This window comes from Dermacentor albipictus, chromosome 5 (assembly GCF_038994185.2).
Source record: "Dermacentor albipictus isolate Rhodes 1998 colony chromosome 5, USDA_Dalb.pri_finalv2, whole genome shotgun sequence".
NCBI classification, from domain to species: Eukaryota; Metazoa; Arthropoda; class Arachnida; order Ixodida; family Ixodidae; genus Dermacentor; species Dermacentor albipictus.
In genome coordinates this window covers 77,466,326-77,610,504 of record NC_091825.1, presented here as the reverse complement: position 1 = coordinate 77,610,504, position 144,179 = coordinate 77,466,326, and the positions used below count along the sequence as shown (strand labels likewise).

The window sequence follows — 144,179 nt, the reverse complement described above, 5'->3', positions numbered from 1 at the left end:
CGATCTGTGGATTGACAAAGGCAACTTCTAGAGGAATAGCCCCTCATTATTCGCACTGTTCTACGGCTCTGAGGCGGGCCAATGGACCGCTGCCGCCCGGGTCCGACGCCAAACAGGCTGACGATGCGGTCGACGCGGCCCTCCCCAATGGCTCCGACTCAGGGCTAGGTGCAGGCGAAAACTCAAAACAGTTTCAACCAACCATCATCCTAAATTATCCATCCGTAAATAATAACTGTAGCAAGTGCTCAAGCACGCTCACCTCACGGGTGAATCTTGAGACCCAGTACACTAAAGAACACAGCCTCAGGGTGATATGGCAGTGCACAGCCTGTCAGAAGGGTCAATACCCCACCTCGCATTCTGCTTCCTCGCACTACGCGAAGTGCCGCAAGAGAATTCCCAATGACAAGTCACCGGATTGCCAGCCAGATCCTCGTCCGCTGGTCCCAAGGGCAAAAGCAGCCCCTGTGGGCTCATTACCTCCGTCTACGCCAAAATTCACGAAGACCCCAACCCCTCCCTCAGTAACTGAAATTCGGCCGATACCTCGAAATTCTAGTTCAAAAACATCTCACTCATCCCCCACTACCCCCCCGAAATCAGGCATTGTTTCAAACACTCAAACATTCAAACAATCAAACACCGTTGTTTCGAACCCACACAGCGCCACGTGTGGCAGGGAGCCTTGTGTCCGAGGAAGGAGTTTGGGGAGCCTTTGTTTGCCACCCACACATGGCCCGACACTACGACGAGGAAGACCTGACCGCGGCGCTTGAACAACGAAGCGTCGTCGCCCTGGGAGACATTGGCCTCCACAACTCTACCAAGTAAGTGCTGTCGTTTACGACTTCAGTATAGGTGGAGATGAATGCAATGATGCTTTGCATGTGAATGGTCCCACCACATTGCGTTTGAGTAGTCGACGAAATTTTTTTAGATAAGTGTGGAAATTTAGAGTTGAGGAAGCGTTGTTCAATCACTGGCCGAAGCCGAAAGCCACCTTTATTATTGTGCGACTGTGAGCGCATTGTGATTGAGTGCGGAGTGCAAAATCGCACTCGTACTCGTTGTGGGGCCTTTTGTTAGCTAATCATGCATGATAGTGATTAATGAGTAGATGTAGTCTACGCCATCTCCGAGGCCTCGAGCTTTTTGGATTGCTTCGAAGTGCATCCGAGGCAAAAAGAAAAATTACTCCTTCAATCAACAAGTTACAAAGCCCTTCACTGAGTACATGGGTTAATAGTGAGGCGCATTTTATTAACGCATCGCTTACCTCAATTTTTGCACGTTGCAGGAACAAATACGACCGCCTGATAGAGCAACGCGTCTTTCGGCACGGCTGCAGCTAGCAATGAATGGGCGCCTGCCCCTTGTTCATTCAAGGGAGTGGTTCGTAGCAGCCCTACCCTAGGAATCCTCAAGGAGGTAAGGTGGCCTCTCTGCCGAGCTGCTTGCCAAATTACGCCTTATTATAGGAATTATCTACAGACTGGTTCATTTTTCCCACCACCACACACGTACGATGGTTGTATTCACTGCTTTTTACTGGTGTTAGTGGACGTCAATGTCATTAGGGGACGCGGGTTTTTGCGTATATTGTTATCCTGTACCTACGAAAAGTCGTCGAATATTCGCAAGTCATTATTGTTATCCAGAAAGGGAGGAAGAAGAAGATCGAGGGACCCTGGCTGCTGCTTCACATGCGCTCTGTAGTTTGAGATTTTCGACCCGTCTAACCCAATTGGACCGTCCAAATTTTGGTCGGAACCGACGCCGGAAGCGGAACGGACCACGAGGACACCATTTTCGAGCCGGTGGGTCCGCTATTTTTGGATTTACTCAAGCTTCAACATTTCCTACGTGGCCGGCAGAAGCTAGGCCCATTAGGCCTAACACGGTAGCGGGGCTCCGCGGCCCTCCCAGCCTCGGCCAGCGGCAGAGGAGCCTGGAGCGATGTCCCGAGTCATCAACCCCAACCTAGCACACCTACCACCCCAAGTTTCGACAACTTTCATGGCGGAAGCTCACGAAATTATGGATGAAGATTTCAGCGACGCCGCCGGGGAGACCCTCGCCCACGGAGCAGCGGTAACTACTCAAGCCCTGAAAGGCAGCACCCCAGCGACACCGATGTCACAAGCAAATCAAGGCAAGGACACAGACGCGGATTGGGAGATTGCCATATCCAAGCGGCAAAGAAAACGACAACGTAGCGGACAAGCAGAACTTTTGGCGGGAAAGAAGCTAGGGAATGAAAATTCTCTAGACTCGACGAAGAGCACAGATGGCGCACCAGCTGTGGCCAAGCAAGGAGAGGGAGAGAGAGCGCCGAGGAGAAGACTGCCTCCGCTCCCCAGAGATGATCTAAAGATAGTCCTCCGGCCGAAGGGACTGGCAGTGAAAAACCAGTGAAAAACCAGTGAAAAACCAGTGAAAAACCAGTGAAAAACCAGTGAAAAACCAGTGCAAAACCAGTGAAAAACCAGTGCAAAACCAGTGAAAAACCAGTGAAAAACCCGGCAGCTCAGGAAAAGAATAGACGACCTCATTCAGGAAATGCAAGGGATGAGAAAGGCAGGTTTCTCACCAGTTAGGGCGCCATCACCGCCGCAGCAACATATAGAGAGCACGCAAACTAGCGAGGAGAACACCTCAATTGAAGACCTCAAAGCTTTCATGCAGCAAATGCAGTAGCTAAATCAAAAGACAGCCCTGCAAGACCAGAGCTTCCGCAACTACGTAAAAAATCAAACTACACAGAAAACAGTAAACGACGCCAGAGACCGCCTCCACAACGAGTGCAGGTTTGGATCAGAATCCCAGGGAACAAATAACACCAATGCATCAACATGGCAGGACCAAACCAACTAGAGATTTGGCAGTGGAACTGCAGGAGCTACAAGCGCAAGCAAGGGCTCCTGCAACAGTTCATTAACACTAGAGGAAATCCGCCAGATTTAATACTACTACAGGAAACAAATTGCATCCCAACCCTAAAAGGATATACGTGTCAGGAAAATGGACGAACAGCGACTTTAATAAGCAAGAAAATAACAACCATAGCACATAAGGAACTAGACGCACAGCTAGAACATATAGTGACCGAAGTGATTCCAAAACGGAAAAAGAAAGCTAAGAGCACTTTCGTAATCAATCTATATAGCCCACCTAAAAACAGAGGAAACTTCATTAAGCTTTTTGCGGAAGCGAAGAAGCTTGCAGGGCAAAACACCCTAATAATAGCAGGAGGTTTCAATGCGAAGAGTCCGCAGTGGGGCAGTAGAATCGCGAGAACTGACCCGCCGCGCAGAATCTGAGACCGCCTCTTCGAGTTCAGAACTGCTGGCTCAAAACACGCGAGAACGCCTGGTCAGGTACAATGACATCACCAAGCACTACCAGCTAGGCAGGCGGTTGTTGCCCCCACCTCACCCCATGCTGAAACGTCGCCAGGCAGGCATCTGGCGACAATTGCAAACACAAACCTTCCCCAGTCCGGTGCGATTGCAGCACATTTTCCCCGCGCAATACCCGACTGCTCTTTGCAAATTATGTCAGGAGACTAGAGCGACGCTGTCACACATGTTGTGGGAGTGTCGGGTTACATCAGCTACAATGGCAGTAGCTCCGGAGGCTCTTGCGTCGAAGTGGGCCGCCGCTCTGCGCAGCTCCAACCTCAAGACACAAGAGTGGGCTGTCCAGCAAGCCCGAGAGGCGGCGACGAGGCAAGGCCTCGAAGTCCCCTCATGGGAGACCTGAGCCCGGGTCGTCAAATTTGCCGGATTCAGAATAAAGTTGTTTCCATCCATCCATCCAGTAGAATCGAAGACAAGAAAGGGCGCAGTATCTGCACAGCTGCAGAAAACATAGGCTGCGAGCTACTCACAGATGAAAGCCAACCCAACAGACAGGGCAATAGCGTAAGCGTGGACACGTGTCCCGACCTAACCTTTGTCAGGGGCGCTAAGCAACTCGAATGGGAGAACTTGCAAGAAAACCTCGGCAGCGACCACTACATCATCAGGGTCAGCACAGAGGCAGAAATCATCAGGAGAAAGATTGGCAAGGCAAGTCTAACAGACTGGGATGCCTTTCGAGTCCACTGTAAACAGCTGAAAGGGGACATAACCTCGGCAGAGGATTGGAGCCATCAACTCAGACAAATAAGAGATCTCTACACAAAAGAAGTGGAACGAATAGAACAAGCACCAGAAGTGGACAAACGACTCCTCAGGCTATGGGAGACACGACGAGGCCTAACCAAGCGGTGGAAGCGTCAGAAGCTAAATAGAAAGCTTAAGAAAATTGCCGAAATAATTCAGCAAGCAGAGGGGTATGCAACGCAGCTGGCAAGGCAGGGGTGGCAGCAGTTTAGTACCTCACTGAATGGCACCCTAAGCACAGCCAGAGCATGGCATATCCTCAGAACACTCATGGATCCGAGCAAGAGCAAGGCGGAAAGCAACAAATCCATTCAGAGGTTAATCCACCAGTATGAAGGAACAGAAGAACAACTGCTCCAAGCAGTACGGGAAAAATGCTACGGAAAGATCTCGGTAGAAGGCTACCGAGGCGACTACCAGGGCGAAGAAAATTCAACTACAGACCGACCCATCATAAGAGAAGAGGTCGTCGAGGCTGTAAGGGCTACAACAAAGAACACAGCAGCAGGGGCGGAAAAAATCCTAAACTCGCTAATTCGAAACCGCAGCAACGAAGCAATTGATCAGCTGACCCTCTACCTCAACAAACTTGGGAGGAAGGCAATGCACCAGCGGAGTGGAAACACGCCGTAGTGGTGATGATTCCCAAGCCCGGCAAAAAACTCCAAATTGAAAATCTAAGACCAATTTCGCTTACATCATGCCTAGGCAAGCTGTACGAAAGAATAGTGACCCGAAGAATCCAAACGCATCTTGAAGACGGAGGATGGTACCCCAACACCATGTTCGGCTTCAGGGCAAACTTGTCTACCCAAGATATCTTGCTACAGCTAAAGGAAGAGGCACTCGAGACAATGCCGAAAAACGGGGAAAATGTGGTCATGGCCATCGACCATGGCCATCGACAACGTGTCCCACGCCACCATTATGGAGGGAATTAACACCACTAATTGAGGGAAGAAAGTCCATGACTATATCAGAAGCTTCCTCACCGACAGAATAGTGACAGTAGGCCTGGGAGACCTACGGAGTGACTCCTTTCAAACGCCATGCAAGGGCACTCCGCAGGGCTCAGTAATCTTGCCAGTACTCTTCAACATAGCAATGGTCAACCTTGCCAAGAAACTTAGCAAGATCCAAGGAATCAGTCACGCAATATAAGCGGACGACATAACGATCTGGACTACTCAAGGCTCACTAGGGGATAAACAAGAGGCACTACAAGAAGCTGCCGCCTGCATCGAAGAATACACGAAGAGGCCTCAGATGCTCCACGGAGAAATCTTAACTTCTCAGGGTGGGCAGACACCCCACTGATGCCCCGCTCGAAGTAAGGCTAGAAGGACAGCACATCCCGGAACAAAAGATGATTAGAATCCTCGGCATGTGGCTGCTAGGAAGCCGGAAATGCAGCCATACAATCTGCCTGCTAAACAAAGCAGCAGGACAGATGGGCCGAATGATTAGCAGAGTGGCACACAAGAGATATGGCATGAAAGAGGAGGACACACTCAGGTTGGTCAACAGCCTGATAGTCAGCCGGGTCACATACTCACTGCTGTACCATGCAATCACCAAAACCGAAAAAGAGCAAGTGGAGACCATCCTCCGGAAAGCGTATAAAACAGCTCTCCACCTCCCAAGGAACACATCCAACCACAAACTCATGCAACTTGGAATCAGCAACACTTTTGAAGAACTAAGGGAATGCCAGCTCAAGGCACAAGTACGAAGACTCAGCAATACAACAACGGGAAGGGCGCTCCTGACAAAGCTAGGTCGGGAAGTAGAAAAAAGACAAAGTAGCAGGGCCACAATACCAGACCCACTAAGAAAGAAACAACGCATACAACCTATCCCTCGCGAGCAACATGGACCCAAACCTCCATGCGAGTAGGAGACAGGCTAGGACAGAGTTTTACGAAAAGACTATGGGACATCGGGACAATACAGTCTATACCAATGCGTCCCTATACTCACAAGCACACAAACAACGCGGCAGCGGTAGTAGTAAATAATCAAGGAGAATTAATCACAGGACTCACGGCCGAGGTGGCTAACATAACCGGGGCAGAGGAAATTGCTGTCGCACTGGCAGCGGAAGAAGGTTATAGAACAGGAATATCCCTCAATATTCTAACAGATTCACAAGAGGCGTGCCGGAGCTATATAAGAGGCAGAATTAGTAACACGGCGCTCAAGATCCTCAGCAGAGTTCCAATCGCTGAGGGACAACCCACCCATAACATTATCTGGATACCAAGCCACGCAGGGATCAGGGGCAACGAAGGGGCAGACAGCCTAGCTCGAGGGATGACCAGCCGAGCAGGAACGTCAAACGCCCCAGAGGGCCCACAGATCAACTGCGGGAACAGCTATTCAGAGCTATTAAACCTCTATAAGGGGCTAAGATATCAATATCCCCCACCACATAAAGCATTAACAAAGGTGGAGGCGGCAGGATGGCGGAGACTGCAAACGGGCTCTTTCCCAAACTTGCACATACTAAGTAGGATGTTCCCCACGCAGTATAGCGCAACCTGTCCGTGGTGTGGAGCTAAACCAACATTATACCACATTACATGGGAGTGTGCAAGAAACCAGGCATTCCACAAACACAAAACACCAAGTGCGGAGCAATATGAGAGCTGGCTCACCAGCCGCGAGCTAGAGGCTCAAAGAGCTCTAAAAGCGCACGCGCGCGAGGCGGCCCGGCTCAGTGGAGCCCTGGACTAGGGGCCCATCCATGGCTGAAGAGGACCTAAGCTTCAAGAATGAAGACTTCGGCCTCGACCCACTAAGACCTTAAAAGAGTCAAAGTTTTCCATTCCATTCCATACCCAGAAATGTTCAACGTTTGCTCTGTATTTACTGGCAAACCATTAACAACCCGGGTTAAAATACTATGCAATACGAGTCACTCGCAGCTGCTGCCTGTTGTAAACGATGGCTCTGGCTTCTCGCTTTTTCGTTCTATTTTCTGGAAGTATTGTAATTCCGCAATAGGCATAAAATTGTATGAAATGTTACCTACAGGTCCTCATTAACCTCCTTAGCGACTATTTCGGTACAGCTTAAATGGTCATTTTGTTGAAGTAGTGTTTGATGAGACAGTCACAAATGCAGCGCATATATAGCATACTGCTGCTTGAGGAACTCAGTCCTGCATCGCGTTCCACCTACCTGCTGCTCTGTTTTCGGCAGCGGGAATCACCTCACCACCATTGTTCTTAATACCTGCTTGGATATTCATAAGACAGCACCCACTCTACCGGAGCATCGTTCGTGCCGGAGCTAACCGTTTGCTCCTGTGTTCTCATCCAATCAGATGGTGCCAGGTGATTGGCCAAAATATCACCGCACACCCGCCGTGGTTGCTCAGTGGCTATGGTGTTGGGCTGCTGAGCACGAGGTCGCGGGATCGAATCCCGGCCACGGCGGCCGCCTTTCGATGGGGGCGAAATGCGAAAACACCCGTGTACTTAGATTTAGGTGCACGTTAAAGAACCCCAGGTGGTCGAAATTTCCGGAGTCCCCCACTACGGCGTGCCTCATAATCAGAAAATGGTTTTGGCACGTAAAACCCCATAATTAATATATCACCGCTGCTTCACGGGGGACTGGACGGAGGCACAGCGGTGGCTGGATACCTTCCCCAACCTCGTATTGTGGAATTTCCCAACGCGGGTCCTGTTGTCGAGGTATAATTCGCAGGATTCTACTTGACCCACTACTGATGTCCACGAACACGCCATATTTCCTTCAAAAAAGCGCAAGTTTCATTATCACCACCGGCTATTCTTATCGGCCAAGTAAAGGAGCTTAATCCAGGCGTTGCTTATTTTTCAGACTCTGCTCGTGCTAGATCCTTTTTTTTTATTCCTGTTCGTCGTACTCCAGTCGTGGTTACTCCGGTGTTAGGGACGTAGTCACGTACGTGGGTTACTTACTGATATCCGCAATCAGCATATACGTGTAGCTTTGTTTATTCTTAGAGCTATCATATCACTTCTGCAGAAGCATTTAGCACCTCTCGCATTATGTTTACGGCGATGCATTGCAATAAGTAGACGTGAAGTTGAGCATAGAACACGCGTCCTTTATTTATTCGATTATTATCCGCACAACTTTCTGGAAGCGCTAAATACATGTGCGTTAGACTGCAATGCACTAATTTGCGCTTACGCCTTATTCAGGCGTCGCTGCCGTTGTACAAGCTGCGAGCGGCATCGCATGTTCTTGCCCGATACTAAAGTTCGTTCGACTTAGCGAAGGTAGCCTGGACAGTTCATCGTAATCAGTAAGACTCGGTCAGCGGTGACGAGTGATTCCCAGTCCCGCGAGTTCGGGTGAAACCAATTTTCTTTTCACAATCGTTTCTCTCTTCCTCAAATTGATAATTTAGTGAGGGAAGAATCAGGATTATTTCAGAATGCATGCATCTTCAAGTACGAGGATCACTATGTTATTTATAATCGAGTGCATAGCATTTTTCATGTATGGCTCTGAAAAACTGGGCTACGCTTTAGAATCTAATAATAGTGATCCTTCAAAGAAGGAATGGCGCCGTTTTGAGCGGAATGGGTGAACCGAAGGTAGAGAGGAATATGGATGACTCACTATGAAAAAATCTGCATGCGAAATTCGCGTTGCAAGCGTACTTTGCAACGTGAGCCTATGGTTAGACACAGTCGTACCAAGGGGGCACCCCCAACGCTGTGTTAGCAAAGCACATTCCCATTTGAAAACACGACTGTAGTAACTGCCTTGCATAAAATTAACGTTTCTGTGTAGAGGTAATTGCGGTTAGTGTGGCTCCTTTCAGCGACCTCGCAACTTCGAGAAGGCGGCGATGTGTTTCGTCATGGTCGACCCTGCTTTGGACTTATTGTTACCAAAGTGTGCCGCGTTAGCAGTCTAGGGAAACAACAGTCGAGTGAGGGTTAACATCAGTATATGATGCAAGAGGGCATTTTCTGCTCATAGGGATATAGACTTGCATGTTTATCTTAGCGAAGCATATAATACAACTACTGTAAGAAGAACGGTACTTAATCTGATATGTCACCTAGCTAGAAACGCATGGAGTGACATTTGGCGTATTCATTCATCAACTATTCGCAGGGATTCCGCCGTCTCGCGCAGTCGCATCCAGGGATGGCCAACCGCGTGGCCACCAGACCACATACAACGTGCGCAGGATCCCCGTTAAAAACATCCCCGACGCAGTGCGAGAAAACGCGAAAACTTTATAGCGGTTAACCTAACAGCGAATCAGCAGATTCCCCCCCCCCCCCCGCGCATTTCATATTCAATTAATACACGGAACAATGGCAACCAGAAATTTCCGTAGGCCACATCCATGAGTTTCCAATAAAATGAAAAACCCGGCGAAGTTGCCGTGATGTCTTTCTCTTTTTGAGAAGTTTAATGTCGCAATGCAAATTTCCAGCACGGATCGACGCTGCATTTCAATGTTGAGTGAATGTTCAAGTGCAGTCGTGGCAGCGTTGAAGCCCACCAATGAGTAAAAGTGTATTCATTAGGCGGTATTTTGTAAATAGTGCGGCCGGAACTGCAGCCCGGACGCTGTCGCAAATTTAGAATTCCTTGACACGCTTTCCTCAAGGTCTTTATTGTCAATGTCAGGCTATACCCCACAATTCCGCGAGCTAGCATTTTCATTTTGTTAATACCACGGTGTTTTGTGCAGTAGAGATCTCTTCCGCAATGAACTGGGAATTACTACGTGGTTATTCCAAAGAAGACTTCATTTCTAACGAAAGCTCAAACCGTCCGACAAAATATAGAGCTTTGTCGACTGGTTTCGGCCAACGCTGGCACGTCATTTCGCGAACCATTCTCAGCTCCTCGTCTTTATCAGTTTCTTCGGCTACCTCTTTAGCCGTCGGTGGTATCTCTAAAATGTACGAAAAGGTTCACGACTTCTTCAGTACAGGCGCCTGAGGCAAAGGTGACCTTGACAACCCGTCTGCACTGGCAATCAATCGACCCACCCTTTCGGTTCTCAATCGTATGAGAGGTCTGTTAGAAAAGTATCCGACCTTATTCTCTTTTTTTTTTTTGCGAACACCTGATGGATATGAAACAAGCGCGCTTGCATAAGCCGAGCTTGAACCTTCGCGCGCATGCGCGAATTTTTTCCCGCCTGCCGATAGCGTCAATCGCTGGGACGCAGCGTTTGAGTGAGGTAGTGCGCAATGCCCTCGCCGGTTTCTTTATTGCAAGGAAAATGGCGGAGCGACTGGAGCAGCGCTGCTGCATCAAATTTTCCCAGAAACTGGGCGACAGCCAAGTGGAAACCATTCGGAAGATTCAGACGGCTTTCGATGACGATGCTATGAGCAGCACACAGATTAAGGACTGGCGCAACCTGTTTAAAGACGGCCGCACATCAGTGGAGAGCGAGCCACGCTCCGGTCGGACATCAAGATGCCGAAATGACCAGGTCATTCCCGAAGTGAACGCTGTGGTGATGCGGGACCGTCGTGTGACTATTCGAGAAGTTTCGGAAGAGGTGGGCATCAGCACTTTTTCTGTACATTCCATTATGACCGAAGATTTGCCGGTGTCATCATTTTCGAGGACTTTCTAGGATGCCACCTTAGCTTATATGCACGTATATTGATTTTTTCCCCCAATTGATGAGTCTTCGTGTTGGAATAGATGTTATACGCTTTTTTTTTTCGTTATGCTCGTCATTTGCGGGTAGTTCCCTTTGCTATACATCTGCACATACTCGCACACGTGTTTTTTAAACTTATTTTTCATTTTTTGTGTATTTCCGCTCAACTTGTTCAGTTATATTTGCTCTATTTTTTCATTTGTATGGTAATGTCATCATATTGCGTTATTTTGCTGCCATATAGTTATTACTCTCACCCCCTAACCTTGAACGGAGGTCCCAATACAAAAGGAGTTCCCAACTATGGGAACTCCTTTTGTATTTCATGTCGAAACTTGAAGCTATTTTGAAGCAGTGAAGTTACTTAGGTCTTTTCGCCCTCTCCACTGAAGTGGAAGGGCGAAGCGCCCTCTTTCTCCACAATCGAAGCTTCCAATAGGCTATGTACTCCCGGAACTGAATGGTGTGGTTAAGAAACCTCGCATAAGCGCCACCTTTGTCCCCTTCGTCTTTCTTTCCTGTCTATATATATTCGCTGCAAAAGATTCTGAATAGCGCAAGTACGCGAGAAGCCTACAAGGAAAGACAGCGTGGCCAACAGGCACAAATTGCTGCGCTTATTGTACTCGCCGTCTTTTCTTTGAAGCAATATTCACTCCGAACCATTTGGACGCGCATTGTCCATAGTGCACGACACATTACGTGTTTTTGGAGATTCAACACTGTTCAACAGGTTCAAAACTGTTCTCTTGCTTCGAGCTTACGACGGAACAGTGACGCCACTGGCGGCTACTACACAGTGATTCAGAGGTTAGTCTTGCCTTTCTGATCACTGCCCGATGCGAATACAAATAATCTCAAATCTAGAATCCGAATGTTAGATTGCGCACTGGCGCAAAGTTCGCAGAAGAACTTTATTATTTGATGCATAGCTTTAATTTCATATTTTACTTCGTGTCTCTGACTGGCGCGTTTGAATTTCATTACAGAAAGGTTAGCACATCGATACCCAACGCTAAGCGGTAAATATAATGATTTTCGCCAACATTAATTCGTTATCTGAACTCGTAGCTTGTCATAGATTGAAGAGTTTAAGTGTTGTATGCCTTGTTTTTGTTTTCTAATCTTTGTTTCTTTTTTGCACGTTGCATGGCTGTGATTCAAAAATTCATACGGCTGTTGTCGAGTGTGCACGCCTTCCTTATAGCGACAAAGCTGTGCAGTATTTAACAGTACGTTTAAACGCATAGCTTCCCTGTTTTTCATTTTCATCTCAATTGTACTTTCTGCATTCACATTTTTGATGTTGCACGGTCTTCTTTTGTGTTATTAATGTTTTTGTTACGTGGATCCCTTTTCTTAATAACGCTTTCTATACGTCGATGTAACCGTAGTCGACCGCTTACGCAATGCCTCCTTGAAGGCCTGTCAGGTATTCGTAAATGTACAAATAAATACATCAGGGGCAGTGCTCTTTTCGAAGGAGACAGTTTCATTCAAACTTTTGTGCTTCATTAGTCACTAACGCTATTATAAATCTTTGGTTACTTTTGTTATTTGTACGTGAAACAACAGAAAGTGTTGTCCTCTGCGCACAAGGCACCGACTACCGTGCTCAGCGATGTCGTACTGCGAACGGGACGAGTACTCCCAGCCTGTCCCACCCTCGAGGATGTCATGCCGTCGCCGGTGGTCAAACAGTGGCCTTACAGGCCCTCCTCGGAAGTGGGTCTCATGGACACGCACTGCAATCTGGACTTCCTTTTCTCGAAAAGAGGACACCGTGTATTTTACGCCCAGTTCCGGGGGAAGAATCGGCACACGTTCCCCAACTGCTACAAGGGATGCGTGGCCATCTTCTGCGACCCAGCCACGTTCAAGAAGGTACTGTTTTTGATAACCTGTTGCGTTCAGACGATCTTAAAATGCATACTACTTTGAAAGAGTAAGTCCGCGTTTGAATGGTGAGGGCATGCCGTCACCAATCAAGTCAAGAGTCAAGTCAAGAGCACGTTTGTAGCTGTTTCTGCCCTCGCACACAAAAAACTATTACCATATGATTCAGCTCACTCTAAAATAACAAAAAGGGCCATTGCTAAACAAATTATTGAGCAATCTTTGAAGAAGTCATGTACGCATGCCATGCAGGCTAGCTTCGACATGCAAATTTCCAGGCTGAAAGAGGCTGGCTTTCCTGATGTGGTTTTGCTGGCAGTGATTAAAACGCTACAAAAGAGGCTAAAAGCACCCCAAAAAGTAAACTCTGATGTTGTCAACAAAGCTTCAAAGCCAGTTGTTATCTCATATGTTCACAGAACAGCACATAATTTGAAGAAGATAGCAACCAAGCATGTGTCCCACTCGTTTTCTCGGCTCCCTGCAAGCTGAGTCACCTTTGCGCCCGCATTGGGAGACATCATGCCAGAAAGAAGCAAGGTGGCTGCGGCATGAAACACAAGAACACCTATTTAGATTGCCAAGTTGGCGTTGTATATCAGATTCCCCTGACATGCGGCAAAACCTACATAGGCCAGACGGGCCGTTGTTTAAACGTGCGAATCCGAGACCACGAAAGATCAATTATTAACCGGGAGCAACGTCATTTACCGATACATTGCTTAGACCACAAATGCAGGCCTCTGCTCGACCAAGTTAAGATCCTGCGCAAGTGCCATAATGACAAAGCACGAGAACTTCTTGAATCATATTACATAAAAAAGGGACAAGCATGCATCAGTGACACATCGGTCATGCTCTACAATAGGGAGGCACGTTTCTTAGATAGTATGTTTAGGTAAGCCACGCCATTGGTTTTTTCTGATTATGCTGCTGATACCCTGAAGCGCCTGCGCTGGCATTGTGTGATATATAAGTGTTTTTCTCGAATAAACCTCAGTTGTTAGTTTGCGCCTGTCCTGTCTTCTTTCATGTGATTGTCTAGTAAGCGCAACCAATGTTCCCAAGTCCTAACGTGTTCGCACGAATAGCTTTCGAAAATTCACCTGCTTCTCATTGTAATGCTAAAATTCGCATTAACATTGAAGTTCCGTTGTGGGCAGTTACTTTTCTGGCCTGTCGATTCGGTATTCTGAACTCGTGTAATGAACAGAATCAAGAACAGGTGTAAATTTAATTGCGGCCATTAGAGCACGAATCTTACCTAACCTACAATATATATGTTCGAAATATTGCTCACTTTTTCCTATATGAATAGAACAACAAAATGGGTGCAGATTGGCATATCTATTTTATTATATATTCGCACAACTCGGCGGCAACCGCGTTTTGTACACGTGAACTGGGACTTCAGTTCAACACCGTTGTGTCGAATATATACGCAGCGCCACGTGTGGCAGGGAGCCTCGTGTCCGAGGAAGGAGTTTGAGGAGCCTTTGTTTGCCACCCACACATGGCCCGACACTACGACGAGGAAGACCTGACCGCGGAGCTTGATCAACGAAGCCTCGTCGCCCTGGGAGAAATTGTCCTCGACTACTCCACTAAGTGAATGCTGACTTCTATGAATTTAGTATAGGTGGAGATGATTACGATGACGCTCTGCATGTGAATGGTCCCACCACATTGCGTTTGAGTAGTCGACGAAATTAGTTTTTAGGTAAGTATGGCGATTTGAAGTTGAAGGAGCGTTGTTCAATCACCGGCCGAAGCCGAAAGCCACCTTTATTATTGTGCGACTGTGAGCGCATTGTGATTGAGTGCGGAATGCAAAATCGCACTCGTACTCGTTGTGGGGCCTTTTGTTAGCTAATCATGCATGATAGTGATTAATGAGTAGATGTACTCTACGTCATCTCCGAGGCCTCGAGCTCTTTGGATTGCTTCGAAGCGCATGCGAGGCAAAAAGAAAACTTATTTCAATCAACAAGTTACGAGGCCCTTCATTGAGTAGATGGGTTAACTGTGAGGCGAATTTTATTAATGCATCGCTTACCTCAACCTTTGCACGTTACATGTACAAATACGACAGCCTAATAGAGCAACGCGTTTTTCGGCGGCAGCTGCAGCTAGCAAGAAACGGGTGCCTGCCTCTTCTCATTCAAGGGAGTGGTTCGTCGCTGCGATACCCTGCGAATCCTCAAGGAGGTAAGGTGGCCTCTCTGCAGAGCAGCTATGCCAAATTATTCCTTATTATAGGAATTATCCACAGGCTGGTACATTTTTCCAACCGCCACACACGTACGATGGTTGTATTCACTGCTTTTTACTGGTAATAGTGGACTTCAATAGCATCACGGGCCGCGTGTTTTTGTGCATTTTGTTATCTTGTAGCTACGAATTGTAAAATATTCGCAAGTCATTTTTGTTATCCAGAAATGCTCAACGTTTGCTCTGTATTTACTGGGAAACCATTAACAACCCGGGTAAAATAATACTATGCAATACTAGTCACTCGCAGCTGCCTGATGTAAACGATGGCTCCGGCATCTCGCTTTTTCGTTCTACTTTCTAGAACCATTATAATACCGCAATAGGCATAAAATTGTACGAAATGTTATCTACAGGACCTCATTAACCTCCTTAGGAGCTATTTCGGTACTGCTTAAATGGTCCTTTTGTTGAGGTAGTGTGATGATAGAGTCACAAATGCAGCGCCTATAGCATACCGCTGCTTGAGGAGCACAGGCCTTTATCGCGTTCTTCCTACCTGCTGGTCTGTTTGCAGTAGCGGGAAGCACCTCACCACCGTTGTTCGTAATACCTCCTTAGAGATTCATAAGACATCCACTCTATTAGAGCATCGTTCGTGCCGAGGTTAACCGTTTGCCCCGGTGTTCTCATCCAATCAGGTGGTGCCAGGTGATTGGCCCAACTATTGTCACTGCTTCACGGAAGACTGGACGGAGGCACAGTGGTGGCTGGATACCTTGCCCAACCTCGTATTTTGTGATTTCCCAACGCGGGTCCTGTTGTCGAGGTATAACCAGCAGGATTCTACTTGACCGCCTACTGATGCACGCGTACGCGCCCCATCTCCTTCCAGAAAGCGCAAGTTTCATCATCATCATCAGGCTAGTCTTATCAGCCATGTGAAGGCGCTTAATCTAGGCGTTGCTTATTTTGCAGACTGCTCGTGTGAGATTTTTTAAATTCCTGTTTGCCCTGGCAAAGAAAAGCCACATGTTATATTATTGCAAGAAACGATGACTATTCAGGTTTCACTCCAGGGATGCAAAGCTCTCGCTCTCAGTGGGTACGGCAGAGGAATCTGCACATTAGTAAGCAGAAAGTTCACTTTCGTCGCGCATGATCTAGGGGTCCGGCCTAGCAAGATGGAGACCTCCCTAGTAGAAGTCATCCCAAGTCAATCCAATATCCAGTATTTTTTTCTTAACGTACGTATACAGCAGCCCGAGCGATCACAGACAACATATCAAAAGCATCATCGCTAGGGCAACAAAACTCGCCGGAAACTCTCCACTGGTTGTTGCCGGCGATTTCAACGCCCCCTTTCACGCGTGGAACTACACACACGACGTGGTGAAGAGAGGAAGCCTGTGGCAGGAGGCGGGAGATACAGGACTCTTGACGGACCCAGCATTTTCCCACCAGACGCGACACCTCCTCGACCAGGCACTCTGTCCCGGATCTCACCTTTGCTAAATGTGCTGGCTCAGCAGTGTGGTCGAATCTGCTCATGGACCTCGGTAGCGATCATTACATCACGGCCACCCGCTTACAAGTGGAGAAGAAAAGAAAGAAGGCCTTCTCGGTCCCTGACTAGGACAAATTCCGTGAGGTTCGCAAGGCCCGCGCCGACCGTGGAGAAAAGCCGGAGATTCTCGTCCAGTGGTCCGAGCTAATTCTGCAAGATGTCTGCTCCACCACCAAAGCCATAGTGACGGATCTAAGACATACAAAATGGATAGCAGGCTACCACACCTTCTCTAGGCCAAGCCATCACTGCTCGAGAGGTGGAAAAGCCAACGCTTGAATCGCAAGGTCACGATAAAGATAGCCGAGATCAAAAAGCAGATCAACGAGCACTGCCAAGCCCTGTCTAGGCAGCAATGGGACGAAATTTGCAATTCAACTGACGTACAGATGCGCACGAGAGGCAAGTGGAATCTCCTCAAACACTTGCTCGACGACTCCGGCACCAAACCAAACCAGAGAAGTGTCCTTGAAAAAGTGCTCCATGATGCCAAGAAGTCGTCTTCGGAAGAGGAAGTGCTGGAGATGCTAGCTGAGAAATACCTGCCGCTCAGAACTGTGGCCGGTGAAGATCGGCGTACCCAGTATACAAAGGGAAGCCGAGCTCAGCGCTGGACGAGCCTTTCAAAGTCGGTGAAATCCATCGCGCCCTACACGACCTCAATGGCAGCTCCGCACCCGGCCCGGATCACATTAACAAGGCTCTCAGAAATCTAGAGGACGAATCGATCGAGTTTCTCACAGATGAGATCAATCGAATTTGGTAGGAGGGAATTGTACTGGAACAATGGAAGTTGGCTAAGGTCATACTCATCCCAAAGCCCGGTAAACCACCGATCTTGGACAACCTCCGCCCCATCTTACTGACGTCATGTGCAAGGTAGGTGGCCGAGCACGACATCCATAAAAGAATTGCCGAGTATATCGAGACCAACGACTTTTTCCCTCACAACATGATAGGTTTCAAGCCAGGCCTCTCCACCCAGGACGCCATGATGGTTATCAAGATCCAAATCCTGGAACGCTGCACTCGGGACACGAGAGCCATCCTTGATGTGGACCTGGAGAAGGTCTTGGATAACATCCGTCACGAGTTCTTTCTCGATGCCATCTCCAACTCGACCTAGGCTCGTCCTTCCATGCCTTCGTCAGGTCACAGAGGTGTTGATGAGCCTCCTCGTCACCATAGTCATCACACGAGGCGTCTTCGGCCCACCCGATTCGGAATGCAAAGCACTTAGTAAAGGCTACCTCTAGCCATATTCGACAAAGCAGGGTAGTTTCGCGACGGCAGAGGCCAGCTGGAATGCAAAGGCGTAGAGAGGAGTCTAGGTTGTGCAGCCGGTTGTTTTGAAAACTTCCTGCGTTTCACAAGGAGAACGGGATATGTAGGGTGAGCATTCGAAGTTTTCTAGCGGCATCTGTCCTTGATAACCGTATCGACTCCTCTTTGTCACCTTGAAGAGCCAACCGAGCAGCGTTATCGGCGTGTTCGTTCCCTATAACACCGCAGTGACTTGGACGCCTCTGAAATGTCACGTGGTGTTCTTTCTCAGTCAAGGTATGGATTAGTTCTATAATCTCGAATACCGGTTGTTCGTGTGGTCCACGCCGCAGCGCTGATAGCAAAGACTGCAGCGCTGCCTTCAAGTCATTGAATATTGACGATCTTCGAGGTTGTTCTTGGCTGACATGACGAAGTGCAGTGCGAAGAGCTGCAAGTTCCGCAGCCATCGGTGTCGTTGGGTGACACGTCTTGAAACAGATGGTGGTTTCGCTGGGAAAACCACGGCTCCAGAGGAACACTGGGGAGTTGCCGATCCGTCAGTATAAGTATGTACGTGGTCGGCGTACCTCTCGTGCAAAAGGAGCAGAGTTATTTGTTTAAGAGCAGGTGATGACAGCTCAGATTTTTTCCCGATTCCTGGTACTTGGGAGGAACTAGTAGAAGCCCACAAGACGAGCCAGATAGAGCGACTCAAGCTCACCAGCATGGATAGGGACACGCTAATAAGACTGGGCTACCCAGTCGAATATGAGTCCACCAAACGGCGGGTTCCTCTACCCCTGAGGGAGAAGATCACGGTGGCCAGCATCCCGAGAAACATGCACCCTGAATAGCACAGAGAAAGGAGGCGAGCAAGAGTGAAAGCTCTACGTAAGGCCTACGAAGGACCAAAACAAGGAGAAGTCCGATACACCGACGCGGCAAAGTACAAGAACAGAGCGGCCCACGCTATCAGCGTGACCAACGGCCAAGGACAAGATGTAGCAGCGGCCTCGGTAAGCACTCCAGACATCGACTGCGCGAAAGAAACTGCGATAGCCCTGGCAGCCACTACGGGCCAGCGAGAGGAAGATCTAACCACAATCATCACCGACTCACAAACAGCATGTAGAAATTACCAAAAGGGTCGTATTTCCAAACAAGCCCTGAGCATCTTCGAAAAACGAGACAATTTTCCAGAAGTGTACATTGTCTGGGCCCCGGGACACGAGTCCCTGGCGGGTAATGTAGCGGCTAATGCCGCTGCCCGAGATCACATTCTCCGGGCTATCCCACCAGGTTCACGATCACCGGTAGACCAACAAGATAGCGTCCCGAAAAGATACGTCGATATCCTGAGCCACTACAGACTGGGTAGAAGGATCTATCCACCCCCGCATCCCCAGCTGACAAGAGAAGAGGCGGTGAACTTCCGAAGACTACAGACCGGCACATTCCCGCACGGCACCCTGCTACACGCCATGTATCCTACGAGCTATACTCACCAATGCGCCTTCTGCTCTACGCCCAATACCCTCTACCACATGGTATGGGAATGTCAACAAAATCCATCGACACCGCCCATCACCGGACCAACCGTCGAGCAGTGGGAGGCCCAGCTGACAAGCTCGAGCCCTGAAGACCAGCATCGACTTGTGAGCAGGGCGAAGCTATCAGCTCCGGCCCATGGCATCCTGGACTAGTGACGCCGCCCGCCTCGGACGATTTTACCGTCGGCTCATTTCAACTAATAAAGTTTATTCCTCCTCCTGTACGGTGAGGTGCACTGCCGGTCGAGCCAAACACCATGGAGGAATTGATGGCTTAGTTGCGGATTGAAGCCTGATGAAAGGTGGGTGTAATAATCCGAAATCGTAGCACAAAATAATGCCCATGGCCTTTCTGACGGTAGTGTTGCCAGATTATGGGAACAGGCACGGACAATGTGCCTAATGTGCACTCTCAACACTTCCACCGCAATGTGTGTTTCTATGGGTTGGTCCCGGGCGATTGCAATAGTCGCCACTGCCGGTGTGCATTTTGGCAAACCAAGACAAATCCTGAGAGGTCGAGCTTGTATAGCCTGTAGAGGACAAAGATTTGTCTGGCGAGTGTTGGTCAGTACGAGCAAAGTGCAGCTCAAGAAGCCCGAAAAAAAAAGAGCCCTACACAATTCAAACATCGCATGAACTTACATTCCACAAGGATTTCCGCCCAGAAACATGAAAAGCTGGGATATTGCCGCCAGATGCTGTTTCAAGTACGTCACGTGCGGGCTTCACGAGAGATCTCTATCAATGATTGTGCCAAGAAATTTGAGTCTTCTCATAAAAAATTATCGGTACACAGAAAGCACGATCTCAAAAAGGTAATGAGAAATCCATTGAAAAACTCGACCACCTAGGTCAACCTTCTCAAGAGCATCGAGGATAGCCTCGTGAGATACGTTATCGTATGCCCCATTGACATCCAAGAACAAGGCTGCAGATAATCTTTTGCGAGGCTGGATATTTGGGATCAGAAAATGGAGCTGAGCGGTTGAGGCCTCCCCCCCCCCCCCCCCAGGGGTCAGTGATCTCACCGCTCCTCTTCAACATCGCAATGGTGGACCTCTCGAGATACCTAGGCAAGATCCAGGGCATCGGTCACACGATCTACGCGGCCGACATCACTGTCTGGCGCGCGGGAGGCAGTGACGAACAAGTCGAAGCCACTCTGCAGGAAGCTGTCGACATTACAGAGCGCTTTCTAACAGACACGGGACTCCGGTGTTCCCCAAAGAAATCAGCTCCTTCTCTACAGCCCAACTAGAAGGTTGGCCGCAAGCCACAGAACTGGAAACCCCCCATTGAAATCGCCCAGCTTGCCATATATGTAGGAGCGGAAGGTGTCGTGTACGAAATCTCCCTCTCATACGGCCGCTCCTACATAGGGCAAACTGCGCGCTGCGTTAATGACCGAATTAGGGAACATGAAAGAAATGTAGAGCAAGATAAAGAAGGGCCAAACATTCCCAAGCACATTAAGGCCTGCCCGCCACGCTCTTGCGAGACATGTTTTGCAGGGGGCGCGGATTCTAGCAACGAGTAAAAATAAAAAGCTCAGGCAGTAATTGAAGCTTTCATTATCGGAAAGAAAGGAAGCATGTGCGTCAGCAAACCATAAATATCTTTATATATGGCTGAAAAGAAATATTTAAACATTTCGCGTTTATATCAATCTTCATCTGATTGTGTTCCTTGCGTTTAAGACGGGTATGTAAGTGTGTGGTGTGCGTCCGAATAAAGCAGTTGTAAGTGGCGCTCGTTCCCGTCTCCTTCCTTGTGTCTTGTGTTCGCGCCTAGTACCCAAGATGAATTGTGACCAACTCGCCCAACAAGACGTAAAAGCATTATAATAAGTAGACGCGAAGTTGAGCATAGAACGCGCGTCCTTTATTCGATTAATATGCGCACACCTTTCCAGAAGCGCTAAATATATTATGTACGTTAGATTGGAGTGCACTAATTAATGCTGACGCCTAATTCAGGCGTCGCTGCCGTTGTAGAAGCTGCGAGCGGCACCGCAAGTTCGTGCTCAATCCAAAAGTTCGTTTGACTTTGCGAACGTAGCCTGCACAGTTCACCGTAATCACTAAGACTATATAGTCAGCGGTGACGAGGGATCCCGAGTCTCGCGTAGTTCGGGTGAAACGAATTTCCTTTTCACATTCATTTCCCTCTCTCTCTCTCTCACCTTCATAATATAACGAGGGAAAATTAGGATTATTTCATAATGCAGGTATCTTTAAGTACGAGAATAGCTATGTTTTTATAATGGAGTACATGACATTTTTCATGTTGATAAATCGGTTGCGCTTAAGAACCGAATAATATTGATACTTCAAAGAAGGAATGGCACCGTTTTTAGCGGAATGGGTGAACCGGAGGTAGAGAGGATAATGGATGGCTCGCTATGAAAAATCTGCATGCGAAATTGGCGTTGCAAGCATACGTTGCAACGTGAGCCCAAGGTTAGACACAGTCGTACGAACGCCTCCTCCCCCCCCCCCCCAATGCCCTGCTGGAAAAACGCATTCCCATTTGAAAACACGACTGTAGTAACTGCCTTGAATAAAATTAACGTTTTCTGTGTAGCGGTTACTGCAGTTATTGTGGCTACTTTTCGCGACCTGGCAACTTCGAGAAGGCGGCGATGTGTTTCGACATGGTCTCCCCTGCTATGGACTGATTGTTACGAAAGTGTCTGTCTTGTGCCCCGTTAGCAGTCTAGGGAAACAACCGTCGAGTGAGGGCTAGCAGCAGTATATAATGCAGGAAGGGATTTTCTGCTGATAGGGATATAGAGATGTATGTATATGTTATCGAAGTGTATAGTACTACTACCGTGAGAAGAACGGTGCTTCGTCCGTGATATATGTCACCTAGTTGGAAACGCATGGAGTGATATTTGGCGTATTGATTCATTGATTCGCAGAAATCCCGCCGTCTCGCGCAGTCGCATCCAGGGATGAATAACCGCGTGGGCAACCGACTATATACAACGTGCGCAAGATACCCGCTCAAGCCATGCCCGACGCAGTGCGAAAAAACGCGAAAGCTTTATAGCGGTTAACCTAACAGCTAATCGGTAATTCCCTCCCCCCACCTCCGTCTTTCATATTCAAATAGCACATGGTACAACGGCAACCACATATTTCCGTATACGCCACATCCCCGCGTTTTTCATTTATTTGGAAACTCATAGAAGTTGCCGTGGTGTCTTTCTTTTCCGTTTTTGAAAAGTTTAATGTCGCAATGCAAATTTACAGCGCGGATCGACGCTGCAGTTCAATGTTGAGCTATGATTAAATGCAGTCGTGGTAGCGCTGGAGAAAGCCAGCGAATAAAAATGTATATTCTTCAGGCGATATTTTGTAAATGTGCAAGCGCAGTATGTCCAAGTACAGATTTCGCCGCGCTGGAGCAGAGCAGAGAGTAAAATTGTAAACTTTCTACGCAGTATTTTGTAGATGTGCAAGTGGTGTATGTACGCCGGAGAATGTTCAAGTGCAGTCGTGGCAACGCTGACGCCCACCAGTGAGTAAGGGTATAAAAATTAGGCGGTATTTTCTAAATAGTGCGGCCGGAACCGAAGCCCGGACGCTGTCACTAATTTTGCATTTCTTGAGACACACTCCTCAAGGTTTTTGTCAATGCAGGCTACCACACAATTCCGCGAGCCAGCATTTTCATTTTGTTAAAAACAGGGTGCTCTTCGTGCAGTACAGATCTTTTCCGCAATGAACTGGGAATTACCACGCGGTTGTTACAAAAAAGACGGTTCATTTCTAAAGAAAGTTTATACTTTCCGATAAGATATAGAGCTTTGTCGACTGGTTTCGGCCAACGCTGGCAAGTCATTTCGCGGACCATTCTGAGCTCCTCGTCTTTATCAATTTCTTCGGCTACTTCTTTAGCCGTCAATGGCATCTCTAAAATGGACGAAAAAGTTAACGGCTTCCCCAGTATAGGCGCCCGAGTGAAAGGCAACCTTGACAACCCGTCTGCACTGGCAATCAATCGACCCACCTTCTCGGTCCTCTATCGTATACGAGGTCTGTTAGAAAAGTATCCAACTTTTTTTTTTGTGAACACCTGATGGATATGAAACAAGCGCGCTTGCATAAGCCGACCTTGAACTTTCGTGCGCATGCGCGAATTTCTTCCCACCTGCCGATATCGACAGTCGCTGGGACGCAGCGTTTGAGTGAGGTAGTGCGCAGTGCTCTCGTCGGTTTCTTATTTTGCAAGGAAAATGGCGGAGTGACTGGAGCAGCGCTACTGCATCAAATTTTCCCAGAAACTGGGCGACAGCCAAGTGGAAACCATTCGGAAGATTCAGAGGGCTTTCGGTGACGATGCTATGGGCAGAACACAGATTAAGGAGTGGCGCAACCTGTTTAAAGACGGCCGCACATCGGTGGAGAGCGAGCCACGCTCCGGTCAGCCATCAAGATGCCGAAATGACCAGGTCACTGCCGAAGTGAACGCTGTGGTGATGCGGGACCGTCGTGTGACTATCCGAGAAATTGCGGAAGAGTTGGGCATGAGCGCTTTTTTCTGTACATGCCATTATGACCGAAGATTTGCCGGTGTCATCATTTTCGAGGACTTTCTAGGATGCCACCTTAGCTTATATGCACGTATATTGATTTTTTCCCCCAATTGATGAGTCTTCGTGTTGGAATAGATGTTATACGCTTTTTTTTTTCGTTATGCTCGTCATTTGCGGGTAGTTCCCTTTTGTTATACATCTGCACATACTCGCACACGTCTTTCCTTAACTTGTTTCCTTTTTCATTTTTTGTGTATTTCCGCTCAACTTGTTCAGTTATATTTGTTCTACTTTCTCACTTGTAAGGTAATGTCATGATATTGCGCTATTTTGCTGCCGATATAGTAATTACTCTCACTCCCTAATCTTGAGATTCCGTCTCAATACAGCCTTCAACTACGGGGACTCCTTTGGTATTTCACGTTGAGACTACTTTGAAACAATACACTTAGGTATTCTCCCCCTCTCCACTCAACTGCAAGGGCGAAGCGCTCTCTTTCTCCTCTTCACCTTCGAAGCTTCCAATAGGCCATGTCCTCCCGAAACGGAAAGGTGTGTGTGTTGGGGGGGGAGGGGGGGTGGAGGGGTGACCTCGCCTAATCGCCACCCCTGTCCCCTTCGTCTTTCTTTCTTGTCTATATATATTCGCTGGAAAAGATTCTGAATAGCGCCAGTACGCGAGAAGCATACAAAGAAAGACAGCGTGGCCAACAGGCACAAATTGCTGCCTTTATATACTCGCCGTCTTCTCCTTGAAGCAATATTCACTCCGAACTATTTGGACGCGCATTGTCCATAGTGCACGACAGATTATGTGTTTTTGGAGACACCACCGACTCGTGCAGGTTCAACACTGTTCTCTTACTTCGAGCTTACCACGGAACAGTGACGCCACTGGCGACTTCTACCCGGTGATTTACAGGTTATTCTGGCCTTTCTGATGACTTATCGATGCGAATGTAAATATCTCAAATCTAGAATACGATTGTTGGATTGCGCACTGGCACAAAGTTAGCAGAAGATTTACGTTTGTTGATGTATACCTATAATTTCAGATTTTACTTCGTATATCTGACTGGCGCGTTTTCAATTTCATTACAAAGAGGTTAGCGCATCGATACCCAACGCAAAGCGGTAAATATAGTAATGATATTCACCAACATTAATTCATTATCAGAACTCGTAGCTTGTCAGAGATTCAAGATTTTAAGTGTTGTGTACCTTGTTTGTTTTCTAATATTTCTGTATCTTTTTTTTTGCATGGGTGTGATACGACAATCGATATGGCTGTTGTCGAGTCTGCACGCTTCGCCTATTGCGACAAATCTGTGTGCAATATTTAACAGTATGTTTAAACGCATAGCTTCCCTGTTTTCCGCTTTCGTTTCAATTGTACTTTTTGCGTTCACATTTTTGATCTTGCGTGCTCTTGTTTTGTGTGGTTAATGTTTTTGTTACGTGGATCCCTTTTCTTAATAACGCTTCCTTTACGTCGATGTAACCGTAGTCGATCGCTTACGCAACGCCTCCTTGAAGGCCTGTCAGGTATTCGTAAATGTATAAATAAAGACATAAGCGGCAGTGCTCTTTCGGAGCTTGAGACAGTTTCATTCAAACTTTTGTGCTTCGTTACTTACTAACGCTATCACACATCTTTGATGACTTTTGTTATTTCTAAGTGAAACACAAGTTATGTTGTCCTCTGCGTACAGGACACCGACTCCCGTGCTCAGCGATGTACTGCGAACGGGAGGAGTACTCCCAGCCTATCCCACCCTCGAGGATGTCATGCCGTCGCCGGTAGTCAAACAGTGGCCTTACAGGCCCTCCTCGGGAAGTGGGTCTCATTGACCCGCACTGCAATCTGGACTCCTTTTTCCCGAAAAGAGGACACCATGTATCTTACGCCCAGCTCCGGATAAAGAATCGGCACACGTTCCCCAACTGATACAAGGGATGCGTGGCCATCTTCTGCGACCCAGCCACGTTCAAGAAGGTACTGTTTTTGATAACCTGATGCGTTCAGACGAGTTTAAAAGGCATACTACTTTGAAAGAGTAAGGCCGCGTTTAAATGCTGAGGGCATGCCGTCACCAATCAAGTCCTAACGTGTTCGCACGAATAGCGTTCGAAAATTAGCCTGTTTCCCATTGTAATGCTAAAATTGGCATTAACATTGAAGTTCCGTTGTGGGCAGTTGCTTTTCTGGCCTGTCGATTCGCTATTCTGAACTCGGGTAATGAACAGTATCAACAACAGGTGTAAATTTAATTGCGGCCATTAGAGCACGAATCTTACCTAACCTACAATATGTATGTTCGAAATTTTGCTCCATTTTTCCAATATGGATAGAACAACAAAATGAGTGCAGATTGGCATACCGATTTTATTATATATTCGCACAACTCGGCGGCAACCGCGTTTTGTACACGCGAACTGGGACTTCAGCTCAACACTGTTGTGTAGAATATACGCAGCGCCACGTGTAGCAGGGAGCCTCGTGTCCGAGGAAGGAGTTTGGGGAGCCTTTGTTTGCCACCCGCACATGGCCCGACACTACGACGAGGAAGACCTGACCGCGGCGCTCGAACAACGAAGTGTCGTCGCCCTGGGAGAAATTGGCCTTGACTACTCCACGAAGTGAATGCTGTCTTCTATGAATTTAGTATAGGTGGAGATGATTGCGATGACGCTCTGCATGTGAACGGTACCACCACATTGTAGTTGAGTACTCGACGAAATTATTTTAGATATAATTATGGCCATTTGAAGTTGAGGAAGCATTGTTCAATCACTGGCCGAAGCCGAAAGCCAACTTTATTATTGTGCGACTGTGAGCGCATTGCGATTGAGTGCGCAATGCAAAATCGCACTCGTACTCGTTGTGGGGCCTTTTGTTAGCTAATCATGCATGATAGTGATTAATGAGTAAATGTACTCTACGCCGTCTCCAAGGCCTCGTGCTCATTTAATTGCTTCGAAGTGCATGCCAGGCATAAAAAAAATTTATTCTTTAATTAACAAGTTATGAGGCCCTTCACTGAGTAGATAGGTCTACGATGAGGCATTTTATCACCGCATCGCTTACCTCAATTTTCTGACGTTGCAGGAACAAATGCGACCATCTAATACAGCAACGCGTCTTTCGGCGGAAGCGCAAGCTAGCAAGGAATGGGCGCCTGCCCCTTGTTCATTCAAGGGAGTGGTTCGTAGCAGCCCTGCCCTAGGAATCCTCAAGGAGGTAAGGTGGCCTCTCTGCCGAGCTGCTTGCCAAATTACTCATTATTATAGAAATTATCTACAGTCTGATACTGCTTGAATGGTCATTGTGTTGAAGCAGTGTTTGATGAGACAGTCACAAATGCAGCGCATATATCGGATACTGCTGCTTGAGCAACACAGTCCTGTATCGCGTTCCTCCTACCTGCTGGTCTGTTGTCGGCAGCGAGAAGCCCCTCACTACCGTTGTTCGTAATACCTCCTTAGAGATTCATAAGACACCCACTGCATTGAAGCATCGTTCGTGCCGGTGCTAACCGTTTGCTCCTGTGTTCTCATCCAATCAGATGGTGCCAGGTGATCTGACGTGTCACCCTTGCTTCACGGGGGACTGGACGGAGGTACAGCGGTGGCTGGACACCTTGCCCAACCTCGTATTGTGGAATTTCCCAACGCGGGTCCTGTTGTCGAGGTATAACCAGCAGGATTCTACTTGACCGCCTGCTGATGGACACGGATTTCCTTCCAGGAAACGGAAGTTTCAGTATCATCACCGGCTATTCTTATCGGCCAAGTAAAGGAGCTTAGTCTAGGCGCTGTTTATTTTGCAGACTCTGCTCGTGCGAGATTTTTTTTATTCCTGTTCGTCGTACTCCAGTCGTGGTTACTTCGGTGTTAGGAATGTATTCACGTACGTGGGTTATTTACCGATCTCCGCAGTGAGCATATACGTGGAGCCTATTTTATTCGTAGAGCTGTCGTATATCACTTGTGCAATAGCAATTTCAAGCATTACGTCTACGGTGATGCATCATAATAAGTATAGGAGAAGTTCAGCATAGATCACGCGTCCCTTACTTATTCGGTTAATATGCGCATATCTTTCCGGAAGCGCTAAATATATTATCTGTGCGTTACATTGGAGTGCACTAGTTTATGCTTACGCCTAATTCAGGCGTCGCTGCCGTTGTAGAGGCTGCGAGCGGCATCGCATTTTCGTGCCCAATCCAAAAGCTCGTTAGACTTAGCGAACGTAGCCGGCACAGTTCATCGTAATTGGGAAGACTGGGCCAGCGGCGACGAGTGATCCCCAGTCTCGCGTAGTTCGGATGAAACGAATTTTCTTCTCACAATCGTTTCTCGACCACGTTGATAATTTAACGACGGAAGAGTCAGCATTCAAGTACGAGAATCGCCATGTTATTTATAATCGAGTTCATGGCATTTTCATGTATGGCTCTAAAAATCTCCTTTCAGAATCTAAAAATATTGATACCTCAAAGACAGAATGATGCCGTTTGTAGCGGGATGGGCGAACGGGATCGATGGAGGAATATGGATGGCTCACTATGAAAAATCTGCATGCGAAATTTGCGTTGCAAGCGTGCTTTGGAACGTGTGCCCAAGGTCAGACAGTCGTACGAAGGGGCCGGCCCCCCAAACACCGTTTACAAAACGCGTTCCCATTTGAAAGCACGACTGTAGTAACTGCCTTTAATAAAATTAACCTTTCTGTGTAGCGGTTATTGCAGTTATTGTGGCTCCTTTTCGCGACCTCGCAACTTCGAGAAGGCGGTGGTGGGTTTCATCATGGTCATACCCTGCTATGAACTAACTGTTACGAAAGTGTGTCCTGTGCCGCGTTAGCAGTCTATAGGGAAACAATAGTCGAGTGAGGGTTAGCAGTAGTATATAATGCAGGAGGGGATTTTCTGCTGATAGGGATATAGACATGCATGTTGGTTAGCGAAGCATATAATGCCACTACTGTGAGAAGAACGGTACTTCATCTGTGATATATGTCACCTAGCTGGAAACACATGGAGTGACATTTAGTGTATTCATTCAACAATCATTTGCAGGTATCCCGCCGTCTCGCGCAGTCGCATCCAGGGATGGCCAACCGCGTGGGCACCCAACTATATACAACGTGCGCAGGATCCCCGTTAAAAACATCCCCGACACAGTGCGAGAAAAAGCTAAAACTTTATAGCGGTTAACCCGACAGCGATACAGCAAATCTCCCCCGCCCCCCGTCTTTCATAGTCAATTAACATGCTACAACGGCAATTATAAATTTCCGTCGGCCACATCCCGGCGTCTTTCATCTAATTGGAAACTCATAGAAGTTGCCGTGATGTCTTTATTTTTTGTTTTTGCAAATTTAATGTCGCAATGCAAATCTGCAGCGCGGATCGACGCTGCAGTTCAATGTTGAGTTAATGTTTAAGTAGCGCTAAACGCGCTAAACCAAGTAGCGCTAAACCAGGCCAGCGAGTAAATATGTATTCTTCAGGCGGTATTTCTTAAATGTGCAAGTGCCGTATATATTCTTGGGAGTGTTCAAGTACAGACTTCGCCGCGCTGGAGCAGAGCAGCGAGTAAATTGTACAAATTTTGTAGATGTGCAAGTGTTGTGTGTACACCGGTGAATGTTCAAGTGCAGTCGTGGCAGCGCTGAAGCCCACCAATGAGTAAAAGTGTATTAATTAGGCGGTATTTTGTCAATAGTGCGGCCGGAACCGAAACCCGGACGCTGTCACAAATTTTGTATTTTTTGACACACACTCCTCAAGGTCTTTGTGAATGTCAGGCTACCATACAATTCCGCGCGCCAGCATTTTCATATTGTTAAAACCAGGGTGCTCTTCGTGCAGTAGAGATCTATTCCGCAATTAACGGCGAATTACCACGCGGTTGTTAGAAAGAAGGTTGTTCATTTCTAAGGAAAGCTCAAACCTTCTGATAAAACAGAGCTTTGTCGACTGCTTTCAGCCAACGTTGTCACGTCATTTCGCGAACCATAATGAGTTCGTTTTTATCAGTTTCTTTGCCTTTACTTTAGCGGTCAGTAGCATCTCTAAAATGGACTAGAAAGTCCACGGCTTCCTCAGTATAGGCGCCCGAGGCAAAGGTAACCTTGACAATCCGTCTGCATTTGCCAATCGACCCACCTTCACGGTACTCAATCGTATACCGATAACTGGCAAGAAAATTTCACCAGCGGTTTACTCTGGCAGCTGCAACGCAGCTTGCATGTTTCTTTGGGCAGAAAATGTAGGTGGGCGGTCGATGGTCCGTCAAGATAGTAAACTGTCGGCGGTACAAATATTTCTGAAATTTCTGCATGCCAAACGCGATTGCAAGCGCTTCTCTTTCAATGTGCGCATAGTTTCTTCTGCACTTGCTGTTCGAGAAGCGTCTTCACCGTTGACAACATGAGAGATAACGGTCGCCACGCTATGCGCTGACGCATCGCATTACTGAAGTTTTTTAGCGCACGAAAAGGGACGAAAGACAGTGGCAAGACGCGGACACAGCGCTAGTCCGCGCTGTGTCCGCGTCTTGCCACTGTCTTTCGTCCCTTTTCGTGCGCTAAAAAACCTCAGTTATGAAATACCAACACGCCCTAACCTACGATCTTTCAAGTTGCATCACATTAGTCTCGGAGGCTTAATTTGCTGAATCCTACAGTTCTATATCACAGCATCTCTGCAGAGACGCTTTTCTGCAACACTGAAATCTTTTTTTTTTTTGCTTTCTTGGGACCGCGCGGTTCCATTCATTTTCCTTTCTTGGCAATTTTTGAATGTGTTACAGCGTTCTCACAAGACACGCAATAACTTTGCGTAAAAGTTCGAAAGACCCAAGAAAGCCCGTAGTTCTTTCGTGCTGTGGCTCTGGCGCTATCAGTATGGCCTCAAACTTTTTTTTTGTCGGCTTCAGCGCTTTGGCGCTTATATATCTCGTGCTCGAGATATCTGATGCTGCTTTTCACAAAACGAATTGCATTTATTGACATTCGTGTGAATACTATGCTTCTGAGCTGCTCTAGAACACGCGTGTTTTCTGCGCATTCCTTTTGCGTTTTGCCCGCAATCACAACGTCGTCTAGGATAGCAAGGGCTTTCCGAATTCTTTTTAGGATACAGTCCATGAATTACAAACAATACAGATGGCCTTGCCACGCCGTAAGCAACACATCTGAACCGAAACGAGCCGAGGTGCGTGTTCAGGGTCAGAATTTTAGCGAATGCTCGTCATGCAAGCTCGAGTTGCAGATGTGCTTTTGAGAAATCTAGAACATTGAAAACTGTACCACCTGCTACAGTCATGAAAATATCTTCAGGCAATGGGAGCGAATAGTGATATATGTTCAGATGCACATTTACAGTCACATGAAAATAACCGCAAAGTGTCACACTTTTGTCGTCTTTTAAAACTAACTATATGGAAGTTGCCCATTCGATAACGTGGCCCCGTTCCAAAATTGTGAGCTCGGTTTGTATGCTTCCGTTAAGTGCTTAAAGCACCAGCTTCGGTTTGCGAAGAATTGGCAGGGCAGCGTCCTTCCTTCGTGGCTAACCCGAAGTTCAACTCGCCCTATTACTGGAATCCAGCTTCCATTGCAGGCTGTTAACCTTACGTTTGCCTTTCCACAATGCTTGCGCGGAAACATTTTCCGAAGCTCGCGTTCACTCATTATCGAGACTGCCGCTCCCCTGTCGAGTAGCATCTCGACCTGTTTGCCGTCATTCAATACGCATAAAAAGTACGCCCCCTCTTCGGCGTTGCTTCCACTACGAACAACAGTTTCATCACTGGCAGCGTCTACGCTTGTTACGGACCTACTCTCGGTTCTACAGATTTTCGCTAAGTGTCTCGTTTCCAATCACTTAAAGCAATTGCTAAATAAGAACGGACACTTTTTCCCGCCATGTGCACTACCACGTCTAGTACATGGAAATTAGTCCTTGGCGGCGGAGAGGTCTTCTTACCTGGTGCTGCAGGCTTTCGTAGCCATTGACGTTTTCAGTGGCACCGGCGCTGCCTGATGCTGCCTCGTCCCTGCGCAGTTCCTTACTCTGTCCTTGCGCTGCTTCCATCGCCAATGATGAACTGTAAGCCTTTTCGAAGGTGAGGTCCCGTCTTCCGTCGCGAGGAGCTTGCAGCGGATATCGTCGTTGCGTAGTCCCACAATGAGGCGGTCCCGAATCGCCTCTTGAAGAAACGCGCCGACGTGTCGTGGCTGCCATATCTTCTTCAGTTCCACGACGAAGACACTGATGCCTCAACCTTGGCGTCGGTCGCTATACGGTAGAACTTGTACACTGTCGTCCTTTATGAAAGGGAACACGCGAGCGCGTGGCCTGCGTTCTGCGGCGGCTGCCCACAGCGCCATCAGCCGACAGCTAAAGAAAGCACGTCCGCTTTTGGCCTCATCTATTGGCAAACAAAATAACCAGTCATGGCCGGTGGGCAAGCGCTGCTAGATTATGCTCCCTCACCGCTCGCGCAACGGGAGATGCCTGCAGCGCGTCGTCTGCTGGTAACAAATCGAGCGTGGTGCACGAGCACGATCGAAACGTAGCTCTGTCTCTCGCCTTACGCTTGTTGCGCTTCGCCTAAACTAGAGCTATATAGGTGAGGGCGATGCACTCAGCGGAAGGTTTGGTTGTGGTTTGCTTTTTCGAAAGTGTATCACTGAACGTCGCGGAAATTTTCCTTCGAGGCAGATTCCGACTTACCCGGAAAGTAGTTGCCTGTCGGCAGAGAAAGTTTTCTGTCGTTTAGTATATCTGCACTTGATGCTATAACGCCATGCACAATCAAAGCACCCTGACCGTGATGATAGCGAAGGTATATTGCTACGTAATAAACTTGAAGCAAAAAAATATGTTAGAAATGTTTGTAAATATTTTAATGAATCTTGTATCTGTAATATAAAAGACGCGAGCACAAAATGCAAAAACAGATATAAATACATTTATTCACATAAAAAAATATACGTATATTTTTCTTTTGTATTGAGCACCAAAACAAAACAAAAGTCTGAAATATGTTGTCGACGCACTTCTCCGTACCTCGTGCCGTCCCCATTTGCTGCGACGATAGCTGCCATTCTTCAGGGTAGCGAGTTATACAAGGTGGCCGTTAGTGATCTGTTGTTTCTCAGCCGCTTCCACTCCATTGCGACACCCCAAAGCTCGTTGGCCGATAGTCCGTGCAGACCAAGCCGCCAGCACAGTTTTCAAAAGGCCTTGCACGTTCTCAATAATGTTAAGGTGTGGAGACTGGGGCGGCCACCTTAGAGAGTCGATTCCACGGTCCTCGAAAAAGCTTGTCACTCTTCCGGATGTGTGTATGGGCGACTTGTCTTGCTGGAAGATGTAAGCACCTTCCAGGAAGGGCCCATTCAGCAAGCAGGGCACCATCACGTCGTTCAGGATTGAGCAGTAGGCGGCAAACGTGAATCTGTCCTCTATGCGGACTAGGTGACCAAGCCCTTTTTTGGTCACGAGGCCCCACACGCACACTGCTGAACGCCCACTTGCAGCCACTCGCTGGAGGTATTCTGGTCTGTAACTGCAGAAAAGTATCATTAGATCATGCATTGACACCAAAACAACAGTCACTCAACTTATCTCGAATACCCTTCCTTTACGCCAAACATGCGGTATTCCGCTGTGCTACATGGCGCGCGCATTTATCGCCGGCTGCTCATGTATACGTTTCGTACTGTTTTAGGTTTTTATTCACTTTCCTATTTCTTTCAAGGTCTTTTGCTATTTTCTATTCTCTCATATCAAAACAGCAATTGGGCTGGTGGTGTGCCTCTGTTTGTGGCAGTTGCCAGCCTACTGCCTCCTCTTCCGTGTCTATACTTTCAGCATGGGATAAGGTGTCTTTCAATGCGAACTAATACTGATGAGGGTAATAATATGAGTAATATTAGAGAACACTACACTTTAATGCTGGTGAACGTAATCTAACACCGTGCCTTGAATATCAAGTTCTCTCTGGCGTCTACGCCAGAGAATTTGATAGGCTACGACATCACACAATGCATAAAGAAGGGTAACCGCCCGGTAGAGTTTTTTCAGCATTTCTTAAAGTGATATAATTACCGTTAAGGATAAAACGTCACCTACTGGCGGTTTTCTGGGCGCCACACTCTCTCTGGTCCCACCGGGTCGTGAATGAACCTTCGTCGGTGAATACAACACTTTCCCAGTCGGAGGTAATCCAATCTGCGTGGTCCTTCCCAAACTGCAGGCGCTTGGCTTTGTTGGTGCCTCGAAGCAGTGGATTCCTGCAAGCAACCCTCTTTTTGAGACCAGCTTCGTCGAGGCGGCACGTCGCAGTGGTCTCGCACGCCCTAATGCCAAGTTCCTTCAGTACTTCAGTGACTGTTGTCTGCGGCTTCAGTGCTACTGCAGCCACAATCACACGGTCTTCGTATTCAGTTGTTTCCCGAGGTCAGCGCCTGTGCTGAGTGCCCTTCACATGGCGTTCCGTCTTTAAGGCCTGAACGATCCTTTTGCTGCTTTTAGTGGCCTCCTTGTAGTCGATGCAATGACCTGCCTCGCGGCCGACAAAAATAAGGAATTAAACTACACATGCCCCTATCACTTTTTATCAAGCCCGTACGCAAGGCGTTCAGCATCCTACCTTTCCCTCTCGAAGTATTTTGGAGCCCATATTTGCACGTATGAACTAGTACATTATAACTGCTATCTTTACCTCGGCATTCTTAAATGGTCATAGACTCGAACTTCGTCCACCGACCGAACTAATCATAGCGCTGCCACTCAGCTGAAAAGCATGCAGGGGTTTGAAGGAGTGCTGACGATTATCGCACACACAGTGACCATTTAGCCGAGGGGAATCGCTACCGTCGTCTCTTTTAACTGCACGCATGGATTCCCGCGCACGGAAACGCTCGAATTCGGGGGTTAGTGCCATGCAAGGTTGGTTTGAAATTTATCCTCGAGCGAGTCTAAACTGGTATTTGTACTTTCATTCCCGACGCAGGGACAATACAGCTGAAGCTAAGCATATTTCCATGATAATTCACACCTTTATTCACTGGAGAACTATAATGCTGCATACTGTGTTCTTGGAAATGTATTCAGTTGTGGCTTAAGCAAATGCGAGTTCTACGACGAATCCATAGAGCTCACATGATAGTGTATCACTGAATGATACAGAGTATCATTCAGTTATAGATAAAGAACAACCAAACCTTCCGCTGAGTGCATCGCCCTCACCTATATAGCTCTAGTTTAGGCGAAGCGCAACAGGCGTAAGGCGAGAGACAGAGCTTCTACGTTTCGATCGTGCTCGTGCACCACGCTCGATTTGTTACCATCAGACGACGCGCTGCAGGCATCGCCCGTTGCGCGAGCGGTGAGGGAGCATAATCTAGCAGCGCTTGTCCACCGGCCATGACTGCTAATTTTGTTTGCCAATAGATGACGCCAAAAGCGGACGTGCTTTCTTTAGCTGTCGGCTGATGGCGCTGTGGGCAGCCGCCGCAGAACGCAGGCCACGCGCTCGCGTGTTCCCTTTCATAAAGGACGACAGTGTACCTTTCCACTACAACGGAGCGCCTGGGTGCGGAGTGCCTTTGCAGGGTTTTGCAACATCTTCGAAGCTGGCACCACAGGAGTCTTCGGGAAAAGCAGCTTTTGAAGCATGATAACCAAGGCCTAATAAGCGTTAGGAGCAACTGCTGCTTCGTTGGCGTGTCTAAGCAGTTGCGAATGAGTCGAAGCGTTGGACGTAGACTTCGAAGTCACTGTTCTCCCTGCTTGTCCGGTGAAACTTGCGGCAGGTGAACCAAGACCCCGCCACGGTAGTTGATTTTTCACTTGTCATCGTCTCTATTCGCTGCGTTGAACCCATCCCATTCTCGGCCGCCATTGTTGAACGGACGGAAGCAAGGCGATCTTGGTAGCAATGGCTTACTGCTTTATTTGACGCATCGACTGGCGTCTCAGTTCAAGGGCCAACTAAAGACGGCACACACACAGAGATGGGCTGTAGTCAGCGCACAAGCCAGCGCACAAGCGCAACATCATTTGTAGCCAGCGCACAAGCGCAACATCACCGGCACGCCGATAGGCGCGCGGACCGGCCGCCCGGTGCAACCACTGATCTTATCAACAGATAGCATCGCGCTCGCGCACCCGACCGCATTACGCCGGAGTATTCGGATGTAACAATGGGCATCGCATAGAAGCGCTTAACAAGGTGGCCATATTGAAATTTCTTTCTCTATGAGGTGGCGGTGAGACGACGGCAATTCTTTCTGGACACGAAACACACTCAAAGACGTCGCCGATAGCATAGAGTTCAGGTTTATGGGCCAGCGGTATGAGCGGGCGAGCAGAGACGGCAGCGCCGCGCCGCACGAAAGGCAGAATCTAGTTTTAGCCCAGGGACCCCTCGTTCCGTCGAGCGGAGTAGGGTGCCGAATGGTCTCTCCCTCGCCGCCATCCAGGCACCCTAGAGCAGAGTAAAGTGGAGTCCCCCGCAAAAGCTCCGCGATGGAGTTCGTGAGGTAAACATGTACTCCCATGGGGCTCTTGCATTTCCCAGGGGGCACTGCGAAAAAGGTGCTAAAAAGCGCCCTCTGTCTTAAAATGGGTCGTACCAAGCTCGGTCGTCTGCTCCGGAAAGCACGTTTACAATATGGACCCGCCACTTTAGATTGTGTTGTATCACGGGCTGCAGCGAATATCGGGCGCCGAAGATTTTTTTCAGGGGTGGCACGCTGGGTAAAGGCAAGAAATTATGCAGTGCCGAATGCGTGTACGCCGTTCAAGAATTAAGCGGCGAAGTTTTAGCGCGGTGTCAATCGCAAGTGAAGCGAGTCGCGTACGAAGTGGAACTTCAGGTTTGCACGCTGCTAGATTCAGGCGCACAAACGCGAGGAAATGCTTGCTATAAATGAATCCACAGCAGTGATAAGCAGACATCATGTGTACGGAACTGCTCGAGCACACGACGGTACGCGCCGCGATGTACGAACTGCTCGAGCGGACGATCGTACGCGCCGCGACGGCAGCGGTCTTTCGCCATGCCGCGGCAAGGCGGGCCTCCTGCAATCTTTGATGACTGCATGCCGCTAAACAAGTAGTTATGCCAGCGTTGTAGTAGCGGCCATCTGTCCCTTTTAGTAACTAGTAATAACTGATGCAATGCATATGAGCTCGCACGTACGTGCGAATCGCGCTGCAGCGCGAGCTCGTGCGCTGCTCGCTTGATGTAGCTTTTAATGACAGCGATCGATCTGCTGTAATCAATACTACCTTGCTGCGCTGCCTCAACATGCTGGCTTGAGGTCAAGTATGAGCACATTTAACTCTCTAACCTGTGCTGCTCGTAGTGAGGTAGTGAATGGTCACCGCATCTGCCCGGCCATTTGTGGTCATTTGCACACACCTGGTCACTTCACCACTTCGCATCGGTCGAATTGTTAATCATCGCTGCGGCCGGGTCTCGAATCGTGAAATACCAGCCATGCCTGCTGCTATGTCGGCCTGCTGTCGGGACTGTAGGCGCAAAAGACCGAAATTTAGAACGCAGATAATCAAGCAAGCTTCAAGACAGGCGAAGCAGTCAGCATGGCGCGAAGTTTCGCTTACTCAGCGCGACGAACTGCTGCTATGCAGCGCGCCCGACGCTCCACTTCGTGAGGCCTTGAAGGAAAACGGTAGAATCTGATGTTGGGATTCAGGCCTTCTTGTTCATGGCAGCCCACGATGCAGAAGTAATGACGCTGACGCCTTTTCGAGGCTGGGCTAGTTCTCTCCGGATCGGCGTCACCGATTGCTTCTGCTCCCAGCATTACGTCCCACGGCACACGGAGAGTCCGTTTTCGATAAACTATAGACTGCGGCGGGCTCGCAGCGTGGTCGGCATGGTCTGTGAGAAGTGACGAGCCTTTTCGCACTCGCAACATAGCAGAAAAAAGTGCCAATCGACGCAAAACTCGGCCTAGAAACGTGCTTCGCCACAGCCAGGGCTCAATACGACCCAAGCTGGTAGGACCCAGATGTCGTTTCCCGCGCCGCCACCAGGCGCCGTACTATACCTCAAACTCCAGCGCAAGACGCCCATAGTCCCCCGCAAAAGCTCCGCAATGTAAGTAAAGCATATATACTTACATAAGTACATCCACAACCTCCGTTCAGCAGCGGAGTAAATCTTCTACTCCGCTTACCCGGAGTATATTAACCTCCTATCGGGAAATGCGCTAGAGGACAAGTCATTTACTCCCATCTCGGATTAGTTTTGCTAACAGTGCTCCTCCTCCGCTCGGCACGGCCTCGACCGTGGCGCCACCCATGCTGGCTCTGCCGTAGCAGACGATGACTCTCGATACTACTCCTTGTCATGCGCGCGGAAGGCTTGCGTGGCCGGCCACTTCTCGCGAACGGAGGCACAGGCGCACCCACCAGCGTCGCTTTTCTTTCGGAGGCTTCCGCGCTGCCAGGGCTGACACCATGGCAGAGCACTTCAGCACACTGACGACGTCTTCCTCTTTGCTAGAATCGAAATCCATGGCTATGGCCGGAAGGCGAGCAAAGTGCGTGCGAAGTGCGCAGATTCCGAGAGTTCTCGCTGAGAACGATAACCTCCGGGATTGCGACTTGCGGGTCGCGCTCAGCCGAGCTTGCCGGCGTCAACATCAGTCGCCTTCGGTCGCTTTTTGGCCGCGAGTCGCAAATGGTCGCGCGACCTCTTCAACTCGCCGGTGTGAATAAGCCATATAACACGCTACCAGAGGAAATCCGCGGAAGAGTTCGTTCGAGCCCTGCGGAACACTTTTTTCAATCGAGATCTTGCTTCGTCAGTCGGGAAAAATAGCGAAAAGGACCATTATTTAGGACGTAAAGAACGCGCACGTTGAGAGTTTGTGTTGCTGAAACACGACGCGTGCACGCGGTGTGCTCAAAATGCGCGTAATTACCAGAGTTTCAGGTTTTTACAGCATGAAAGTATGTGTATACGTGGTTTCGTATAGTTCACATACAGTGCATATGACGCATGCGATACCAATTTACTTAATCGGACGCATAAAAATGTTAGCGTCAAGCAGTAAAAATGTTAATCCTTATCAGCGGGCCTGCGCTCCTTTGCGGCCTTTCTCGACCATTATAATCTTGCACACAAAACGTGCGAGTAGCCGCTGCTCATGCCTCCAATATTGAGGGCGCGTCCGGCAGCAGCCGGGATGGAGGCGAAATACAATAGGCCCGCGGATGAGAGATTCCTCGTTGGTGTGCTGTAAGTCTCCTCGCGCGGGCCCGGTATGTTGCAGCAGTCGCGGGGCGCTTTGGTAATCGCGACGCTATATTGTTTTTTTTTTTTACAAGTGCTGCTCCAGGGGTGCGCATGTAACGGCTAACAGAGGCTTCTGAAGAGCACGTGACATTACAAGTGTTCCCGTTGCTGCTTTGGTGCCCTGGAGGTGCCGTCAATACGAAATAATGACACGTTGTTACAACTAGCAAATAAACTCTAATAGAGAAATACAATCACGCAGAAGCGCCAACTTCTGGCGCAGCGCTACCGCGCCTGCGCGAGAATTACGAAACGCCAAGAAGGAATTTACCGGCCCACGTACAGCTATAGGATCAAAGTGCTCGTTAAAGATCCCCAGGCGACCTAAATAAAGTTATCCGGAGCCATCCACTACGACCTCTCTCATAGCTTTAGTCGCTTCGGGACGTTAAAAACGTTAATCACCACGAAACAAATCACTACATGCGGGCGTACATTCGAAGCTAAACGACTGTACTCATAAGTCAGTGAGCCTTGCAAAGCGTCGAGAATGCGCTGACTTCTGGCGGAGCTCAAAACATAGCATAAATAACGTCGCTTTTATGTCACAGGCCAGCTGCAGATGCGTACACTTTCGCCGCAATACGAAACTACATGAAACAAAGAGAGCACACTCGAAAAAAAGTAAATTTAAACGCGCTAAAAGCAGCACAGCATGAACACATACACTAGAAGCGGCAGGCGTGAAGTAGGCTCAAAAGAAGAGGTTGTGAGGAACCGTGGCACTTCACAAAGCCGTGCGTTTTTTGCCACTTGTAGATCACAAAGCCCGCCCGATCTATATATGTATCTACACTTTTCTTCTTTGTGCGTTGCGCTTACCGGATGGTAAAGAAAGTAGCCTTTTGTCATCGCTGTGTCGGTTGCGGCAACCGAAGGTCCAGCAGCACGGCATCATAATTAAGTTCTCGTCCCTAACACACTCGATTTGTTCCGCTGACGCACTCGATCAGTCCGTTTTCGCGTACTTTCGTCGCGCAGGACCAACAATGGCGGTCGGAGCACACTGCAAAGAAAAAAATATACAAGAGCGCGGCGCCTGCTTCCACGTGGCACAGATCGGCCAATGGGGGAACGGAGGAGGCTGGGGCAACAGAAGGCATGGAGGAGGAAACGTCGGGGAGAGCGGGTTGGAGGAAAGATCTAAAAATGACGATGCTTTTTAAAGTGGAGCGCTTTGCTGCACCACCTGTCGAACAAGGTCGGAATTACTGTTGGTCGAGTTATATATTACCCTTTTCGCGGAGCAATTTGTTCTAGAGAAACGAGATAGCACTTTCGGCGACGCGCCACACGTAGCCTCGGCGATATAGCGCAGCAATACGAAACCATTAGCGCTTCCACTTTTATTTTTTATTTATGAATACTGCGATCTTGTACACAAGATCATAGCAGGTGCAGTAGTTGGCTGCAAAAATAGTGACTGGCATTTTAATGAGTGGAATATATCTGTGTGGCCAAGTTCGCGGACCGCTGCTGCGGTTGTACGTACGTGTTACCGGCACTTTGATACGTACGGCTTTCCTCGAGAATACAGAAATTTGCTGATCCGCGAGCGTTTTATCGCTAACCTTCAAAGAAAGGGCAGCCCTGGAACGTCGGCAAGAGCGAGTACCTCTCGTCATTGTGTGAGATACAGAATTACAGACACAAAGAAAACAAAATTGCACATAGAGATTCAACAAGAGAATACAGCGACAAGGCCAATTAACAGCAATCAATTCAAATGCTCTTGAAATGAATGTAATGATGTCTGTCTGACAACATCATCCGTGAGGTTATTCCAATCAGTGATGGTCCTTGGAAAAAAGGAATATTTAAAACAATTAACTCGCGGATTTAATGGTGTTATAGAAAGAGAATGGAGATTTCTAGTTTGGTACCCCGAGGAATAGGTAAGGATATTGGAGGTGTCAACTTTGAGATTATTAATAATTAATTGATAGAATTAATGATCGATTAATTGATTAATTGATAGAATAATGATCGCACAGAACTTTGCTTCTGTGCGATCAGCTGTCGGAAAAGCAACTGAGCATCCGCTATGGCACTGTACTCCAGTCATGCTGGATTGAGGATGTGTGCAGTAGTTGGCTGCAAAAATAGTGACTGGCATTTTAATGAGTGGAATATATCTGTGTGGCCAAGTTCGCGGACCACTGCTGCGGTTGTACGTACGTGTTACCGGCACTTTGATACGTACGGCTTTCCTCGAGAATACAGAAATTTGCTGATCCGCGAGCGTTTTATCGCTAACCTTCAAAGAAAGGGCAGCCCTGGAACGTCGGCAAGAGCGAGTACCTCTCGTTGAACAATGACACGGGGAGCAGCAACGCTTTGTATCATAGTATGTTTCGCGCACATGCACATTTACCCCAAATGGCACGCAAACTTATGCCCACTCTATCGTCAAAGTGTCAAGAATAAGTGAATGGGCGCACACTTACATACAACGCAAAATAAATTACGGACTACATCGATAGGGCACGAATGGTCGAAGCTGAATGATTCGTGACGGTCCACGAGAGTAAGCAACCTAGTCCGGATAATACATCTTTGTTACAAGGTATTACAATGCACAAAACACCTAAGTTTCAAGCCTTGTGCCCAGCAAGAACAAATATATCGGAACTGAGCACACCCGCCAGCGATTAGGCGGAAAATAATTAGATATTGACCGCACCGGGGCAACTCACTAAGTCACAAACGTGACAAACAGCTGCTTCAATATATTTGCTAAATAAAGAAAGAACAAAACACACTAATCCTAGTTCGATTCATGAGAGGAAAGTTTGGAACACTTATTTAGCCCCGCTTTTAGAACAAGCACCATATACGCTGCTCGCGTCGTTTAGATAATAGCTTAATCAGCTCCGAAAACGTTTTTGGACGTTTTCTGAAGTTGTGGCCAACGCTCCGTGTCGTCCACCTAGTCGCCGCCTACGGTATCTCTCGAAAAGAGCTATGCTAAGCTGCACCGGCATCATACAAACCCATTGTAAACGCGGAGGCAATTAAAACAGTTGAGGAAAGCAATGGACGTGTGACCACGTGATCAAACATGGCAGCGCCCGCGGGATCGCCGCGAAAGGGTCGTTTTGCTTTGCCGCCTGAGGAACAAAGTCGGAGTTACTGTGAAAAGATTATAAGCGAAGTCTGCTTTTATTGGGCTACAAATGTTAAATAAAGATACATCTCTGAGGCTTGTAATATGAATGCATTACATGCCTTATTACGCGAAAATACGCCGTTGTCGTCGGCATAGTGACCGAACGATGGTACCAAAATTGGCCGACGGCGCGAGGAGTAAGAACATCTCAAGAAATGCTCGGATTGACGTCAAATTTGTCGAGCAGGTTTCTTAAGCTAAGTAAATTACTGCCTTCGAAATGAAAATTAGGCCAAGTTTGGTCTGGGTGAGAATCGGATCAGGGGCTCCGGGGTGCGACAAGAGCACGCGTCCCCGGCGCCACGGTGGCTCCGTGGTTATGGTTGACTAAATTTGTGCCTATAGTGCGTGCGTCATTGCACACGTCACGTCACTGCCTGCTCGTGTCACTTGCTCTTCGGATTTCATCGGTGCTGTGTCTATTGCGATGCACTCTCGACGCCAAGTCATCAGTGCATAAAATGAGGTGTGCATATAGTGCGTACGTCATTGCACACGTCACGTCAGTGCCTCCCGCGCGTCACTTGCTCTTCGAACTTAATTGGTGCGGTGTCTACTGCGATGCACTCGGAAGCGTCTACATCAGCGGCAGCTGTGAAACGTGGTCGGCCCCGGAAGCACGCCTAGACGAAGCGAGGGAACATAAAAGAAGACGACATAGTCACGACAGACCTACCATTAGGCATAAAATAAAATTCATTGTCCTGCAGCGAAATGGTCCAAAAGTTTCCAGCCTGTGGACAACGTGTGCGCAAACACACACACACGCACACGGATTCAGCAGAAAAGTTTAACGCGCGTCTAAAAACATCAATCGAAAACATTTCACCTCAGCGATTATAATGCTTTCGTATTCGCACACGTAAGCAGCCTTAAATGTCGACGTCTGTATTGAACTTTTCCTCTGCAAACGAGCCAGCGCCGCGTTAGTGCAATGCCGAGCCGACCCGCTGTGGAGATGCAGTTCACCATTAAGGGGCCAACATACACAGCTTCGCTGGCCATCCTTCTTCACAGAGTGGAAAGGCACTGAACTTTTTAATGTGCTTAGAATTTTTTCTTTTTGTTTTTTGTTTTTTGCCTACCTCAGGGTCTTTGAGTTTATCTATGGATCCCTTTACACCGACCCAGTGATCCAATTGCCACACGGTATGTGGTCGGGATGCCGTCGTGCTCGTTTGACCGTTGTCATTCCAGCTTCGTCATCCGATATGCTCGTCATGCCATGGTTGTCACTCCATTGTCATCATCCTGTCGTCATCACGCTGTCATTGTCATGCTGTTGTCGTACCACCGCCATCATTTCTGAAATGTCATCATGCTGTCTTCGTCGTTCAATCGACGTTATTACTTGCTATGCCATCGTGATCACGCTCCAGGATCTCCAGTATTACTAAACACTTTTCAAAAGTTCTTATGATACTACATTTCATGGACAGCGCTTTTTTTCGATTTTAGCTAGGCTATCATTAAAGCTTTGTTTTTGCTAAAGTATGACGTACAGTGGTCATTTGTTATCACGCAAGATAGAATAGCAGACAATGCGTTCCAGCAGCTGTTATATGAAAAAAAAGAAAAGAAATGCAGATCGAACGCACATGTTCGAATCTATGTAAACAATGTCAAAGCTAGCTATCATGAAACAGGTAATTAAATGCCATACAACTATTATAAATGTAATGGGTACAGTTGTCTTCAATTATGTAACATGACCACGTGCCTTGCAGTGTTTATGCACTACACCATTCATATAAGTAATGCCAAAAGGGCAACAACAGTTCAGGCAGATTCGCATCATGAGATGTTGACGAAGTGATGTGGTGAGGATAAAGGCGGTGTATTATCCTTTCAGTAGAATGGTGAGGAATGGTGTATGCGCAGAGAATTATGACACATTCGTAGCATTCAAACAAGACAGAAGTTCACAGGAAGACAGAGTTTTAAAGTGGCAGAAAAAGGAACGTTGCTGAATTTCGGCAAGAGTAGTGCAGCATCTGGGCAGGTTATTCTTTCAGTAGCAGCATTTTCATGTATGAAACGTACATAAAAATGCCGCTAAGAAAAGCAGTTGCTGCCCTGACGAAGGCAAGCCGGGCCCCCTTGTCAAAACGTCGGCTCCAGTGACATTTCTTGTTTGATTACTAGTCTACATCTTATGGCACATACCTGCAGGTTCTGGGGTATTGGCCAGGAATGGGAACATACACATGAGAATGGCCCAGGAATCGGGCTACGCCAAATATAACATTGGCAGTGGCTTAGCTCAACTATGCCAGGATATACGTAGCGAAAGCTACGTTAGCCTTGGTAAATTTTGATTGCAAGTCCAGGTTAGTCTGGTTGTCTAGCTATGTCGCGGCATCTAGCCAGTCGTTCGGCGCGTTGTTCGTCTGTCTCCTGGGCGATTCGTTTCCTCTTCATCTCGTTCCGATGTCGATTCCAGGCCTCCTAGCTCCTGCTTATCAGAATTGTCGCCGTCCATACTGCCGCCTCAACTGTGGTTTCGGCGCGCGCGAGCTCTCCTTTTCAATCCTCCGACATGTTATCAGGCATGCGAAGCGAGCGGAGGCGAGCGTAACGATGAGGAACGCGGTGTGACGTCATACCAAATGGCGGAGATGGAAAGGCGCGGCGCTGCACAGCGGCGGAACACCTGTGGTTCGGTACTACTAGTTGCACATGTGCAGTAGTGACTAGAGAGCGAAAGAGAGAGAAATATCCGCTGCGAGGCGCGCACTGTGACGTCATGTGCCTCCTCTGAGCACGGCCACGGCGAAATCGCGTTCGCGGCCAGTAAGTAAAATTTCAAACAAGCTATTGAATATTGCATACCATTTCATAAGAGCTCTGTGTGCATTAGAGATAGCCATGAGGCAACATCATATATACGATGGCAAATAAGAAAGTCCTTGTCCCTATCTTTAAGTTGTTTTTTTTGTCAAATTACGGCTGTAAATATAAAGTCAACATAGCCATTCCCAGTGGTGGACATTTCTTGGACTGGCCTGGCCTCATTGCCAGTAGCTCCACGGCACAGTGCTGCTGTCAGTTGTTGAAGATGGAGGTTTTGCTTTTACGTACACGGCGTACGAGCAAGAAAGTGTGATTAATTTTCTGTGGAGCAAGGGACGAACGCCGGTCAAAATCCACAGGAAAATGCAGCCCACATATGGGGAAAGGTGTCTCTCTTTGAGAAGTGTGAGGTGGTGGTGTTGCAACTTCATGAAAGGCCATGAAGGCTTGCATCACAATGAGCATTAGGTAAGGCCACGTGCGTCACTGTCTATGCAACAATGCCTTCTCAAATTTAGTGCTGCAATGGAACATATGTCTGAAATGGTGTGGGGACTATGTGGAAAAATAGTGTAACGTACGTAAAATAGTATGTATATTTGTAAATACCTGTGTGTACCTTATTTTGGCTAATAAAAAAATAGGGACAAGGACTTTCTGATTCACTTTCGTACATTTTTGTGTTGTGATTTATTGTTTGATTATGCACAACCTCTGTTGTGCATATATCCACAAATATATCTGGTGAGATACTGAAGGACAGTTCGATGGACAAATGCAAAACCACTGTGAGCTGGACAAAGAAAGCTTTGCTTTAAAACAAGTGTCCAACCATTGGGTCATGGGCAGTGGTTCACTGTGCACGCAAGCCTCAGAGTTAGGCCCTAAGGAGCATATGTGGGAACTGGCCCAACCAGGAGCTGGCCACACTTCTGTGCTGCTGGGGAAGCTGCACCAGACAGCCAGACGCAATTCTGTTACTATTAGTCAGATGTTTAATGACATTGGAATCGTAAAGCAAGTAGCTTCAAGAGGCCACATTGCTACCCTCGGTGACAGCCTAAAGAATCAGTACTAGCTTTACCCACGAAACAACCATCTGTGCCTTCGCACTGTAAACGTAGTTTGAAAAAAGCAGCAATATTAAATAAAGTTCACCAACGTCGTGAAATTATAGAACTGAGCTAATGCACTAGGCTGCAGCAACTGCACAAGTTCTCTTTGAATTTTCGGCCAAGGAATGGTTCATGGAGGTCACTCAAACAGAGATGGGCCAATGACCTCGGGATGCTTGACTTAGATGCAGGTTCCAATCAGATTTGAAAACCCCACTCAACCTCATCCCGCAAGGTTGAAGTATTGAGGAGATCATACCTCAAGCTTCAAAGGCTCGCATCGACCTCACCTCACCTTGACTTAATGATGAGGTTGAGTTCGGATCCTCAACCTCATTTCTTGAGTTTGTGATTGGGTATACAGGGTTAAATGTGTTACCCATGAATACACCTACGTATACATGTTCTAATGCTTCTGAGAGAGATGGCTCAAAGCCATAATACAGCAAGTTGAATACATATAATGCTTCATGAAAGTGCTCAGAAGGATGTTTGAACTGCGAGACCATCGGTCTCATGCACAGCAGTTAGTATGTAGTGCTGCAAAAGAGCCTATGGTAAAATCAGCTGGGGAAATCATCTTTGTCATCTGCTATACACTAGCTAGAATAGCTGAATTTTCATTTGGTCGCTTCTGCTCTAGAGAAAGAAGGAAACAAGGAAATGTTTGCTCCCACTCTATATTTTGCATAGTGTAGTGTTCTTCAGCTACTACATATTTTATTAGTGCTAATTTTATAAATGCCAGTGTATTGAGGAAAACAACCACTATATTTTTGTGTGTCTTCCATAAAAGCACAGCTATCGTGATCAGACATGATTTCGTGACTCAGTTGCAAAACATCATGCCAAGTAAGCAAACTATGATCAACGTAGCTTTATAACTGAAGCACAATCTGGTTTCTATCGCAGTATGGCATAGTGGCTACGAGCGTACATTAATGCAAGTTTTAGTTTGCCTTTTCTGGCCTTGCATATCGCACTTAACAGGACAAAAGCGTCTGCTAATCAGCTAGATAGCGGGTTGAACACAGTTGAACATTTCAAGTAAGCTTTATAGTTGCACTGAAAAAGATTCTTTAAAAAGTTGAAAGCGCTGAAAGGCTCATTTCTTTCCACTCCACAAAATATGGTCCTGTCCATAGTGAGGCAAGTGTGTCCGTCCCACATTTCTTGAACCAACGTTTTCACACTGCTGTCTTCCTCCAGGCCTGGGAAAGATCACCCGACTCCTGGGAGCAACATTGCTGCACAGGCAATCTCTAGTAACCAAACGGACGGAATGGTAATTTTTTCTTGCACGCTGCCTAGAATCCAGAAGGGATCAGTAAAACAGAGTCAAATAAAGGAAGAAATGCTTTTTTCCTCTCTTGAAAGAAAATTTGGCCACACGTTGGTAGCATACTGCAAAGTGCAGTGCACACCACAGAACGTTGTCCATAATTCCACTAATTTGTTTGCACCTGTTTAAAGCTACATATATTTGTCTAGAAAGAATGTTTCACATTTTGGCAGACAAACAGTTACTCTTGAACAGTAGTTGCACCATGCTTTATCATGTTTCATAATTGTGAAGCATTCTTTGCAGTATATTGTCATCATATTTGAGTGCAAGAATTCAGTTTTAATTTTGGTTAGCTTAATGTAACTGTTTCTTTTGGATGCACTTCTAGAAACAGGTGAAGAAGAAAGAAACAGCAAGATGACAGGCCGCAAATGTGAAAGTAAAGCAAGGCATACAGTTAACAAGTAGGAAAAGAAAAAAAATGCAGGTTGCACTAACAAAAGGATGTCAAAAATACAAAACCAAAGTTATCAACAAAATATTTTATCCCTTGAAAAGTCTCTCACAAATGGGAAGCCAAGCCAGTTTCTAGCAGAAAAGCAAGTGGGGTGTGGTGAGGCTGGCTGTGTTGAGAAGCAGCACTCGGATAAGGGCAATGATCACGGGTCACACACTACAGGCCAACTAGGCCATAGTCCCTTGGTAGCAATGTATGCTGCAAAACGAAAGTAGTACACTAGTATAAGGTACTCAAGTGTCTCACAGGAACCACAGGAAGCACACGACGTATACACGTCCTAACTGGTACAAACGTTCAGACACCAGAACAGAGCCAACCCTTAACTTGAGCAGTAGGGCCCTAATACAATGAGGCAAGCCTTGACCACAAAAACGAGGAGGAAGGTATGCTTTTGTACCACGCTGGTCTGGATGCTGCTTCAGGAGCTATATTGATGAATCAACAGACGAGCGTCGCGAAGCCTACACAAAATTTTCGGATAGTCACATTTGTTGTGAGCACAAGGGGAAGTGAGTCGATCAGCTTCTTCATTTCCGGCAATAGCTACTTGTGAAGGTATCCACTGGCCAACGAGGGATACTCCATGAGATACAGTTCTGCTGGCAGTCTCAGTGATGCTACGCACAACTGGGCGATCAGCGTCACTTTTCTGTAATCTGCTGAGGGCAGCATGGGAGTCTGTAAGGATGACAACCTTCAATGTGCTTAACTCTTCTTGCACATGCTTCAGAGCAACATCAATGGCTGCCAGTTCCACAGTTCTTATGGGGCTGGATGTGGTATGCAAAAGACCCGTCAGGTGTCAGTTGAAGGGCAGTCATCGGACTGCTGCTAGAATACAGCATTAATGCACCGCTGTGATTAGAACTTAGTTCTTGAAGATGTTTAATGTTTTTAAGGTGCTGGGCGACAACAGAAATAAAACATCTGCGGCTAACAGAGCATGCAACGGACCATTCAGGGGGTGCTAGACACACATACTGGATTTATTACAGTGCAGAGATGGCAGCGCAGTGGCTAATGCTGCAGTTTGTTGTCAAAAAAGGGCAGACAAGCCATTGTCAGTGCACAGCAGCCTAGGAGAAAAGGGTTCACAAGATAAACACCCTGTACATACACATGTGCTCACTGATTGTTAGTACATAACTCAAGGAGCGAGCTACATTTTCGATGGCTTGCGAAGCAACGACCCTGATCGCTCTATATCGCAGCAGATAGTGTACTAGAATACTCCATACACTGCAGTGCGAACTTGAAGACCCGTGAAATTTAAAACTTAGGCAGGGAAGGTCAGTAAACTGTGTCAAGCAGCCTTCACATAGTGAACATGCCCGGTGCAGCAGTAGAGTCCCCCAGGTGAGGTCACACGTCAGAGGACGTACTCAAACTTCTTGAGTCTAATACCTGCATGTATACATACTTCTAAAGATGTAAAAATTTACTTCAAGCGAAAGTCGAATGAATACCACAGGCTCATTTGTCCTGGAGGAGCAGACACGCATGTAAGCAGCTAGGGAAATGATTGACTTCAGAAGTAGACCTTACCAAGCATCCTACCTGACTCAGCCTCACGCATGATGTTGAGCTCAACATTGTTGACCTCACTCACAGAATATTGTCACATAGACGAATGACAAAAGGTCAATCTTAGGTTTTACTGGTGGCTTAGGGCTAATGATGGCTTAAAGTGGGGTATGGAAGATGAAGGAGTAGAGATACTGGTCTATGCACCACCGTCAGGTGGCAATATTTACCAGTTGGTAACCTCATTTCACTCTGAAGTTTTGATTGAATTGAGGTAGAGGTCGACCTCACGACATAAAAACCTTGTGAGGTTGCCCACATTTGCATCCAAATGGCAAGTTTGGTGAAATAGAATGATGAGACAAAAATCTGTCAGCAGCTTACGCACGACTAATAGCAGTTTACGGGGGGATATTTCACTTCATAGTGAAATGGCAGTTGTGTATGACTACTACTTATATTGTAACAATGTTACATGCAAGGGGTAAAGTCACGGACCTTCTTCTAGTTTAGGGCTTCTCATTTAAACGCATGTTGTTTTTCTGTTGCCTTCGTGCCTGCATTCAGGAATTACTTTTTTTAAATGGCATGCTGTTGACATGTACCATAATTGCTTTCGGAGAATGCCTGCAATGTGTTTTTAATTTCTGTGACTTGTTGCAAAAGGGGAGCAAAAGATGCACTGTGCATTGATTCATGGTGATGACATAAAGGGGAAGGAATTAGGGAGAGAAAGGAAAAGCAGTTCATAAGTCAACTGTTGGGGGGGGGGGAGGGGGAGGCACGATGGGCCAAGATTTAGTTGTGACTTTAGACTGCTGGTTTTACTAGCTCTGACATGTCTTTGTGTGTGTGCCACCTATTTGGGTGCTTGAATGACTAAGACATGCTGTTGCTCTTTTCCCCTTTTTCTTGCAGATAACCAGGGTACGCAGTGAAAACAGCTGAATTGTCTGAGGTGTACAAGACAATGAAAACTCTCCTAAACTGATCATGCCGATGGACTAGCATTGCTCAGCGTCTCCCATTTAGTGTTCAAGTTCTTCCACCACACAGTTTACTATGTAATTTCAAACTAAACTTTGTTTGCTCATTTATTTTCATTTGTCATCTACTTCTACTGACACTGAAGTTGAACAAAAACAGCAGCTCAAAGTGTCTGTGTTTAGCAAGCACCTCCTTCACCCATATTTTGGAGAGTGCATATGATGTCGAAAGTTTTATTTTTAGAAGAAATTACTTGCTGTTTATACTGCACTTATTTTCAGTTAGATTTTTGCAGCCTGTTATGGTCATTGCTGTCAGCCATCATTATTTCCCACTGTGCATGCATATATAATTGCGAGGATCTGCAGAAGAAAAGATTTGGTGTTAATGTATTGTTCATACCGTATGTTCTCCACTGTAGCCTCCACAAGTCTAGATGCCTTCAAGAATAAACTCTCCAGTGTGCAACAGCAAAGAAGAGCCTAAAATACTGCTGACAGGTCTTTAATATAAGAGCCGTAAGACAATCATAGGATGTAGGTACTGTGAGGTGTCTTGTAGTCACATTGCTTTTTTAATAGTATGAAGAGAAGAAGGCGTCATGAGCAGGGTTTCGAACCAGAACAGAACCAGAACAGAACCAGAAAACCAGAAAAAAGAAGACGTATGTTAGCCAGAATTGTAAGGGAACAACAATTTTTGTCACTTTGGAACCACACTTAAACATTAATCGTAGTTTTTAGTTTAGGTCGACACCCCTTCTATAAGGCATTATGTTTATGCAGCTCCAGTATGTGTGGCTCTCAACTGAACTGCATTCTTGTAAACGAACGCCTGCCTAACGTCACTTTAGAAGTGGTGGAAACAAGTCTCTTAATTTCAACATGTTTTTAAAAGCGGCAGGCACATGTTACATTCGGAACTTCCAAAAACTTATCACTGCCTAATTTTGTGGCACTAGCTGGAGGTGTTGTGCATGCCCACTCATGAAGGGTGCTGCTTTCTAGTTTGACACCAGTGCCTTCGATTACGCTGGTGTTTATATTGAATCACTGAGCCCTAGAGATAAACTGTGACATCTTGAGACTGAAGTACTGCTTCAGTTGTAAATTGACTCAATCGAATTAAGAAAAGACATGTCCATGTTTTGCTTAGTACTATGCATGTAAGCTTCTTGTTGCGTTTATTTTGTCAGATTATTAAAAATGGTCTTAACATGTAGGAATAATAATTTGCATCGAGCATTGCATAGTGTGCATAGAGTGACAGACAAACATTGCAATGGTTTAAATCGAAAGTGATGTACATGCCTTGGAAGTGCATGGGTATAATTGTGCCGGTGGATCTGAAAAATTCGTAAGAAGAACAGAACTGTATTTTTGGCCTAGTCCTGCCCACCTTCAGCTGCGCTTCATTTCCCTACTTGCACTGTCAACATGGGTGTCTATGCCCAAAATGTGACACCTCTTAGCTTTGATGCCTCCATACATTAATGCTGGAATATTTCTACAGCTGCTCTTCTCACAATAAAAATGTGCAATAGTGCAAAAATGTTGCAATGGCATTTGTGCATTGTGAAAGATGCTGTCACAATAGATTGTGTACCTCCACATGAAACACATCAGATATAACATCAATTGCCAAGGCGAGTCTCCCAACAAGTCTACGTGTGAAGCAGAGAGAGAGAGACAGAAAGAGAGAGAGTAATGTGTCTATTAAGGTAAAAGAAATGCCATGAGGCACTGTGACTGTAAGGAACATCTATAAGGTGCTACTATATTAGAAAAGGAGTAGCTTCCTTCGTAGAGCAAGGTGCGAAGTCAGGCTAATTGTTGATCCATTATGCAAATTCACAGTGTGGAAACTGAACAAGGACACGAAGAACAGAAACAGAACAGAAAGACAGGTATCGACTTCCAACTGAACTTTATTATTTGAAAGCTGCATATATGCACCTACACACAAGTTTCTATTATCAACAAGCCATGTAACTGTGACACGCCTCATATCAGCCAACGTGACCACAACCACAAAGTGTGGCTGGCTTCGCTTAATTCGTACCGACTATGTGAAGATATCGTTGATGTGGCATGAGACCTTATCATTCGTCGCAGACTCCCAAATTTATCAAAATGAATTTTCTCATGCAAATTTGCTTTTTTTCTATTACTCGACAATTTGGAAAATTCTGCAGCCCGTTTCCGTGTAAGAAAAATAGATCGGACTCCATACTTATTTGCATAAAAGGTCGAAGTTCAATACAACGAAATTTCGATGTAATGAAGCAAATTGCTGACTTTCCCTACTTCATTATATTGAGGTTTAACTGTATAAATACCATACATAAAGTTGTATAAATACTCTAAAATGTACATGTGGGAGCAGCCACCACTGTAAATCAACTGGTTGGTGGGCTCGGCTCCCACTGATGGCAAATTGCTTTTTCGTCCACTTTGATTTACCTTACTGTTTCTACATTTCAATTAAAAAATGAGTTTTTTTCCTATGACAAAAGAAGCATAGGGAAAACTGTTGTGTTACTTCATATGGTTGTGACAGGATAAGCAAAATTTTAATGCCATGGTAAGACTAACAGTTCCAAAAGACGGAATTCTTCACAGTACAATTCAAGATGCATCTAACTCTGCTGGCCCGAAACTCGCTTAATGCGACAGCAGTTACTGTTCTGAACTGCACCAAATGTTCCAACAGTGTGCGAGACTTATTCACAAATTCCCTATGCTGTATGCAACAACTTGCCTTTCTGAAACTTCAAATGACAAGTGATGTTGGAATTAAAATCACTTCACGAATTACCACCTAAGATGGCAAAGGGTTCTCAAAAGAAGAATGCCAAGAATGATGTGCTGAACACTGTGGTGTGGCCAAGCAACTGCTATGTTAGTGTGCTGCCTTGTGCAGTCGCGCTCAAGTGCTTGCGTTTGCATCAGTGGCCATGAAAATGAGCGAAAGAGGCAATGAAATTGTGCAGAATTCAATGACTATTGCCGGTGCAAGTGAATAGAGAAACACTTCTATAAAAAGCTATTGATTTTATTGAAGGAATGACATGCCCGAAGGTGCATATTTGTTAGGATATTTCGATAGCCCTTTTTCCAGTGCATAATTTCACAGTGATAACAGCTGTTAACCAGCATATCTTTACCGGTAGAATAGGTAGACGAGCACGTGCTTCTTAAATACTAGTTCGTGTGCGGTGACGAATGTGCCCTGCAACAGAGGGCACAGTGTACACTATATAGATGAGGTCAAAGATCAGGTTTAATTGTGCGACTCAAAAGAAATGATCAAAGTCAGCTATCATACAAAGGGGCATTCAAATACAAGACAAAAAAGGACATCTGCAGACTTCAGCGATTCGTCTGGCACTGGACTCATTTACTGTGACAGCAGTAGACGAACATCATCAAGAATTTATTCACTGCAATGCATGTACTGCCTTCAACAGTATTGTCCGTTGTGGCCTCCAAAACGTGCACACAGATGCCATCACTCCAAGATTCCTCGAGGATTTCTGGTCATTCAGTGGGCGAGACTTATTTCCAGGCTTCAATTCCTGAACTGTAACATATACTTTATTATATCTACAATTATGAAAGTGATTAAGGGGAGATGCTACTTGGAAAAATTTTTCTTTAAAGATTAGTGACAGCTCAATTAAACTTTCACCAGTTAGAGCATGAGCTCCTCTTTTCAAATCTGTGTTTAGTTTTTTGACAGTTCATTTGGTTAATTTTTTGCATACCATGCATTTGTAAATATGAATTTTTGCACAAGCTTAGGCAACAACGGTGAACACAAGGAAACACTAAAAAATAGGTGATATTTCTCCCAACGAATAGCAGAATTCAATAAAACAAAAAAATTATAGGGTGTCTTTTGTCCTTTAGTCTAGAAAAAAATTCTAATGCCAAGTTTCAGATTTATTCTCAATGAAGAAACTTTTGAAATTATCTTACTGAGTATGTTTGTGGAAAGCTCTGAAGGTTGTTTCTCTTAATTCAGGACATGTTGAAGCATAAGCACGTTAAATTGCATTGTGAACACACTGCATAAGGTGCGCAAATTTTTGTGCACTAACTCTAAAAATGGTACAAAATAATTAACTGAGAAAAACAGGTTTGAAAGTTTAAAAACAAAGAAGTCGCAATGCTAGACTTCGGCGGGGAAACAATTTTCGTTTCGTGTTTTCAGCAAGAATGCGGTGCTGCCAAATTGGGCTCTCCGAGGAGATTAGGCCTATATCTGCATGAAAATTCAACAGCAGGCAACGCCGCAGAGCAAAATGCCGTGTGCGTGGAATTTTGGTACATTTACGCTTTTACAAGCCACTTCAAGTGCTTTTTGCATTTTTTATTAACTTCTAGTTGATTCTCGGCTTTGACTTTTAAATACATAAGAGGAAATTGACCTTTTCTGGAAAAGCGACTGTTTTTTGACCCTCATCTCCCTTTCCGTGGAACTTTCTCAATTAAAAGGTGCGATAACAAAAAAGCAATTTCTGCGTTTTTACCTGCCAAAACGCAGACCTGGTTATGAGGCACGCAGCCGTGAAAGTAACTTGAACCACCTGGGGTGCAACACTCACCCAATGCATGGCACATGGGTGTCTTTGTATTTCGCCTTCACTGAAATGCGGTCACGCCGGCCGGGATTTGATCCTGCGACCTTGTGCTTAGCAGCGCAATGCGAAAACCCCTAAGCAACCACAGCAGGTCACGATAGTTGCCAGAACTAGCCCTCACGTTTAGAGAAATCTTACTTCCACATGACAAAAAAGAAAGAATATGCAGTACGAACCTATGTCAGAAAAGCAAATACTAATACAGCTGTCTTTGAGAGAGCTGAAAGCAGTTTCCAAAATACAGTAGCAACTTCTTATAACAAAGTTCGAGGAGGAGTCAATTTGGCCTGGCCATTACTACACGCACTGCAATAGGAATCTATGAGGGATTTCCAGAGGAATTTCACTTTGCTACTATATGCATCCTTTTGTTGCACCTCAATCATCATAATGCCAGTTTGACTGTACATTGAATAAATAGTAAACTTTCAGGAATAAGAGCAGCAGACTTCAGCGAATTCTCTTGTGCTGGACTCCTACTCTCTCGCAGTTGACACTGTCATCTCCTGAAGAACAAATTTTAAATGCACTCAATGTTGTTCTCGTCTACTATGATCATGTCATGACCAGGCTGCATTCTTTGTCAAAATGGCGACATCTAAATTAGTCTTCTAAGGAATGTAACCTTCAAATAAGGAATATTTTTAGCTTCTTTTGAAAGCAGAAAGGAATGTAAGAAAATGAGTCTAAAAAGGAAACTTGCTTTCAATGCAAGCTATGCTACTGGAAAGCCGATACAAACTGGGCAACTCGTAAATTAACAAAATACCAATGAGTCATTAGAGTTCCCGTTTTACACACAAGTCTGGCACTAATAATCATGGTAACTCCATGTTTCTGCTTCAGACACTAATTTCCTTAATGAAAATTCTGCCCACGCCTTTAAGATCATCTTGTAATTATTTAGTAAGACTAATCAAGGTAACCACAAACACCTCAGTATGTTTATTCCCTCTCTGACAGTGAAAATTGCTGCATTTAGAAGTTTTTTTTCCCCAAGTCACTGCAAATGAAACATACTGCCTGATGTGGGTGCCTGTTCTTACGGTGCATTTAGAAGTACATCTGCGAAGGATGAATTTTCTTCAGTACCCAATCCAGCTTCTACTTCAATAATCATGCAAGCAAACTGAACTAAAAGATTACGCAACTTTATTTTTTCTTACATGACTAAAGTTCGTGATACAGGTCATGTTAAAAGCTGCAGCAGTCAAGATGATAAAACAAAAAAATTCCAAAGTGGATCTTTTTTTGTTATAGCGCAAGCTTGACTAGGACAAAAGAAGGCACATCTGACATACACAGCGCACAGCGTAGCCTTCTAGCGCTGTGTATGTCAGATGTGCCTTCTTTTGTCCTTGTCAAGCTTGCGCTATAACAAAAAAAGATATGCCGTACCAAGAAGCCCCTATTGCTATCCAAAGTGGAGTAAAATGTTGCATTTTTTTTTTTTTCATGGGAAGAAATCATAAAAAGGTGGGTTTCCAGAGACTTTGTTCAATGCGTGGCCCTGTGCTGCGTCATCAAATCTTCCCGCACAGGTTCTTTATGGCCTTGTACAGCTCTTGAACTGCCGTGTCACCGTTATTGCTGGCTGTAACCTTCACCACCTGCAGAGAGAGGAAAGTGTTAAATCGGGGGTGTGCAAAGATTCAAAATTAATTCGTTATTTTGTTTTATTATGTACTGGACTAAGTTGGTCTAGTCAGGCAGGGCACCACAATGAATATAGAGTGGAGCCTCGATATATAATATCGGTAAAATTGGCAATTTGCATCATCATGTTGAAATTTCACCTTTAGTGCGAATATGTAGAGTATTTCCTCTACGTATTTCCTTACGTATTTTCCTTACACACAAGGGGCCGCCAAATTTTCTGGATTATCAGGTGAATGAACAAGAAGACTAATCTTGAATTTAAAAAAAAGTTATTTTGTTGAATTTGAGATACAACAAAAGATGTGGTTTCATGCCATGTCAACATTTTCACATCGACGGTACAAAGTAGCCATTTGAGGGACAGCCTTTTTTGTCAAGGGCGCCAAGAAAAATGTTTGTCCTTGGAGGGGGCAACGGGAGATTTTTGCGTGCCCCTGCTGCAATGAGGAGATGACAGTGATAAGGAAGATAGCGATGTAGATTGAGCTCAGCATGTTCGTATTCAATAAATGCTGCTTTCATTTTGTGAATGCTGTCGTCACTTTTCCGTATGGCCTATGTTAAGTTTCTTTTTTCCCTGGCTTCGAACTTTCGGGGGTCGGCTTAGAATCGGAGACGGCCTAGATTTGAGTAATTAAGGTATAAAGTAAATATTTAGGACACCATACAAACATTACAATAAGAACAAATGTAACAGTGCAGTGTTTAACAGCAAAATGATAAACCTGAAGATAGTTGCGCGAAACATTCTGTCGCAACAGCGTCATCTAGACAAAATTTGCCCGATGTTTTGTCTACTGTAGTTGACAGTCTATGAAAGACCGTCACATTAAAAGCAGAATTTGTTACAGGAACAATACAAGCAGGGTGTATATGGTCTGCTATGTAAAACTGTTATATTAATATCTGTTGTAAAGGGAATGAACTGTAATCCAATAAAATGTGGATCTTGGCAAAAATTAAAGGGACACTAAAGGCAAATACTAAGCCAACCTGGACTGTCAAAACAACTTTCAAGAAACCTTGCAATGCTTGTGTCGTGCAAGAAAAGACAGTTTATGGGAGAAAATTACATCTCAAAGGTCCGAGTACCTTTCTAAAACTTCAAATCTATCACCCAATCGGGGGAGTGGTGATGTTGCACATGCCATCACCACCCTTTGCTTCCACCAGTGAGTAAAACGGTGCCCGACAGATGGCAGCACCGGGCCAAGACAGCTGTGGATTTGCCGCAGCAGCTGCTTTTTGGTCAAGTGGCGTAGACCATTCGGGCATACCGCAACATCACAAGGAAGTTTAATTCTCTGCTACTTGCAGTTTATGCGAGTTTTGTGAGCCAGCAAAGCCTGCGCGGCACCACGTGATAACGAAACTACTGAAAAGCAAAAGTGTGGGCAGCATGGAGTGGAGCGAAGGCAAAACCTTTTGGCCACCCGCATCGTCAAGAGAAATTTCAACGAGTTCTTTTTTCTAAAGATGAAATAGAACTGAAGTAACGCTTTATTTTGTCTTATAATACAACACAAGGATGCTTTTTGCTGCCACGAGTCCACTGGTTAAGCGCACTCTGGCTTGCCGAGGACAACCACGTTTGGCTTATGTTTAGCACGTCGTAGGCACCAAAGGCGGAAGTTGTGGCGCCCATGTTAACATCCAAATGAACTGCGTGCCACGGTGACAGGAGGAGCGTTGTCGGCACGCCTCACTGTGCAGTAGCCTTCGCCGTGCAAAGCATTGAAGATGGAAGGGGAGCACAGCGGAGGTCGTGTTTGATTGCCACTAAATGCGCTTCTGCTGAACGCATTGAAGTACTTTTTAGGGCAAAGTATTTCTGAAATAGCCTGAGTTTCACTACAAATGCCTTTCTCCACTTCAATAAGAAGTGGTTCAGGGCCCTTCTAAGGAAAATTTGGCTGGAAATTGCAGGTGTGGCACAATTAGACACGAAAGCAAAACAGTCTTCGCAACAATTGCATGCTTTGCCGCATAACAGATGTATTTGGGTGGAGCCAACTTAGAAAAAAGAAAAAAACTGTGGCAGATTTCACTTTAGGAAGCCGGCTCCCATTGTAGAAAAACTTTCTTTGCTATAAAATTGGGTGCACATTACATTTCTACTTAGGAGCTTTAAGGTCATTTCTACCTTAGTTTTTTACTTTGGACACATAGAAACTGGGCACACATTTGATTCGAGGGCAGTTTAATATCAGGTAAGTACTGCCAAATTAATCAGTGGTGTGTTTTGATATTTTTTTTCTGCATCTTGTTTAATTCAACCCATCGGATTATTTGATCGGTTTCATAGGTCCCATCAGAGTCGAATTAACATAAGCTGACCACATCTGTATGCGGTCTTCCTGATATTGATAAAGGAGGCTGTTAGTCCATGTTCTGCATGCGCACTCATTTCCGTCCCACCGGTCTCACTGCTACGCCTCCGGCTTAAACACAGATCAAACACTATTTTCCACAATAAAGACTGCTCACTTGGCCCTTGTTGAGGTGAATGTGAATAGGGACCGCCGACGTCTTTGCTTCAACAGGACTGCCTGACAGCGACAGCAGTGTCTCGCCCCGCCGCATTGGTCGCGCTGACGCTGGGCGCTTCCTGTGAACGCAGGCAGGTAATGAGTTATTACAGGCCAGGAGGTGAAAAAGAATGCCAAGCTGATATGTCAAAAGACACCATTGGCATCAATAAAACTAACGTGTCGCTGGTAATTAGAACTTCTTTTTGGCAACTTTACTAACAGGTCTGACCAGGCTACCAGAAAAACGCATACAGAAAGTTGCTGTGGCAACTTTCTGGAGCAAAGAAGGGAATTCTACAGAGGTAAAATGCAGGAGTGAACACACTTCTGAAAACAATTCCACATTTGTTTAGGCTGTAGAACACAAAACAACCATACTACAGGACTTGCACTAAACAGACACTAAAGAAAAGCACTAGATCAGCTTACACTGGTAATGTATTCTTTCTAAACTATATTTCCGTTAATCTTGTGGTACTGGTCATTTGATTAATAAAGAGGAAACGACGGTCAAAGTTCCATTATTTGAATTTTCTGCTGCAGCCCCACTTTGGTATGTCAATGAACGTCAAGGATTTGAAAGTATCTAAAATACTTTTTTTAGCGTGTTACCACCCCTTTTCTGTATCGGGTGTTTCTAGCCTCTTATCGTGGGCCGATATGCGACCCTTGGACCACTGGCTGTCATGATGCTCTGAATATATAAATAAATGTTATATATATAATATATACTAATAGTTAAATAAAACAGTGAGACAACAGGATTCGAACAGGAGACTTAGCACAGCAGCTTGATGCTCTAACCATACGACTACAGGTGCTTTTCCTTTTTTCTTTTTCAATAGGTGTTTGATTACAGATCATGCTTATGTGTGTTTTAAAGGATAGAAAATTGACATCGCATCTTCACTGCAGTGAAGATGCGATGTATCCTGAATAGAACATCCTTAAGCATTTCCTACGTGCAAGCCAGCGCCTTGAGGCGTGTGGCACGTTTGTTGCAATACGTATCAATTACTGTCAATGCTTTCCCTTTAAATCTGAATTCGAATGTCATGTGGCAAAGTATTTCTAGGCGTGTTTGTGTTCCAATTGCACAGCCTGTTGCAAAGAAACAGCTGTATTCTAAGACCTCAGGTGAGAAAGCCTTGCTTGCTGGAACAAACTGCGAGATCTACCAAGACCCTGCCAGCTTGTGCCATCATTTCCCACACGTAACGAGCATGACAATACCTGTTGGTGCGGGTGTTTCTGCAGCGAAGCACCACTCCCTTACATTGCACAAACATGCTTTCGTGTGTCAATTGTAGGAACATCCGACAAGAAGCTCCTGTGAAACAATAATCGCACTCAATCAAGGAGGGCCTGCATGCGTGCAAGGACCATTCCGTTAGTCCATATGCAGAAACAGCATGCTGCTGCATGCGTGGCAATTGCTACAGCTTAATGCTGGAGGCAACCAGACGTTGGGGCTGCAGGAACAGGAAGCCAAGGCAAAGTGACAACGTCAACAAAGCCTTGCAGTGGAAAGCACGAAGCAGAAGCGCACGCCTTGCCCACTGTAAGCATGCTGCAGTACGGGAACGCGAGGTCAACACAAGGAAACAATGCTGACAAGACCCTGTAGTTCTAGCCCATGCTGCTCGTGGATATCGAGCTCTTTCTGTCCACGAGTGTCTGCGCAGGTCACACTATGCGTGTTTACTTAGCCAGCCTTATGACGAAGTTGTGAATTCTTAAACGAATATATGAATACAATTATCCAACGGCCGAATTCGGACAGAGGACTTCCAGCACAGAAGCCATATACTGTAACCATCACAACATTGACACGTTCCCCCATAACGGCGTGCCTCATAATCGGATTGTAGTTTTCAGATGTTCAATAGTGGAAAATATTTAATATTAATTAACATGTCATCGTACATCAAAATGTGGGCCAATCCCGGTAGTTCAGTGAAAGAATAACTTGAATGATGCTCCTCCCGCTACCCTCACGTGGGGACAACATGATAGGACGCGGTGCGCAGTGACTCCGCCCCCATCCCATCCATATCTTGCTCAGGAAGACTGTTTCATCAATTTCAACTGGAGGTTGAATCTCCTTGCAAATTTTGTTGGATCTGGGCTGTTGTCGCACCATAATATTTCTTGAAAATTGCTAAGCTCAGTCCTTGGATCGTACGAGAAAACAATGCAGTCCATTTTTGCCAGTAAACAATTAACTGGACCTGGGCAGAAGCCAACAAAAATGGACAAATGCAACTACGAATGCAACTTGAAATTGAGGACTGTAGTCCAAACTTGGCATTGCAAGCTTTCCACTGCACTTAATTCAGCTGGAGCATCTAAATTACGATGAGATTTTTTTTTCGGCAAGCCTGTGCTCTGTACTTTTGCTCACAGGTGGTCACACAGTGATTATGCTGCAATTTACAGTGCTACGAATTGGCGAGACGGGAAACTCAGACTCAGCAGCACCAGAGCAACATCAACAACAGCAACACAAGTTTGAGAACGCCTCTTATGTAGACATTAGCCACGATATTGCCTGGGAATTCTACTGGTACAGTTGCGACAGACGCACCCGCCTTCATATCTGTGCTTAGAGAGATCGTATATCGAATCACTCACAAATGGAATAAACCAGACACATGGCAGTCTTCTAGATATGTACACATGCACTCTTGATTAAGTTTGGGCACGAATATTGCAAAAAGAAAAGAAAAAAGAAAAGGGAAAAAGAAAGAAAAGAACAAACATTAAGTCATGTTCTTACCTAAGACACCAAGCGCTTGGTGTCGTGTTCGCCTCTTTTTGTCGTAATATCTATGCACAAATTTCAGTACATTTAACCAACTAGCCAGCAGTCAAATTTTCCTCAAATTACATGCACCCTGTGTCACCGAACATATTGGACTACATGCACTGCTTTCAGGTGAACAGGGGTCTGTTTCGGCATCAAAACTTGAATTTTGTTTACATTCAAATTTGTCCAACTGCGATGAAATTTCACTCAGACTAAATTGTCTATACTAAATGAGTACTAGTTGGTATATACAGTTTAGACCACTTATAACGTAACCGTTTATAGTGGGGAACTGGCTACAACGAGGCCTTTCCCGAATACTGTTTACCCTAACATAGAACTCCACGTACGCACATACCCCTTACAGTGCACCTGTGCAAGACGAAATACCAGTCATAATGTGGCTTCTGCAGGAAAATGCCGCCAACAAGCGCAGTAGCGAGCACGCTTCTCAATGAGCTACGCCGGCCGATGGTAAGGGAGAGCAACGAGGGCAGTGCAGAGGAGGATAAGCATGAAACGAGGAGGGAACTAATGAATAGGCAAAAACAAACAAACAGAAACGGCAGCAGCACAATGCGGGTACGCAGTGGTTGCCTAGGCAATGGAGAAGCCTTTTGTTAGGCTGCTTATCAGTGGTGTACTACACTGAATGCAGCTTCAGTTTCTTTGCAGCCATTGCAAAGCACGTCATTATCATGTGCAGATATTGAGCATGTGACCTTGGCTGCTACCAGTTTAAGCAGTGTTCCGCAAATTAAGTTTAGAGCTATGAGGCTTTATGAGCACTTGCGAGCATCCGCCATCCCGACCAGTCTGTGCACGTACAAACTTGGTAGGCATTCTAAATACAGTAGACTCTAAACGGAACCTCAAGGGACCTGGGAAATTGGTTCCGTTTATCAGGAGTTCAATTTACTGAGAGACAAAATGAATACAACTGCATGAATACCAAACCAACTAACCACGAGGATGGTGTTCTGTTTAAGCCATTTCTGTTTATCGAGATTCCACTGTGGTTGCCACAGCTGATCGCCCGAGAAACCAAACTCCACTTCGCATGCACTGCCGTCAGTTCAGAACATGCATGCGACCACACGTGTAATCACCATGTATAACTGTCTACAGGTACGAACTTATCAAGGGTAAGCTTCCTACGATGACATGCCGCCCAACACCCCGCCGGCTGGCCTAACCAGTGTGCCTTGTCAGCGACCAAAGTTGTGACTTGGTGCTGAGCCAACAAAACCCATTGCAATGACCGTACGGCACATGGAAAGCAGAGAAACCACCTTGATAACAAAAGAGGGGGCATGGGCAACACTTGAACGGCGGTAACTGTACACTTTCACCACGTTTTTGAAACCATGCATATGCCGATCAGTCCAAGAAATCAGCCGAGATACTGTACTGCATCTGAAATTGCGGTCAGCGTCGGTTTTTAAAAAATTACTTTGTCTACTTCATGCGAAGGCAGCGGGTACTCGAACATTAATATTTCAACTGTTGTAAATTTAAACGGATGGAGAACTTCCACTCGCATGCTTCCAATAATTGCATGCATGCGGCTGCTTGGTCTGCATGTTTTGCACACATGCAGCCTTTGAGCGCTAGTTTTGGTTATGGGGTGGTACCACTTATAGTGCAACTCCAGGGACTTAAGCTATAAGTGGTCTATGTTGTACTATTGAAGCAATACTGGCAGAGCTGCAGTGCTGGTACTTGTTCGGTTTCCCTTTTAACAATATTTAACATTTAACCAGACAACACAGACAGCTGGTGGTTAGCAGATACGACACAAATGTGTGAATATGGCATCCTATACAGTACAGTAGAACCTCTTTCACATGTCTTGAAGAAACAAACAAAACGTACTAACCTGGAAGGTGTACGATCTGAAGTAACTAAAAAATTTGACAGACTCAACTATTGCTGACATGTGCACAATGTGAAGTGTTGCGTGAATTGTTGCAGCACGAGACGCCGACGCGCATTATGCTGGTGGTGCTCTGGCGGCCCGAGACGTGCTTTGTTGTTTTCCTTTGTGGTGTTTTAAGAGGGCGACGGGAAACCGAAACGAAATTGAGCTGGTGGGTGACCCCAGATGCCACCGAAGCGAAACATGCTGCCCACATCAGCGTTGCCTGCAACAGTGAACTGCAGTGTTTGGATTATCGCCTACTAAAAGCGTGCAGTACGCTACCAATGGCACTACACACATGCTGTGAAACAGATAGGTGAAGATGCTTATCGCAGTAGGTTTGGTGGTGATAGCCGTGAATGCGGCATGCAACAACCGGGGCGGAGATTTTCTGGTACCGCTAGAATAAGAAACTGCTTGCTCTGTCGTTATCATGCGAGATGGACGGCTATATGCTGTCTTGATCGGGCACACCTAGCTGCATTTTTTTGTTTACATGGGATCTAGCGGCCAAAAAACGTTTTATGATTGCAGTCTGCAGCAGGAAACGGCAGCACATTTCGGTTATCGTCTACTAAAAGCTTCTGGCAGCTGTGAAATAGATAGGTGAAGATGCTTATCACGATAGGATTGACGGTGATAGCTGTGAATGGCACAAGCAACGACCCCGGAAAAGATTTCCTGGTATCGAAAAGCGTTTTTATGCGAGAAGGGCGGGTGAGTATTGAGGTGAAGCTACTGCAGTGGGCAGCTATAAACTGTTGTCGATCGTGTGCGCTAATGCTTATTTTCTTGTTTACATGTAATCTAGCAGTCGGAATATGTATCATACGATCACAGTTTGGTGACATACGGAATATTGGTGCCGAAGAATCATGTATTCCGGGAACGTATGAACCGGTAAAAAATTAGCGTAACTATTCGGTAATTTTTTTCTTTCTCGATTGCGAACGTTGGCACCGGGTAAACATACGTAATGGGAACACATCAACAAGGTTCTACTGTATTTTTCAGATAGTAGTGGATGTTACCCTATCGTGAAACTTGCAGCCAGGTAACGTGGCAATTCTCAACACTGTAGGTTCTGCATAATCTATGGTGAGATGATGGCAGCGTGTTCAGTTGTGGTATAAAGAAATGTTGATTCGCCAGACTTTTGTCTGGCGAATCCACTTGTACTTTAAACAAAATATTATAGGGGGCTGCTCTACATGAAACTGGAATTTTTACGTGGTTCACAATTTCATTGCAGTTCTCATATTCGCTATGCACTCATGGTTTTTTAAACAATCACAGATATCAGATTTCCAACTTGTCATTAATTTTCCCTTAAATCAAGGATCAAAACCTCTAGACCCTTGAAAGAATGTGGTAAGTGTCAGAGTGTTCAAGTAACTTATGTAATACGTGTTTCCCTGAACCAGTTTTGGTACCCAAGAGGTGCATGCATCCTGACACTGGCTCACTTTATTCACGTGATCAATGTGGCCGCCACACATGAGTGAAGGAAGCAGAGAAAACATGTACAGTACTTGTTCATTGTCACTTCATGAACATCGTACCATCGTACCTAAATCATACCCAGCCTTACTGCTTCACTACGACAGCAAATTTTACTCTCTTGACGGCACGATGACGTCAATGACACCAGGCCTAGCTAGCATTTTGAAACTAACTTCAGCATCAACTTACAACACCTTGCAAGCATTTTGCAACCCTCAAACTTGATTTTTCACCCTTTCACAGATGAGAATATGGGGTAGTTTATACAGCTTCCAAATTACACGTTGATGCCCCTTTAACAATGACTATTGCTTAATACTTTCCTGTCCGTGCCTATACCCATCAATAGCATGCTATCGATGGTTTTAACTTTACATTCTTCAGCTAGCACCATCCAGCACATGAAAGATTAACTATTTTTCCATTTTAGGTGTTGTGTTTTCACCGCAGAGGAATTTTTAAGGCGTCTTTTATTCGGGCAAGACAAGTGCTTGTAGTTTCCAACATGGCATGAATGTCGTGCACAACTGCCCTAAGGAAATGGAGAATTTCCACTGATTCTGAAGGGTCAGCGTCGGAATGTTTTGATGGTGGTACTTGGATGATGATTTTGATTCATCAGACTTCAGCACGGAAGGCGAAAGCGCGTCAAATAGCCCCAGAACGTTAACAGGTATCCGATGGTAGTTTTCGTTTTGTACACTGAACCATTTCGTCCTGCCGCGCTTGGACCTAAAGATTTCCAGTGTGAGGTCACAGTTCTTACCTGCAGGGTGTCAATGTTGTTTGGGCAAGACCACTTGCCGGCAGCAGTGCAAAGAGTAAACCTTTGCGCGAGAGGGCAGCTGGGAAGGGACCTCAGTATTGCCCTAATATTGCACTCTGCAGTGCCGCGCGGCAGTCTGTAAGAGCTGCCGCACGAGCACGATAGCCACAAACGCTAACATTTTCCTTTGTATATAAAGAACTTCAGATAGAAAGCTTCATTTACAGGAATGTTGTATTAGTGTTCTTGTTCAAAATATATACAGCGAAACCTCGTTAAGCCGTAGTTGGCCGGAGCTCAGAAAAAGTATGTACTAAACGCACTTACTCACTGCTTAGGAAATGAAACTGCCCACTTACCTGTCAAAAACTGAACTCAGAGAGAGTGCGATGAAAGGGTAAAAAACATGGAGTATTTACTCACTTCGCTCGACAAAAGTTGTTTTCGTTTGATGCCGCCGCGGCCTAGCAGTGACGACAGTGGCCTCAAACGTACTGAAGCTGCGAGCCGGCTTTTTAGCCTGCCTCTCTTCTCGGCAAACACTCGCATGGCAGATTTCTCGTTAGCATTACACATTCTCCGTGCACGCGTGCAGTAGCACTACAGAAGTTGCGGGGCACCTTTTCATTGCGGGGTGCTGTTCTCATCGTGACGATTGCATTAATGAGGCTGGCGTAACGCGCAGCTTCTGCCACTGCTGGGCCTGAATCGATGGCAAAACGTTGAACCTCGTAGTTGGCATCTCTTCGCGGTCGCAGCAGTGCTGCTGAGCAACTTCTTCGCATTCCACATGCCACACACCATAGTCAATAGACCCATGTCTCGTGCCAGCGCCAACTTCATGTCACGTTCGATAGCACGAACAATGTCCAATTTTTCTTCTATGCTGAGCACCTGGAGTCTTTTTTATCCGAGCGTTGGCAATAACACAAGCCCTTGCTTGCACGACGCCACAACGCTCTCTGGCACGGCGCCGAAATGATGTTGATGTGGCTTTATGCAAAAACACAAAGGGCACTTGGAGGCCATTGTTCCGATCTCTGTGGCTTGTTGTTCAGCCGGGCTACCCAATGGAGACGACATAACGCCGTGTTTAGGCGACGAAAAGTGGAAACACGTGTTAACCGATACATACGCAATAAGCTGGTACTGTTTATGCGGATACAGAACACATTATGTTCAATGGTAGCCTAGTTGGGGATTTGACTTCACTACTTTTAAAATGAAGCTACTGTTTAAGTGGGCACGGTTTAACAAGGTTTTACTGTACTTTGAAATTTGTTATGTTCTCTTGGTGCAAACGAGCATCAATGTTTTTGCAGTTTTCTTGTTCTCGTTTCGAATTTTTATTGATTTTTTTTCTTAAGAATTGTTAATAAATGTTTGCTTGAAAATAATACCATTAGAAAGCACATTTCTCCTATAAATTGATACCATACATTCTAATATCAAGCGTTTGCTGCAGCAGTAAAAAAATTGCTAACTGGACTACCCAAGAACTGCACATTTTCTCGCAGACAGGAAAGTGTTAATGTCCCTTGATTTGTAACTTACCGAATGTCAAATTTTGGCGTGACAACAGGCAGTCCTGTGCCCTTGCGGGTGTGGTAGGCTGGCGTGTGAACGCTCATTTTCCGCGTCTTCTTAGCTGGCTTTGTGGAACCGGGAGCTTCGTCCGTCACCTTTCTTTTCGGGCCTGTAGAACAACGCTGGCTTCCTGCCTGCAATAGTGAACACTGAGGTTGGCGTGGCTGGAGCACAACAGTATACAGTACATAGAAAAAGTTGGGCAGGTTGGTAAGCTATCATCTTGCAACTGCAGCGTGACACAATACAATGGACTGGAAGAGAGAAACACACATCCGGCACTAAAACTGACCAATTCAAGAGGTTCCCAGGTGAAAAAAGTAACACTGGGGCTGTCTCTAGTGGAGGGCTCCAGTAACGTTCGAAATTTTCAAGAAGTATTTTCAGCACAAGAAAATGCACAGACAACAGAGAAGCAAACAGAAAGCGCTGCTGCCTCTTTTCCACTGAAAAGTTCTTTTGGTGAATCGCAACCGACTAGACAGGCTGTTGGTTCTTTGAAATGAGAAAAGTAAGTTGACCTCAATTAGTAAATTACACTTCTACACTAGGAAGCATAATAAGACAGGTGGAATGTGAAATTGAAAGGCCGGTGAGGATGCTGCCTTGAAGTTCCTGCACAAGTTCGTCATGATGCTATGAATTTTGACGGCGCCTACTAGGTTCTAAATAATTTTTAAACCGACCATCCTATACTTTCACCCGGGTTGTACGGTCTGTCTGTCTGTCTGTTGGTTGGGTTCTTGCCAAGTAGAGCTTGGCCCCTCAGTGCAGCAGACCGATGCCCTAACCATTAGGCCATGAACACATGTATAGTACTCTCGTGTCAACAGCCACTAGGTCTTTCAAGTGGTCACCACGTGTCGTTTATGATGATTTCCCTACAATGGCGTACACTGACAACAGAGGATTGGCCAAGAGGTGGGCAGTACATATTGTGCCATCAACTAGCTCTGAAATGATCGCTGAGCATTGGCGATTGTAATTTCCATACCATGCACACCTGCAAACCTGGCAAGATCGAAAATTGGGAGACTTTTTATTCGCGCCAAAGGGGGGGGGGGGGGGGTCGTTCAAACTTTCAGGCAGTGTTCGACGAGTCCTTTTGCAGGGACCTTGCAGTAGCAGACTTTGCTCACTTCAAAAATTTGTCTGAGTAGCTTTTCTCAAAACACGGTATAGACTGATGGCTCTTCACTATCAGCCGGAGTTGGAGGGTTGTGCTGCACACTTACGAGCGGAATTGTCCTAGTTTCTCACGCCGTGCTAAAAATCCTCTCACGCTCTGCCTTGCTATGCAGTATCACGAGTAAATCGAGCATTACTTTAGCAACTCGGTGAAACATGTTTGCCATCACTGTTTTTCATTTTTCCAACCACAGACCACTGCACGTCCCACCTTTCTCCATTCAGAATGTCCTCTTGAAGACTGTACACCTGTAGTGTGGCAAACTCAGCTTCGAGAGCATCTAAAGCGTCTTAACAGATTCATTGGAATCTCGGGGCAGCAGCTGAGGGAAACTGACTAAAGAAACGAAGACTCTAGAGCAATGCCTGTGAAATAAATTTCAGGTTAACCACCTCCACATTCTTCAGAGTTGCGTTTCAGAGTTGTGCCCACATCCATAACGCTTTGCCTTGTCGCGTTTTGGAAACATTTTCCATAGAAGAGGCCAAATGTGGTCGCTGACACTAAGGGGTAGGTTGTGTTTGACGAAGAATCCCGTAAACAGGCACTCCACACGTATGACACTGTCGTCGCAGTTGTTCCGGAGAAAGTTCACTATGTTGTCTTGCTGCTCAGCGGTGTGAACATAGCTTTGATGCTTCGCCGTGGAAACGTGCAGTTTCAAATCGCCTTTGCCACTGTGAGACACGCTGATGTCGCATCCACACATTATACGAAATGCAAAAGGTTCTTTTCTTGGTGTCAAAAAGCAAGGAAATTCAGAAGTATAAAATCGCAAAAACTTCTGCAAATACCTTTTCTTTGGCTTTTATAGCGCTATGGCATCAAGCACACGAGGACTGTAACTTTACACGGTGCACAACACACACATGGCCTAGCCAACACTAATCATACACACAAGCAGCATAGAATAAAGAACCAAGCAGCAGCAACAAGATGCACCATGGAGGAAGACATGCGTGAAATGCAAGAGCTACATTGCCTCTGGCTTTGGTCGGCTTACTAGGCACCGTAGTCGGCTGCTTAGTCGATACCAATGGTGCTAGTGTGGATGTTGTTGGTGATGCTATTACGATGTGGCTGCAGAATCCATGGTGCCGGTTTCGCAAAAACCATTATTGCACGAACAGAGACTGCTTTTTGGGAGATATAAGACAGTGATTGTACAATCGGAAAGTTCAGTAAAAATCTGGAGTCTCCCGGGCGAATCAGGAGGGTTGGCAGGTATGACCATGGCACATACCCAAAATGGGGGATTGGCCAAGCAGCTGGCACATGTAAAATAAATAAATACAAGCGAATATAAGATTTCTCCAATTACATAGCACAGGTGTGCGAGAGCAGTCCATTTCCTTTAAGCCAATGAAATGGGCAAACTTGCAGCATTTCCATGAAAGCTTCACTACACAGATTCTAACGTGCGTTGGATCTGCATAACTTTTCTAGTGGTAAATAGTAACTATGTTATGTTCTAAGGAGCAGAGCCAAAGACTGAACTTGGCAAGTTTCCAGAACTTTTACTAAGGCACAATGGCCCTAATACAGTGCAGACCACTTATAACGTAACAGCTTTAAGCACGGGACCAGTTATAGCGTCGTTTTTTTTTTTCCACCGTTATATCTCCCATAGAACTCAATGTATAGGCGGACCATTTATTGCGTAGGCACATGAAGCAGAATACCGGTTATAGCACAGTTCCTTTAAGCATGCAACCATGAAATCGGCGCAAGGAGCATGGCCTTTTCTCGGAGGCGTTGAGCATGGCCGCACGGTTGCCAGGCGTGCAAATGTGGAGAAGGGGGAGCATGGGCACACGCGTGGAGACCAGCGGCGAAAAGCGAAACGAAAATGAGAAGGGTGGGAAACTTCAGAGGAAGGAGGGCGAGTGTTTTCATCACTACAGCAGCGTCCAATCAGGGTGCGCGCTGTGCAAAGTGGAAGCGATAGTGCACTCTTTTTTTTCAGTCCCTCTGTCGCATTTGGTGTGTGCTTGTCATGATCTCGTCGTCATAGTTGTCCACTGTGCACTTGTGTTGTCGGGCTTTTGTCACCATGGGGTCGGCAGCGTCTTCAAGCAGTGCGAGAAAGGCATGCCTTATCGCTGGAGACGAAGGAATGCATTATAAGGGATATAGAAAGTGGGCTGAAGAAGGCGTCAAAGGCGGTCAAATACGGCATTTCTGACACAACCGTGTCGACCATATACAAGCACAAGAACAAACTGTGGCAGCAATTGCAGCAAGATTCGTCTTCCCTGTCATGGAAGAGAATACGTACGTCGAAGTACGAAGATGTGGACACAGCACTCTTCAGATGGTTCCATGAAGTTAGGGTTCAGAGCATACCAGTGAGTGGCCCCATGCTCCAACAAAAAGCCAAGTCCCTTGGTGCTCTTTTAGGCCACGACAACTTCAACCCACTTAATGGATGGATCCAGCTATTCAAAGATCGCCATGGCATCAGCTACAAAGTGGTGTGCGGTGAAAGCGGTGATGTCAACGATGAGTTCATCGAAGTCTGGCTTCGCTTAAATTTGGAAACCATGCTGCCCATGTATACGGACAGAGATGTATACAATGCCGACGAAGCTGGCGAATTTTATAACCTTCTGCCCAACCGCACTCTTGCACTGAGAGGTGAAGCCTGCTCTGGCCGCAAGGCCTCAAAAAAGCGCCTAACTGTGTTGTTCTGCGCTAATATGGATAGAAGCGACAAGTGCCGCCTGTTTGTCATTGGAAAATCGGCGAGGCCGCATTGCTTTAAAAAGCGAGAGTGCCTGCCAGTGACATACAAATCCAACAAAAAGGCGCGGATGATGTAAGACATGTTCACAAACTGGCTTTGCAAGTTCGATGAAGACAAGGTGGCAGAGAAGAGACAGGTCGTGCTCATTCTCAACAATTGCACAGCCCACAACATCAAGCCAAAATTGACTGCAGTCAAGTTAAAGTTTCTGCCTGCAAACACGACTGCAAAATGTCGGCCGCTCGACCAGGGTGTCATCGCAACCGTAAATGCACTTTACAAAAAACGCATCTGCGAAAGTTTTGCTGAACGTGCAGCAGCAGCAGCCTCTTAGTGAATTTAAGGGGCACGACTGATTTGGCTGCCGCTTCGCGGTGGCAGGTACAAGCCACTACAATAAGCAAATGCTTGCACAAAGCAGGCTTCACCGCAATGCAGAGGCTCTTGACGCTAATGAGACGGGCGACAATGTTGCTGATAGATAGATGGTCGACACCAACGACATGTGGTGCGGCCTCATTGAAAGCAAGTTTGTTTCCACCACGGGCATTTTCCAAGAATATGTCGATGCCGGTGAGTCAGAGCTTCCCGTCTGCGAGGAAGCGAGCACGGTTGATGCGACTGTCGCAGCGGTGCATGGTAGTGCGGAGCTTGCAACCGAAGACGAGTCAGACGACGATGTCGACCTGACACCAGACCCACATGTGCCATGCAAAGACGCTCTGGAATACCTCAGCAAAGTGAAGACGTACTACGCGAAGAACAGCTTGAGTAAGAAAGCGCTTCAGTGCTTGCTTAAGCCTTGTAGAGGACGAAATTGTATGAAGCGCTGTTAAAAAAACAGCGAGAAGAAAATAAGTGTTCTTCCGCTGATGCCGCACTTGTCAGGAGAATTTGGTTTCTGTCCTGTGTTGCGATTGTGTTGTATGTGTGTGTGAGTGAAATAGGTAATAAAATTTTGTTTGAAAGGTGGGTGGTCCGTTTGGCATAGGCAAAAGCCGAAAGAAAGCATGCTTTGGTTATAACGCGTGCCGCGTTATAACCAAAGCATGCTTTGCAGCGCGGATTTTTACAACTCCCGTGACTTACGTTATAAGCGGTCTACACTGTACAATGAAACGCACTGAAATCCAAAATGCTTCGCTGACGATGCGGAGCTGGACTTCTGCCGAAAGTTCAATAAACAGAAGTGTGGCGTTCATTTTATCTGCTCACTGCATTCTAACTGCTCACTGCAAAATTGATGAAAATAGGCTTAGAAAGAATACTTTCAGACTTGACAGGATTAGCTTCTACAGTCAACGAGCGATTTTTCGGACGTCTTTGACACTACCACACCCCGTAGAGCCAATGTATAAGAACATCTGAAATTACGGACACAAAAACTCTTTGCCGTCTGAATCTCCGGACTTTTTGTTGCGACCACAGGTCCGAAACGGCATTAATCGAAGCCACCACCATCGCCATGTTACTTATTTCACAACCTCAAACTGGCGCTTTCACACACCAATCCGCTGGCAGTTGTTGCCACCACAGTGGCAACGCTACAGCTAGGTGCTTTAACGTTTGCTACCAAGCATATTTTTCATTGAAAGAATTCTCCGTTGTCAGCAATGGCGCCGACTCTGCCTTCGTGATCCTAGCCAAAACGCAGAAAGCATGATGTGTTGCATATTGCCGGGCCCCAAGAATCGGCTTCACCGAAACACAGCGGTGTTACGCGGAGAAGCATACGCGATGTATTGCGGTGAAGCACACCAAAAGTGGAAAGGGGCAATTGTCACTAAACACAATGTACATTCCTTAAAGGGGCACTAAAGCGAAACAATAAATCAGTTTAGACTAATGAAGCATTGTTTCAGAACCCTGCAGGTAGTCATTTCAAAAAAATAGTTTGATTATTAGATGAGAAAATGAAGGTCCAAGTATCAGTATTTGAATTTCGTGCCGAAACCCCAGCGCCGGTACGTCAGCGTGACGTCAGGCATTCCAAAGTATGTTTTCGCATTTGGGCCGCGTTAGCTGAGTAAAGGTTCCCGAAAATTGCCATGTTTAATATATGGTTCCTTTAGAACACAATGTAGTCAATCTGTACCACTATATATAATCAGCAGGCCCTAGAAGATGCCATAAAAATCCATGACATCACAGCCACCATGTGCAGGAACTTAAGTAGGCGTCGCCACCGGTATTACATTCTTGCGCTTTTTTTTGGCTTACCAAACGTCTTATCGTTGTAAGAGTGGTGTTTTTGGCATTGCAGAAAGGTAACTTACTGACGCAGAAGAAATTATTTTTCACTTTAGTGTCCCTTTAATTCCACACGCGGGCACCCACCATTGCCTGTCGCAGTACGAGCACTGATAGGCCTAATACGTAAGCTGGAAGGCCTTCAGAGCTATTTGCAAGTGCCTGTGGTGATTTGAACTCTATGGGGCTGTAAAAGGCATGCATTCACTTTTTCGGACTGCCTCATTTTTCGGACGTTTTCACGGCCCCTCGGGAGTCCAAATAATTGGACGTTGACTATATTGTTTGTGTTGCTTTTGATTTGACACACCGCAAGTCGAACAAAGTGAATGCCTTTGGGTTGTTGGGTTGTGCACGTTTAGAAATGCAGAGGTGGTATTTTTACACGATCACTTTCAGGTATAGTTTCACTTTCGTGAGCGTTCACATGACTGACCAGTACTGACTTCTATGGGTGACACCATTCGTGGCACAGTAGAAGCACGCCACCTTGTAATGGTGCCAGCAGTGCTGATTGATGCCCGTAGATGCTGACTTATCTGGTGTTAGGCACGTGAAACATCACTAAAGTGAAATAGCCCCAGCCATGGCAGCTTGGAATGAAACCTGTGATCTTGTGCTCTGTGGCAGCATGCCATGGTTACCGAGACATCGCAGCAGGTGTCCTATGAGGGTAACCCTTTAAGAATGGTAAAATAAGAAAAAACTAAACTTGCAGCAGAATTTTAATGCAAACGATTTTGTTGATCATATTAACCCTTTCACTACCAAGATGAGCCAAGCTTGTCACTGGAATTTGTACCGTTCCTACCGAGAACGAGTGCAGGAGGCTTGGCTCCCTGCAATGACGTTATTGTTTTGAATAAAGTTATTTCTCTCCCTGTGCCCTTCCGAACGAAATCGTTGAAACAGTTATGTTTTCAGGTTATACCGTAGTGCGGATGGGCCCAGCATGACCTCAGGAGGAGCGGTACAAATTGCAACAAGTCTGACTCGTCCTCAGGAGTGAAAGGTCTACACAAGACCAAACCAAAAGTATGCAAAGTTGTTCAGGAAGGTAGAACACATTGAGAAGTTTTAATAGTATAACAAAGGTGGCCTTCATTGCACATAGATAGGTATCACTGCATGTATTGGCTTTTCTTATTTATCAGTTTCAACACTGCCCACTGTATCGCAAAATAGCTCTTACTCGAAGATGCTGAGCTTTCCTAATCCCTGCATTTTGTTTTGTTTTTAACATGACTCACTCATCCACGAAGAATGCCATTTTGAAATAGACAGCTAGCAACACAACAAAGAGTTTATGTTCGCAACTTCACTATTCAACAGGCTTTTCATGCCACCTGGAGTATACAAGTACAGAGCAGTGGACGAGCTGAAGCTGTTTTTAGGGCTGCATGAAAAATAAGATAGTACTGAATGAGTTGGGCTGATCGCTCATTTTTCTATGCAAGTGCACACCTTGGAAATGGTTAAGGCATACTGCACTCACCCTTTTTGCCTTTGCACTGGCCACAAGGGTCTTTTGCCTGCAAAGAAATGAAACGAAATTAAAACATACAGCTGTCAGAAGCTCTATTCATTAGTCTAGCTTACATAAACAGTGTCACAGCAATGCAAATATGCAAGGCACAGGCACTGTAATGACAGCACACATAAAAACCCCATTGACACGTTTCTCAAGGGACCATGGAAAAAAAGAATGCATGATACTGGAAAACATGATAGTTATTTATTTATTTATTTCAAAGTACCTTACAGGCCGCAAGGGGAGCATTGAGTAAGGGGGGCATCATTGAACAAATGACAAGAGAAAACAGATACATGAGAGCTAAAAATATTTACAATGATAACATTATTTGATATGACAACCATTGTGTTAGAAATGCAGATGAGGCAGAAAACTACTCAGACAATTTTATCTGAAGTTTGACAAAAAGCAACAAACTATTTAAAACCTGATAAAGTTTGCTATCACTGCTTGCGAGCTAGATAATACTGAATGTTAAACACTTTTTGGAGTGGTCGTAGCTGTGAATCGCACTTAACGAACCTTGCACTTTCCATCTGGTGCTTAAGCCAAATGTTTGACGATAGTAACAACCTCTGTTCGAGGACACGAAGGTTTCTTTAAAGCCTATGCAGCTGTGCATATTTAAGCAACCATGCAAGACATCAAAAGTCATGACATGCAACGTTTAACGTAAGCACCTTTGATAGACCATGCCGAAGGTGCACTGTTGCAGTTTCTGGATGTGATAACTGGTGAGGAAAACAAAGGGAAAACAATACACACGACCGACACTTGAGAGTTGGAGCCCAGAAGACTTAACACAGAGATGTAAAGGGAAGAAGGTTCTACACCCTCTTACACCCTCTTTACACAAATTACACCCTCTTGCCACACAACAATAATCGTCATCTGTCTTGTCCGCATTTCCTTTCTTTAACACGGTGAGCCCGGTACTTCCCAGTAACGAATGGCATGCACGTTATCAGCATGACATAGCATTCCCAACCGGAAAGTAGCAGCGTTTTCAAGAAAGGAAACTCAAGCAAGGCAGATGATTATTGTTGTGTGGCAGATACACACCTCAAAGGGTGTACCTTTGCCTAAGAGTGTACTAAGACATAAGACATAAAAGGCGTTAGCATTACAACACTGAATATGAACATGCAGGAAATAAATCATTAGAGAAACGCTGATGATGATGATGAAGCAACATTCACTGGGCCCGAAATAAATCGGTGGTGCATGCAGGCACCAGACGGGGTGGTTCCCTAGTTACGGGACCCATATGTTTCCAGCAGCTCCTGGCCCCTGTCCGTCAGTGCGAGCTGAATCGGTAGGGCGGGGCTGGATAACAAGGTCTCCCATCGCTCAAGGGATTGGGGATTGGGGGTGTTGGTGGGAAGGGGAGGAGGGGGGGTCTTGAGTTTTGTGCACTCTGCCAAGACGTGCGGCAGGGTGCCCTTTTCTCTTCTGCAAAAAGGAACGCTGACTGAACTACACTTTGCTGTAATATTACTGACATAACTTTTCACTGGGACTTGTGGCATTATCTAAGCTAGTAACTCATTGGATGCCTAATAAGACAAGGCAGCCCTTCAGAGCTATTTCTGATGTTGCCACGGCAATTTGAACCCTTCGTCTTACCCACCATGCGCGCCTCATAAAGGTGCAACGGGGCCCAGTACGCATTCCTAATTACATGTGCACACATGCGTCATGCCCGAAAAAGTTTAGAAAACCTGTCTGTGTTTTGTAAAAGCTAGCATAAAGGAATGCGGTAAGATGAAAAAGGAAAGTCAGGGGTACATTTCAAGTCAGCAAAAGAGCTGGGGTCCTTCTGCAACTCTGAAGGCCTGCTGGTAAACTTGTTAGGCATAACAGTGCTCATACTGTGACCGGAGACTGCACATGTGCAAGTTAAAGAATATGTGTTATGTCCCATAACAGTGGCCCCCTTCCCCACTTTGCCTTTCGCAGTACAGGAAGGTTATGCGGCAAAGCATACAAATACTGCCAAGTATTTAATTCTACCAACCGAATAATTCAACTGGTCTCATTGGTCTTGTCAGAATTGAATTATTGGAAGCTGACTGTGCATAGTAATCCACGAGTGTAATCGACCAATCTGGCTTTTAATAACATTCTGTTTAGAAGTGTCCCCTGATGCTACCGATCACTGAAGCAGCATGAAAAGCACTTTAACTTACCGCAGTCGCGTGGCAGTCATTGGCCTTGCATCTGACGATGTCTCAGTTGAGGCTGAAGAAACACTTGCAGCAGACAGCGCTGTGGTGAAGTCTGGCACTGCTGCTACAGTTATTTAGAAAAAAGTCCAGTAGTCAAGATAAGTGAAGAAAAGTGCGAAGATGTGCTGGAATAAGATCTCGCAATAACAAGAAAGAATACTTCGCAGATGCATGGAAATATGGCCAACTTGTACATCAAAAAGAGCGAAGCTGTGCAAGGGAGTTCTCACACTCTTTGAAAGCTGTAGGAACCTGGTTTGACACTGCCCGAAATCTAGCCAAAACTTTGCAGACACTTTGATATGAGTGAGCTTTGAAGTACTTACAGTAAAACCTCGGTAATACTGAGGGGGAATGCAGTTCAGGTACGCAAAGGTGAGCGACAGTGTGGACACACTGACACTATTAATTTCGGAAAACGTTTTGCTTTATACAGCATACTGCAATGAAATGAACTGGGCGCTACAACAGAACGCACATCAATCAACACACACAGAAAAAACAAAGTGAAGAAGTAAATTGAATATAGTACACCAAGCAGCTATCACTTAATTGCACAATAAAAGGATAATTCTATTTCTCTTGGAAAGCTATTCAGGGCTGACAGGGCCAACTTAAGCTTGCTTTTTTTTTATGATAAGCTTAACCTCTTTAACCTAGCAAGGTATTGCTTCAGGCTAGTTGTTATTCCATAGCTCTTCCCGACTTATAGTGCGGTATTTTAGGACGGAACTTGAAACACAAAGTGACAGGCACAAGCACTTGTCGGTTGGCCTGAGTGCAAAACAATTGTCATCTGCACAAATTCTGCAGTGTGCCCAAGTGGTGGCAGAGCATTGCCAAATGAGAGATTCAAGTTACGAAATTTTTTTAGTCGCAGGTAATGCGATTACAGTACAGGTTTAAACTAAAACAGGAATAACTATTTTTATCCACTACTCAGCTTTAATACTCTATCTGCAGTTGTCATTGCGCCGCTGCTCGCACTTTTCACATGCAAAGCTTGGCGAGTAGATAAAAGCACTTGCGTGCACAATGTATGAAACTTGCAAAGAAAAGGTTGCCCAACCGAGCTATAGATGCACCTATATGGCCGCACCACTGAGTCAGCTGAAAGCGCTCCCAGCGCAATCAGAGCCTGCTACAATGGGCACCATGTTTCATTGCGATTTTGTGCAGCTCCTCTCTCCTGCCTGTCAGACTTCCCCCTCTAGCCACCATATCTGAAGGCATGTGACCAACGTGTGCACTGAGTCAACTACTACTACTGTTTGCTGCAGCCGCTGCAGACAGAACCGCGATCATTATCAACGCGATCTGGGATGGAGACTACGCAGTTCTGAAGGCACGTATGGCCAAGGTGGCATCATGTGCAGTGGCATACAGATAAACGCACAAATAGACATGAAGAGTTCAGCATTTCTGCCATTCCCCATACGGTTTCTGCTCATGACAATGGAAATACGGACTCCACCGCATTGTTTCTCTTGGCCATTTAGCACCGTTTTTGCTCTATTGAGTCACACGTGTACAATTACGAAGGACGAGTACTGAACTACCCAATTTTACAACTTAACAAGGTGAAATTAACGAGGTTTCACTGTAGTATGGATGAACAAGTTCACTGGCTAGCATTGCAACATGTACCCCCAACCAAACTGCTACAGTAAAATCTCGTTACTATTAACAGCACATTAACGAACTTTTCACATATACGAATTTTTAAATATCTCTGCCAAAATGCCTATATTTTCAATGTAAAACAACTTTCAGTACTACGAACTTCATATTGCTGAATATTTCAGAATAACGTACATAATTTAATCCCGTAATCACCAAACTGCTTCGTTATTACGAAGTTCCGTTGGAAGTTTCGGTACCGAATCCCCGAGGTTTACACCTATCATCATCATCCGTAGCAGCATTGGCATCAACGTGAGCGTCGCATATGGTCATGTTCGGACTTTCCTACCATGTCGTAGGCCTAGCGTCACCACATTGATAGCGATCGGCTGGAGCTGCAAAGTTATCGGTGCTGTGATTGTGTTGTGCGTTTGCTTTGCTCACAATGAGTTCCCCTGACCCCTCGGAGTAAAGAAAAAAAAAAGATGCCAGTGTTCACTTTAAAGAAAAAGCGGACATTTTGACGCTGAATGCTGGAAGAAAGCAAGTCGACCTGGCACGGAGCGTGATATGCCCCCTCAACAATGGCAACGATGTTCAAGGATCGGGAAAATATGAAATTGCATCGAGTCACAGCTGGCTCCCTCAAGAAAACACGTGCAGCTTGGCAACTACCAGAATGTCGACGACGCTGTCCTCGCGTGGTTTAAGAATGCCAGAGAAAACAATTATTCAAGAGAACGCGCTACAGTTCGCGGCCGCCTTGGACATCTCCGGTTTCGATGCAAGTGCCGGATGGCTTTACTGTTTCCAGCAAAGGAATGGCATTGTGTGGCAGGTTGCTTGTGGTGAAGAAAAGGCAGCAGATGCCAAGAGTGCGGTTGCCTGGCGGAACGAGTGCTTTCAAGAGATGAAGTCTTCCTCTCCAGATGACGTTTTCAACGGCGATGAAACGGCATTCTTTTATCAGTTGTTGCCTGATAAAACAACGAACTTCAAAGGTGACAGGTGCAAGGGCGGAAAGAAATCACATCTCTACGTATTGGTTCTGTTCTGCTGCAACTCCACGAGCACCTCAAGCCGCTGTTGGCAAGTCTGCTAAGTCGCGCTGCTTGAAAAACATCTCGTTGCCTTGCGACTACCGAGCCGACAAAGAAGTGTGGATGACGCGAGGATTGTTCACTCAGTGGCTGCTGCAGCTTGACGACACAATGAACAAGACAGACAGAAAAATTATCATCGTTGACAATTGTTCAGTGCACATCGTGAACGAGGGATTGAGCAATGTGCAACTTGAATTTATGCCACCGAATTGTACTTCTTTGCTCCAACCTTTGGACCAGGGCATCACCAGATGTGTGAAGGCCGAATTTCGGAAGAGTCTTGTGCAGCGCCTCCTGATCAATATTCGACTGAAGCTGCCCACACAGGTAAACATCCGTCAAGCTGCAGAAATGCTTACAGGGTTGTGGTGGAACGTGAAGGCAAGCACAATCAGCAACTGCTGGCGAAAGGCAGGCCTTTTTAAGGCTTCATTTACACTACAAGACTGAGGACACAGAGGAGCTCAACCCAGAACTGTGGAATGAGCTTACGAAGAAGCTCCCGGTCAACATCGTGGTGACCTTCGATGATTACATTGACAGCGACAGCGAGGCGGCTACATCCACGGAGCTCACCAACGAAGACATTGTGAATAAAGTGAGTGGGCAATAAGATTGCAGTAGTGACGAAGACGATGCCGACACTGGATCAACACACAAAGAGAAAGAGACTGTTTCCAACTTGGATGTTTTAGTTTTTCTAGAAAAGACACGATCATTTGTCGGGCGCTGTAAAGATGTCCCCAATGACGTTCAGAGGCAGGTCGAGGATGTCAAGGCATTCGTCCTGCAGCGCTTGCTGTCTACTCGGCAAAAGAAGTTTACAGACTTCTTCAAGCAATAAATTGTAGTTAAACTGTGCCCGGTGTTCTCGTTTATTATTTACGTACGAACACGCGCATCTGCTGCATAGTATGTAATTTTTGATGTGTTATATTACTGACATGAAAATATTGGTTTTTCAGTACTACGATAATTCAAGTTAACAAATTAAATTCGGCGGTCCTGCGAAGTTCGTTGCAACAAGATTCCACTGTATTTTATTTGGAAATACGTGCAAAGGATGCTCAACAATATGTGCACTAAACAACGAAAGAGCATGCCTGGTCTCCTACTTACGGACACTGTCCCACACTTCCCTGTAGGGCCGATTGAGGATTTCCTGCAGTGAAAAATGCCAGCACCAACCAGTAACTATCTCCCCGCTGCTTCGATGCGCCATACAAAAACCAATGAAATTGGCATCGACACTTACACTATTCAAAAATGTCATCCAGCACCACACAGAGCATACCCAGCAAATCGACATGTCAAGCATGTGGCAGATGCTTTAACGCACTTGCTGGGAATGTATCACAGAACTCTCTTCACACATTTTATCTTGCTTAAACACCCACCCTTCCTTCCTTAATTGCACCTGGGAGAACAGTTCAGCCATACGGCCCTACCACAAGAGCTATGCCTTACTACGGTCACTACAGGTGGTTTGCATAAGATATGTCAACAGGGACCGAGAAATGGGCTTGGCACCATGACTGGGGACCGAGCTCGACTCTGGCAGCTACAACTCTAACCAAGATACGTTCAGAAAGTTTCACTCTCGACACAGAGAACCACATGAAGAAGAACAACACCCTTTATCACATGCTTTCAGGACATCTAACAGATCAGCATTTTTGCATTTCCCAGTTCTACAGGTTTTCTACAAAGACCGAACAAAATTCCCATGTCGATGTGATGTACGTGACCTAGTCATTTAGCGGACATCTTCAAGCACTGCACTTCATTTTTAACTGAATTGAACAAATTTTGCATTTATAAACATATGGGTAACAGCACAAACAGATAACCACAAGAAGGTAGACACGTACACACAAGCGTTGCGTTTAGAGCTGTGCAAATTTCAAAACACTGAGCACAAATAACAGTAAAAATTGGCTTTCAAATATGAATGCTACTTTAAAGAGAAATTCTAAATCAGTTTACATTGATGGGGCATCCTTTCAAAGCTCTCTGCACTTCTTCAGTGAGAAAAGGTTTATCATCAGTGAATAGAATGAATACCATGCTTCCTTCTTGAATCTAACACCTAAGCTGTATATATTCCTGTAATGCCAATGTAAAGTACTAGCAGATTTCACTCCAAGTTCCATGTATGCAGAACGTTTTTCACACAGAATGTCTCCCAAAAATTATAGGTTGTGTTTCTGCACAACTGCATAATGCAGTTATTTATCAACAAGCAATAAACTAACCTTGAGTGAAGTCTAAAATCCACCCCATTGCATGCGAAAACTGATGCAAAAGTTTCAATATCACGTGACCACCTGTGCATCATACTTCTGCAGCATTTCAAGCTTACCGAGTCTTCTTTCACATGAACACTCCAAAACTCCATACTCCAAAAGTGTACCAATCATCAAAGCTGGAGAACTTGGAAGATAGCGTTCTATAGATTAAGCTAGACTCGCACATGGGGGCAAAATGTGGCATGGCACAGGGGCCACGCAACCACGATGGCTTTAAGCAGGTACCACCGTGCAAAGTTAGATTTACAAGGCTGCAGCATGCTCATGGAGTTTGCATGCTTACTCTAGACTCCAACACTTGCGTGCCTTGCCGGAGCACCAGAGAGGACAGCATTACTCTCTGCACGTCGCTGACCGCATGGGTTCATATAGCACTGCAATCCCATTACAGCAAGTGTTTATTACTAATGTTACAATGAAGTAAAAACTCACCTATGCAATCACAAATGCAATTCCACACCAGATAACTAGCCCAGTGAGCCAGACCTATCCAGCCTGTGTTGATAATGTTTACACTGATTAGGCTAGATAGATGAAAGACAACCATCAGACGGACGGATGGAAATATCGCCGAACATCTTTCATCCAATCTGCGAGCGGAGAAAGCCAGACTCGGCAAAGGCAACAATTTGAGGTGATGCACGAGTCACGTCGCGATTAGTTATCTTCTGCGAAAATTCCTGTTTCTGTATGTCGTGCGAATGCGACTTTAGGAGATGCAAGTGACCTGCGTATGCAAGAAATAGGCGTGGCAGCACTACACGGATGTCAGCCTCGTGTGCTTGGATCTTGGGGGCCATGAGATTTCTAGAAAAATTACTAGCGGAAACTGTGGCACTAATGCCTATGGCAGCCACAAACGTGGTGGTTCAGACAGCACAGGAATGATTGTTAGTGCATAAATTTGCCTAAACTTTGTCTTTCTGGCTTTGAGCAGCTTTATGACTTTGAAAATGCATCCTTTTGAATCAAAACTTTAGAAAACATGACATTCTTTTGTGACTATGTATGTATGCATGTTATCTACATTTAGACAAGATTACAAAATTTGGGGCATGAGATGCAGGTACAGATAGTGACCACACTGAGGAACTTTACTGAATCAGAAACATGACAAGCTGCTGCTTCAAAGTGTTTGCAAATAAAGAATGAAGAGCTAAACACACTGATACTGATTCTGTTTGTAACCAGAAAGGTAGGAAAGCTTGGAATACATTTTTAGCCCCACTTTAATTACGAGCACCGTATACGCTGCTCATGCTGTTTGGACAAAGCATAATGAGCTCCAAAAGCATTTACATGACCTTCGAAGCTGTAACCAAGGCGTCACGTATCATTCACCCAGCCTCTGTCTATGATATCTGCCGAAACAGAGGTTAGCCGAGCCACAGTGGCATTATGTACATCCATTGTAAACACAGTGGTTACGGAGGTAGCTGAGGCAAACAATGAATGCGTCACCACGTGATCAAACGTAGCAGCGCCCGCAGGACTCTCGTGAAAAAGGTAAATGTTTTTCTGCTTGCATATGCAACTGCAGACACATACAAGAACCAGATGGCCCCAACACTTGAGTATCCTAATCTAACACTACTGTCTGGGTCATGCCGAACAGATGAGTCCCTGTGCTTGAATGCTCATGTTCCTTGACTGCTACTTTGGACAAATGGAAAAGGTGACACTCCTCACCTCCGGCACAGTGCGGATGATGCCATCGTACCACATGTCCACAGTGCGACAGATGCGGTCCGCGATGCCTTGCGTGGCTTCAAGACAGCTCTCCACAGTGCATTCCAGCTCGCTGACCATACACTCTAAGTACCTGCACGCACATAAAAAAATATTGACGAAATTTATTGGAGGATGACTGTAAATGTCGAGCGACAGCTTTCTAGTAGTTCTGCTGAGAGACATTAATGGAACACCTATTGCTTTGCTCTGTACATCACCTGCAGCACGGAACAGTGGAGTGATGGGTGCAGCATAGATTGCTCATAGCGTTAAGTCACCAGAGGTGCGAATATCCGCACTATAAGCAATACTGCACTGTAACCAAAACAACATTTTTTAATGGCTGACCATGTGCAATACATGTATACCAAATGGCCACACATATTTGAGAATCAAAGCATGCGACTGGGATGTTTGTATTTGTTTAAATTTAGGGACGTCGAAAGTAGAATTTGAGAATCCGCAGTCTCCACATAAAGCAGACATTCAGGACTCATTCCACCCTGTGAAGCTGGTCCGACAGCGAAGCTGCAGGTGGACCACCCAAAACCTACGATATGGGAACGAGACAAACAGCAAACTTCGGCAAACATTTCATTCTGTTACAATTGTCACCACTGCTTTATGGCCACTAGGATATAAGACTAAATTTTCAGTTTTAATTGAAGAAACATTCATTGCCAATGTAAGATCAACACACGTTCCACGTGTGGTTGTTGGCCGAGTATATCAAGGCAAGCTCGTCGGTGACGACCTGCACAAACCCTGTTTTGTGGCTTGGCAATGTCCATGTTAAAATCACAGACGATGACCGGTGTGGTGTGGTCACTTGCCAGTGCCACCGAGAATCGCATAAAACACTGGATGTCCAATCTGGGTGTATTAGGGGAGATGTACTACATTGTTTCATTACAGGGCTATGAGCCATTGCATCTTTTGCTTGCTTACAGGGGTATGAGCCACTGATGTTCACAGTTTTCGGCATGTTCTCTATGATGCATTTTCTGCTCGCTTAGGGGGCTATGAGCCATTGCCGATTGTTTTTGCATGCACTTTCTGTCCGTGGACATGATTGTGCCGTTGGGGGGTAGCAGTAAACAGCTTCGCTGTAAAAGAAAACTACATAGAGGAAAGTAAATTGAGGTCAAAATTTTTAGACCCGCTCATTTATTTGAAATTCCCCATGGCACGAGCACCAACACCCCAGAACATAGCATGGAGAATAAAATTTCAGATGCCATACAGTGTCTCTTTCGATTTATCGACTGATCTGCGTGCTGCAATCAGTGTTTCCAAAAACATGGCTACTATGAACCAAGTTACCGCTATTCGAGTGTTGCCCATGCAATTTGTGTCCTCACTTTCACTGTCGAAGTGGTTCCTAAGCATTCCAAACGCCGTACAGCCACTGCAATGCATTTTGTCGACTCTGCATCAAACCGTAACTTTGGTCGGCTACTCTCGACTAGGCATGCTGTAGCCAGCGGATTCTTAATAGTAACCTTGTTTTGAGGAGACGTACGCAGCTGATGAAAGTAGCTAAAAATTTCATGGGTGTAAATTCAAATACTACCCTCACTAGTGACAGAACTCGCCATAAAATTGCAGGTTAAACTCAAGATGTTATTAAATGCGCAGAAGATCCAACAAAATGAAGAAAGCATTGCTTTGCAATTACTTTACAAACAACAGTGTACACAAAACAAAGAAAGAAGCACTACTTTGTGCTGCTATTACTCAGTCACAAGGGCAGCCTGTTACAAAAGTGCAAAGGTTGCAGTGTGCCTGCAGTGCAAGTCCCTGTGCATTGGTGTGGCATTTTATGGCATTTGTACATACCTACCGGCTTCACAATTAGTACAATCCTGTGGAGAAGACTACAACAGGGGGTGAAAAAAGGTGGGGAGGCAAGCATGCCTCTTAAAAACCAACTGCAACAAATTCAAAATGTTTCTTCTGAAATACGAGTGAAAGCAACATGAAAGGTTTCTGAAAGCAGATGCTTTGGGTATGGAAAGCAGAAAAAACAAAAAAATCACCATTACTGCTCCCAGGAAGTGACGCACGATTAATGCAAGTCACCTCATTTTTGCAAAGGGGCAATGGTACTGCTGGGCCAAACAGCCATGTCATATTAGAGTCTTTCAATGCTTTTTCTGGTAGTAAAACTCCGGCCAAAGTTTCATATAGGGACAGCGCATGCCGCTAGTGGCGCAGCTGTCGAGGAGGGCGCACGAAACGGCCGTGCTTGCCATTCGCAGTGGCTGTTTTTCGGCAAACAGGCTGACATTCTTTAGTATTTGTGTGTGGTATGGTTACTACTTCACCCATTATTTAAGATATGATAAAAGTAAATATTTAAACCAAGCTTTTGGATAAACACCGATGTTTTGAAACAGGTTTGGTTCCTTCTTTAGGATGTGACTGCGGACAAGGTGCAGCGTGCCTGTTTAAACCCACGTGTGGACAACGGCTGGGTCAATGAACGCACGCCATAGGAGTAAGACGAGGGAAGGTTCTCCGGGAGCGATTAACAGTGCTGCAGCTTCGCCTGCCTGTTGTGCACGACATGGCGCTCACTATTCGGCAAATTGTCAATTTGTTTACAAGTGCTTACTAACAAGATACTATCCACCAGGAATGCTCTGGGAATTTGTGAAGTTTTGAATGACGGAATTTTCAAACCTCGAATTAACGAAATCCCCAATTTAACAAAGTTTTTCACTGAAAGTACGACTTTGTTATATCGAGGTTCAACTGTATTCATGCGTGAAAGGCTGCTCTATGGCTAAGAAAGTGGTTGCTGAAAAAAAAAGATCAGATGTGGAGAAAAAATGCTGCTGAAGGACTTGTGGCCGAAGACACATGTAAAAGGGCCCGTTGGATGGATAACATAGCTGATTGTAGCATAAAAGAAAACTGCTACATGACTAGACTGCCAAAAACACTAAATGACAGACAAGCAAAAGTTGTAGGTTGTCACGTAAGCTTTCGCCGTGAAACCGTAAACCAAGCTAGTACAGCCCATTTGGTCTCTGCATTGTTAAAAAAGATGTCTCCCTTCTAATAGTTCGCGATAGTTTGGCAGATGGAGAACAGTACCCACATTTTAAAAACAGGTTCTGAAATACTTCATTAGTTTTGATTATTTGAAAGTACCGAACAGTGCCTTTTTGAATACATATATGAACAACTAGAGGTTGTAATACTGGATTCGTTTTCAAAACTTGAACAAAAATTTGAATATTTTCCCACCCTATAATTAACTAATAATACAGCTCAACTCATTTTTTTCTTTAGTGCCCTTTCTTCTATGTGTTAGTGAAAGCAGGGTTGTTTGTTTTGAAACCAGTGCGCTGCACACTATTAGAGTGGCTAGCCTTCTGGCAGAGCCAATATAGCTCTTTCTTACCAGTGCCACGCATTAGTGATATTTCAGTCTGCGTCTCACGAGAACATTGCTCTGCAGGCAACTGGCATTCAATCCTGCAAGTTCATACTTGGCAGGTCAACAAACCACAGGTCAACAAAATAAACATAACTCAGCCTCGCTCACAATATTTTATATATATATATATATATATATATATATATATATGCTTATGAGAATCTGAGTTAGCCAGACTCATTCCGACTCAAACTTGCGAGAGTTGGACCTGGCAAGACTCGCACACACTCAAACTAGCTGAAAGCAGAATCAGCCAAACTTACTCTGACTCGCTCACTGGTTGGTACGAGCCTGAGCGAGCCAACTCACAAGTGAATTTGCCAGCCTATTGTCCCAGCCCACCTGATTTGTTCAGCGCCAAAGGCACATCCAGGGAGCAGAGATGACTGGCGGGGCTTTGGTTTCTTGGTTCGGGGCATCTTCAGAGTTGTGAAGCTGCAACCAGAGAGACCAGTTCTGCTTATTAAGACCATAATGCTCAACGTATCGCATATCCCTATCAGGTGCCATAAATTCTGTCCATTAAAAACTTAGTTTCATCTCACCTCTTGCACCTTCAGAATCATGAAAAGCGTGGCACAGCTGTGGCACAAAAGCGTACAGCTGAGGAATGAACGGAGGATTCTAAATTCAACAAGTTTTGTCAACTTTACAGAATGTGCGCTCCATGCAAGAGCTTTCTACAGGAACGTCAGATATAAGAACATCCATTTCATGTCTAAAAGCCACCACACAGGTGGCCGCACTGACTGCCAGGAGCGCACATCATTACCTCTTTCACTTGTGTCTCGAGCAGAGGTACCAGGCCGAAATAAGGCAACTAATGACCGCTTAAGTACATAATGGCGACGTAAGCGGCATAGCAACCCAGAAAGGTTCTTGTTAGCGAGTAATCGGGAGTGTTGCAGGAGAAAGGTAGTGATGTGCCTATTGGCAGACAGGTGCTGCAGCCAGCACTGTTCATGCAGTTTGCCTTCCCACAAACAGATTGAGACAAAAAAATTATAGGGTTTTACGTGCCAAAACCACTTTCTGATTATGAGGCACGCTGTAGTGGAGGACTCCGGAAATTTTGACCACCTGGGGTTCTTTAACGTGCCCCTAAATGTAAGTACACGGGTGTTTTCGCATTTCCAAACAGATTGAAACACTTTACCACACACCCAAAATGCACAAAACAGGGGACGTATTCTGGGACGAGCATTTTCGGCGATACTATCACCTCGACCATCAGGCGCATGCTGATTGGCTGGTTGAGCGAAATCAGATGAGCCGATTGGCTGATTGAGCACTAAGTCATGCGAAGGAGATAGTATTGCCGAAAGTCATTGTCCGACATCGTCCCCAGGTACATTCATTCAGATTACCAGTGCTTGTGGGAATAAGAGCAGAGCAACATAGAAAAATCACTTTTCAAGAGCAAGGAAGCATTGTAAGCAGTCCTGGCAAAGCCTTTGCAGTTTTTGCTCAATAATACAGCAAATTGTAGCACACCCTAAAATGTGTACAGAAATAATGCACACAAAGTACGTTTTAGCTGAAATGACCTGTATTATTAAACACACTGTTCAGAAAAAATATTCTACTTTTCTTGGGCTATATTTAGGCAAGGCATCGTGCTCATTTGACTTTGCTTTAACAGGGTTGTTAGGTTGTTGGCCCAGACATCTGGTCATTGTGGTCCATGCACTCAACGAGTTCTGAAGACTAAGACAAAATAGCAACTTTCTTTTAGTGAACAATGAGTTGTGGGGCAAACATCTCATTCTGCAGACATCCGAGATGCAATGAGGCAACCTCTTGATCAAAAGTATGCAAATCAGGCATTCTACAAAAAAAACAAAAAAACAATGAATTTATTCGATGCACTGGCATGTAACCTCAAACTGAAGACTGCGGTTCAGACTTGGCATTCCAAACACTGAATTGCCGCCTTTGCAAGTTCCAGGTTGTGAGCGAGTTGCCATGAATTTTTTTTCCTTGCAAGAACTATGGTTCACATACTTTTGATCGCAAATGCACACATGCACTGGCTACAGATACACAAAAGTTACGTGTAGCCCACAAGATGTTTTTTTTTCAATTTGGGCCCCCAATTGCTGACCTACGATATGGAGCTGGTGAATCGCGACAAACAGAAATTGAGGGCCTGATAGAGGCTGTGCTGCTGGCTCTATTTCTGATTGACATTTGGTACCCAGCACACCACCAGCCTTCACCGCCACATGAAAACAATAGCTGAAAATCCCTTCAAAAGTTTCGCTGTAAAACGACATTTTTCGGGGAACTTAACAAAGCCACATAAACAAGATTATGTGTGGGCACCATCTATTGTTTCAGGAAAGATTTAGATCGATAACATCAGAAGACAATAAAGATTTGTCAAAGTTATTGGCAATAAATATTTTGCACTATGCTACAATGACAAATGCTGATGACAGTAAAACAGGGATTGGAGAACTACCATGCAACGCCACTATAAGCAATCAGCAATTTCATTTAGGTGTAAACCTCTGTGGCCTGGCACTCTTATCAGATGAATGAGCTGCATCTCGAGAGAAATGGGTGAACAGTTCTAAAACATCTGATAAATATAGCATGATCAGCAATGAACAAATAGACCATCTTCTATTACAGTTGACAATAAAAATCAATGCAACTTCTGCAGAGCTCTAACAGCAGTCATTGCCTCAAATGCTGGCTCGTTCCAACCAGGGAGATAGGCCAAATGGGACGAGATGTAAACCACACAGCAAGGTCGATTAAGGGAACAAAAATTTGATCACAGGCTAAATTCCAGCAAAGGTGGTTCTTCCAAGCAGTTGCATAATTAATATTGGCACGTGGAGTTGTTTATCTTTTGTGAGGCTTTTCACTGTCTAACGAATGTTACTGCTCTGTGCGGGATGCGCCCACATGTATCAGAAGTTTCTCGAATGTTATTGATGGCTCTGTTGTTTCTGAAGCTTCTGCAATTGATTGCATGTGCGACACAAATTGTGTAGATGACATTCTGGAAGACACCCGGGCACCCCCGATTACACTGGAGCCTTCGATGACTTCTGTATAAAAGCAGATGTGGTTGACCAGCAGATCAGATTTTTGGTTACCACTGAATGTGTTTGCCGCTATAGTTCTTTGAGCGTAGCCTGTTTCTGAGGGCACAGGTTCACCCAATAAAATGCTAGTTTCGTCAATTACAGTTTTGCTGCCTTCTTCAGTCACTACTACGTGACAATATGAAGTGCCTGTAGTTGAGCCACACCTTAAACCATCGCCTGCATATGACTCGCAACATGAACAACACGTTGTGCAAGGTTAAACTCGGGGGTCACATTTCGTTTTTACAATAATGCAGAATAATGCCGTAGTTAACCCACAGAATTTAAACTATGCCCACACTAGACATGAAGAGCCCCTTATTTCAAACAAAAATGAAGTGAGTGCCCCTCTTAGTTTTCGAAGAACCGTCAGAAAACACACTTTGCACATTGTATAACATATGAAAATAGACAGAATAGGACTATGCCATAATTAGCGAGCTTTAGAAATAGGGGACCCAAAGTTAAGACGTGCTATCAACCAGACAAAGAAAAGAATGCAAAAGGCGTACAGGAGTTTGTGTATTTGGGTGTGCAAAGCCACTTGGGGATGCTACTTCTAAAACTCAGTTATCTGCTAATCCATAATTTAACCCAGAAATTAAACTTTCGCCATGCCTTGCTTATAACATACCCCACATTTCCAACAAATGTGAAGCGTTGTCACATGCAGTTGTTTCAGGACACTAGGAAATATCACTAAATAGCTGAATAACAGTTGTGAGCACTTGTGTAAGAAATTATTTTTCAAACCTTATAACTGACACTTGTGAAGCTTTGGCCAAACGTAACCCACAAGATGCCCCTTCACTCTAAATGTAAACTGATGCACATCCGATCCTTTGGCATTGGGCAAAGCTCTGTTTGCAGTTCATAATACCTGGGTAACACAAGTGAAAAGACGGGGAATGCGGGAGATGGAAATTCAAGACGATGAGCAAAACGTGAACAAGGTGAATGCAGGAGCCAACGTTTCGACAAGTGGACTTTTCTTCAAGGCGACATATGCTTTCCCCGCCACAGTATATGTAGGTGGGGTTCTTCGAAAGGGGAAGGGTGTGAGGCAGGAGGACGCGGAAACGAGGGAAAATTTGTTAGCGTGTCGAATTGAGAGTAAAGAAACGCTGTGTACAAGGTCAAAGCCAGGGCCCCACCCCTGTCTGTCAACACACGCGCGTTAGCCGGCGTGTCAAGGGCGTCTGACATGCCAGCTGACAAAAAAAAAAAAGGAGAAAGAAAGAAAGGAACGGAAAGGGGAGAAAAAAAAAGAAGGGGGGGATACGCCAAGAAATCAAACTAAGTGTTGTTGCCTATAGCTTGAGGTTTAGCATAGCGAATAGATTCTAAAGCTCCCTTTGAAATGTTTATGCCTATTGGTTGCAATGTCTTGAACTTATGGATAAGGTATGATTCTCTGTATTTTCTTTCTCGTTCAGAACGGAAATTTGACTGTAAGATGTAGAGTTTAAGTCCCTCAAAGTTATGACCTGGTTGGTTGAAATGCTCGGCGATGGCTTTGGGAAGCTTTTTAGCTGTGTACGCGCGATGTCCGTTTAATCTGATGTTCATTGATTGTCCTGTTTCACCGATATATTGTTTGCAGTTGTGGTAACCTATTGTGGTTATACCAGGGCACTTGACTTTCGTTGCTACTCACGATAACCGGCGCTCACTCCAGCGCATACTCGCGTTCACCCACACCATTCGTAACTTACGGACGTTCTATTTCGCACCTGTGAAATGAGTATGGGGCGAGTATGAGCCTGTACTTGTGAGTGAGTATGCTGACCTGACAATGGGAAAACACGCACGTAACGGCTTCGCTGTGAAAACAAAACGTTCGTTTACAGAATGGCGGGCACACAACAAAGAAAACTGCACAGCTGACTCTGGCTTACCTAGGCCATTAGTTGACACAATTTTGAATGTGCATAATTCGTAAAGAAAAAGAAAATTGCTGGTCAACTATATTCCACCCGACTCTTAAGCGTTATCAGTAGGGAGAAACTAAACCAAACCAAGCTGACTCCAGCCTACCTATGCACGAGAGTCACGCCCAAGTTGCCGTCGTTCCCGGCTGGAGTACGAGGCAGTCGCGGTGTCAGAAGAGCGCTTGAGAATTCGGTGATTCAGCTGCGACTACTCTGCCAGCGCTTTACCAGTCGTTACGAACTGCGCGGGAGCGCAACGGCGGAAATCATCAGGTAGAGCGGTACCGGAAGCAGGCACGGTTTTCGCAGTTTTTCGGGCCTATGTGAGGGCGCTATATGCGAGACCGACGATTACCGATGATTACTTCACAAAATTCACCGCCGATTACGATACTCCCTAATGCAAAATTTAAGCACAACTCTATGCGTGTTTTAATTTCGTGATATATTGAGACAAATAATTTGAAAGAGATATGTAGAAGAGTCAGCCAATCGTCGAAAAACTTATACAAGTTCCAGTGCAATCGCTGGTGCCGCTTGGATTCCAGAAAATATTACACAATTCGTGCCGTGCATAAATTAGATCACAAAATAACCGGAAACAACTGCGAACGAGACCAAATCAAGCAAGCGCCAGCGAGAGCTGACGCGAGCAGACGATAGTACGAAACGAGCGGTCCGGCTCATACTGGACGGGTCCACCTGAAACTTTTTGTAGAGTATGACTAAAAAAACGTTTACACCCTTTGGAGTGTATATTTTCGACACAACGATAACCGTCATCTGTCTTGCCCGCATTTCCTTTCTTGAAAACGTTGCGCTCGTTACTTTCCTGTCGAGAATGCTCTGTCATGCTGATAACGCGCATGCCGTTCGTGACTTGGAAGTACCGGGCTCGCAGCGTTAAAGAAAGGAAATGCGGGCAAAACAGATGACGATTATCGTTGTGGCAAATATACACCCCAAAGGGTGCAACTGTTTTTAGAGTGTGCACACTCTTAGGCGAAGATACACGGCGAGGATACACAACCTTTGGGGTACACTCTTAAAACGGTTGCACCCTTTGAGGTGTATATTTGTCCCACAACAATAACCGTCATCTGCCTTGCTTGCGTTTCCTTTCCTGAAAACTCGGCGCTCGCTACTTTCCTGTCGAGAATGCTGCGTCACACTGATAAGGCGCATGCCGTTCGTGACTGGAAAGTACCGGGCTCGCAGCGTTAAAGAAAGGAAACGCGGGCAGCACGGATGACGATTATTGTTGTGGGACAAGATACGCCCCAAAGGGTGTAAATTTTTCTAAGAGTGCACTCTAAGAACAGTTTACGCCCTTTGGCGTGCACTCTAAAAACTGTTGCACCATTTGGGGCGTATCTTGTCCCACAACAATAATCGTCATCCGTGCTGCCCGCGTTTCCTTTCTTTAACACTGCGAGCCCGGTACTTTCCAGTCATTAACGGCATGCGCCTTATCAGTGTGACGCAGCATTCTCGACAGGAAAGTAGCGAGCGCCGAGTTTCCAGGAAAGGAAACGCAAGCAAGGCAGATGACGATTATTGTTGTGGGACAAATATACACCCCAAAGGATGCAACCGTCTTAAGAGTGCGTTACTGGACAGTTCCGGGCTTGCAGCGATAAAGAAAGAAAACGCATCAAGGCAGATGACGATTATTGTTGTGTGGCAGAAGGGGCACGCCAAAGGGTGTAAGCTGTTCTTAGAGTGTACGCGTACCTCTGCCACACAATAATCGTCACCTGCCTTGCTTGCATTTCCGTTCTTGAAAACGCCGCGCCCGCTACTTTCGTGTCGGCAATGTTATGTCATGCTGATAACGCGCATGTCGTTCGTTACTGGAAAGTACCGGGCTCGCCGCGTTAAAATAGGAAATGCGGACAAGACAGATGACGATCATGGTTGTGTAGCAAGATACGACTCAAAGGGTGTAAACTTTAAGAGTGTAGATTGAAAGGTAAGGCCAAGCACTCACTCTTCGCAGTCCCTAAAGATGAAGAAAAGCAATGCGTGCGGGAGCTAAATTTTCACCGCACCGATCGGCCCTAGCTTTGAAAGCCACTGACTCCATTTGTGAGCTGCACTTTGATGCAAAGTACATACTGAGGCATTATGTGCATATCATTGAAGTAAGACGGCAAGCTGGGCGAGTTGGTGATTGAACATGTTCCTGTAGGTGGGCAGCGCAACCCGGACGAAGGACGGGTTGCGCTGCCCACCCACAGGAACATATCATTGAAGGCCAGGAAGTATCTACACAGCGTGTAAAGTCTGCGCTTCGGTCTGATACAGTACCCACAAGCTTTTGCCGTAATTTGCGAAGTATCTCTACGAGCAGCATGCACGAAAGAGAACGGCCTCATATGCGGCAGATGAACGCCCGTCATCAAAGAGAACGCTCCCACTCTCAATTGAAACATCATTGACATTGGTGGCATGTGACAATAGAAACCTGCGCAAGCTCAAGGACATAGACAACCGATAGCATGCTTTTTAATTTAAGCAAACACAAACAATGTGTTTTGCTTTATTCCCCAGGAGACCTCTAAAACCAACTACATCTCAGACGTATGACGCATAAAAATAGGGAAGAAAACGGCTATTCCGAAATATTTTGAGAACACACAGTTAACTTACAAAAAAAATGTGCTGCACGTAGCGAATAATGTGGCCTATATTCTCCCTAAATGTCAAATTGCTGCCGTTATTAGGGAATCGGGGAAATTTTGTTAGCATTCAACATATCGCCTTGAGAAAGAAGAAGACAAACACTTACCCATTTTTATTTAGCCCCTAATTATGCCACACAGTTCATTTATTCCTGTACCTCATCCCATTGCTGCACACGATCCCCATTTTTTCGGAACATGAGGTCGGCATTTCGTTATCTCATGGCACAGTGAAACACGCACATAAGGTCTAAAAAGGAAAGCAAACTACTAACGCGATCCATCTGACGGTGTGGCTCTGGCTAACCCAGGCACGGTCATCCCCGAATGCAACTGCAACGCTGCGTTCGAACGCGGCCATGCTTCTCACGCGCCAAGTCCGCTATACCACGTCAGCCGGGGCAGCCAGAGAGCACACAGAACGCCCGCGCTCTGTTCGGCACCCTCTGATGCTGCCAGCCAGCACCTCCGGTGTGCACAGGGCGTAGCGTTCATAAGGCAACGGTGGCGTCATCTGGATTTTCAATAAAAAAATGCCACAGTGCTAAGTCCTCGTTGGACCCACTCTCCCAATCTAGTACACTCTGACGCGCGCACGTCACTGCAAGGGCTGCTCTCATTGGCCTCCGCCGTTCGCATCTTTCGCTTTTGTGTTCGTTCAGTCGGTCACGCCGCCGACTCTTGCTGCAGGAATGGGCCATTAACAGCTGCGCTCCAAAATTTCACTAACTGAAAGACCAAAGTCTAATGACTACCAATCAGATATGGTGCTATGCTGCCAACACAAGAACTTTTGGGGTGTTGCACTTTTATGTCCAGTCGGCCATGAAAGCTTACAGGACACAAAATTAGCGATAACTTGATTTCTCGGTAAGCTAGAGTGGTCATATTTCTGTAAAAAAGAAACTGTGCCAACAGGAAGGCAAATTTGCAGTAACAGGTAGCTGGCAGGTTTGCAGTATAGCCATAGAGAAAGAAATTCAACTATGGTATAGCCCTCAGCAAACATGTCCAGTCGTCACGTCATCTGTTTCCATTTGCACAACGGCAAGTGAATTGACCCAATTGGTAACGGGCCCCTACCATACCTGCGATAGGTGCATGCATTGATGTTTTGCTACAAGCAGAGCTTATATGCGGTATTGAAAAGATGCAGTATGCATTGCCTCTGGCCGGAATCAGTTGCCGAGATATCCAGATATATGGACTGGTGAACAAGGTGTCGTTCAGGGCTACTGGTGTTGCGTGGTCCGTGTGAATTGATGACAGTACCATCTTTCTCAGGGGTTTACTGAAAATACGGAAATGTTCTAAGGCAAAAAAAAACATTGCTATTGAGATTGTTATCTAGATTCCATAATACTATCACTCTAAGCCAAAAAGGACTAAAACGGGTATGCCCGTTGGTGTTCTGGGGGACTAAATGCCCCGCCACAGATCTTGAACCAATTTTGGACTAACTGCGGGAGCAAAGGCAGCGGCCTAACTAGGCGAGCAATTACTGCAGACTAAAAGTGAGGGCAACCTTTAGTCCCACCCAGTTAATCCGTAGAGGACCAACAGTTAGTATGTTAAGGTTAGTCCACAGGGAGTAACTGCAAGAGCAACTTTTAGACCCTCCCAGTTAGTCCCTAGAGGACCAACGGTTAGTCCACAGGGAGTAACTGCAGGAGCAACATTTAGTCCATCCTAGTTAGTCCCTTGAGAATCAACGGTTAGTCCCCTTAGGTTAGTCCACAGACAGTAACTGCAGGAACAACTTTTAGTCCCTCCCAGTTAGACCCAAGAGGTTCAACGATTAGTCTGTTCAGGTTAGTCCACAGGGACTAACTTCACAAGCAACTTTTAAGCCAGGGAGGACCAATGGTTGGGCTGCTTAAGTTAGCCCACCGAGACTATCTGTTTGCCCTTCTCGGGAGAAATGTTCTTCCTTCCAAGTACTTCCACTAGACCAACAGTTGTTCCCCCAAGATTAAATGTTGCTCACCATAAAGGTAATGGTTATCCCACCTTAATGCTCTTTAGAGGCTAACCGTTCAAACAGGAATGATTAACATTCAATCCAAAACAATGTTTGGAATAAATCAAACTTTTTAGTCATGCACCGAAATCACTTTTCCAATGATTCCAGGCTGTCATAGCTTTTCAAGCAAGAACAATGATCAAACTCAAGTAACCCATGTTTATTTTTAATTAAATATTGCCACCATCATCTTGAGTGACAATTAACAAAACAAAAAAAGGAATACTAGCATACAAATGCCAAGTTCCGATATACAGTAATGACGTATAAATACAGAAGATTAAAAAAATTGACTGAAAATATACAGCAGTTCAAACAAAATGAGTGAGGCCTTGAAGTTACCACACCAGCTTGCCATGACGTCAAGGATTTTAATGGCACCTGTTAGGGCCTAGTCAAGTGCTTATCAATAAAAGTAAGCTAAATTGTGTTTTAAGTGCCCACTGATCGATCATGGTAAGCTTTGAGAACTTTCGCTGAGCTGTCATTGCCCACATATGAGAAATACTTTGAAATTTGTGTAGTTGCACTGGCCTTGAGGTTTCGGTGCAATATTCAAGAAATGGAACTTTGGCCTTCATTTTCTCTTCTAGCAAATAAGCTAATATTGCAAGAATAACGAAAATAGTTATCGGACTACTTCGTCAGTATAAACTGATTTGTGTTCATTTTTTTATTCATCGCACCCATAAAGGCTCTCAACTAAGGGTATTACACAAGGGGGGACAATAATGAAAATACTGATGTAGCTTCGAAGAAGGGATTGCAATATTTGTACAACTGAATATGTGTTACGAAAAAATGCAAAATGAAAGCAGAAATAATAAGTGGGAACGGTGACCATGAAACATACAAAAGTGGATTTAAAAAATTTTAGACAGTGATAGAAATAGGTGCAAACACTGATCAACACAAGCAAATATTATACGTAAGAAAAATTTGAATGCAAACAATAAGGCATACTTCAAAGCAGAAATTATACAGTTGAATAAACTTCACAAAGAAAAATAAAGAAATGTAAGCAAAAAAAAACTATAAATGCAAGCAACGTCAATCACTAGAACCTGTCTTAAACAAGAAGACGACAACCTTCCTGATAAAGGGGAAAAAAATTTGTTAAAAATAATTTCACACACTTTTTAGCAGTTTAGTGTCTTTTTAATATCCTGATCAGATGGGTAAACTTAGGACACTTTGAGTAATGTCACTTCAGCAGCAGGTTGCTAGGTGGCAAACTAAAGTGCCATTCAGGAGTACTGAAAATCATGCTACAGTGAAATCTCGATATAATCAACTTCAGGGGACTACGATAAATCGTTCGTTAATATGAAAGGTCATTATAGCAAAAGCCCCAGAATTAACAATTCCGTGCATCAAGCCACAAGTGCGTAAGTTTTGACTGTGTGGGCCGTCCCCAAAAACTTTAAAGTTGGCCCTCTGCCTATGCTGTTGCTATTTTCCATTGACTTGGTTAGCATGTACCACCGAATAATCGCGGCGCACATGAAAGAGATGCCGCCGACAAAATCACAGACAAGCTCCCTTTCACCTCCAAAGCACAATGTTCTTTTTTCTTCATTTTTGGCACTTTCGTTGCTGCATGCGGTCACAAAACCTAATATGTCGTCACCTCCAGAAAGAACAAAAGAAAGAAAAAAAGAACGGAAAATTGCCTCTACACGTTTTTTCTCTTCCCATGCTGTCTCAGGTATTTGTAGCCCACGCAGTGCTACTTCGTGCGCCGTTTCATTTGCTAGCCTAACATTACAGCTCCTGTGAAAGATAAACTGAAATCTAAGAGTCCCTGGATTTCTTCATATGACTTCATAGTACTGAGGCATTGTTAACCTGACACAGAAATTGAATAATAATTGTTGTCCTGAAAAGTTCGGTGTTCTGAAGTTTGTAGCACTGAAATATTTTTAGATTGACACTATAGGCAGTCAGTACGGGATATCTGAAAAGCTTGCTAATCTGGTGCTCATACTAACGAGATTTCACTGTATACCCATGAAGCCATAAGGCTTGATATGATTCTCAGCATTTAGTGCTTTACAAGTAATTACTCTTTTCATGTGAAAAATTCCGAGTTACAAGAAGCTTTACAACAAAAAATAGAAATGCTATAATCTTGTTAACATGTATATTGAGCTAATACAAGCAAGGAACATATTCAAAATCCATACAATCAAAAAGATGGACTCAGTTGAAAATATAATTTTGATAGTTTAAATGAATTTTTCAAGCTTGTTTTGGCTTTACTGATGACACAAGAACACTCATAACATTTTAAATAAAAAAAAAAAACAGTCAGAATTAGTGCTAACTCTGCATTCATTATTTTTTTTATTTACTCTTAAGTGCTAGTATTGAGGCTACACACGTCAGTGCAGAGCAGCGAGTTCATCAAACACACTTGCTATCGAGTGCACTCCACAGCATGTGTAACTAAACTTTTCCACCTGACAGCCTGCATGTGACACTAACAGCAAAGTACACTTACTCTAAGTTACGCTGAATTTTCTCATCTGACCTGAGGCTAACTGCAGCACTATTTCAGTGAGGAAGCTGATAGCATAAAGTTTTCAGCCTCCTCATTGAAATAGTGCTGCAGCCAGTCGAACAAGGGGTGTAGGGCTCACTCCACTGTCCACACTAATGACCTGGCAAATCAAGTCTAGCGACTTCTTTGCCTTTAGGTCAAAGACAATATCAAAAGCCCAGTAGAGGGCAATTAGTGTGGCCACTGCCGCCAGTAAGTTGCTCTCAGGAATGGCCACGTCCTCGAGCCGCACGACAAACTCGGTGGCATCAAAAATGCTGCCACCTGCTGGGTATGTGACTGTTGGAAACATGTACATGGCCCCAGGGTCCTGAAAAGGAATGTGTCCACCATCGTTCCTTATCTTTATAAAACAGCACAACCAATGAAGCATGCAAAAGAAACCGATGAAACAATGAAAACATGTTTCTTCAACAAAGAACGACTTGTACAAATGGCCATATAACAATAAATACATAGCATGCATATATAGGTCCCAACTCAGTACAGGGTGTGGTGCAATGTGTCCTTCCTTTTGTCTCTGGATGTTCCTGTGTGCCTAGGACTGTATGCAGGGTTCATTTGCTTGACATTTTCAGACCTAGAAGCTTTTTCTTCTTACCTTGCAGTATTTTCTTATTACTATCATTATGTGAAAACAGGTAGTCTCCATTATAGGTTACTAACCTCGGTATTCATAAATGCACCTTAACTTTAAGCCTATGCTTGACTTGACCTAGATAACACCCGGTGTGAACATGCCCAAAATGCTCATAACAACGGATGGCCCAGCCACAGCCAGAAAAATGTGCGAGCAGGACCGTTTGGACTGCAACGACAGCGGCAGGTGCATGAAATATCCTAAGAATGCTAATTGCATTAATATATAAGAACTAAGAAGTTTTGTAGGTACTTTAACCACATGGCTGGAGCACTAACAATGCGATTATGCATAATGGTAGCTGGCTCAAAATTCTTGCTTGTGCTCCAGATCAACGGATTAGTGCTGTTCCCAATAAAATTTTGTTTCAAAAGAATACTTACGTCTGGGCAAATAAAGGCCTCCATCCGCTCCTTTACAAGGCTTGGCAGCACGCATACTGCTGCCGTGAGCATGACATCTGAAGTAGTTAACAAATGGATTACCACCATTGTCACATAAGCCACAAGAAATTCACCAAAAGATAGCCACTTACACTTAAGCAAGGCCCACTTTTATTTTTTCATGGTCTAGAAGAATTGCAGGCTCTCTTAGTCTAATTTTATGGCAGTTCTTTCATTTTCAACAGTGAAAACTGTAAAGTTGTTGAAATTTCGCAAATTTTCTTATATTGCCGCAAAAATTAAAACTAATGGTATGAACGACTAAATAAAATTTCATCTGCAATTAGCAGGTAACACACTTCAAAATATTGCGGCAAAAATGCCATTTTAGCATTTGGCATATGGCACAAATAAAGATTGGCATCTTTTGTTTGTGCTTTGAGCTTGTGCAGTTTATTTCACGAGTAAAAATTTTGTGCAAAGTAGGTACAAACTGTATGAAAGCATAGGACATTTTTTTTGTTAGGCCTCCCAGTGTTGTAACATTGTGCAAGCCACATTTCTAAAGTGGATGTACATTCACAAAAACACTTTTTGCGAACTCATCTCCTCGTTACCACCATTTCTATGTATTATATGCTTAGTTTATGATCTTCAGACAAGTTTTTGATCACTTTGCAAACCAACTGCCCACAGGCTACTACTGCATTTGGCAAAGCCAGTCAGGCAGCAGAACAGGGCTCGATCCTTTGAGAGAAACAAAACTTTTTGCAATGAAACTTTCCTTATAGAAATCAATGCTACAAGGAATTGGATGTCAACTTGTCCATTTCTCAATACTTGGCAAGGGTGGAGCAGCCCCAGAAGAGATGACAGCACCCATAAAGTCAAGCATATATTTCATACGATTAACTTTACCCCGTGGCTGTGTTTTCCGAGCATCATTCCCATGTACTAGCCAGATCACCATTGCTACTAGATAGCACATTCTGCTAAAGAAGAACTGGCCAGTCCCCCTTTGTTTAGTCTCATGTACACCTGCAAAACGCTTGTGCTTGTGGCCCTTAATCCTTAATTTGCCTGAATTACAGGTAGTTACCCGTGTCCAAAGAAAACGTATGAATAATTACCATCAGACTATGAGGGCTTGGAGGCGCCGTCCACGTGGTCCGCTATTTTTTTGTTGAGCCTGTCTAAGCGCCGTTTATTTCGGACAGCAGCGATTAATTTAGATGATGAGTTCTGGAAAGCTTTCTCGAGAGCCTCCAGCAACTGCACGTTGCTTCACCAGCTGAAACTCTGAGTGGACCTAAAGAAACAAAATAAAGGCAAAGACTAGAACCAAGCATTCCTGCAGGTGTTGCATAATACAATTCAAGAGGACTGTAGCACTGCAATGTCGTGCACAATGTCTTGCATGCATAAACTTTCCACCCTTATTTTTTCTCCACCTTACAATCCTTCTTCATAATAACTTAATAATATTTGGGGTTTTACGTGCGAAAACCACTTTCTGATTATGAGGCACGCCATAGTGGAGGACTCCGGAAATTTTGACCACCTGGGGTTCTTTAACGTGCACCTAAATCTAAGCACACGGGTGTTTTTGCATTTCGCCCCCATTGAAATGCGGCCGCCGTAGCCGGGATTCGATCCCGCGACCTCGTGCTCAGCAGCCCAACACCATAGCCACTGAGCAACCACGGCGGGTTCATAATAACTTGTCGCTTACGCACAGAATTTTATTTTGAAGATGCCTTTGCCAAGCTATTGAGAACACTTCCCAATATACTACATGCGTGCCTTCTTAATGTTGTGAGGAATTGCAATGAATGCAAATAACCATGGGAAGATCTAGCAAATTTTTGAAAGAACAGACATTTAACAAAATAGCTGTAACAGATTATCATTTCACAAATCAAAACATGCTTTTCGTTCCATTACTGAGTGCATTCAATTGCATCTGAATAATAACAAATTTTCTTCGGTTATTTGAAACTCTTTAAAGGAGTACTAGCATGGGGCATTTTCTAACCTCATTTTTTTTTAGCTACATAAAAGTCAACATCAAAACCTTAGAAGAAATACTAACAGGCCTAGGGGCACCCTGTATACTTTACTATAACAGTAGTTTACATAAACCAATTTCCATTTTACTTCCCCGGAGATGTATGTGTCATGATGCAACAACACAGAAGGTGGTCAGGTAACAACCATGTGATGTTCTGCCCCTTGCTTCAGTTTGCTCAGTCATCTGCTTTGCAGCTACAATGGATCGCAGAGTAGCAGCATAGCAAATGATCAAATGAGCTGGAGGGATCGAATGAAAAAACATCATAACCATCTTTTGCATTATGACATCATGACACATCTCCTAGGAAATTAAACTAAAATGGTTAGTGGAAACAACAATGATTAAATTATTTAGGTAATTGGAGGCTTGCTAGTATTCTTCTTTCGAGAGTTCCAAGCATTTCATGCATCTTGTATATATAATTTCTTTAAAGTAAGAAATGCCCTCTCAGCAGCACACCTTGAGGACCTATACACGAAACCTAAAATACTGCCATGTGTCAACCATGCTCCTTTGCAATAACCTTCAATTTCTTTATGATGTTAACTATGGTGGCACTGTAACCATAATTGGATTTCTCGTTCAGCTACATTTAAAGGTGTGAGTCCTGTAACACAAGAACAAATAGCTGTTTTTCTGGGCAAGAAACCATCATTTGTACTTACAATAGCGCTTGTGGACAGTGCAGGTTTTTTTTCTAGCACATATTTAACACTTGGAATCCGAGTCCTCTCCGCTCAGCAAATGTTCTTCTCATGGAGTCACACAACTATTCATGACTTGGGCTTGGTTTGCGCAGTTCTTTACACATCCCAGCTATGTGGGCGGCAATGGATTCCTCATCTTCCCCATCTGCCATATTTGCAACCTAGAAAACAAGTTAACTAATTACCTTTGCAAAAGAAGTACTGTGGTGCAGATAGACATAACTAGACAACAATGTTTGCAAGTACTGAGAACATGTAATGCATTATTGAGACGTCATTAGGTCACTAAGAATGGTTCGAGTTAAAAGGCCCCTGAAACGGTTCGGACAAATTTTGTAGATGCGTAGGGTACAGCTTAAGTAGAACATTCGCACCACAATTTAAGTGAAGCGTTACATATTAATGGAGCTACACACGATTACAAGTTACCCTTCCCCCTAGCCATGCTTTTCCTCCTCAACTCGTTCGCCGAGCGATCGGGGCTAAGCTCTGCCTTCACTGGCTCTGCGTCGCGATGCGACGCCACATCGTCCACTTCCGGTTGTTTTGGAGCCCGCCCTCGACTGCGAGAAACCTCTCCATTAGCCGCTTGGCCGCTGACCCCAAGCGAAAGCTATCGGAGCAGCGTGCGTTACAAGCATTCTGTCATAGCGCCGAACGTGTCTGGTATTCCGGTAATCACACATTACCTGAATATTTCGACGAAACGGTGGAGGCATAAACTCAAGCTGGTGAAAGAACTTTAGCGTAGACGTACGTGAGCTGCCTGATACGGGTGCCTGCCTCCACGGTCCAGCCACCCGTTGGCGCAAGCTTAACCAGCCAAAGAAACAGCTAATATTGCTCTAACCAAGTGTAAAACATTTTAAACATTTACAAAAACAACGCATTAACGATTACACTCCTGCGAAAAATTTACACCAGCAGCAAAAAAGAATATATTTTGTTACTGCTACTGTGTGTGGTTGAGCTCTATGCCACCAGGTGGCTGCACCGTGCAGACCATTCACATTTGCGCTTCTGTTCATCACCTCAAACGACACGCAAGGGGACACGGCCAGGCCCTGTCCCCTTGCGCTTTGTTTACCCTAATACCTGACTCGCGAAACGCTATTGCGTTAGTAATCTCCCAGTGTAAAATGACGGCCGCAATCGCACAAATCCTGGTGCCGATCGGATAGTGGCAGTCCGATGTGCTGCAGCCAGTCAGCTCGTGTACTGGCTTGCAGAGGGACACTATGTCGCAGCTTGACATATTGCCAGTCGCTACGTCTGCAGTCCACGACGCAACAAAGTCGAATCAAAGCGCTCGCGAAAAGACAAACCGATACTGACGGCAGAGCTCTCGTCAAAGACGGAGCACGTTGTAACACAAGCAGACGAGACTTTCTGTGTGCCGGAAGTGCTTAAGTGTACTGAAAAATTGTTCTTGTGCATTCTCTCTATGTTACTTTCTTTCTATAAAAACAAATTAACTAACATTCTAACTATTACAAACATCATTTGTTTACCATAAAGTTGGAAAAATTATCGATCACGCGCCCTGGTCAGCCACTCATATAGCTTGCCCCACTGACGTCATATGGGTGATTTCGATCATATGGGTAGGGGCGGCTTAAAATTCCGCCGAGCAGTGTGCTGAGATCGGCAGCGATGTGCATTTTTAAAACCTTATAATAAATAACACGCTTTACGCAGAGCACTTAGATGTGTCAATTAATGATCAGAATGACCTACTCTAACGACTCAGCACGTTTGTAGAAAATAGTCAAAATCATTTCAGGGTCCCTTTAAGGTAGTGCTGAGAGTATTGAAAAATACTAGACTTCATGAAGTTTACTTCACTGAGTATAGCAATTACAGCCAAAAATACCATCCTTTGTAGAACAGCAGTAGCCCATACTGTTACTCAGGCCCCCATTTTTGACCATTGTCACAATCATGTGTCACAAATATCCTGAAAGTCGTACTGGGCATTTTTTTATTTCACTTAATCACTTGCGAACACTTTCATGTCGTTTGTGTCATATCATTCTTACAAAAAATTTAGTTCATTGCATTGAGCACATGAGTCTACAGCAACAAATTTGGCTTATAAATTCAAGCAGCATGAGCCTCTCAGCAAAATACAGCCAGAAATTTTGTGTCATCAATACACACTCACACTACCCTACTTATTTTCCTTTATCGGATAACTTCTGACCACCTCACTACATGTCACATCAAATTCCTTGACTGCAAAATTATTTCCTTCTTGCAGTGACAATTACAAAATGCATACCAAAAAGAAGACAACTTCTTGGAACAGGGTTTCTTTACAAGTTATCTCACATACATAATAAAAATTGGAGGTAGTGGTCACAAACTGCTGACACCCACACTGTTCAACCCAGTCTAGTGGTTGATAAGCCATACGATGACAGTGGCCCGCTGAAAGCTAGATGCATGGTGAATACACAATTCTTCCCCTTTTCTCTCTGCACTTCTCCTCATTCCACGAGATATTAAGCTTCATCTTCTGATTTTATTGCCCACAGAAATTGTGGCTCACACTCCCTATGGGGTCATTGGGTTTTGCTTCTGTTCGTACGTGCAGTCCCCTTCATTCTTCTCATCTTCTTTCCCCTATTGTCACATTGTCTAAGGCTCTCAAAAGGGCGATCATAATACAGCTTTGACTACTGCGCTCACCCATACATCAGAGATATGTGACCCAACCACCCCCCAAATTTTGTGACATACATTGATCACTTGCAAACAAACACTTAAAAAAATTATCACAGTGTTTGAATTTGTCCATTAAAAGATATTATTACTATGTGCTGAACATTTTAGGAATTGAGCTGTCATACCTTGATTTCGGAGTTGGCTATCAAGAGCAAAAAAAAAGTCAGACAAACTTTGTCAGTTCTGCTTTAAGGTACATACAGTAAACACATTTGGATCTATCTCCCGCATGTGAGATAGATCCAAGTGCAGCAAGTGGCAACAGTTGCAAATGACAGCTAACAACCTGCACTACTTAAAGGGACACTAAAGTGAAACAATAAATCAGTTTAGACTAATGAAGCATTGTTTGAGAACCCTGCAGGCAGTCATTTAAAAAAAATAGTTTGATTATTAGATGTGAAAATGAAGGTCTAAGTACCAGTATTTGAATTTTGCGCCGAAACCCCAGCGCAGGTACGTCAGCGTGACGTCAGGAATTCCAAAGTATACTTTCGCATTTCGGCCGCGTTGGCTCAATAAAGGTTCCTGAAACATGCCATGTTTAATATTTGGTTCCTTCAGAACACAATGTAGTCAATCTGTACCACTATATATAATTAGTAGACCCTAGAAGATGCCATCAAAATCCAAGACGTCACAGCCCCCAGGTCCGGGAACTTAAGTAGGCGTCGCCACCCGTATTTCGTTCTTGCGCTTTTTTTGGCTTACCGAACACCTTATCGTTTTAAAGGTGGTGTTTTTGGTGTTGTAGAACTGTAATTTACTGATGCAGAAGAAATCATTTTTCACTTTAGTGTCCCTTTAAGTCCAGAATCAAGAATGGCGCTGACAGATGGAGTAGCACACTGTGGTATAAAGGTTATAAAAAGGGTAAGATACCTCCAAAAGGTGGCCTCGTCATCCTCGGCATGTTAGATTTCGCGGGTTAGTAAGAGACGTCACTTGCAGTTGTTGGTGGCGGCTGCTTGTAAAGAGAGAGACTGCAAAGAAAATAAGCGGTGTCATCTGACGTGTGTAAGTGTGGTTCCTAAGGCTAGGAGACAATGGCTGGAGAGTGGGAAGGCGGGGAGAAAAAAAAAAGAAAAGAAAAAAAAACAGAACAAGAAAAAAAAATGAAGGGCATGGGAGAGTGCTGGGGAAGCGAGAGGTTAGGGAGCATTCAGGGGTGTCGTTGGCAGCATGCTTTTGTGGCTTTAGAGGGGCCGGTCAGCTGGTCAGTGTGCGAGTAACAAAAAAGACCCAAAAAGACGTCAGTTGAAAGAATTACTTGAATTGCGTAGCAGCAATGTGTCAGGGAATTTTGAAGTAAAGATGGCTCCTTGTTGCCTTGTCACCATCTTAACTACTTCAAGATTACCTGATGCATTGCTGCTACGCAACTCAAGTAATTCTTTCAACTGATGTCTTTTTGGGTCTTTTTTGTTACTCGCATACTGACCAGATGACCGGCTCCTCTAAAGCCACAAAATCGTGCTACTAACGACACCCTTGAATGCTCCCTAATCTCTCGCTCTCCCATGCCCTTCATTTTCTTGTTCTGTTTTTTCCCCTCATGGTCTCTCTTTCTTTTCTCCCCACCTTCCCGCTTTCCCGCTTTTGTCCCCTAGCCTTAGGAACCACGTTTACAGAGTTCAGCCGACAGCGCTCATTCTCCTGGAGTCTCTCCCTTTACAACCAGCCGCCACCGACAACCGCACGTGACATCACTATACTAACCCTTTAAAACTAACATGCCGAGGATGACGAGGCCACCTCTGACGAAGGTAGGTCCTCCTATCAAAACGTTAGCCAGCATTTTTTAGGCACCTTACCCTTTTATAGCCTTTATATCACAGTGTGCACTACTTAATTGAACTTTGTTGTGAATTGGAGTCTTCAATATATATATATTAAATTAATGATACGCTACTTAATGAGAAGCCTGCTTTGAGAGTCAACTAATTTAACATCCACTGGGCATTTAGAACAGTACTGACTTCCAAAGTCGATGTGCATTGTAATGCGACATGCAGCTGTATGCAGTTTCAGGGCACTCTATTGCAGGACCAATTATTAGTCATGACAGCTATGGTTCCCAATAACCTTTCCTAAACAATTGCACATTTTAAGAAAACTCACAAACAAACAAGATATCTGTACATACTGCAGTGGGCCTTGACATTCTACGAGGCAGTGTAGGTTGCATCTCCTGTCTCGGCTTTTTTTCTGGCACTCCCTCAGATTCATCGGCTTTCCTTAGCTTACTTTGTTCATACTTGGCCTTAAATCTGAGAGCCTCACGCCATGAGTCCTGTAATTCCAGACTTCCATCAGCAAAGAAAGAAAAACATTTCTCCACACCACAGTGCCTAACAATTAGGCACAAAATTTGATCGCGCTGTCTCACACCTATAAAAACACAATGCACTTCACATGAGAAGCAGGTAAAAATCTGTTCTTGAAAAAATATGCAGGCATGGCAGGTACCACAATTAACGACTTCACCTTATGCAGTCCATGCTTATAAGTGTGATGCACTGACCAGCTGATGCTATGGAAACACTGGTCAACAGCACCCTCCATGCCACGTTTATCGGTTTCGGTTAGCACAAAATGCAAGGCACTGCCGGTGAATGCAAAGTGCCATGGTGTATCTGCTCATGTAAGGTCCAGTGTGGTGGGAATCCTGGAGAATATCATGCACTGGAAACTTTGTACCATGCCTTCCATCATGAAGAAAGCACAGTGCTGTGCCGAATGCATACGCAGCACAGAGAATGTTGCAGACACAGCTTCATGATGCTGCCGCTTCCATGTATGTACCACAGATCACATGATGTCAAACTGCAACAGCAGACTGCTGCAATGTTTCACTACTCGATGAATGTACGTCAACTCACACCTGCAGCTCCTGAACACTAATGTAACCAATTATTCAAAGTAATAAAACAATAAATAAGCTGCTAGCACTAGTGCCATGACGGGTATGAAGGGTTGTGGTAGGTATTAATGCTGCCTTTTACTAGACTGCTGGCCACAAACATGCAAAGGTGCACACAAACAGAGGTGCACACAAAAACAGGTGCCTTTCCTGTAGCTGAACACATAAATAAAGTAAGAAATGAAGCGTGAACACTCAAGCAAAGCAAGGAAGACTAGCTGTAGCACAGCCCTATGATAGCATAACTCAGTGTAGAGAACTTCAGTTTGTACCACCTAGCCAATTCATAACTCGCGACCAGTTTGCAGCACGTGTTCAAAACTCCAGTGCGTCAAACCTATGGTGTTTAAGGCTATGAAGCACTGTATAGGGGGCTCCACATTAATTTCGACAACCAGAGCCACACGTGCACCACAGAAGGCAAGTATTTTTGAATTTTGCTATTATCAAAATGCACCTGTAGCAATCAGGAATTGAGCCATTGAGCTTGTGTGCCTGATTGCACATCACACATCCCAGGAGTTTCACGGGGCTAGAGCGAAGAAGGTAGAAAAAAAAAAACACTATGCCATGACTCGGTGATACCAAAGCCTTTTTGTTCGCCATCATGTGATGCTCCTCGGAATCTTTATCATATTCCTCCTAATTAGTTGACCAAGATGAAATATTAAAAAAATCGAATATTGCTATAAGGTGAAATGCATTTTGTTATACTGCAGAGGGGGTTCAGGGCAGGCGCAAGCAACCCAGTTCTTTGTAGCAAAGCACAAACTTATATTCTGTTAAAAGCAATGTTCAAGTGCATGTTCACATATACATCTGTGCCCCGTGAAAATAATTGCTCGCACCCTGAGCAATTATTCATATGGCATTTAATTTTTCTGATAGCGCCACTATGGTAGAAGGTGCGGATTTATCTGCGGCCACATGCTCAAGCATTCCTGTTAACACATCTGAAGTTTGTACCTCCCACATGGGGCTTCTTTTTGGAATAAAGAAAAGCCCGACAAATATGAAAAAAAAAAGTGACTGCGCTCATGTGTATTCATAGCACAGCACTGCCAACTGTGTTTCATGTTTTATATATCTGTGTATAAGTGCGTATGTAAACTTCTAGATGCAAGATGATGTTTTTCCCTGCAATGACCCTCAAGAGAGAGTCAATAGCATTTCTAAATAAAAATGACAAAAGATAACACGGTTTAGGAAATTGTACGGAACCAAACTTAAACTGAATGTTATCATTAAACACAAATGCAGAGCAACAAGAAGAGAGCTTGCTTACATATCCAGTTCCTGTCGTGTCCGACAAATTAGGGTACTTGGAGATGAATGCCCTTGCAGCTTCCTCATAAAGCTTCCCGGGACACCTAGTAAGATGTGCAACAATGATGAAAAACGACTTTTTCCAACATACTATGCCATGTCTGCTGACAGAGAAAAAAGAACTGACACTTGTACAGATTGTTTATACCAGTTGTACCTCAGTTATCACAGAATACGTAACATTCAACAGTGACCCTAGACTTAAGCCGGGAACAGCAGCATAAGTGATGTAAATTATGATTACTAGGAACTGCAATTCTAGCTGTACTCATCAGTGGAAGTCACTGTGCTTCCTGAGTTTGTTTGCTAACGTACAAATGCAAGACATACACTCTCCACTGTGAGGCTATGAAATAGGCTGGACTGGATTACATTCTCAAGTAAGGGCTCTAAATGTGTGCTTTGAGTGACGGGCAGGAGGCAAAGCTCATTTCGCCACTGCATACTTCTTCTATTTCTGTGAAACCAGACCTTAAGTTATTGTATTAGATGCGGGGGCACTCCTACGGTAGAAATTGTGACACACGTGCCTCAAGATTGCCCTACAGCAACACTTACATTCTGTATGAGCAGAGGTCGTTATGCAGCCATTGAACAACTCTGCGGTGGTTTTCAAAATACTGTCCTTGGCTGTGCCTTTCGGTGCTCAGCTTTATGTCGAGTGGTGTATTTGGGAGCACGTATGCCGTACGTGCACTTTGGAGCACTGCAGCTGGTGCAACTTCCTCAATGTTGAGGACATCAATGATCCTGCATAAAAATTAAAGATTGCACGTGTGTATGCATTGTGAGTGCATGTGGAAGTTATACAGAATTAAAACAGGAATAGTGCTACAGTATCATAGCAGTGAGATCCATCACAAAAACAATCCATAAACATGCAGGGGCTAAACAGAAGTATTGCTGAGCAATTTTCTTGCAGTAGTGGCAAAATGAGAAGGAAAACAAATGGGTGGCACAAGTGAAATCATGAATAGAACAGAAAACACAAATACTTCTGACTAAAGTGATATTTGCAATATTACTTCTGTGTACTGTGCAGAAACTCGTCTTTAGGCAGCATGAAGCACCACCTTAAATTTGCTTGTGCCATGACAATTAACAAAGATAGTTTAAGTGCATACAATTGAAAACATAAACACAGCCACAAGATTGTTAGTGAATGAACGATGTGCTTTTAAGGATCCTGTGGTGTTAGTTCCTGCGCAATCGTATTATATTTGTAGTATATTTGCATAGTTTCATCGGTGGATGCTGTTGCCACTTCAAAACAATGCATGGCTACTGTTTTTATCCCTGTGCATTGCGGCTTTGTGGATATATCAGTCGATCTGCGGAGACTTCCCCAGCCCTGATTCTCCCATCTGGAGGTAATTATTCTACTTATTAAACCTTTTAGTGCAGTATAATGTTGTTTTTTCTTAATGCCAAAAGTAGTCGTAATTAACTTGCAGTGTCACAAGCCCGATTGTTGTGCGCAATCTATGAATGCACTAAGACCTGCAAGCTTGCTACATTGGCATGTGTAGCTTTCAGACAAATGCCGTGCAAGATCGGTACCTACAGCTATTCCTTACCTACACACAGTTTTGATGTAATAGCAAGAACATCTAATGTTGGTTTTGCGCACTTTATATTTGTCCTGTTGTTGCTGTGATATTTTCATTATGGTAAGCATTTTGAACTAGCACATCACCTTTTCATAAAATTAGTTTGGCAGTTGTGGTACCATAGTGTTCCAATTTGGAAGCAAATAGCTTACTACTTGCTGATTGCAATTTTAGCGGCAGATATAGCGTCCCAGCTTTTAACTGTTTCTATATGTTTGTATTTTTGTGTTCAGGTTGTTGTTTAGGCACTTCCTCAAAAGGACGTCCTCTGCTCGAAGTGGATCAAAAGCTTTCACAATCAAGGTTGCTGACCTGACGAAGATATGGAAAGGCGATGTGTAAAAATGCACGTTGCGGTAAAAAAAAATTTCTAGCAATTTTTGCACTTCCACTTGTTCTACTGTATTTGGGGCATTAATCAGTTGACAGTACTGTAACGTATTACAGGTGGCTTTGCTCACCAATTCACGTTTATGTAGCCTAAGGGGCTACTGACCTTCACATTTATATGTAGGTCTATTGGTGTGTCAGTATGAGGGGTCAATGCCGCAAGTGTGACACTGAATTTCACACCGATACACTAATAGACTGTATTAGACTAGCACACTCATACGCCTAATAGATGGTACTAAATTAATACACTAATAGGCCTAACTGGTGTATTATACATGTGATTATACACCAGTTAAACAGGCGAAGTCAGCGGCACTTCGAGTGAGTGCACTTCATCGTTGGTGTCACTTGCAGGCTATCAGATGTTTACAACTCCGAATGCAGAGATCTAACTTGGGTCGAACTTGACTTCTGGCAGTCTCAAGACAGCTTTGCCGCTCGCCTTAAATCGTGCTCAACCTTGCAGACAACTTGCGAATGACTTGGCTTGGTTGAAGTCCGCTCAAGTTTCAAGTCTGCTCCCAGGCCAGCTTGAAGCTGATTTCGTTCGTTATTCCAACATGGCAGCCTCCCGAACGGATGTTGTGTGTAGGATAGCTAATATCGAGTTTGCTTGCCATGCCTTGCATACAGCATTTTCAGAGGCGCATCCCTTGCCGAAAAATTTCGCAACCGCCAAATGTGATCGAGAAATCCAATGGAGCTGTACGACGACGAACAATTCCTCCGTCGCTATAGATTCACGAAGAACGCTGTGCGACAGCTTCTCTCTATGTTGCCTATCCGGGAAAGCGGGAACAACAGAGGACAGCCTGTGTGCCTCCCATGCTGCAATTGCTGATGGCTCTGAGGTTTTACGGTGCTGGTACGTTTCAAACAGTCACCGGGCATCTGGTTCGTATTCCTCAGTCAACAGTGTGCCGTACAGTTGGAAAGATGACTCTGCTCATCCCGAAGCACAGAAGGAACATGCAGAACACACCAGCCCGCCCTCATATGTGCTGCTTTAGTAAAAGTGCTGCTCAAGTATTCCTAGCAGTCCCTTTGGTGCAAGAGACCGCGCGAGAACTGTTTTAAAGTGTGACGCAGGTGCCATGTATGTACACACATGCAATCTTCGCGATAAGACAACACACCTTGCGGAAAGCGTGGTTACAAGTGTAGTTTCTCATCTCCAATGACTACACATGCCATCACCAGTTATTACCCCTCACAACCATATTTACGCTCAGCCAGTGCCTCCTCCACTTTTCTGTGCCTGGGAAATGGAGCGGAGAGCAAAGGGAACCGGCCGTCGGCTCTAGTAGGACTTTTCACTGCCACGCGCCGCCGCCGGAGTAGGATCATCGTTGCTCATGGAAACGCGGGGCGCGGCTGTTTTCGCAGCTGTTAAATGGTTGAGTTTTCGACTGTATTCACATTGTTTCAAGTACAATCAAGGCATTTGTAAACTCGAACCATGAAGCACTTGTCGCTCAGGGCAACCAGCCTATTTTAAAGGTATGTGCCGTTCGCGGCTATTGCTGTTCGATACGCTTGTGCGTCGTCTGCTGCGCCATTATGAAAGAGCGCGCGCCAGTTAAAATCCAAAGCGTGTAAAAATGTTCTGTCCCCGTTATGTTCGCTTATATGAAAGTCGATTTTTGAAAGCAGTGCTTGCCACTACATAATGGGAAAACTTGGGCGCTGAAAGAGCCCCGGTGCATCCTAATGTCTACTCGTGTAGCAGACTGCACGCAAGCCGGGAGTTCATGCGCTAAATGGCACGTAATGTCGTTTGGCTGCCTCTACAGCAAAATGTGATGCCGCATTCCCTTCTTAAAGTTTTTGAGAATACATTTGTTGCCACCGCAAGGAAGCCACAGCTGGCATCAGAAAATGAGGAGCTGTGCCGTGTCATTTAGGAACTCAAAGCAGTTGTATTGTGATGGTGCAAAAACAAACAAAAACATCGCGTTGTGCCGTGCGCTTCCTGCAACACATGAAGCTCTGCAGAACCTGCATGCAGCAGACATTACTCCACAACTAGAGAGGTTCATGTATTCAATATCAATGAGTTGCGAGTCATGGCTTACTTTGATTTTACCCTTTCAATAGTGGAAATAAAAGCATTTATTGCGGAGGGAAACTACCAAATGTCATTGAAGCGAATGCCACTCTCACAGTTTTGCGTACTTTCGCAAAAGGGGCTTTCTTACAAAATGTTTAACTTTGTCATGCCTGTCAGTAACGTTGAAGGTGTAGTTGCAGAGAAGCGGCCTCAGGAAACGAACCGATATGAGGTTCATGAGCTTAGGCCTGTGCTCATTGCTGTCATTGCTCTTACACTTTACCAACTTTGAAAACAAAGAGCTGGAACGACGTACTCCACTAAGGTAGTCAGTGACTTCTACAAGGTCTGGTGCTCCTGCAGGGCACGGTCAGCAACATAACTTAAAGAGTCCAGGACAAAGAGAAGTTGGTCCGATGGGTAGAGCAGCCCACCTCGATCTTGGCTCCGAGTGAGCTGAACGAGCAGCTGGTTGCTTACCGGCTTCGTACACAAAGTAACGCAGTTCTCGCAATCAATATGCTCGCCTACAACCCTTGCAATGTAGCCCCCCACATAGTCAGTGACTTCTACAAGGTCTGGTGCTCCTGCAGGGCACGGTCAGCAACATAACTTAAAAAGTCCATGACAAAGAGAAGTTGGTCCGATGGGTAGAGCAGCCCACCTCGATCTTGGCTCCGAGTGAGCTGAAAGAGCAGCTGGTTGCTCACCAGCTTCGTACACAAAGTAACGCAGTTCTCGCAGTCAATATGCTCGCCTACAACCCTTGCAATGTAGCCCCCCACATAGGCAGTAGCCGAAATCTGTAGCAATGACAGCTGCTGTGGCAAAATTGTGGTATTAAGTATCTGCAACGCCAATCTTGCTCTCGAGAGCTGCGGCACAGCTTGCACAGTCGACGTCAGGGGAGGCATTGGAGCTGAAGCAGAAGCTGGCTGTGCAGAGGAAAGTGTATCATACAGTATGTGTCCCGACATGGCATCACATTTCTTGTGGGCAATATTGGAAGCTGCATTGGACGCAGCAATCCCGGTCTTCAGTAGCTTTTCGAGACCTGACAGTGCAGCCTGAACGTCCAACATGTCGTTACACCCAGATGAGATTCGCAAATTTCCAAAAAGCGATTCAATTGAATCGCTGGTGAATTTTCGAGTGAGCACAAAAGAAAACTTCTATTCTGTCAACAGATATCTAATACACGCCACTGTCGAATAGGTGGTTAACAGAATTGCTTCATACGTTTCGGCTGTGAGGAATTCACAGGCATGTCAAGATCTTTTCTTTAATGTCTCTACCCTAGCAAAAATTCTAATAGAGATTTGTATTAGTCTAATACATTTTTCTATTGGTCTTATTAGTGTTCTATTTGTCTTGTAGAAATTTCTATAAGTCTAATAGGTTCTGTATCAGTTTTGGTGCAGCACCTATTAGCATTTATATTAGTCTAATACATCCTTCTATCAGTCTTATTAGTCTTATTAGTGAACGAAATTCGTATTATCCTAATAGGTGTTCTATCAGTCTTATTAGGTTGTATTAGTCTTGTTGACATTTGTATTATCCTACTAGTGTTCTATAAGTTTCATTAGGTTGTATAAGTCTTGTTGAAACTTTTATTAGCCTAATAAGTCTCATATTAGTTTTGATATGTCTCCTATTACAATTACAGAAATATGCTTGAGAACATTTTATACAAAGTTTTTAATGAGGAGTTGAAGTAAATATTAAAATTATAGAATTTTAGTTATGAAAAGGGATGATTTTTTTGGTAACATATATTCGTGGCTGGGTGGATTTCAGGCATACATCACATTACTGACAGGCTAATTAGTAAAAATAAGAGCTATGTATAAACATCTTAATTTCCAGTCTTGGGTGGCATAATGTCATAGCAAAATCAAAGCCAGTCAGGATTCAAGTGTGGTTATATGATAGACACTCTGTGTTTAGTTGCAGATTCAAAGATAGCAAAGAAAAATGAGTTGATGTTCCCATAATGTATAAAAAAGTTGTTTTATGGGGGGAGAAATCAAGTAAGACACCAATGAAGTTTGCCTCAAATTTCTAAGTAAACATCAAAACTTCAGTGACCTATGCAATGTTCATCAAATAGGCATGTTGTACATACCTGCTAGCATCAAGTTCTCAATTACATGGTGCCTAATGTAATTATAAAGGCAATTAGCAGGTTCTTAGTAACCTTGAAACAAACCTATATGTTTGTAATTAACCGTAAGATATATAGTGCAAATGCTACCTAATAATTTTGATAACTTTTCTAATACTGGTTTCTATCATACACGGTTTTGTTGTAACAGCCTGTATTCTGCTGCACTTGATTTTCTTTGAGATACCCAGTAGATGGCCTCAAGAAAGTATCCCAAAGGTATGGAAGAAATAAAAGGCAAATTTTCGTGCTAATGCTATATATAATCTGTTCACCAACTACCACACTAAAGAATACTGCCTACCAAAACAGATAAATCACTGTTTGTACTAGCTTGGGTGATAAAACATTGCTACAGGTAGGCTGCTACAGGAGGAGTGAAACTTGGGAGACATTTATGAGGATAGTTAGCAATCAGCACAATTTTGAGCCATCATGTATTGAGGTTTTTATATGACGCACAAGAATAAGCTTCAGGATGAAGTTGCTGAAAATAAAAAATTGCAAGATATTCAGTGTCAGTTTAGTTGTAGCAGTGTTAAAGAAAATGGTCCATCACTAAGAAAACTACTTCTTCAAATCTTTTATTTTCTTCATTCCACAACTGCCATCCTACATCTCACCGTGGGATGACATTGCTGTCGTCGACACTACACCAATGCCCCGAAACATGGGTGCCCAACATGCGCACCGCCGAGCAGCATTTGCTGCGCGTCATGTGCAGACATTGGCAGACGCACCGCCAAGCCACGAACAAGTGTACACTGACGCAGCTTTCGACCCACGCACCAGCGAGGGAGTAGTCGCCTACCACGTAGTGGGTTCTTGTGAGACACATTCTACCTTTACAACTGCTGATGCTGACGACCCAACGGAACTTGAACTCCGCGCAATAGTCTGGGCATTAGATAGAGTTTCAAGCACCACGCAAGCAAAACACATCTATATATACACCGACTCTCAGTATGCGCTGCATGCCTGCAAGTCGCGCCACACATCATCATCGGAAGTACTCCTCGTCAAGCAGGCCTTCAGGCGTGCGGAGGCCCGCGGGGTCATTGCAACACTTCATTGGATCCCTGGTCACCAGGGCATCGAGAAAAATGAGAGAGCCCACGAGGCGGCGCGCGCCCTTCTTTCCAACCACATCGTCTCCCGGGATCCTTCAGAAGCCCTCACAACCAGCACAAGCAACACGACAAATGGAGCCCCGTATGACATGACCCAGACAGAGCTCTGAGAGCGGCAGCCAACCGACGCAAGAGGGAACTCCGTGCGAGTGTGCCCTCAGACCCAGACCCACTTCCAGAGGGTCTTCCCAGGTCGGGGCAGGTGCTGCTGCATAGGCTCCGTTCCGGCTTCGTCCTCACACCGGATGTGCTGCAGCGGTGGCGACAGTACCGGCCACGCCGGGAAAGACGCCCTCCATCTCCGTCTCCCAACTCCCTTCCATCGCAGGAACCCGGCCATCCCACAGCCTCCGCGGACCAAGAAGCGCTCCAGACGCCACACAGGTGCCCTGACTGCGACATGGCTACACGGCCATCCACAGCCCATCTGTTTTGGGAGTGCCAGCGACACGCTCAACAGCGGGACCACCACCTGAGGGCAGTGCGAGTGTCGTCCTACGAGGAGTGGATTAGACCGGCAACTGGCTCGATGGATTCCGACAGGGCCATTCTGGACTCGCTCTTGGCTTTCGCCAAGGACGCGCAGCTTCTAGGATGGCTCTCAGTACGCCTCCCCCCTCCCCTTCCTATTCCCCATTATAGGCCTTCGCGCCATCCCTTAATAAATACATTTTGTCATCATCATTTTCTTCATTCAAACAGCCACAATGAATTGAAAAAGGGAAAAACAAGTAAATTATGTGATCAACTGCTACTTCTTTTTCTTATTTATCAGAACAATGTATCTCTTCTATCTACCACATGATGTTGCTTTCTCTTCTTTTTGCAAATGACTATCATGCTAAAGCATTCAGTCTTTCGATGTACAATATTAAGCAAGTACTTGGTAGTGATAAACAGCTAATGTCACCCATCATTGAGGATTACTCTAACCATCACAAAATGCGCACACATGGTAATTAGACATAAGACAAAGTAGCTAGTTTTAAGTACAAGATAGACAATGTAGACATTTGGCAAGCTGATGAACTTGCAACACCTTGAAACTGTTGATTCTAAGATGAGCTATAATGTACATAGCCCATATGTTTTCACAGCGGCAATGAAAAAGTTCTGGTTATTGAACACCGCTTGAAGCATTGCACAGTGTGACCAAGCTAAGCTAAGATAAAACAAGACTATCAGGTTTTTGCTCACATACATGAGTGCCGTCTAGGACCAGCACACAGACAGACATAAGTACCATAGAATGCATAGAAAGAAAGCACTTAGGTTTACTGGTAAGGCATACAACACACATCTCAGTAACAGATACCAGACACTGGAAGCTTGCTAGAAATTACATAACTTGCAGATGTTGAGCAGTAACTGCACTGAAATAAGACTTCACTCTTACATTCAACCTAATAAATTGTGACAAACACAATAAATGCAATAGCCTTAACACATTAAAACAATTTTAGTGCCATAGGCAAGAACCGCAGAATGTTTATAGCTCATTCTTCAACTAATAAGCTAATGGCACACCCTTTCACAAGATCTTGTCAACTCTAGCACTCCCAAATCCTTTTTATTTGCAGTCCAGATGCAGTGGTAATTTCACGCACTTGTTTTGTGTACTGAGCCCTCTTTTGCACCTATCTTTTTGACAGGAAATGTAACAGCATCAAGACTATTGCGTTGCTACTATGCACAGCATGTGTATTTGCAATGTTTATCTTATTAATTGTGCTTTTCTTCATAGTATCTTGAAGGGAAAATATGCATTCTGGTCATACTATGTAATCGCTCTGCTGGAGCTTCTAAAGGCAGCCTACACCATTGTCATTTAAGTAAACAAACAAACAAATAAATAATAAAATGTGGGCAGTGTAAAGATTGCACAGTTCAGCTAAAGAAGAGTTGTTCTTGATTGGTGCCACTGAAATGGCTAACAATATATAACAATACAATACTAATATTAATATAACAAAACAATCATGCCTGGAAGATGTTTTGGCGAGTCAGATTCATTGAAGATCGGCTGGATCTGGATATCTAACCACCTTTGTCTCATAAATTAGAGGATTTTGGGGCTTCTAATGTATGCAGGACAAAGAGAAAGCCATCTAAATGAAGCTTGGAAAAAAAATATGCTCCAGGTTAGTGAAGAACTTATGTACAAGGCAGTAATAATGCATAATTAGCGAAAGGCTCAGATTAAACACACATGCGCTCGCTCAAACTGCATATACCTAAAACTAGAACAAGAAGGGTTGTTTTACGCAGTGAAACATGTGGAACATATCTGGAAGTGGTGATCTAAAAAAGAAGTAAAGGTTAAGTAAATGGGCTCTATGTATGAGTAAGATGGTACTAAAGGAGGGTGTGATGGCACAGGTGAAGTTAAGGCAACTCAGCAGTGGTTGACATCAAAGAAAGAAAGCCAAGGTATTCTAGGGGAGCCTTCCACCCTCCCAAATAACAAAAAAAAGGGACAACAAACTACATGGTACACTAAATCTTCTAAGTCAACTGCTGTTGACTTGCCTGTTATTAAATGGACTACCACTTGTTCTAGTCTTTCTCAAGCAAATTGGGTAGGTCTGCAACATAGCAGGAACTGCCCAGAGACATTAAAACAGAAATGCTACCTACTCTGTCAAGAGACATTAACAATTTTTCTCTCCTTGCCATGCAGGAGCTGATGTGTGCAATGTCATGATACCTTTCACAGGCCAACTGTGTGCACATTAACATGCAAGAGCTATCACTAAGTTCATACACATTGTGCAAAGTATAGAATTGACCCATTGTACATTTGAAGGTACAGTTCCTGGTTTTTTTTGCACGGTGGTATGCACTGGTGTGAAGCAAGTGGCCTTGAACTAAAAGGCGCTGGAAGCTGGTAACTTTATCTGGTATATAGCCAAACTCCGCAAGAAATGCATTCTTTTGCTCACTGTCCACAATGCCACACACAACCCCTCTTCCCAAAGTCTTTGTTTCATTACTTTTGCAAGCTACTGGAGGTGTTAACTGATCACAAATTTCTTTCACTTTAGGCTGCAAATTAAGAGTATTCTTGAGCATTGCAAGCTGTAGAAGCATCACAAACCGTTCCATAACTTGCACTGGCACACCATTTGCACTGCTTATTAATTTTAACAGTACTCCATTTCCTGACTCAAAAACAAATGTGGAGTGAGCCCACAAAGGACCAAGTTCCACCACACTCTTTGGCAGGTGCAAAAGTTGACGCACATTGAAAGTCATAGATGTCTCACCATAGAGAATCTGCATTTTGAAGACAAAACTAGAAAGCTTTCCTGTTGCATCACTAATGTCTTCTCTGCTAATGCTGGATTTCAGTAGAATGTGTATGGCTGACACCTGCAAGCAGAAATGGCTGTGGTAGTTTGATGGCAGGATGCCATCGAGACATGGAGCGCCATAAAACAAAACCCACCATTTCCAATTGCTTGCCTTCCACATCGCTCTTTCCTGCACAGTGCGTAGGAGTCGGGTGAACCACTGTGGTGGCTTAATACTGAGCAGTCATTGGTCCACTCTCTTGATTTGAGCTGGCTTTCCAATATATGATGGTGAATCTGCTGACCCAAACCATATGTCGGCCAGCTGCCTTGCAACTCCTTCTAGCACACAATGCATGTAGTCTGGACAAACAGCCCAAACTAAGTCAAAGTTCGGTATGTAAGCAAGTGCTGAAGCTCCCTTTATGCCGTGGGATGGATTTCCAGACTGCAGAGATATCCGCATGTCTTCCCTGACACTTGTGTTGGTCCTCAGATTTGGGTGGCTTGCTCCCTCTGGAACTGGGTATCTCAGAGAGCCTGGGAACATAAATCACATCACACTCTTACTTTTACGCTTCTTGAAATTGTTCTGTGTGGGTTGACAAAACATATATCTGAAAAAGCTGTTTTATTTAGCATGCAGGTGGCATGAATAACTAAAAAAAATGTCCCTCTGGTTTCCTTGTGTGATTTGCATTGTCCCCTAAGTAGTAAAATGCCACAGCCATAAGTGCTATCATAGATGACATTCAAAAGATGTTACATAATAAAGTAGGCACTGAAGTGCCTTTGCAATTTTGACTAATTTAACTCAAGCTTTATTATATCTACATGTATATGGGAATAGATAGGTGCTTAAACGGCCATAAACTAGCTTGTAATTGAAAGTACTTACCACGGATATGGACACCTTTGTGAAGGCAGAAGCTGCACCCAAAGTAGCCGTTGTATTGCTTCATATTGAGCACTGCTGCACGTGCTGGGGCATCAACACAATAACACGTGATGTGCACCTTCGAGGACAGCGCTAGTTCGTCCCACTTCCACTTGACAGTTCAGTTCTTTAAGGCTTTTAACAAAAGTTCCAAGGAATGGACTCATTCTTGGGTGGCCCTTTCCAAAATACAGTCCACGTAATAGTACATTACTCCACCGCAAGGATAATGGCAGTTCATTCACCACACACTGAATTGGCCATATTGAAGCTTTGTTGCATTTGAAAACTTTCGCGCCATCTGTGTTGAATGTGAGGGATATGTCACACCATGAAGAGTTTTTCATCTGTTCTTTGTAAAGCCGTCCATCACAGATGTCTTTCATAGAGCCATCATCCGCTTGAAGTTCCCTTTTCTTCAAGGATTCCATCAAGCCCTTTGACACAGACTTGTCAATAAGCATGACTTCAATTTGCTTCTTGAGGTCCAATGTAACAAAAGAATTTTGTCCCGAGTTGGCGGTGTTGCAGTGCAGGCATAAAAAATCCTGTTGACGAGGATTAGGCATCACAGCTTCGCATGCCTCACAAAAGTAGTGTCGCTTGACGAGGCCGCCCATCCACTGCCTCCACGCTTTTCTAAGCATGTAGCTCGAAGTAGGAAGGACGGGCGTGCCAAGAAAAAGGTTTATGACACTCACAAGCTTCTCCATATCCGTCCAGTTGAGGCCTACTGACGCAGTATACGCCATTAGCATCAGCATGGCATTTCTGACACTTATGTCTGAGTTCGGAAGGCGTTCGCTTGAGAACAGGCTACAAAATTCATCTGCATCACCTTCGCACTCCTCTGCACCACTGCAGTCTTCAGAGCAGCTGGATTCACTGTCACACTGTTTGTTGCCATCTCCCTCGTCACTTTCCGCATGATCAATCATCGTCGTCATCAATCTCACACACGCCGGCATTTGCACTTCCAGCGCCGGAGCTTCTAAGCTGCGTAGGCGTCTGTGAACATGACTGGGTGTCCCGGACCCTCTCCTGGTACCGCAACGATGTCTGTGGCAAGGAGTAGGTCTCCCCTGGCTCTAAATGACGTTTCCTGCGCTTTTTACACTGCGACGTTCCTCTGGCGCTAGTGCTTCGCGTCTGGTCCATGATGCAGAACGCTAAGGTGTTTGTCGGCTCTCCAACGTTAAGACGTATATTCATGGCATCGTACACGGCACGGTAAAACTGAACAAATAAAAAAAAATGGCACGGCAAGACTGAACGAATAAAAACTGAACTGCGAGTATTACGACTAAAGGCCAGACCAACACGTCCTACACCAAGGCGTGGGGAAAGCTTCCTGAATGGATGAAGCGCGGTTCGTCGTTCTATGGCATGGACGAAGGAAAAAACCACGGGCATGCCAAAAACGTGGTGCACAGATGCACATGTGCTGCTCGCATCATAGTTTGCAACCTACAGCCCTACAGGACGACTTTGCGCTAAAGAGTATAAAAATTCGAAAAATGGCGCTGCATGTTATCATCTTATTTGTCACTAAATGCATTTTAATACATAGTTCGTATTTTAATAACAATTATATGTAACTATCACTGTAATTTAAGGTACATGACGGCAAGACGAAATATATTTATAAAAGCTCTAACAATAAAATTGTGTTTCGAATATTTTACATAACCCAACCCATCGCCATTGCCAGCGATCACCATGTGCACCTATGTGCGTGTGGCGGAGTCTCGCCGACGAAGCAGTTCTATTGTCGCCTGCGCACTTGTTGGTCTGTGGTCGTCGAGGCTTATAGTATTAGTGTTAGTGCCAGTAGCACGTGTGTCTCGACATCTCGACACGATGTATGCCTTTGTGCGCTTTAGGGATGATGGAATGAAGGTAGCCGTGTCCGTCGATCGCATTAAGAATTTCTCCCCCAAAAAATCTCAGGGATTTCAACTCCATAAGATGGTATGGGGTGCGCTGGGATGATGAGGAAAACAGCGGTTATTTCCGGGCCCAAATTATGAAGTTGTTTGGTAAGTACGCTTTCCTATGTAATGTTTCATGACGCGATTGTTACGGGTATCGACAAGTGCACATTTCATGCGATTTCCAGCAACCAAAGAGGAGGCCGACGCGTGCACGGAAGGTGTGGACAAGCGCTTTTTGTGCCCGAAAATGCCACTGTACAGTGACTGGGAAGAAGACTCTTGCACGAGTCATGATTCCTACCGAGAGGTGAGGCCCATAAATATCTGTATATACAAACACCATTAAGTTATCTGGTGGTGTATAAATGCTTTTTAGCGGCGCTGATTCGCTGGTGCACCTGCATGGTCGGGCAGCTTGCACCTGGTACTTGTAGGCGTGTGTGGTAACAATGCGGCCATTGGGCAGCCCTAATTGAGTGCACTATCTGTTTCCTCCTGACACTACTACTTGTCCCCGCGAAATGGGCAAAGGGCAGCTTACAGCAACCCTGCTAGCTACATGGTCAGATGTTCTTGCATGCACTTCCTTGTTCATGTTTTTTTTTTCCCTTTTGCTCGTGCACAGGAGAAGAAGAACAAACGAACTTCAAAGTTGCGACAAAAGAATGTTGAGGCGACATTCAGGAAAAAGCAGTTGGAGGCTCTCTTCCCTGAGGAAAAAGACCACCAGACAGAGGAGCTTGAGCAGGAAGTGGCAAAGCTGAGAGCAGAAAATATCGAACTCTCTGCAAGAATAGAGATGCTGGAAAAAGCTCTGTGTAGCAAGATCTTCAATGCAGGTTTCAGATCCAATTTCATTGTATCGAGTGTTTTCCAGAGATCTCCCATTGTGCATGAGCGTTTTTCATCTATGATCATGCAGTCCTTCACAGTGCTTATCTAGTCATCTCCTTATTTGTAATATCTGCTGCTTGCTTTTATCCTAATGTCTAATCTCACTTTCTCTTTTCCATCTTCCTCTGCATTGTCCTAAGCTTCCTCAATTATCTATCAAGTTCCTTCACTAACATGCAAGTTCTTTCCCTATAGGTTTGCAATATTGAACATTGAAAGTTCCTTATTCTCATCTACAATACCTGCTGGGGGAAAGGAAATATTTGCGAATTCAAAAGGATGAAAAAGAATACTGGTCCTAAATTTGATTTAATTTGCTGCTTTTCTATTCCGCGTTTGGGGAGAATGCAAAACCATTGTACGTGGAAGCTGCACCGATTCAGCATCTATTCTAAAAAACTGAAAGCGCTCCGACTACATAGCAGAGTAACGCGTTCAGAAATTCTACCCTTCTAGGTTTCGTTGCCAGACGAAGTTAAAGTTGTCCCCTAATGCAGCTGATGATGATGTGTGGTTTTTTGTGGCGCAAGGGCCAGGTTTGGCCAAAGAGCGCCATGACAAGTGGTAATGTTGACGATGTATTATGGAACATGTAACTTGGCTGTAAAGTGGCCTAAAAATATTCGCTGTAAAGTGCGTAAAATTAACTTGTTATAAAATTATGGCGATGACAGATGACCAATACTACGAACATTAAAATCCATCGCAAAAGAATGATGCAGAATAGAAAATATATGAGATGGTAAAAATGCCTGGAGCACTGTTGCCTCGCCAGAGCCCTTGAAACACAAGGGCCTAGAGGCACGTGCTACACGAAAAAACTATCGCAGCGCCATCCTCTGAAGAGAGGAGACGCTACGAACATGTTGGGCTAACAACATGCAACACAACATCTTTCAGATAACTTAGGACTGCGTTAGTGTCGAAGAGCGGTTCTGGGCCGAGTAACATTACAGGATGAAGGGGAATATGCTGCCGGTATGCTAACGGAAAATGTTTCTGTCAGATTCGGCTTTCGGACACTCCAGGAGGACATGGAGGACGGTCAGCCTCTCTCCGCATCTCCCACAGGCTGGAGGCTCACTTCCGGTGAGTAGGAAATTGTGGGTGCCAAACGTGTGTCCTATTCTGAGACGACAGAATAGGACATCCGTTCGGCGCGATTTTGTAGTAGACGGCCAAAATCCTAACTGTGGTTTTATCAGGTGGAGCTTATTATCCGTTTCCGCATCCCACATGTGTTGCCAGTGATCTCGCAGCCTCCTTCGCAAGAAAGGCCTCAGATCTGTGACAGGCACTGCAGCAGTAGGGTTAACAGCTTGCAATGTGATTGACGTGGCCATCTCGTCCGCCAGAATGTTACCTTTGATTCCCCTATGGCCAGGGACCCAGCATATTATGATGTTCTGGTTAGTTGAGCACGCTTTGCACAAGACCGAATATAGTTCATTAAATACGGGATCTTTATGTTCGCTGTGTGACATTAAGGCCTTCACGACGCTGAGAGAGTCTGTATAGATCGCTGCTTTCGGAAGTTTCGATTTTCTTATGTGCTTTACAGCAGAGAGTAGTGCGTAGGCCTCGGCCGTAAAGATACTTGTTTCCGGATGCAGTACATCGGATTCCGAAAACGATGGGCCGACGGCTGCATAGGATACCCCGGCATTTGACTTCGAAGCATCTGTGTAAAACTCTGCGCAGGAGTGCTTGTGCTGGAGCTCTAGGAAATGCGTTCGGATTTCGGCCTCAGGAGCGTGCTTTGTAACTTTTATAAAGGATATGTCACACTGTATCACCTGCCACTCCTAAGGAGGTAAGAGCTTGGTTAGGTGCATTAATCGATGCTCGAGGAGTGGGACATGCATTTCCTCGCTAAGCTCCTTCACACGCAGCGAGAAAGGCTGTCTTATGGAGGGACGATTGCTGAAAAGTGTAGCACACGTCATATCGGTAACGTTATGAAAACATGGATGTTCAGGATTGGAGCGTATTTTAAGGAAATATGTAAAGCTGATGTATGATCTCTGTAGGTGGAGAGACCATTCATTTGATTCTACATATAGACTTTGTATGGGACTCGTTCTGAAAGCGCCAGTGGCCAGTCGGATTCCTAGATGGTGCACTGGGTCTAGCATCTTTAGTGCGCTCGGGGCGGCAGAGTGATAAATCACGGCACCATAGTCTAGTCGCGATCGAATGAGGCTTTTATATAGATTCATTAAACACTTTCTGTCACTACCCCACGTAGTCTGGGATAGAAGTTTCATTATATTCATTGTTTTCAGACATTTTTCTCTAAGATGTTCAATGTGGGAGACGAAAGTGAGTCTGTAGTCAAGTATGATACCTAGGAATTTGTGCTCTTTGCTGATAGGTATTCGTTGTCCACACAGTTCTAAGGAAGGATCCGGAACCAGGCCTCTCTTTCTTGTAAAAAGAACGCAAGAGCTTTTGTTAGGATTGATCTTAAATCCATTCTTGTCTGCCCACACTGAGACTTTGTTCAGGCCATGCTGTACCTGTCTCTCGCAGACTGCGAGGTTACAAGATTTGAAAGCTATTTGAATGTCGTCCACATAGACAGAGTAAAAGATGGCGGGTGGTAATGAAGCACGAAGCGTGTTCATCTTCACTATAAAGAGCGTGCAGCTGAGCACGCCTCCTTGGGGTACACCCGTTTCTTGCGTAAAAGGGCGTGAGAGTGCATTGCCGACTTTTACCCGGAAGGTACGGTTTGACAGATAGCTTTTTATTATATTATGCATATTACCGTGAATGCCCATTTCTGACAAGTCTCTTAAGATTCCGTAATGCCACGTCGTATCGTACGCCTTCTCCATATCGAGGAATATGGATAAGAAGAATTGTTTGTGTACAAATGCGTCCCGGATATTTGCTTCTACACGTACAAGGCGGTCAGTTGTGGAGCGTCCTTCTCGAAAGCCGCACTGATAAGGATCAAGCATTTTGCTCTGTTCAAGGAAAAAGATGAGTCGCCGATTTATCATTTTTTCGAACACCTTACAAATGCAACTTGTGAGGGCTATCGGGCGGTAACTTGCCACTGAGGAAGGGTCCTTGCCTTGTTTCAAAACAGGGATCACAATGGCTTCCTTCCATGCAGCTGGAAGGTACCCTGCATCCCAAATGGTGTTGAAAAGTGTGAGTAGTGTAACCTGCGTGCCATTGTGTAAGTGTTTGAGCATTTCATACATGATTCTATCAGATCCTGGTGCGGAGCTGTTGCATGCGCTCAAGGCAGCTCTCAATTCGGCAATACAAAAAGGACGGTTGTAAGGCTCATTCTCTCGACCTTTTCTTGTTAATGGCTTACGTTCTTCTGTTTGTTTGTATTTGAGAAAGGACTGTGTATAATTTGTTTCACTTGACACGCTCTCAAAATATTCCCCAAGTGGGTCTGCCTGGTCTTGCAGGGTATCGCCTTGTGTGTTTACCAGGGGGAGTGAATATGTTTCCCGCCCTCTAATCCTATTAACTCTATTCCAGGCTTTGGCCTCATCCCTAAACGAGTTAATACTCGATAAAAACTTGTGCCAGCTTTCTCTTCTGGCCTGTCGGCGGGTTCGCCTGCCTTGGGATTTTACTTTTTTAAAGTTGACAAGATTCTCAGCGGTGGGAGAAGCTCGCAGCAACCCCCACGCCTTGTTCTGATTCTTACGGGCGGTCCGACATTCACTGTTCCACCACGGTACACGTGGTTTGCATGCCAAACCACTTACTTCGGATATGCAATGTGATGCGGCATCTATTATGAATGCTATAAGATAATCCACAGCAGCATCAATTTCTAAAGAAGATAGGTCAGCCCATGAGATGCCAGAGAGAGTTCGAAATTTCTGCCAGTCGGCTGTGTCTATCTTCCACCTAGGAGTTTGTGGAGGATATTCGTTTTCTTTAGATGTTCTTATCAGTATGGGGAAGTGGTCGCTCCCGTAAGGATTCTTCGTGACTTCCCATTCGAGTTCGGGCAGTATGGACGGGGGAACTATGGTAAGATCTATTGAAGAAAAGGTTCTGTTTGCTAGGGAGTAATACATGGGTTCCTTCTTGAGCAAGCACGCACCTGAAGAAAAAAGGAACTGTTCAACAAGACGACCTCGCGCGTCTGTACGAGTGTCGCCCCACAGGGAGCTGTGCGCATTGAAATCGCCAAGAACAACATAGGGTTCTGGCAACTCGTCTATAAATGACTGAAATTCATGTTTGTTTAATTTGTAGTGTGGGGGTACGTAGATCGAGCAAATGGTGACGAGTTTATCCAGAAGAACAGCTCGAACTGCCACTGCTTCAAGGGGCGTTTGTAGCTGTAAACGCTGACAGGAAACACTTTTATGAATCAAAATGGCAACGCCGCCTGATGATACGACAGCATCATCGCGATCTTTGCGAAACTTAATATATGGTCGGAGAAAGTTTGTATGTTGTGGTTTTAGGTGTGTTTCCTGTAGACACAGCACTAGTGGATTGTGTTTTTGGATAAGCTCTTGCACATCATCAAGGTTCCTAAGAAGACCTCTGATGTTCCATTGAATTATTTGTGTATCCATATTGGAGGTCAGTAGGTGCTGTGTACAGAAGTAGTGATTATCGAAATTACAGAGATTAAATTACAGAGCCCTTTCGAGGCCCTGTAACGGGAGTTTTGCCCTTTCTGGAGCGTTCGAGGGATCCTCGCCGCTCCTTAGGCGCTTGGGGCGCCTTGAGGATAGGTGTTGTGTCCATTGCCTCTTGTGAGGCGCCGGACACGTGCTCTTGCGAGCGAGAAGTTATCAGGGAGAGTCCCGCCTTGGAGGGCAAGACCGCTGCGCCCACCGGCCCGGAGGTCGATGGGGTTCCCTGGGGAATTTGGCTGCGCCGGCTGTTGCCAGCGCTGGAAGGGGCCAGGGTGGTTGGAGCAGCCTCAGCTGCGCCCAACTTCGGGGTAGAAGGTCCCTTCTGCTCGGTTGGCGGAGCAGCGCTAGCTGCAACCACCGTGGGGGCAGACGGCGTAACTGCCGACTCACTGTTTGTGGGTCGGACAGGCGCCGGACGCCGTTGTGACGCTGCCCCCTGACGCGCCACTTCGGCAAAGCTTTTCTTTGGCAGGTATGCAACCCGCCTGCGTGCCTCCTTGAATGAGATATTTTCTTTCACTTTGATCGTTACTATTTCTTTTTCTTTCTTCCAGGATGGGCACGACCGTGAGTACGCGGCGTGCTCCCCATCACAGTTTACATACTGGAGAGCGTTCTCACAAGTTTCAGTGGTGTGTTCTGTGGCACTGCATTTAGCACAAGTTTGGCGGCCGCGGCAGCTCTGCGAGCTGTGGCCGAAGCGCTGACATTTGAAACAACGGAGTGGATTGGGCACGTAAGGCCTGACACAGAGCTTTATGTACCCGGCCTCGATTGATTCGGGCAGGACACTTGAATTGAATGTGAGAATTAGGTGTTTGGTCGCAATTTCCTTACCATCGCGCCTCATCTTTATTCTTTTCACATTAACAACATTTTGCTCATTGAAGCCCTCTAGGAGCTCAGCCTCTGTCAACTGAAGCAGGCCATCATCTGAGACAACGCCGCGTGTAGTGTTCATAGTGCGGTGCGGAGTCACTGTCACTTGAAAGTCTCCAAAAGACACTAGATTAGGTAGCTTTTCGTATTGTTTCAGGTCACGGAGCTCCAAAAGGAGATCTCCACTTGCCATCCTTGATGCCTTGTAACCTGGACCAAGAACCTCAGTTAAAGACTTCGAAACTACAGGTTTTCCCGCTCAATTTAATCCAAGCGCCAGTCAATTTAATCCGAGCGCCAGTCAATTTAATCTAAGCGCCAGTCAATTTAATCCAAGTGCCAGTGATTTTAATCCGAGCGCCACTCAATTTAATCCAAACACCACTCAATTTAATCCAAACGCCAGCCGAAATAATCCAAGCGCCAGTGAATTTAATCCAGACACAACGGAATTCAAGAAGCTTTGGATTTCAAGATTCTGAAAATTTGTGGACATATTATGACTTAACAGCTTGAAAATGAAAGAGCGAGGTGGTAGACCAGTAGCTATCCTGCCACGGGACTAACGACCACTTTTGGAGGTTTTGAAGCGAAAAGCTTCAGCCGGCGTATGTCCATAGTATGTCTGAATTGGCTCCGTAAGCATGTTCGGAGTCGAATTGGCTCCATGAGCATGTTCGGAGTAGAATTGGCTCCGTAAGCGTGTTCGGAGGCGGCGCAGGTGGCCACTGCCGCGCGCTTGGCGTCATCGTTTGACGTTCGCCGCAAGCGCGTGTTTATCGCAGAGGCCGACTTAGAACCGCTTGCCGGAGAATAGACGTACGCTTTCAACATGGAAGAAAAAGAAAGTGATACTACCGATACAGAAAACTGTGTTTATGGCTGTACAGAAATCGCAAGACAATGTGCCCAACAATGATGAATAAAGAAGTTTAATAATCCTGCATAACTTATGGTATATATCATTGATAAGCAATTTGCATAACTAAACAAGGCACATGTATAGCATAAACATAAGCTAACCAAAGCATATCCATAAGTGAAACCGTGAGCATAACCATAGGCTAAATCATAAAGCATAACCATAAGCTAAACCGTAAGCATATCCATACCTTAAGCCATAAGCATATTCATAAGTTAAACCGTAAGCATATCCATAGGCTGAATCATAAAGCATAACCATAAGCTAAACCTTTAGCATAAAGGCTAAATCATAAAGCATAACTGTAAGCTAAATCATTCGCATCACCGAACCTTTTCCCTTTGAGATATCCAGGCTTAACCTTAGCTAAGCCCCAGCCAATTTTTTGTGTATTTTCTACTTAGTTATGAGAGCGACACAGCAGATGACAATTGTCGAAATTAATTGAGAGGAAACGTCAGCATGAGTACGTCGAGTTAATGGTACACATGCGATTTGGTCATGGCTATCAAACGAAACAATAAAGGTTTATTCGATGATAATCACTAGGCCCTCGCCAGGAGGCTTCGGTCGCTAGCGAATACGATTCACTATTCAACTGCCATATCCGCAGCCTCCAATCAAAGACCTAGTCATCAGTACCGTTAAAACAGTAATGAATACCATTTAATTGCATAACTGATATGGTCGAGTCACTAGTGATCACAAGTGAAATACAATGTGCAGTTCGTGGTTCTTGGTGTTTTGCGCAACATAACGTCACTAGTCGCTAGTGATCACTAGTGGCACAACATTGTGTGGCATCGCAAAGCACTCTTCACTATCAGGTAGCAATGGTAGCAGACCAAATGCTCACTCACCGTAAATGATCATAATTGGATTATTCTTTAAAAGTTTAATTTGACATGCATGACGCTATGCATCATAAAAGTGCAAGAACACCGAGCAGAGCTTATCGCTAGTGATCATTAATGGCTCTGCAATGTCAGTTAGCAATATTGACTCATTAAAACTATCATTTATTGACACTTTAATTTATACTGTTGACGGCATGCATATATGATGGCTGTGACCATCAAACTACACAAAGTAATTATTTATCACTTGAGTGAATTAATCTTAGTATCTCCTATAGTTAATAAATTATAGTTAGTGAATAGCCGTCTGAATGACATTTCATTTGATATCTATGACGCTATTAGGCATGAAAATTCGAGAACATCGCAATGAGTGCATCACTAGTGATGATAAAAACTCGGCGGTATCAGTTGGCAGTGGTAACGCAAAAATGCTCGTTCTTCTGCAGCTTCATTGATACTACTGACGGCATCCCCAGGGAAAGCTGTCTCAGGCATAGTAAAATAGGCGAATAATATTCACCAGTGACTTAAGAATACGAGTTTATATACGCATAGTGAGTCACTCGTTTCATTGTATTTCATTGCATGTATATGACGTTATGTTGCGCGAAACACCAAGAACCACGAACTGCACATTGTATTTCACTTGTGATCACTAGTGACTCGACCATATCAGTTATGCAATTAAATGGTATTCATTACTGTTTTATCGGTACTGATGACTAGGTCTTTGATTGGAGGCTGCGGATATGGCAGTTGAATAGTGAATCGTATTCGCTAGCGACCGAAGCCTCCTGGCGAGGGCCTAGTGATTATCATCGAATCAACCTTTATTGTTTCGTTTGATAGCCATGACCAAATCGCATGTGTACCATTAACTCGACGTACTCATGCTGACGTTTCCTCTCAATTAATTTCGACAATTGTCATCTGCTGTGTCGCTCTCATAACTAAGTAGAAAATACACAAAAAATTGGCTGGGGCTTAGCTAAGGTTAAGCCTGGATATCTCAAAGGGAAAAGGTTCGGTGATGCGAATGATTTAGCTTACAGTTATGCTTTATGATTTAGCCTTTATGCTGAAGGTTTAGCTTATGGTTATGCTTTATGATTTAGCCTATGGATATGCTTACGGTATAACTTATGAATATGCTTATGGTTTAAGTTATGGATATGCTTACGGATTAGCTTATGGTTATGCTCACGGTTTCACTTACGGATATGCTTTGGTTAGCTTATGTTTATGCTATACATGTGCCTTGTTTAGTTATGCAAATTGCTTATCAATGATATATACCATAAGTTATGCAGGATTATTAAACTTCTTTATTCATCATTGTTGGGCACATTGTCCTGCGATTTCTGTAACAGCCATAAACACAGTTTTCTGTATCGGTAGTATCACTCTCTTTTTCTTCCATGTTGAAAGCGTACGTCTATTCTCCAGCAAGCGGTTATAAGTCGGCCTCTGCGATAAACACGCGCTTGAGGCGAACGTCAAACGATGACGCCAAGCGCGCGGCAGTGGCCACCTGCGCCGCCTCCGAACACGCTTACGGAGCCAATTCTACTCCGAACATGCTCATGGAGCCAATTCGACTCCAACATGCTTACGGAGCCAATTCAGACATACGCCGGCTGAAGCTTTTCGCTTCAAAACCTCCAAAAGTGGTCGTTAGTCCCGTGGCAGGATAGCTACTGGTCTACCACCTCGCTCTTTCATTTTCAAGCTGTTAACTCATAATATGTTCACAAATTTTCAGAAGTCTTGAAATCCAAAGGTTCTTGAATTCCGTTGTGTCTGGATTAAATTCACTGGCGTTTGGATTATTTCGGCTGGCGTTCGGATTAAATTGAGTGGCGTTTGGATTAAATTGAGTGGCGCTCGGATTAAAATCACTGGCACTTGGATTAAATTGACTGGCGCTTAGATTAAATTGACTGGCGCTCAGATTAAATTGACTGGCGCTTGGATTAAATTGAGCGGGAAAACCTGTAGAAATGGGGAGATCGTGCGTACTTATTTATCTGACTTTTCCGAATGAATTACGTGAAATCGTGGAAAGTTGGGTCTTTGTCGTCCAAAAAACTGAAATACGTCTTCAGTGCGCCCTCTTTCCTGAGGGCGATCTGGGAGGGTAGGGAAGGAACTAGCCATAGAATAATTTAATTTTCGGCAATAACGCCAACCACCCACCGTGGAGCCCTACAAGGGGACGTTACAGGGACTGTAAGAACAGGTCCTGCAAACGCCAGTTGTACGTTATCACTATAACCAAATATGAGATAACCTAGGTTGGTTATTCACACAAGGTTAACCCTTGCTGCCTGGAAAATTTGGAAGTAAACGGAAGCTAGGAGGAGACAGGAAAGATGAAAAGCAAGAAAAAGACGAAGAGTGGAGGGAGAGAGAGACAGGAAAAGGCAACTACCGATTTCCCCCGGGTGGGTCAGTCCGGGGGTGCCGTCTACGTGAAGCCGAGGCCAAAGGGATGTGTTGCCTCCGCTGAGGGGCCTTAAAGGTCCTGACACTCAGCATCGGCTCAATCCCCAGGATCCCCTTTTCCCCGGACACGGCTAAGCCGCGCACGGCTACCTAGTGCAGCTATTCAACACTTTAATTTCTGTTTCGGTCTAGTACTGACTTGCAGCTTCTGTCTTCCTGTGACATCTTTGTCCTGTCTGTATGCTTATAGTGCACAGGCTCACCTACTCTTGGGGTAAACATGCAAGCACGTGACTGTGCACTATCTAGTGGCAATGCAGCCAGTTGGTCATATACACGCAAACCTGCACTGGTGCAGCGACACCTGAACGTGTGGCTTTGCATCATCTGATACACACCGTATGGGCCTGCGTTGCCCTTAAGTCTGCCATGCATTTTCATGCCACATGTATCAACGGGTGGTGCATTCACCACCGTGAAGCAAATGAACTGCACTCTCTCCAGTAAATTGTATATTGAGGGCAAAGAATTCGGTACCATTATGGTTACTGCTAAGGTAATGAGAAAGGCCATATTCTTTTTCACTGATGGAAAAAAAGAAAGTTCAGTTCATTAGGTTCAACACTGTGAAACTGCTGCCTGTTACATGCGGGAGACAAGTAGAGCATTGGTGCCAACGCAGCAGCAAAACTGAAAGTGAAATTTGCCTATATACAACACAGGCCTGGCAAGCCACTCAAAATGCAGATGATGCAAAAGCTATGTCTTTAAGTACGACTGCATATATTTGCAGGTTTGGTTCCATGTGCGACTGCACCAACACTCCACATAGCATGACCACACGCTTGCCTTTTTACCATGAAAGTAGACGAGCCTCTGCGTGCCTGATATTCTGTGTCATTGTCTTTAGATGATGCTTGCAGTGGGAAAATGTCATTTATATTTGTGTATTGTACATTTGGTATTTCTTGGTGACTGTATTCCAGAGAAACGCTGTTGTGAAAAGAGTGCACACGGTGACCAAGTTCTCACAAGCACGGAAAGGAGCATGAAAAAGGCACTGCAGCCCTCCGGGAGCGCAGGCGAACCAAAACCAGCACAACAGCCCTTCAGGAGTCCTGAAGGACCAGTGAAGGGCAGCTCGGAAGAAACGCCATCAACCAACTTCAACGAAAATGGCGAACCAAATTCTGGAACGTCAACAGCTTCTGTTTACAAAAGTGCTGAAGGACAAGTAAGTATTTCTATTTGCAACACGCACTTCCTTGATAGGTTAATGTCGCAGCTTTGTGCTTGTTAGCAAACATGGGATAACACGTAGATCCTGTGTCATGCTGTGACAAGTTTGTCACTAATTTCCTAATTACCAGTCTTTCTGAGTATTTTTTGCTGCATAACAATGATAAGTAAAATATTTAACATGCAATTCGTTCCAGGTACATTTGGGGAAGAATGTATACGTTACAGAAGCTCTCTATAACCGCCTCATGGCTGCGAAGACGGACAGCCGATTTGTTCGGCAAGCTGCTGTGGCAATTTTTTCGACGGCAGGCTTGGCTGGCCACAGTGTGACCGGTGCAGTGTCAAACCGGACGAAAACTGGTGCAAAGCCAGCGTTGGACAAAACTAAGTACTCAGTCCTAAGTGGTATGTATAAGTATTTAGCTAAGTCTTCCATATGCTAACTCACCTGAAACAGATGGTTAAATCTATAGCATAATACCCATTATAGCATATTCCCGATTGTCTTGTCTGCCTAGCCTACACAATTTGTTTGCTTCACGGTCTAGTTATCAGGACATAAAAACCAGAGTTGTATATTTGTTTTTTATCCTAATCTAATTCACATTACTTTCCCAGACTAAGATTCCACCATTATATGTGTTTTTCTTTTTGACAGCTCATATTGTGCTGAATAGCTTGAAAAGCAATACACGAGATGGCTGCTTGGCAGCTCTCGGAATGTTACTGTTGGCCTATTTTTTACTGTGGCTTGATCAAGAACACTTTGTTGCAATTATTGTTGCCTTGCTATGCGCATTTCTTGTTTTGTGTGTGTGTCATGAAATTTATTTACTTATGTGTGTTTTGTTCCCAGATTTCTTCAGCAACTTTTTACTACAATGGTATCCGATTGGGGAGATGGAAAAAAGAAAAAAAACTTATGAATAAAATCCTGGCTGTCAAGATTGCTGACATAATGAAAGTGAGTTCAGCAGGACAGCAGGACAGCGACGGAGAAAGTGCCAGCAATCATGGAGAACTTGAAGAAGCAGGCAAAGAACGTGTATGTGGAGCGGAATAAAGACCTTTTGTGTATTACAGGTGTCTTAGTGTTGCTCACAATGTACATGCGTGCCCCTGCGGTGAGCTACGTGGAGGATCTAGCTGCCCAGTGTGCCTTTATGTAGACTAGAATGTCCTCATACACTTATTAGTACCAGTGCTAATAGACCTATTAGTCTAGCCCTATTGGATTTGTCCAGTTAGCCTAATACAGGCTATTGGTATAGTCCTATTAGTGTCAACCTACTAGCCTAATACAGGCTATTAGTTTCAACCTATTAGCCTATACAGGCTATTAGTCTAGTCCTATTAGTGTCAACCTATTGGCCCAATACAGTCTATTAGTGTCAACCTATTGGCCCAATACAGTCTATTAGTGTCAACCTATAAGTGTCAACCTGTTAGCCTAATACAAGCTATTAGTCTAATACCAATACACTGTATTAGTGTCAATAACCTCATAGGCTATTAGTTTTTGTATTAGAATTTTTGCTAGGGTAAGTACATATGGAAAGTGACTTCAGGCCTTTCAAGCCGCGGATCAGCACTATCGTCAAATTGACGGCCATACTAAAAATTGTGGCATATGTGCTGCGTCGTGTTGCTGACATCGTGAAGCACGAACCACCGATAAACGCTCTTCATGAACGTAATTGTTGGGCCTGCGGCTGAAAATGACAGCGCACAAGTGTGTCCAGCCTGATCCTTGAGATGTTCCAAGACAGCGGTTACACTTGGTGACATGAGCTGGACGGCTCTTGCCACGTTCATGTTTTCTATGTTACTCGGATAAACGTGCGTGCAAAAGCCTGAGAAAAAAAAAGAAACGAATACTATGAAATACGAATGCAAGTTTCGCACTGTCAGCGCGGCCGGACAGACTGCATGCGGAATACGTACCTGCAAAAGCCTGAGAAAAAGTTCGCGGCCAGTAAAGTTTTCGCTTTAAAAAACAGGAATGCAATCAAACGTGGATGTACACATGAATTCGCCAGCTTTGTACTGTGCGCGGCCAGTCAGCGCCAGCTTCCTGTATGGATGGATGGATGGATGAATGGGGCTCAACCCTTTGAATCGGGCGGCGGCGGCGCGTGCCACCTAGCCTTATGGTTTCTCGGATAACCATCCATGTTTAACCTAGGTAGGACCTTTTTACGAAACTCGATGGGTAGGACATTAGACAGTATAATAGCAAGAGCTTGGCGGCGCAACCCACCGCCCCGTTCCAAAGGGGACGCTCATAACATCCATCCACTCATCCACCCATCCATCCATCCATTCATGGTACTTTACTCCTTTACTTTTGCGTTGATATTATCCGCCAATAAGATAGCCTACGTTTAGTTATTTCTACCTGTTCAAAGTCTATTTTACCTTCACTGTCCTTAAAACCCAAAGGTTTGAATAGTTCCCCGTTACATTCCACCGAAGGGTAAAGTCGTTTGCAAGCAAGTATCAAGTGTTCAGCCGTTTCCTCTTCACTCACACTCACAGAAGGGGCACTCCAAAGGGTGTAAACTGTTCTATGCTGTTACTGTTACTGGAAAGTTCCGGGCTCGCAGCGATAAAGAAAGGAAACGCATCAAGGCAGATTACGATTATTTTTGTGTGGCAGAAGGGGCAAGCCAAAGGGTGTAAACTGTTCTTAGAGTGCAAGATACTTGTACTTATCTCAAGCGTAGCCTCCTGTAGCCTAATCTGTCTCCTTCTGTACCACATATGTCCATCAATCCCTGCAGATCTTCTGTATTGTCAGCCATTAATACAACATCATCCGCATACATCAGTCCTGGTAATGACTGTTCAATCAATTTTTCTTGTTTGAAAAATAATAGGTTGAAGCCACGGAGGAATGGTTGAAGCTGAGTCCGCTTTGCTGTATTTGGCCTGTGGATGGATGTATGTTATCAGCGTCCCCTTTGGAACAGGGTGGTGAGTTGCGCCACCAAGCTCTCGCTATTATATTGCCTAATGTCCTACCTAGGTTAAACAATAAAAAAAAGAAAAAAAAACCACTATGAACTACCAATGTATAGGTGTTCTGTGCTACCACACCCAAATTTTCTGATCCCTTATTGCGAACTGTGCTTTGTACGCCTCCATCTTTTGTCGTTTCCCTACTTTTCTTCCACCAATCCTCCAATCGCTAATGCGGCCATGTTTACTTTACCACTGCTCCCGCTGAACCCAATGGCTTCAAGGAGGCCAGTGGTGCATAAATCGTCCGCTGGGTAGACATCTTCACATTTTAATAACACATGCTCCATAGTTTCCCTAGCTTTGCTTCTCCTTCCTTCTTATATCTCGCTTTATAGGTGCATGTTCTAAGGCACCCCGATCTCGCTTCGAAAAGTAATGAGCTTCCCTTTGAGTTATCATAAATGGTTTCTTTCCTCATTTCGTTTTTTCCTTTTAAGTGTTGCGCTGACAGCGCCACTACGGCGTCAAATAAAAAAAAAAACACGTTTAGAAATAATTAAATAAAGTGTACCATTTTATGATAGGCATAATAATATTGAGTTGCGTGTATTCGCGTTTAATTACAATTTTAATGTTATTCTGTAAGCAGCGAACAATTAGTTGCGCTCAGTTTTGAGCAAACCAACTTTACCTGCCCTCACCAGCAAAGCTTAGCCGTGTTAGGCCTACGAGCCTAACACGGCTAAGAAGGAGGCTTTAAATAAACAAAACACACACGACAACGGATTATGCTGCACGAGACGCCTAACTACAGTGTACTAGAATACTTTCGTGTCCGGAATTCGGGTAAACGCAGGTGGGGTTTTACGTGGGGCTTTACGTGCCAAAACCACTTTCTGATTATGAGGTACGCCGTAGTGGAGGACTCCGGAAATTTCGACCACCTGGGGTTCTTTAACGTGCACCTAAATATAAGCATATGGGTGTTTTCGCATTTCGCCCCCATCGGAATGCCAACCGCCGTGGCCGGGAATCGATTCCGCGACCTCCGTGCTCAGCAGCCCAACGCCTTAGTCACTGAGCAACCACGGTGGGTGCCGTATTTAGTGTGAGGAAGCTCCGGATGAAATTGACCACCCGATGTCCCTTAATGAGCACTGCAATACAGAGGCATTTGCATTACGCTTCTATTGGAATGCAGCTGCCACTAACAGGAATGAAACTATTCACTTCATGTTCAGTAGCGTGAACTCCCATGTTGCTAACTTGGCTCTCTATTCATGCGTTACCCGCCGTGGTAACGCATGAATAGCAATTTTTATTGTAATAGCAATAGAATTTTTATTGCAAGTTTCACGGCGCATAACAAGAAACCTGCGCAATCCTTAGAAGTCGTTTAAAGTGGATAGGCCTTGCAAATGCCAAACAATACATGATTTTTTTAGCGTAAATTCAAATATCAGGGCCTGCCATTTCAATGCAGTTTTTCGGGGTTCAGTTCAATATTATCATTTGAAAGCCAGGTAGAGAGTTCTCCGCCCCCCCCCCCCCCCCCTACCACCCCCATACCCAGGCTCGCATCCCCGTCCTGGGCCAGGACTCCCCTCCCCCCCCCCCCCTCCAAAAATAAATTTCTGGATATGCCACCAGTTGGTAGTTTGTTTTCTGTATAAAAATAAATTGCACCTTTTAATTCTAAGCAGAAAGAAAGCTACCAATAGTCTGAACCTGTTGTGTTCTATGCCTAAAGGCCTATTTTTGTGTGTCGGTCATGATCTTTTCGCCACTGAAGTTTTACGCATTTTTTTGGTTAACCCTGTAAGGACGAGATATATAAATACCCAGAAAAAATGTTCGTTTTCCACGTAAATGTGCAAAACACATCAAGAATAAGGATAATCAACAGAAAGAAAGAAATATATTGCCGAAAATGTTTCAGCAATAGAGGGGAAACCCCAGGCAGGAAACTAGTAAGTGGTCTTCACCCCAGGCCACCTAAGTCTTCATTTGAAATTTGTGTAGGCAGCTCTCATCATATGTGAACTATAGGCGTACACTCAATTTGCTTTACATCACATGTGTGACACTACTGCAGCTGGGATATCTTACATCGCACTGTCTCCTCTGAACTTACATCAAAAGGACAGTGACTTGTGTGCCAAACTTCTTCCTCTTCCAGTTTTCCTGTTCTAAAGCAACAATTCCCAGTGAACTATTTATGTTCAATAGATGTCCATGGAACATCATGTATGCTTTAGACATTGCACACATCCTATAGATATCCATATTCCACCAAACAACATTACAAATATGTACTATGAATAATATAAGTCCCATCCAGATCATGTTGCTCTAACATTGAAAGGATGTCGCAGCTGGGCATTGAGGTTACTTACATCGTAAGCTGTGTCTTGCTCCTCAGAAAACTAAACTTCTTACATGTAAAACCCTCATTCACCCCATCCTCGAATATGCCTGCGTTGTATGGAATCTTACAAACAGTGGGACGTCAAAAAACTAGAATCAGTGCGAAAAAAGGCAGTGCGTTTTGTTTGTAGGAGATATGACAAGGAATTTTCGCCGTGTAACTACCTTCCTCTACTTGATCTCACCTCTTGCAGAGCGTCGCAAACTTGTATGCCTGAAATTCCTTCATACATTCATCAGTTCTCCTCGCCTCTCCTCTCAAGATAACTATTTGACTTTTTCGAAACCCTCATGTAGAAGGTGTCACCATGCTCTAAATATCTCAACCGTCTTTGCCTGCCATGATTCCTTTAAACAGTTTTTTTTTTCCATCAACAGTTGAAGTCTGGAATTCATTACGGGCCAACATCCGTTCACTACCACTGAAATAATTCACGCAAGCTTGTTTATAAATGTTTGTATGTTTGTTGTTTATCCCACTCCTGTAATAGCCTCATTCAATCTTCAGTATGTATAAATAAAATAAAATAAAATAAAATAAAATAAATATGTAAGTAAGCTCTAATAGACGTTCCTTTTAGGGATACAGGAAGTTCATATAACATGTAATGGATCTTTCCCATTCATGATAGTGAGCTGCATACCTGCAAGTGCCAGAGCAAATGTACTGTACTATCGAATACAAATGAAACGCGAACAACAGAGCGTGTGGGGGTGGCCTACCTGGAACACACAGTGTGCGGCGTCGGCCAGCCATCATGTACCCATGCACATGCATGTGGTTTCGACGCGGAATGCGGGGCTGCTTGTCCTAGAGAGACTATGTCACCTGTATCTTGTTTGAAGCTTGTATTCTCACCCCGCCGCTGCACTGCCATCCCTATATGAAATTAATGTTGAGGTGGCTAAGAACTGTTGTTGCTCCTCCAGTGCCATACATTTTTGGTGCTATTCAAATAACGATTAGACACTGGCAGCTTTGATGGTGGTAACAAAATCAAACCAACGGACATTAGGAAACTGGATGTATGCCAGCTATATCATGCTACAGATGCAGCGATGGTGCTATAGCCACGATAACAGTTTACTGCCAGGTGGTAATGGGACAGCCGCGGAGAGATGAGAAAACAACTCTCGGACAAAATACGGGTGACGTTTATCGTAGCAGGGCCAACAACATTGCACTAGGCGAAAGGACCACGTGCCCGCGCACGTGTACGGTAACTGGCCGACGACGTGCACTGTACCTTTACAGCTGTGCTTCGGCCACACGCTCCACTGCTTGCATTTCACTTGTCTTAAATGGTACATCTGCTGAGGAACACTAATGCCACAGTAACCACACCACTGTCGGCAAGAAGCTGGTGACCTTGTTTGAAATGTTTTGTTAACAGGTAAATGCGTAAATGTCAAAATATAGATTGGAACACTCGTGTGTTATCTTTCTTTTTAGGGCGAAATCCGTAAATGGCCCATGGGTAGAAAATTTCAATGTTCAGCGTTATTGCACCAAAATTCAATGGCACCAAAATTGGGACTTGAACTCTCGACCTTTGGTGTTAAATAAGGCAAAGCGAATTAATGCACAGCTCATTAAGATAGAGTTAATTAGGGTACTCTAACCAACGACTTTCGGTGGGAGTTGAAACCACTTGGAGATATGGGCGAACCAGTCATATCACCAAGTAGGATTCCAATTGACATAGTGAAGGTCGGGAGGAACCCACAACCTTTGGTGGGAGTCGGACCCTGGACCTTTAGTGGGAGAAACCACATTGTAGGAAATGCCTACGAATGAGAATGACAAGAAATTTAATGAATGTCTTCTGAGTGCGCAGGTTTTCGCCTTCATTTTATTTAGCGCATGCTAAAGTGACCGTTCACTTTTATATATAGTCCTAGTGCTCACCAAAATATGAAAACTGGGCTCACAAAATCGCAGATTAGTATTTTTATCCTTGTGAATTATTACAAATCCTGCAATGGCTACACAAAAAAAAGTGAGTTCAGTAAACACTACTTTACTTAGTGCTTACTGAACTCACAGGTGAGACACACACGCGTGCTTTGCCACACCACACGCACTTACTCACAACTGATGTTTAATGCACGTATGGAAAAAAATATATAGGAAAT

At 44.9% G+C, this 144,179-nt stretch overlaps 3 protein-coding genes across 4 annotated transcripts in view; 1 reads left to right on the top strand and 2 right to left on the bottom strand.

The window, feature by feature from the left end:
* The window catches only part of LOC139060505 (uncharacterized), a 4,231-nt gene extending 1,238 nt beyond the window's left edge, over positions 1-2,993 (top strand). The window contains exons 1-2 of the mRNA XM_070539661.1: positions 1-830; positions 1,301-2,993. The exon at positions 1-830 is cut by the window's left edge and continues 1,238 nt beyond it. Of these exons, the coding sequence (XP_070395762.1) occupies positions 1-779 (779 nt within the window). The 3' untranslated portion in view covers positions 780-830; positions 1,301-2,993. The remainder of the gene's footprint in view (positions 831-1,300) is intronic.
* A 53,380-nt stretch (positions 2,994-56,373) lies between these two features.
* On the bottom strand, positions 56,374-93,482 carry LOC139059908 (uncharacterized). Of its 2 annotated transcripts, none has more exons than XM_070538466.1 (9): positions 93,319-93,482; positions 88,523-88,615; positions 84,691-84,823; positions 81,812-81,854; positions 77,928-78,027; positions 75,700-75,736; positions 67,987-68,153; positions 59,390-59,510; positions 56,374-56,853 (listed from the first exon to the last, which is right to left on the bottom strand). In XM_070538466.1, the coding sequence occupies exons 2-9, from the start codon at positions 88,597-88,599 to the stop codon at positions 56,767-56,769; spliced, it is 765 nt and encodes a 254-aa protein (XP_070394567.1). In that variant the 5' UTR covers positions 88,600-88,615; positions 93,319-93,482; the 3' UTR covers positions 56,374-56,766. The 2 variants fall into 2 exon arrangements, with proteins under 2 accessions (XP_070394567.1, XP_070394566.1); XM_070538465.1 differs by having other exon boundaries at positions 77,928-78,030; positions 93,319-93,480.
* Positions 93,483-98,069: 4,587 nt separating this feature from the next.
* Positions 98,070-138,689, bottom strand: LOC139060504 (uncharacterized). The gene is made up of 8 exons (XM_070539660.1): positions 138,597-138,689; positions 111,821-112,012; positions 111,222-111,306; positions 109,160-109,306; positions 104,245-104,447; positions 102,636-102,814; positions 101,506-101,582; positions 98,070-100,792 (listed from the first exon to the last, which is right to left on the bottom strand). Exons 7-8 carry the CDS (start codon positions 101,575-101,577, stop codon positions 100,514-100,516), a joined length of 351 nt encoding a protein of 116 aa, XP_070395761.1. The 5' UTR covers positions 101,578-101,582; positions 102,636-102,814; positions 104,245-104,447; positions 109,160-109,306; positions 111,222-111,306; positions 111,821-112,012; positions 138,597-138,689; the 3' UTR covers positions 98,070-100,513.
* Between the last annotated feature and the right edge of the window lie 5,490 nt (positions 138,690-144,179).

Bases quoted from the DNA above. Each gene is read 5' to 3' on its own strand.
- LOC139060504 (XM_070539660.1), bottom strand. From the start codon at position 101,577: ATGCTCACGGCAGCAGTATGCGTGCTGCCAAGCCTTGTAAAGGAGCGG. The intron at 100,793-101,505 runs GTAAGTATTCTT...ATTCCTTTTCAG, and splicing joins AGGCCTTTATTTGCCCAGAC to GACCCTGGGGCCATGTACAT.
- LOC139059908 (XM_070538465.1), bottom strand. From the start codon at position 88,599: ATGCCCCGAACCAAGAAACCAAAGCCCCGCCAGTCATCTCTGCTCCCT. The intron at 81,855-84,690 runs GTGAGGAGTGTC...TTTTCACTGCAG, and splicing joins TCATCCGCACTGTGCCGGAG to GAAATCCTCAATCGGCCCTA. The intron at 56,854-59,389 runs GTGAGCAGTCTT...CTCTCTCTGCAG, and splicing joins TTCACCTCAACAAGGGCCAA to GTGGTGAAGGTTACAGCCAG.